Genomic DNA, 144,179 nt, shown 5'->3' with positions numbered 1-144,179 from the left:
TCCCATAATCCTAGTCGAGGCCACCACTCCAAATGGAAAAGGATCTACTCTAAAGTCTCGACTGGGTGGTTTTCCCCCAATTTTGAGGCAGACATTTCGAGCCTTCAACACACCCACAAAAATATGGTTGAAACGAGGTTTTTAATCCTACTCTAGTTCACTCTGGTCATAGTTATTTTACCAAGACAATGGGATTCTTATTTTCACATTACTCATCATAGTTACAATAGGTCTATGCACTCCTCTATTGAGTTCTCCCCTTTCAAAGTTTGGTTTGGGTTTCATCCAAGTGAAACCTTTAAGATGCCATTGAATATCACCTCTTATGGCCTTACACATCAGCAACAAGAATAAAAATTAGTTCAGTGTTTTATACACTCCATATCTCAGCGACATACTCAGGAAACTGTCACTTTCTGAACTTCCCAATATTGTGCCAAACAAGGTCATGAAAAGCATCGCGTACCCTTGTCATTTCAACCATGAGATCGTGTATGGCTCTTGTTGGGCAAGCAACACTTCAAGGGATAACACCATAAGTTGCATCCCCTAAGATATTGTCCATATATTTTTCTAGAATGCATTAGAGAAAATGCATATCGCTTGGACTTGCCTTCCCAGCTAGGAATCCATTATGTGCTTAATCTTAAAAAATTGGAAGCTCTTTGAACCACCTCTCCTTGAGGAATCAATTATAGGTCAACATCTCATGCATAATATTCCTGATTTTTAGCCTCCCTTGTTAATGTATACAATTCTTGATTCCAAGATGAGGAAATTTCGCTAGCAGACATACATGTAATACCTTGTATTTTGAGAGGAACACACATTGGACTAAGCAAAATGGAGGACTATGTAGACATTAAAACACATTTTTTCTCATTTGGTGGTGCAAGCAGGGACACTTCTAGCTCTAAAGAGGGAGGAATTGGGAAACCAAGAAAGGCATAACCCTTTTTGGGCAACTCATAATGAGGAAGACAACATCTAATAATTTATTTGATGTTTGTGATGCAGACTAGTTGGGCAACATAAAATAAGGAAGGAAATATCTAAATAATGTTTTGTTGTTTTCATGTTAAACTATTTGTAATCAATTTAATAATATGGCTCCTTTCTTATAAAAGGTAACCTCTCACTCATAATAGAATGGTGGTATTGTTTCTAGGATCTTGTTCTTTATCTCTATATTGTTTTAGGGTGTCATGTATGATTAATAAGTTTCAGATCCGCATATAGATCATACCTACGCATTTCTCTATCACCCCAAATATCATACATTGGCCATGCAAGCTGCACATAGCCCCTCTCTCTAGGCAATTAATTTGATGGTTGGATATTCCCATAGTTTGCAAGGAATTTAAATTACCTACTAGTAAATTTACCAATTGCATGGGCATCTAAATTATCTTCTAAATTGTTTCCTTAAATAATTTCTAGGTCAATTTTAATGCCTAATTAAATGATTTCCAAACTCCCATCGGCCATATACTACAATTACTAATTACATAGCCGAGTTCCACATCAACCTGGTCAAATTCCTTGACTAATTCAGATTCCTTTTTGATTGACCACTTTACCTCTCACCAGTTCGACTTCATAATCATGTGGGATTGATTCTAAGTTCAAAGAATGAAGAAGAAATCAGAGGAAGAGCAAGAAATAAATTATTAGGATGATCACATTCCTTCTTCATAGAAAGAAAGTAAGAGGAAGCATTCAACATACTTGTAAGTTATTTCTCCAATTAAAACTAGACTCCTTTATTGAAATGTGCATTGAAGAAGTTACAGCCATTGTATCTATTCATTGTATGGAAAGAGATGTTAGAGGAGAGATCGAGACCATGTTTGTGGTGAAAAAAATAAATTTCAACCCTTATTAACTATTACTCTCAAAGCTCATTGTGATCATGGTCTTCAATGATGTTCTCAATTGAACTCCTACCTTCAAGCTCTTGATTTTGAGTGATGTTTATGCAATGACAATATGATGAGTATATTTTCCGTCAAATCTAGTTATTGAGAGAAGCCTCTCATTAGAGTAGTGTGTGTCCTTTAAAGAAATGGAAATATAGACACTTGCTGATATTAAAATGGGAATCATCTCACTTGTTACTACTCACAATAACCACGTTAATCATGTTATGTTGAACAATCCTATGTTTCATTCTTGAAAGAAATGATCATGCTTGAACACTATATTGGTATGCTTCCATGGTTCTTACTATTGAATGATGGTTTGAGTACACTAGCAGGTGTATCACTGAACTTTTATAGGAATCCATTGTTTTATCAGTATGGTTGGTTTGTATGTTGCACTCACACAATTGAGAACCAAAATACATCCATTTCCATTATCTAGTTTACAATTAAGAGACATGGTTATCATATTTGGTAGTTGGCATGATATAGTTCTCAAGGGTAGAATGGTTGGATATATGTCTTTAGATGGAACTCATATGAATCTACCCAAAGATGAAAAGAATACTATCATTCTAATGGAGGAAAGGATCTCGCCTTATATTGAGAGTACACCCCAACCCCATGTGAATTATATTGAAGAAGATCCAGGGGCCTACTCTGTCTTCAATAATGAAGAATCACCTCCTCCCCCTCCTGTTGGTTAGGATGATAAAGATTAGCACATGCACTTTGATGGTACATATTCAAATGAAGTAAATAGTGTCAAGATAGTATTATATTCTCCCCTAGAAAAGATGCATCAATATGCCTTTGTAATTAAATTTTATTTTACAAACAACATTTTTGAGTTTGAGACCTCACTTTTAGATATTGAACGAGTCCTCAACTTGGGTTGTAAACACCTGATCACTTCTGGAGATTTCGAGTACATTATCAATATAATTAAGAACGTGTATTCTTCTTCAAATAACCAAACCAAGTGCTCTACCCAAGCCACTTGGCAGAAAATTTATGACTTAATTTCATTTAATTTATTATCATGTTCGTAGGGAATTTAATGTCTTGGCCAATCCTTTGTCCACATATGTAGTTAGTCCTCAAAGACAACTTCTTTCATAAATAACTAATTGTATTCTACAATCATTATATTGGCCCCATCTCCCAAATAATGAGGAGGATTTGTAAGTACTTTTGCATGATGAAAGGATCTACTTCTTTTTTCATAATTAGTCCTCTAATAAGAAGGAGAACATTTTTTTGCAAGACAATAGGTATCCTAAAGGGATTTCTCCCATTGAAATTTCATTTTCATCTACTGATGTATCGAATAATAAAAAGAGATATAGAGAGGAATGAAAAGGAAAAATGTGTAAAATCATACTTTTAGATATTAAAAGCCCAGGAGACCCAAAGGATTTACAGGTTGGTTTCCAATATTCTAAATATTTGAAAAAAATGATTTATTTCATCAGTTTAAGGACGTCTTTGTTTGGTCTTACAAAGGCCTACATGATTTTGACTCTAATATCATCCAACATGATATTCCAATAAAGGAAAAATCCAATCCTCTTGAGAAAAGACAAAGACCTATTAATACTCCACTTGAAGTGACAATCAGGGAAGCTCTAGAAAAATTATTGCCTACTCATTTCATATTTCATATTAAGAACATTGAATGGATCGGAAATCTCATGTTTTTTTCGAAAAATAATAGTGACGTACACCTGTGTGATGACTTTTTAAATTTGAATAAAGCAAGCATTAAAAGCAAATTTCCTTTTCGTCATATGGATAAAGGTTAGCTTATTTTGAATCCTTACATTTTTTATATACAATTTTGTTTTTCTTTAATTTATTTTGTTGTTCTTATTTATGCATTTATTTCATTGAGTCTTTTCACTTAGTTATCAGTTATGATTGAGTACAACAATGTCTTCCTTGAATATTGACTATTTTTTATAAAATTGTTAGATGTTACCCCTTCTAAAAAATTTATATTTATGCCTTATGACTACCTAATTTGTAAGAAAAGCAAGAAAAAAAAGTAGTTTTTTTGTTAGTTCACAAGATGATGTTTTTACAGTACTCGTCACAACCTTACTTTTTTTCCTACTTGGAAATTGTTGTAGCAGCTACAACCACCCTCTAAAATTTTTCCTTAGCTTTGTTTTGGAGCCTCCCTACCAACCTTCACAGCAGCATGTCTTGCTTCGTCAACTACACTAGCTCCAGTGATTTTCTTGCAGAAAGACAGTCTATCGATCAAACCTCAATGCATTCCCCTCACACATTGTTCATCTAGACTTGGTCCAGCAGCAAGCGAAGAAGCTCCTTCAAGAATTTGTGTAAATCTGGAGGGAAACCAACCTTCCCTCTAAAAATTGTGCAATCTTGACCGGCAGCCTAATGGACCCCATAATTGCGCAATTCTGCTGAGCAAGATTCACCAAAAAAATTATGATATTCTTCCTAGCTGGGCTGCTCAGCCCAGAATTTCCACAAATCTAGATAGCGGTCAACTACTTTATCCAGAAATTGCGCAAATCTTTTGAGCAACCAGCCCAGCTCCCTTCGAGAAATGTGCATTTTCTCCCAGTAGTTAAGCAACCTCTTGCATGTGTAGCTGAGTTGACCGCTTCCCTCTAGGACCGAGAAAAAATAACTTGCATGAATGGGCTACCTCTCCCAAGGCAACATGCAAATGCATCCCTTGTTTCAAGGATCTATTCTTAACAATTGGAGGTTACATGCAAGGATCATTTTAGAAACCTCCCACCAAGTGTCGCTTTCTCTAGATTTGTGGCATGCATGTCGCAACCTTGATGTTATCAAAACTCATGAACCAGACACTGCAGAGCTCATTCCTCACATCAACCTTGCAGCTCTGACATACCACATAACATCTAGGAGTTGTCGGCACATTCAGCTCAGTTGTTTTTGGGTAAGCCCGCTTTCCATGTCTTATGTTGCATTTCTGGCGCTTTTTGTGTTTTGTTTCATATGAATGTTGTCTGCCTCATTTTAGTGAGCGTTTGCTGTCATTTTAATACATACTAGCTTGTATGAGCACTGTTTCAGTTTGCGTTGCTATCTCACTGTTGTCGCATGCATGAAACTGCTTTTCAGGAACGATCACTGATTCAACGACTCGCCTCACTCACATGGATGTTTTTCCATTTTTTGAATATTTCATCCACTATTTGCATGTACAATCATTCACTTATACTTACACTCAGTATCGCAATGCATTCACATTCACACTCATGCAGAGTTGCCCGTCAGCGAGTCTGAGTAGCCTTGACCAAGACTCTACCTCACCAAGACAACATTACACTATCCGGAGAGGGAATGATTTGTCTTCCTCTCAGGAAATGAACATTTCTGCCCTGTGACTATCCTCCAGTCTTGCATTGCATAATTTTAAGGAACAGTGACTATTGGCCCAGAAAATTATGCAATGCAGTCACTGAGCCTGCAACCATTGCCAACTAAGATTGCACATTGCACAATTCCAGTAGTCAACAAACAGACTGGACTGTGCTTTGTGCAGTTCCAGCAGGCAGTCAACCTCCTAGTAGCCTAGACTATGCATTGCACAGTCATGGGAGTCAGTCTCTCGACCTCCAGGCAGGAATTGCGCAACCTTCATGATTAGTCACATAGGTATCTTGCAAGTTAGTTCTCAAGTTCATTTTGGTTTTCAACTGACAGATGGCTTGCCATGAGTGTTTTCATGTCTCCAAGTATCATAGGTGTTCATCTACCTCTAAGCAGTATAGGTAGAATGGTTTCCAAGAGATCAGAGTCAAAGACACAGTTCAAAGCACACTTGGGGATGCAGTCAATCAAGCGTCTATGGACTTGCCTACCCACGAAGACATCAAGTTGTGCGTAGACAAGGACATCAAGATATGATGGCAACAACATCATAATGAGAAGCATCATGAACAATAGTTGAAGACATCATACCGGATGCAACTAATGCAAGAGGAAGGTTGTTGACAACACAGAGGCAGAACAAAGTTGCAAGCTCAAGAAGATCCATTGATGATGAAAGAAACTCTGGAGACTCAGACTACGAGGTGATGGCATGACATGAAGATCACGTGAAGACAGAGAATGGAACAAAGAAGGAGTTGCATGTGCTGAAGAAGCAACTCAAGGAAGAACATGAGCTGCACAGACAAGTGAGTGAGTTGCAGCATGGACGGAATAACAGGGAGTGCAACATGCACTCACGGATCAAACTTCACCCGTACAAGTTATGGATCCATCCCAGTAGCTGACACGGAGTAGACATGGTGAGAAGTGTTGTTGATCACATGCAAGGGATTCAGAAGCATGCATGTCATTGTGTGCATGCATACGATCCAACCCATTCAGCACACTCACCAAGGCGAAGACAAGAAGCAAGCCCAACTGGAGCTGAGCATGTAGTTGATAGTTGATGTGCATCACCACTAGCACACACTAGAAGATCAGCACGAACACTATGCATCAGTGTGTTGCTAGTACGACTACACCCAAGAAGACCATGCACATGTTAGCAGACGAGTTGGATGGAGGAGCCATACCAATGCACCCAAATGCAACAAAGGCAAGAGTTCACTTCAACAAGATGTCACCATGGAGTGCATGCACACCATCATGGACAACCAAGCTTGGCATCAACTCACAACCTTCACCATCACAAGCATGTCAAAGAGTTGGTCTCACCACAAAATACCAAGTGCCAATGATGTATTGCATGACTTGCTCAAGCTATTTTGTCTCACATGGGTACATGTGCATTGTAATGTAACATCTTGTCGAGTGTATGTCAAGTGTCGATAGTTGGATGTAACAGCCATAAAGTAGATGAAGAGTCATGAGGGTAGATGAACTGTCACAAAGGAGAATGTCAAGGGTCACCCCACCCTTTGCTATAAATAGTCCCTCATAACTCATTGTAAAGGCTTTTGGTCAACCAAGCTTCCAATAAGACTATCTTAGAGAGAGCTTCGACAGTATTGTAACGAGCCTTGGCTTCTCCACTGCATAAATCTAGTGCATCTATTTGGAAGAGCAAGTGATTGTGGTTGTAACGTTCCACTATTGGAACTAGTGGTTGGACATGGATGTATTGTATGACTAGAACTTACACTTCTTAATATAACATATCCAACATGTTTCATGCATATGTTGTATTCTATTCTATGCTATCTGCTTTACTCTAAATGGTATATGTATTTGTTTGCTTACGCATGCATGTATGGACTATTTTGTATAAGAATGTATGAATATTTCTGAAATGTGTTGCTGGTTTAACCATCACTTTGGATTGTTTGCTAACTTGCTTTCCAGCTTGTGATGCATCTCCACTCATGTGTACCCTTCCAAGCTGAGTACTATTACATGTTTCCAAGGGGCACACTCACCTCACCCTCAGTGTGTTAGAACCTCTCATGCACCTTCCTTGTTTTACTGCAACTGTCACACCCTTGCTACCAATAGAGTTATCTTACTTGCCTCTGTGCAAAATTGTGATCAAGGCATTACCATACGACCCACTACTAGGACTCCTACACAAAACAGCCTGAGGTCTAATTGGGATTTCTTACTGAGGAGATCCCCTGACATGTTGGCAGGTCCAACACCGTCAACATTTCTGGCACTAGAAGGAGGACCAGATGACAAGCTGTCTCCTCTCATCCTGTTTTGAACCTTTGCATATCTTTCATGGATTCTTGGACTCTTCTCCCTCTATGATGTTTTTCAAATCATGAAGATGTCACCATCACGAGGGAGTTTTTCGATCACTTGTCAACTTACACGTATGATGGTGAAGGCGAACTAGCCTGACCTGAGTACTTACATGACATTTTTTCCATGCTTCATGAGGAAAATGGGTGTCCCGATGAATAGGCCAGCTTGTTGCTTACATACACAGTTTGCGAATCTCCACTTCGATGGTTGTGCAGCCTACCGGCTGACAGTGTGCAGTCACTTGAGCACTTTTGTAATCTCATTGAAGACACTTTCTATCATTTTGATCGAGACCATCTTGACCAATAATTGTTACAACAATAGAAGGCTTCGCATGAATCGATTATGGATTTTTGGCAACACTTCTATGACTTACATTTTCAAGCTCTGAGGAGCCAGATGAAATTCCTCTATCTTTGGAACCGATTCAAGTATTGCATCAAGAAATTTTCTCATCCCAAGAAGAAGTTTGAAATCAAGCCTCATTCAACATTCTTTAGTGATGGAGCTGCGCAATCTCAAACAGATGCGGTCACTGTCATGAGTGACTATCCACCATCCCCTCATCAAACAGCTCCACCACTGCTGAGTGATGTTGAGGATCACACTCACACACTTATTCAGATTTCACATCCTCCCAACATCACTTTGCTCAATTTTCACGTAGATTTGGTTGTGATTCCATCGAGTTGTCATATGCATTCTATTCCACAACCTCCGTTTTCGCACTTGGCTATTCTTCTAGATGATATTGTCTTGTGTTCTTCCATTCCAAACTCTACACTTGTTGTTAATGAGGAACAAGCCATTGACGGAGTTGGTGTTGCACAACCAACATGCATTGTCATTCATGAAGAGAATGAGTGGGAGGTTGAGCATCAACACTCAGTGAAGGATGACTCCCTTCCGTCTGAGCCTCCTTCGTTCTTTACTAACATATTTGATGAACTTTCCATCCATGATTTTGCATGTGTATCTTCATCCACGGATGCACCTATTGTTGATCACTCACAGGACACACTGGATGTTGGTCCATCATTCGACAATGGAGAGGATAAGTTATTCATTGAAAATCCACTTGATGTTTCATTTGCCTTTTTCAGAAACACAGAGGATGGAGTTGTTCGCTTTTAATCTACCCATCTGTTTGATTCATGTGATCATGAGGATGCCAATGAAATCATCAATTTTTCTAATCGTGGTTGTCGTGATCCATTTACTTCCATATTTGATCATGATCATGACTTTATTGTAGTTGATCTTTCGAAGCCACTAGTTTATGATGATCTATCTGACGAGGAAGTTGAAACACCCAAGACTGTCGAGGAACTTCAACCCGAGCTGATGGTTATGTCAGGCCCTCGCACTCTGGGGTTAGTCTCACTTCCAATCAGGAAATTGTTCAATCACCCAAGGCTCCTCATCAATCATCTGTATGCATTGAAGATCAATCGCACACATAGATCATGCTTCCTCCACTCGAATTGCATGATCCCATTGCTCATGCATTGGAGGAATATTACATTGCAAGCAAACGTGCACGACGCAAGTTATATTTTTTTCTTTCATTTTCTTGCATGTCACATTCAAGAGTGTGCATATGCTTCAGAGTTGCACGCAGTGTCGCACAACACCACGATAAGTACATGGACTGCTTTTCATGCACTTGCACTCACTTATGTCCTATGGGCACTTTGAAACATGAAGTGTGGTTGTCTTCATTGTTATATCTTTCTTACTTGATGATTCACACAACTAGGCTGCTCGCAAACCAAGCCTTCATGAACATGGGTCAACTAATGTGTCAGTGGCTGCATTCGAAATATCACTTCACGTGATTAGGCCCATGCACCCTTAGTTTAGGAGTAGGAGTAGGAATAGTGTTTGCTTTCAATTGTTTGCTTGCATGCTTGTTTTATTACTTGCTTTGTTTGTTTGTTTTTCTACTTACTTGTTTGATTACCCTCTTTACTTTTTATTTTTCTTCTACTCTTGATTTTCTTTGTTCATTTTTATTTTTCTTATTTTGTTCATAGGTTACTTTCGCATAAAATCATATATGACTCTTGGGACAAGCTGGGTAAATTGCAAGAGGCCTTGTGCAGCTATCACTACTTGGTTATCCGTCATCTTGCCTCTCTATGAAGAACTTGTTACTTTTAGTCCATGACACGTCGAAGGAAAATATGTATTGTTTGAAGTGAGCCTTGTTGAAAACACAACGCTTGCGCAATAATTAGTGTCACCTACTCTAGTCAGTTTTTCTTTGGGTTAACCCTTGTCAGCTCAATCACGTAGAGTAAGGTGAGGGGGAAAACCTTAACAGGCATGTTAGAGATATAATAAACTTCTTCTCTGTGAGAACAACCTCTTTTTCTCTCAATAAGTAGGGATCCCTCTTCCACCCTTGAAATGAATAAGTGTTATGCACAGTTACGGAAATGAAAAAATGAAAAAATTGAAAAAGTGAAAAAAGTTTAAGAAAAAAATGAAAATGAATAAGGTGAAAGAAGAGAAAGGCTTCCTGCAGAGAGAGGTGATGCAAGTAACTCCACCAGGGTACTAACCAGACTTGCTGGTAGTAGAGCCATGCTTGTGTTCCTATCTGACTCCATCGGGGTACTATCTAGGCCTCTTGGTCGCGGAGCAACACCAGAGATGAAACTATGACTCTGACGACTATACTACTTGTGTACCAATATACCCCTCAACCCTAATTGAAACAAATATGTTTCCTTGGCTTGAAATGTGTTTCAATTGACCAAGAGCTTGGCAAATGCTACATCTTACAATCAAGCTAGTGTGAAACCAAGACGAACTGAGAACTGAACAATACTTCTGGAGGTGTTAGACTTGCTTTTCACGAACAAGGTCCATTCAGAGAGCTGGAGTTCTACCAGTGTGTCTTCGAGTGTTGTAGCAGCTACAAACACCCTCCACAATTTTTCCTTAGCATCGCTTTGGAGCATCCCTACCAACCTTCATAGTAGCATGTCTTGCTTTGTCAAGTACACTAGCTCTAGTGATTTTTTTGCAAAAAGACAGCCTGTCGATCAAACCTTGATGCATTCCCCTGATAGGTTGTTCATTTGGACTTGGTCCAACAGTAGGCTAAGCATCTCCTTCGATAATTTATGCAAATCTAGAGGGCAACCAGCCTTCCCTCCAGAAATTGTGCAATCCTAACTAACAGCCTACTGGGCCCCAGACTTGCAAAATTTTGTTGAGCAAGCTTCACCCAAACAATTGCACAATCCTTCCCAGCTCGGCTACTCAACCCAGAATTTGCACAAATTTGGGTAGCAATTAGCTTCTTTGCCCAAAAATTGCGTAAATCTTCTTAGCATCCAACCCAGCTCCCTTCCAGAAATGTGCATTTTCTCCCAATAGTTGAGCAGCCTCTTGCATGTGCAGTTGAGTTGACCGGTTCAGTTGGGGACCAAGAAAAACTAACTTGCATGCATGGGATACTTCTCCCAAGGTAGCATGCAAAGGCATCCCTTCTTTCAGGGATCTGTTTTTAACAGTTGGAGGTTACATGCAAGGATCATTTCAGAAACCTCCCACCAAGTATCACCTTCCCTATATTTGTGGCATGCACATTGCAACCTTGAATTTATCAAAAATCATGAACTGGATGCTACAGAGCTCATTCCTCACATCAACCTTGTAGCTCTAATATATCACATCACATCTAGGAGCCATCAGTGCATTCAGCTCAGCTATTTTGGGGTAAGCCTACTTTCCATGTCTTATGTTGCATTTCTGGTGTTTTTGTGTTTCAATTCATAAGAATGGTGCCTGCTTGATTTCAGTGAGCGCTTGCTGTTGTTTTAATACATACTAGCTTATACTAGCACCGTTTTAGGTTTTGTTGCTATCTCATTGTTGTTGCATGCATGAAACTGTTTTTGACGAACGGTCGTTGATTCAACGACTTGCCTCACTCACATGAATGTTGTTCTATTTTCTGAATATTTCATCCACTATTTGCATGCATGATCATTCACTTATACTTACATTTAATATCACCATGCATCCGCATTCATACTCACGTACAGTTGCCCGTCAATGAGTATGAGCGGCCTTGACCCAGACTCTGCCTCACCAAGATAGCATTGCGCAATCCTAAGAGGGAAGGCTTTGTCTTCCTCTCAGGAAATGTGCATTTCAGCCCAATGATTGTCCTCCAGTATTTCATTTCGCAATTCTTAGGGAGAGTGATTGTTGGCCCAGAAAATTGCGCAATGCAATCATTGAGCCTACAACAATTGCCAGTTGAGATTGCGCATTGCGCAATTCCAATAGTTATCTACCAGAATGGAATGTGCATTACACAGTTCCAGCAATCAATCAACCTTCCAGCAGCCTAGACTGTGCGTTACGCAGTAATGGCGGTCAGTCTCTCGACCTCCTGGTGGAAATTTTTCAACCTTCATGATCAGTCACACAAGTATGTTGCAAGTCAGTTCTCACGTTCATTTTGGGTTTCAACTGACAAATGGCTTGCCATGAGTGTTTCCATGTATCCAAGTATCATAGGTTTTCATCTTCATCTAAGTATTACAAGTATAATGGTTCCTAAGAGAGCAGAGTCGAAGACACCGTTCAGAGCACACTTGGGGACACAGTCGATCAAGTGTCTATGGACTTGCCTACCAACGAAGGCATCAAGTTGTTCATAGACAAGGACATCGAGATATGATGACAACAACATCATAGCGACTACCATCATGAACATCAGGTGAAGGCAACATACCAGATGCAACGAATGCAAGAGGAAGGTTGTTGACAACATAGAGGCGGACCAAAGTTGCAACCTCAAGCAGATCCATTGATGATGAAAGAAACTCTAGAGACTCAGACTATGAGATGATGGCGTGACATGAAGATCATGTGAAGATAGAGAAAGGAACAAATAAGGAGTTGCATGTGTTGAAACAACAACTCAAGGAAGAACATGAGATGCACATAAAAGAGAATTAGTTGCAGTAGGAACAGGAACAACAGGGAGCACAACATGTACTCACAAATGAAACCATGCCTGTACAAGTTATGGGTCCATCCCAACAACTAGCACAGAGAAGACAGGGTCAGCAGTGTTTTTGATCGCATGCAAGGGATTCAGCAGCATGCATGTCATTGTGCATACGCATGCGATCCAACCCATTCAGCACACTCACCAAGGTGAAGATAAGAAGCAAGCTTGACTGGAGATGAGTATGTAGTTGACATTTGATGCACATGACCACCAGCACGAACACTATGCATCAGTGTGTTGCCAGTTTGGTCCACCAAAGAATACCATGTCCATGTTAATAGACAAGTTGGATGGAGGAGCCATACCAATGCACCCAGTTGCAATGGAGGCAAGAGTTCGCTTCAGTAGGATGTCACCATGGAGAGCATGCACGCCATCACAGACGAACAAGCTTGGCATCAGGTCACCGCCTTCACCATCACAAGCATGTCAAAGAGTTGGTCTCACCACAACGGACTAAGTGTCAGTGATGTCTTGCATGACTTTCTCAAGCCATTTTGTCTCACATGGGTACATGTGCATTGTAATGTAACATATTTCTGAGTGTAAGTCAAGTGTCGATAGTTGGATGTAACAGTCATATAGTAGATGAAGATTCATGGGGGTAGATGAATTGCCACAAAGTGGAATGTCAAGGGTCACCCCACCCTTTGTTATAAATAGTACCTCATAACTCATTGTAATGGCTTTTGGTCAGCCAAGCTTCCGATAAGACTATCTTAGAGAGAGCTTGGACAGTATTGTAACGAGCCTTGGCTTCTCCATTGCACAGAGCTAGTGCATATCTTTGGAGCAGCAAGTGGTTGTGGCTGTAACATTCCACTACTGGAACTAGTGGTTGGACATGGATGTATTATATGATTGGAACTTACACTTATTAATATAACAGAGCCAGCATGTTTCATGAAATATGTTGTATTGTATTCTATGCTATCTGGTTTACTCTAAATGATATATATATTTGTTTTCTTACGCATGCATGTATGGACTATTATGTATAAGTTTTTATGAATATTTTTGAAATGCGCTATTGGTTTAACCATCACTTTGGATTTCTCACTAACTTTCTTTCCATCTTGTGATGCATCTCCGCTCGTGTGTACCCTTCCAAGGGGTGCACTCACCTCACCCTCAGTGTGTTAGAACCTTTCATGCACCTTCCTTATCTTACTGTAGCTATCACACCCTTGCTACCAATAGAGTTATCTTACTTGTCTCTGTGCAAAATCACGGTCAAGGCATTACTGTATGACCCACTGTGGGGACTCCTACACCAAACAGTCTGAGGTATAATTGGGACTTATTACTAGGGATATCCCTTGACATGTTGGCAGGTCCAACAATGTCAACAGAAACTCAATAGGTAATTCTTTGACCCATTTTCTGGAAACCCTTGCTTCTTTCCTTGAATGGAAATTAACATGCCCTCTCTCATTGAATCAATTCTTACTTATTTACGTTCTAGAGATTTTGAGTTTTGGCCTGTTACACGCAACCCTTGCTATGAAGTCGCTAGATATTAACACATGACTAGTTCATGAGCCACCCCCATAAAAACGTGCAAACCATTGCACTTATTTCCTCCTCTAAAAATATAATGACAATATATTAAAAAGTCAAAACTTATGAACCTCAGTGGCTAGGATCCCCCCTAGAGAAATAATGAGTTGGCATAATTTGATTATATGAAATCACTCCATGATTTTATATTTTCATACAAGTATATGGTTTTACGAGTAATATATGTGATAAATAATTGCATGTGTGTTTTGATGTGGTAAAGCATTTAAATATCTACTCAACATTTCAATATATATGTCCTTATAGAATCACTACATGAAAATGATAGTTACAACATGATAAATGATGGCGCATGCCGGATTTCAGGGGCGTAGACGAGGTCAAGGTTCTTATGGCGCACACTGGTTTTCAGGGGCGCAGACGAGGTCGAGGTTTTGATGATGAAAATGGTGATGGGCGCGCAATGGAAATGTGGTATCCATAACAACTGCAACAACCCAGCCTTTTCCACACCGTGTAGCCATCTTAGCGGCTCTAATGTGATCACCGCCCCCTCAATGTTCTACTTCATTGTGTTCCTGGTATCTAGGTGTGGGAGCTTTTCATTTTGTCCAGGTTCTTCAGAACTTTGGTTTTCCCTTTCCGTGAAGGGAAATACTCTGGTAGTTTTGCTTTAGAGCGCAACAGTTGGATATCCTCCTCCACTTCTTCTTCTTCTTCCACTGCGGCAGTTAGGGCCTGTAAGTTTTCTTCTTACTCATCTATTTCTATTGTGCCTGCCTTCCCCTTCTCTTCCATGGATAGTTTGTTGTGTCGTCAATTCCTCGGGGACATGCGTGTAGGACCCATTGCCTATTTATCTTTCTTGGGCCTCAGTGTTTGCAGTGATTTAGGGATTTCTATGACAATCCTGGTTCCTTCTGGAACATCCTCTACCATTTGGGTCTGCGCAACCTCGCCGACAATTACCTCTTCAATTCCCAACTCATCCTTAGTGGCAGTCATCATCTCTAGGCTGTATTCTATCTCTCGCAAACTTAGGGGTTCAATTATTGCTCGGCTCTCAACGCTCTATGCTCTGCTCAACCCCTCAATTCTCAAATGACCAAGTGTTTTTTGCTAGCTAGCCTTTTGAGTTTTATAGTGCCTTTCGAAATCAAATTCGACTGTTCCCCCTAATTTTGGGCTGTTAATGCTTTCTTGGCAGTAGATTTTCCCAAATCTTGCCCATAACTTGCATCTTAATTGCCCTCCACCCACTCCATTTACCCTCAAATTGAACATCCCATCATGAATAGTGACACCAACGGTCACTTCCCAGCCAACCAGCATGGCAGCGCAACCCTCTCTGCATGGTCGCGAACCTTGTGACGTTCTGATTCTGCACACATCTCCCATATTATGTAGCTCCCAGGTAGAATATATTATAGTCCCGTGCTCCCTTGCAACTACCTAGAGTGCTAAGACTGTTCTTCCTATAGATAGTCAGGTGGTCGCACCACCCGTACAGTGCTCTCTACTATTTGCAATGTGCTACCGTGGTCACTAAATTTAGTGATATGCGGTCCAAGCCATGACAATAGACTAACTAGTTCTCGGTGATAGTCCTTCAACTCGTTAGTATGCTCGTACACACCTTTCCTTACCATTCCTAGCTTTTCGATGAGAAATGATTCCTTTATTTCATCTTCCAGCTTCTTGACCTCTGCGTCCATCAAAATGCTTTTCTCCCTTAGCCATACCCGATCTTCTTCAAGTTCGCGAAGTCTAAGTTTTCCTCATTGGATTTCTTCCTCAAGTTATATGTGTTCTATTTCTCATGGCTGTGTGATTCCTTCATTCCATGCTTCACAGACTTTCGTATTTACGGGTGCTATTACGCATGGACTTGGCTTCACATGCTCCATAAGGACTACATCCTCTACTTCATACTTTAGCTTTGGAAGCACTTGCGCGGTTAGAGTTTTTCACATGTTCCTATAAGCCCATACAACCACTGGTACATGCAGGCCCCAGTCGGTGCATCTCTCATAGTGGACCCTGTTCAACACTTCGCACACCTTGGCAAAGGCTTTCCCATGTATGCTTTTCGGCACACTATATCTTATCATACTTCTTCGTTCGCACACTTGACTTGCCTGCTTCTGCTTGTTATTCTCGTCTCCTATCATGAGAGTAGTGTGTGTTCATGTGGGTTACATACCATATGCCTATACCCATCTAGAAAGGTGGGTGCATAGGCTGTTTCGTCCATCATGCCCAACTTTCACTCGCATCTGGGGCTTCCCAAATCGAAAGTGCATCATCTTTCTGCATTCGCACTAGTCCCCGAAACTCTGCTGGTGCATACCACACCACCTTATGGGCATAGCGCGTAGTTCCCATTTCACAGCATCAAACCGTTGCTATTCTGGAACTTCGCTTTCAAACTCATTCAGGAATTCATCTACTGCTGTCAACCCATCATACACTGGCAGATCCCTTACCTCTATTGTCATGCAACGCAGTGATCTTACCATCATGTTGTAGTTGAGTGTGGTTACCTTGTGTAACCAATTTTGCCATCAATCTGTTTCCGCATCTGAATCTGATGTGCAGGAGCTTTCGCGCTCCCACGAAATCCATCCATCCACTGTAGGATTCACCCAATCCTGTTCCCAAGTGGTTATCTTATAGATACAGTCTAGCTCGTCATCGCTTTCATCGTCACACACTAGCTTTGTTTAGCATGATCCTTCCACTGGGTCTAAAGGTACCACTGCGTGTAATGAATTTTTTCTTAAAAATCATTTTGCACTTCTTTAGATTTATCACTCCATTCATATCAGTGGCCCAATCCATTCCCAATAGCGCGAGATAAGGATTGCTATCATTGACAATCTCTATCACTTCGAAATATGCAAGCGCGCTTGCACCTTCGATGTCTACTGTTATCGCCTGCAATCTTCCCATCGGTAGGATCTTCTGCTGGCCCACCATTTGAAATTGAATAGGGGACCATTGTAATGCGAGCCTGCCCATGTGTTTGCATGTCTGCTTTAGCAGCACATTCGCATCCGATCCTAGATCCAAATTTACTTGATCCATTTCATACTCCATGATTTGCACATTCAATCTCATTTTCCTTCCTATCTGCGATGTATGTTTCCCAAGCTTTTGGACTACGCAAGGTTCTCTTGATCTAGCACACCTAGTGATAAGTTCTTGCAGTCCTTTCACAACCTTGCTGTCACACAGTTGTTTCATACATGTCTCCAGAAAGGTAGTAATCATTGAAGGATCCATCTCCGGCTCTAGTTGATCCTTACTACCTGAAGTGGAGGCCTCCGTGAAGCTCTTCTTAGCTTCCATGAATGTCTCCTTCGTGCGTTCCAAATCAAATTCAGGTTCCTTTGTAGGAGCCTTGCAAACCCATGCACTTTCTTCAGGGTTCTTACCTTTGTCATCTCCTATTGTGATACCACTTTAGAGTACGATGTTTACATTCAAGTCCTCTTCGCGTGGCTCAGACCTCATCATTTGCAGATTCTGAGTCAAGGGAGGCTGGAGTATCCCTTTATCGTGCAACCTCACTATCATTGTAGGGAAAACCTCCGTCTCATGATCAAACTGAGTACAATATAAACATGACGCTCTTGTCAGATTTTTACAATTGCAGACATAATGCCCGGGCCCTCTACAATTGTAAAAAATCAGCTATCTGCGAATCCTTCCTGGTCCCATTACACCTCGACCTCGTCTGCACCACTGAAATCCAACGCATGCCATCCCTGCATTTGGATTGAGGGCTCATGTTTAGGTTCTTATGTACCAAAAATAATGAGCAAAGAAAGACCAAATTCCTTTTAGAGAAACAAACCTTATGAACAAAGTGGTGCTTGATGATAGGTTGAAATCATGAAAAATAGTGCATAATATGAGGTTCAAAGTGAAAAGGTTTTTGTTTTAATGGTTTGTTTAGTTTAACATTTGGGAAATGCACAATACCTATACAATGTTTATGATGTATTGATGCTCTAAGCACGATATGACACCCTTCACAAACATAACATAGTTCAAACAGGAACGATCCAACACATGGGTCTCAATGTATGGTGTGATAAGGCATTTGGCAATATGTATTACACCAATTTATGTTTTTTATGACCTACCAACAAGCATAGAAAAAGTTACTTTGGTTGTAACATAAGGAATGTAGTATTAATAATATGATTTAATGTGGTTAAAATATTTGGTTTGGTGTGATTTTTAAAAAGGTATATTTCATGGTGATATTGCACAATTTACCCCTATAAGCTTTGCAAATAACACATATTTTACAAGCAATATATTGCATGAAAGGTGGTGAGTATTTTGATGTTTATTCACATGACACATGTTTAATGTGCTAGATCCTAAAGGGCACTTCAAGACTCTAAACAACGTAGTAGTAGTTGGCAAGCAGGCCATCAACTTACCACTTTCTTGATCGCCATTTTTCGAGCTCCTTCTACATAATTAAGTTATGAAACCCTAGCTCAGCGTGTGAAAAATTGGAAAAAATGTCTATAATGGTTCTAGGGCTCCTATGGCAACATAAAACAATTGGTTATATGTAAAAATTTTCAGCTCAATAGATGATATATATACATTTCTTCTTTCATTAAGTTTGGTCTTTGCTTGGTCCTATTTGGTGTGCTTGTTATTGGTTAATCCTGCCTCCACTGTATATTCCCTTGCTATCATTTCCCTGTGTTGCATTATTTTATGCATACAAAAAAGTGGGCTTCATTTCAGTTTTAGGTATAGTAAATGAATAGCACTCAACAACTATAGTCACAATTCTGAGTAAAATACCCTCTTAAATTTTATTATACAAAAATTTTAGAATGTTTTTTTGGTTTAATTCAATGTATACTCCCTTATTTGATCATTCCATTTGTTTGCCATATTGTATATGCTCCCCGAATTGACTGCACCACCTAGGGTTTATTTCCTCTCCCAAAAATGATTATGTAATGCAAAATGAAAGTTGTGTAGTAGCATTCAATGTTGTGACCCCAGCCGCCAACAAAAAATACCTTTGCATAGCCAGTAAAGAGAGCTTAGATCTCGATGAAAGTTAATTTCTACATGGTAAAACATTGTCTTGAGTTTCACCCCATACTTCATTTATCAATTCATTGGGTTCTTGATTCATTTTTATTATACCCCATTGTAGCATTATCTGTTATTTTCACATTTCCAACTCGTCTAAAGCAATGTTTTACTCTACATTAAACTTCACTCGCACCAAGTGTCCACATGCATTTTCTTGGGCAATCATCTGTTGGTAAATGACATGTATTTTATTTATATGGGTCTTGTTATTTTTATGTTTTATGTTGAGTTATTTTTATGTTTTATGTTTTAAATCAATTAAAACATAAAAACCAACAAAATCTCAACAATTACCTAAAACCTAGCAAAATCTCAAGTACAGTAACTTCATTTCAGAAAAATATTATTGACCTTCATCCTGAAAACATCAACATCTTTCCCTGTTATCACTAAAAAGCCAACAGACATGTTGCAATTATGACAACATGTGACCATATTAATTATGGTCATGAAGAGATCATCATCGGTTCTTCCCCAGTCAAACAAGGGTGAGTCGGGTTATATGTTTATTCCAGCAGCTAAATCTCTGAGTTTTGAATGTCATTTATATAACTGCAAATCGTATATTGTAGATGTCAAAGTCGAATGCGGGAAGGTAAAGTTGAGTGGTCTCAAACATTTCCAAAAACCATTTTATACAATTGGTTTATAAAGGCTTTGCCTTTACAAAAATCTAGCAAACCTTCTTAGGCCTTTCGTCCCTCCACCGTAGTCTGATCTGAGGCTCAGGTCTCTTTTAGGGCTTGACCCTCTTCCCTGTGCACAGAACAAAACCCTAACTTCAGTCTTAGAACTTTTGGTGTCTTCTTGCTCCTTATTTCAACTTGGAATGAGCCCTCTTAAGGCACAAATTACCTGCATAATTCTTGGCCTATCTCCCAGGGTAAACTCAGCTTCTTTCCAACAAAAAACATACCATAAACTTATGCTTCTTCTTGTTGTAGTTTCTCTTAAGATTTTGCATCTCCTTCTTGGGCTAATGTAGACACAGATGAGTTGCTATTTTGGTTCTGTTCTCACTCATGTAAACCCTTCAATCTTGCCCTTGTGCACTCTATTCACACATGCTGAGGCACTCAACCTCCTTCAAGGGTTACATCAACATGGCTCGATCTCCTTTATTGGCCTTAGACCAAGCCCTAAACCAAACTCAACCTTGCTCTGGTGACACATTGTTGTATTGAAATTAATTCTCAATGTAGAATAAGGCATCAATAAGTTTGAATCTCAGTATTTGAGACGGTTCATAAAGCATTGCTGGCACAGAAAGCTTTACCAATTGGAAGCTGGCTTTGGAGCGCAAGTTCCTGGGTTGATGTGATAGCCTCCTTGCACAAACTTCCTTTGTGTAGTGCCATCATTGCTGGCAGCTTTAATGTCATGCCTCATGGACCATCTTCAGATTTTCCCTTTCTTGTTTTTGAAATATTTACAAGTTATAAGGCCCTTGAAGGCAAGATGCCATGATCTTCATTGTAATCTTTACTTCTTTTGGTTCGCTGTGTCATATATGGTTTATTTTTTGAACATGTGGAAATTACTTGGTCTTTTGTTTTGTCAATGGCACACCTACATTATTCACTTCACTCTAATATAGTTTGTGAGTTATCATATCAAGGATTTTTCTTATCAACGATGCTATGCTATCTTAGTTATCTTAGTGGTACCAATAATTGCGAGTTCTAATTACCGATTTCCAAAATACCTTGAAAATACCTTGGTTAGGATCAATATTTACTAGTAATTGACCTTCGGTTCTGAATTTTGCTGAGCGATTATTCACTGAAATGTAGTTGAAAGTGAAACAACAAACTTCAGTCTAAAACTTGCTAAAAAGTCTCTTGCTATTCGACCAGATTGCTCCTTTGAGTTTCCAAACATTTGGCAAGTAATGCCAGTCCAAGTCAAACTACAGTGATAATTAGATTTTGGCAGTCATCTCTATTCCAAGTCCAACTACATTAGTAATTAGATAGCCTGAGTTTCTGAACATTTGGCAAGTAATGCCAGTCCAAGTCAAACTACAGTGATAATTAGATTTTAGCAGTCATGTCTATCCCAAGTCCAACTACATTAGTAATTAGATAGCCTAGAAATGTGGGCTTCATATACTGCAAAATTAGGGCTAATGGGTCTTTCTGTCTGCTCATATAATATAATTGTAGAATTGACTTCCTTGGTATTAGTTTAAACTAACACAGAAAACTAAAAAGCATAAGGCCCCAACCTTGCCGAATGACTGGATTGGCTACATTATTAAGCTGTGTTTTTGAAGTAACTGATATTGTGCCTGTTGCGCCTGCCCAAAGGCAAGACGAAGGCATATAAACTAATATACAAACCGTGAAAAGAGTAGATGCAACCCATATCTATAGAAATACGTTATCAGAACACATTCATAGAATGATAATGAATGTTTAGGTAGCAAATTTGTCAGCAACTTTGTCTAAATGTAATATAATATGCCAGTTCTGTGTATGATAAAAATGATTCAAAACCACCTATTTTCTGGTCAAGCTCAAGGCAAAACATGGGATAGAAATTTGAGATGCCTAGTATGGGTTCACCTATCAAAGTTCCTACGGCATAGTTCCTCCATGCTCTACTGGTTTTCGAGGCTTTTGAAATGATTCAGAACCTTACAATTTCCTGAAACGGCTTGAATCTACGCCATCCGTGAATTATCTTTACTTAATTGGATTGTGGGAACAATGAGCTTTTCTGGGGACAGGCTCTAGGTATTTTCAGGGCCTTTGAAGTGACAAAAAAAACCTTGAAAAATTGTTTGGATCTACGAATCTATGCCTTTTCTGTATTTTTTCCTTTCATCTGATTCCAATGACAATGATTTTTCCCGAATAATATAATATGCCCTCCACCCCATTTGTCTTAGTTACCCATATAATATGCCCCTCACTCCTGGGTGTAGTTTTCGTACAAACATACTGTACTGATGCTTTTTTTTCAACTTCAATCCACCATGGACAAAACTATAGATCAAAATTCTATCATGTGAAGAACCATTGATATATTGTTAATTTGTTTGACCAAGTGAAATAGGATATATTCCCTCTTTTCTTAGAAAAATTCCTCATATTAAAAAGTCGGTCAAGTCTTAATTTCTTAATCAATTAAACGTGTTACATTTCACTTTCTTCTGATAGCGTTGTGAATTTGTCAATATGATCTGCAGGGCTTCTTGTGATTCCAGACATTTTCGAAAGATTTGAAGTTGTTTCAGTGAATGGAAATGAGTGGTTGTATTTTCTCTTGGAGGAAGTGAATGGTTTAGCAGAATATCTTCTCGAGCAACTTAAAGAAGCCACGCGGTTGACATTGGAAGGTTCTTCAAAAGGGACAAGAACAGAAGTATTGATCAGAATAACCAAGATCGAGCGCTATGGCAGCTCTCTGGCCTCCTCTCCTTGTCTTCAGTAATCCCCTGCAGCAGAGGTGCCTCGATGTTATTGGATTCGAGTTCACTCGCTTCCCTTGATCTTTCCATGTCTATTAGGATTTCCATATTCTGAAACTTGAGCTGTTGAATTATTCCCGAATTCCCTTGAATTACAATGAAACCAAAGCTGTTGAGTTATTGACTTGCAGCTTTAATGTAAATCAAAACTTCACACTAATCCCAAAATAGTTTCTGACAACTTTAAACATGTGCCTCTTATTCTGTCAAAGTGAATTATGTTTTGGAATAGAGAAACTTTGCGGTGGTTTTTTTAACTAGGAGAAAATCTCATACTTGTTATATCATTAAAATCAAAATATACATATTATTGTTCAATTACAACATCTTCTATATATCTTTTAAATCAATTAAAACATAAAAACGAACAAAATCTCAACAATTACCTAAAAACCAGCAAAATCTCAACTACAGTAACTTCAATTCAGAAAAATATTATTGACATTCACCCCGAAAACATCAACATCTTTCTCTGTTATCACTAAAAAGGCAACAGACATGTTACAGTTATGAAAACATGTGACCGTATTAATTATGGTCATGAAGAGATCATCATCGGTTCTTCCCCAGTCAAACAAGGGTGAGTCAGGTTATATGTTTATTCTAGCAGCTAAATCTCTGAGTTTTGAATGTCATTTATATAACTGCAAATCGTATATCATAGATGTCAAAGTCGAATGCGGGAAGGTAAAGTTGAGTGGTCTCAAACATTTCCAAAAACCATTTTATACAATTGGTTTATAAAGGCTTTGCCTTTACAAAAATCTAGCAAACCTTCTTAGGCCTTTCGTCCCTCCACCGTAGTCTGATCTGAGGCTCAGGTCCCTTTTAGGGCTTGACCCTCTTCCCTGTGCACAAAACAAAACCCTAACTTTAGTCTTAGAACTTTTGGTGTCTTCTTGCTCCTTATTTCAACTTGGACTGAGCCCTCTTAAGGCACAAATTACCTACATAATTCTTGGCCTATCTCCCAGGGTAAACTCAGCTTCTTTCCAACAAAAAACATACCATAAACTTATGCTTCTTCTTGCTGCAATTGCTCTTAAGATTCTACATCTCCTTCTTGGGCTAATGTAGACACAGATGAGTTGCTATTTTGGTTCTGTTCTCACTCATGTAAACCCTTCAATCTTGCCCTTGTGCACTCTATTCACACATGCTGAGGCACTCAACCTCCTTCAAGGGTTACATCAACATGGCTCGATCTCCTTTATTGGCCTTAGACCAAGCCCTAAACCAAACTCAACCTTGCTCTGGTGACACATTGTTGTATTGAAATTAATTCTCAATGTAGAATAAGGCATCAATAAGTTTGAATCTCAGTATTTGAGACAGTTCATAAAGCATTGCTGGCACAGAAAGCTTTACCAATTGGAAGCTGGCTTTGGAGCACAAGTTCCTGGGTTGATGTGATAGCCTCCTTGCACAAACTTCCTTTGTGCAGTGCCATCATTGCTGGCGGCTTTAATGTCATGCCTCATGGACCATCTTCAGCTTTTTCCCTTTCTTGTTTTTGCAATATTTACAAGTTATAAGGCCCTTGAAGGCAAGATGCCCTGATCTTCATTGTAATCTTTACTTCTTTTGGTTAGCTGTGTCATATATGGTTTCTTTTCTGAACATGTGGAAATTACTTGGTCTTTTGTTTTGTCAATGGCACACCTACATTATTCGCTTTACTCTAATATAGTCTGTGAGCTATCATATCAAGGATTTTTCTTATCAACGATGCTATGCTATCTTAGTTATCTTAGTGGTACCAATAATTGCGAGTTCTAATTACCGATTTCCCAAATACCTTGAAAATACCTTGGTTAGGATCAATATTTACTGGTAATTGACCTTCGGTTCTGAATTTCGCTGAGCGATTATTCACTGAAATGTAGTTGAAAGTGAAACAACAAACTTCAGTCTAAAACTTGCCAAAAAGTCTCTTGCTATTCGACCAGATTGCTCCTTTGAGTTTCCAAACATTTGGCAAGTAATGCCAGTCCAAGTCAAACTATAGTGATAATTAGATTTTGGCAGTCATCTCTATTCCAAGTCCAACTACATTAGTAATTAGATAGCCTGAGTTTCCAAACATTTGGCAAGTAATGCCAATCCAAGTCAAACTACAGTGATAATTAGATTTTATCAGTCATCTCTATCCCAAGTCCAACTACATTAGTAATTAGATAGCCCAGAAATGTGGGCTTCATATACTGCAAAATCAGGGCTAATGGGTCTTTCTGTCTGCTCATATAATATAATTGTAGAATTGAATTCCTTAGTATTAGTTTAAACTAACACAAAAAACTAAAAAGCATAAGGCCCCAGCCTTGCCGAATGACTGGATTGACTGCATTATTAAGCTGTGCTTTTGAGGTAACTGATATTGCGCCTGTTGCGCCTGCCCAAAGGCAAGACGAAGGCATATAAACTAATATACAAACTGTGAAAAGAGTAGATGCAACCCATATCTATAGAAATACGTTATCAGAACACATTCATAGAATGATAATGAATGTCTAGGTAGTGAATTTGTCAGCAACTTTGTCTAAATGTAATGTCGTAACATTGCATTTTTTTAAAATCTAAATTACTTATGTATTAATATTGTAAAAAAAGTTCCAAAAAATATTAGGTGTGGTCTGCCATAATAAAAAACTAGGTCACACCTTGATGCCAGCTAGCATAGGACCATTCTGAGCATACACAATAGTATAGGTGTGCTGACAAAACAAAAGACCAAGTAATGTCCACATGTTCTGAAAAGAAACCAGAAATTCAACAGCTAACCAAAAGAAGTAAAGACTGCACTGAAAATCAGGGCATCTTGCCTTCAAGGGCCAGCCTGCAAGGATGGACCAACTTGTTCATCGGTCATTTTGGCTTTCCCTTTGCCTGGAGGTGTTCATGCAGGCTCCTCATCAATCATGACCAGATTGGGGCTGGTCAACCACTAAACAAATACCACTACCCACGATCATAGGTTCCCACTTCTTTCAAAACTAATGCTCATTCCTGACATTGCAATGTCTTTGTTATTTAAACTAACACAAGACAATTGGTGAAAAAAGGTGCATATTAACCATGGAAACTTAGATTAATGAACATAAAAAAGTACAAAATTGATTTTTAATATTTACGCCGTAAGGCGTTTCCCTCTGAAATCAACTCCCCTTCTTGTCTACCTGTCACCCTTAGATACCCTTAGATGATATGTTAGACGATTGAGAAACGCTGAACCGTTCGATCACAAAAAAGTAGTTATGAAGTAGTTACAAATTCGTTGCAGGTATGTAGGTATTCGATTTGCATAGGTAAAGACGAAATATTGTTGCTCTCTCTGTAATGGCAGGCCTGGTCGTTTCAACGTTGGATTCCTGGAAGGGTCAGCTGCTTACCCCAATGTTCCTAAAACCCCAACTTCCAAACCATAGCCTTCCATGGGCATGGAGACAAGTCAGAATGATGGGAGACGATCCTCGCACGTTTCCTGGTGGAGTGACCAAATGGCAGTGGAAGAGAATGCAAGAGCAGAAATCCAAGCAGCTCCTCAAAGCCTGCCTCCTGAGAGAACGCTAGCTTTACAAAATGCGGAAGCGAGCAGAGCTCAGAGCAGCCACGGCCAATCTTGAAAATCCCTGGGAAAAGTCCGCCAAAGCCCCTACTTTGTTCGCCGTTAGTTACGGCTAACAAGCAGCTCCAAGCCTTGGCTGACAGGTTTCAGAAGCCTAGGGGAATCAATCTCTAGACCGAGAAAGATGGACCGGAAAGCCTTGCTTTTGATGGGAAGCTCTCCGTTGGGAGTGCGATGCCCTATAGTAAGGTTAACAACATCGATGCCGACGATGCGAGGTCATCACGCTCACAACAAGTCAGTGGATCAACTCCAGCCAGGCAAAGGTATAGTTATTCATCCTCTAATCAACAACAATCAGACAAATACTCCAAAGTGACAAGAAGAGCAAGAAATAGTAATGATACTCAGAAATCAATTGATTTCACAAGAAGAGCGAGAAATAATAATGATACTCAGAAATCAACTGATTTCTCTACAAGGCGCCAAATAAATTCGCTTGCGGGTTCTAATTTGGTAAAAGATGACAATTCATATACTTCCGACGTGGTGTATGATATCAGACTCCCGAATGGCTTCTGTGAATTTTTTTACTTTACCAGGTTATGGTCACAATGAAAATTTCCAATATCTTAGTAATAACTGTATAGATCTACATTTCAGAGTTCGAAGGGTTTAATTTTCCAAGTGCCAGAGTTTTCCAGGGTTTTTGGTTTCTGAAACGACCCAGTATCTTGAAAAATGTTCGAATGGTCTATATGTATGGCTTTTGTGAATTTTTTTACTTGTCCAGGTTCTGGCCACAATGAAATTTTCTAGGTTGTTTTGAATATAATATGCCAGTTCTATGTATGATAAAAATGATTCAAAGCCACCTATTTTCTGGTCAAGCTCAAGGAAAAACACGAGATAGAAATTTGAGATGCCTAGTATGGGTTCACCTGTCAAAGTTCCTATGGCATAGTTCCTCCATGCTCTACTGCTTTCCGAGGCTTTTGAAATGATTTAGAACCTTACAATTTCCTGAAACGACTTGAATCTACACCATTCATGAATTATCTTTACTTAATTGGATTGTGGGGACAATGAGCTTTTCTGGGGATAGGCTCTAGGTATTTTCAAGGCCTTTGAAGTGACAAAAAAACCTTGAAAAATTGATTGGATCTACGAATCTATGCCTTTTCTGTATTTTTTCCTTCATCTGATTCCAATGACAATGATTTTTTTCGAATAATATAATATGTCCTCCACCCCATTTGTCTTAGTTACCCATATAATATGCCCCTCACTCGAAGGGGTGTAGTTTTCATACAAACATACTGTACTGATCCTTTTTTTTCAACTTCAATCCACCGTGGAGAAAACTGTAGATCAAAATTCTATCATGTGAAAAAGCATTGATATATTGTTAATTTGTTTGACCAGGCGAAATAGGATATATTCCCTCTTTTCTTAGAAAAATTCCTCATATTAAAAAGTTGGTCAAGTCTTAATTTCTTAATCAATTAAACATGTTACATTTCACTTTCTTCTGATAGCGTTGTGAATTTGTCAATATGATCTGCAGGGCTTCTTGTGATTCTAGACATTTTCGAAAGATTTGAAGCTGTTTCAGTGAATGGAAATGAGTGGTTGTATTTTCTCTTGGAGGAAGTGAATGGTTTAGCAGAATATCTTCTCGAGCAACTTAAAGAAGCCACGCGGTTGACATTGGAAGGTTCTTCAAAAGGGACAACGAATCTCATCCTTAGTTTGTTGCCTGGCCCCAAAGGGTCAAGTTGGTTATCAATTCCCAAGAGTAAAATAGGCATTTTGATTTTCTCTTGAATTTACTTTGTATTTGGCATTCCAGTAGATCCCACTATTCAGACATGTCAAGGAGTTTATTCAGGTTTTTTTGGTGCTGGAACGGATCCGTATGAAGTGATTACTAGTGCAGTAAAGTGAGAACCCTTTCCATGTTTCAACTTTCATATTTAATTTCCTCTCTTTTGGAACTTCTCAGATTTCAGTATCAATGTTATATGATTAGAATCAATTATTGATAACGCAGGGCTGTTGAGAGGCATTCTAAAACCTTTGCCCATCGTGAAAGAAAGATGGTAATTTCTCATGGAATTGAAGTTTGGCTCTTTATTGGTGTTTGAATGTGTTTTGTGTGCTAAAAAGTTTAGCTCGCCTTGAATTTGAATTGAGAATGACACATATTATTGTATTGTTTTACTAAGTCATTATAAGTTCTCATTGGTTCTCTGTAGTCTTATGATTTGGATATTTCTCTTGCAGTTATTGGCGGCCTCCAGTATTGCAACAATAATGCTGCAACTCCTGGGACTCCCTTCTTTACTTTTATCAACCTGGTAGTTCGTAACAAACTTGGAAGCGACTGTGCTGTATGCACAAGTACTAGCTCTTGCTGCGGCTGTCACTTGGTCAGCTGGCACAAGTCCGCTAGGAGCTTAAGCCAACTTCTATGAGCTCTTAAAAGAATTCTTGTAACTGATGGACGAAAGATAACTCAAAGAAGGCTAATCTACCTGTAGAAAGAAACTGGAAAGCTGAAAGGAAATGAAAACCCTAGCAAACCCTAATTTTATCAGCTAACCCTACTGATGCAAGAAAGAGGATTCAAGCTACTAAAAGAGATGCCATTGACTTCTAGGAAGGTAAAATGCATGTGTCTAAGCTACTTCTACAATATCATCTAATAAAACATCTTTTTGTATTTTTGAATAAGTTGTCAGAATTATCATGGATGTGCTTTGACTGTTTTGACTGTGTGGAGGTGGATTGATGAGAGAAAATGCTTGCAAGAGATTGGGAAGGTTAGAAGGGGGCCTAAGGGGTACCTAGCATGCTTCCAAAGAGTTTCACCAAGTTTGGCTATCAAGAAACCACTCCTGTGAGCTTCTACAGGAAGTCTGCAGGGGTTCTACAAGATGTTCTGTATTTTCTACAGGATGTTCAGAAATGGGATTTTGGAGGGTGGATGGAGAGAGAAAGGTGGAGAAGTGAGTATGGAGGTAGCATAAGGGTGTGAGGAGGTCCAGGACTTGGTGGATGGAGCTGAGGAGAGATGCGGATGGCTGGATTTGTTCAAGGAGGAGTGGAGCAATGTTGCACAAAAATATGGAAACTAAGTCAAGGTGTAGCAAATGTGAGGCAAGAATTAGAGTTAGGGGATGGAGTAGATAGTATTGATGGAGTACGGGTAGATGGAGAGGTGTTACAGGTGCTCTGCAAGTTACTTCTCAATCTGAACAAACAATGACTTGGAAAACATATGACCTAGCTACTTTATTCTAATCTGGCCTAAGTAATAGCAAAGGAAATGAACAGAAGTTTATTTGCAATGAAATCACGTGAAATAGTTATGCAAACTAAGCAATCATGAATCTGAACGCTTAACCACAACTGGTATCAACTTCTGCAAATGAGAATCTAACACTAATGATTGCATGGTGAGGCAATGATAGTGTTTTTGTTTGCAGCAAGGTCACCTTTGTCCTAGCTCATGATCCCACTGAGGGAGAGGTGAGATCAGAGGTCCTTGATGGCCTTTTTCTGGATATCTTCCCTGTTAATAACCTATCAACTCAATCTGAACATAAAAAGCCTTTCTAATCATCAACAATGACCTAGATAACCAGCAAGATGTTAATCTACTTAACAGAAATTATTTTGCAAAGACATAAAAGGAAAATAACAGTACATAAAGGAAGCCTTGGCACTTGGATTGGGCCCAACACCAAGAGCTATAGGTTCCTAATAAAAACTCAGAACTGATGCCAAGTAAATCTGCTCTTCATTACCTAAAAATAATCATGTCACAAGAAAGTTATACAGCAGTAGCTACAAAAATGAGCTGAGATAATGATAGCACTATAGTGCAAAACCCAACAGTTCCAAAAGTAAACTACGAAGGCTGAAGCCTTCCTATTTATGCCCTATGAGGGTCCTAGCAGCCCTCCTTAACTCAAGGGGCTCGACTGTTCAAACTGCCAATAAACAGTCACTCTTCACAAAGCTGCTCGGCTGCCTTTAGGATTCATTTTGGTGGCTTGCTGAGCTCCGAGTTGAGGGTGGAGATTTTGAGGAAGGGCCATTTAATAACAGACAACCTTCCTACGAATCCTCACCCTTGCTCCCTCATGCTTGGCTATCACCTGGCTCATAATTGCTTTGCTTTGTTCCAAAATTTGTCCAAAAAACTTGAAATAACCACGTATTAGCCTCCTTGGTAAAGTGACCACCCTTATTCATTCAAATAACATAAAAATACTCAAAAAACATGCATAATCTATGAAAAATGGTGGATTGATGAAGAACAGTAGGCAAAATGAGCCCAATAAGTTACCCATTTTTGGGGCTCATCATCACCCCCTGCTGAATGGGTTGCTCATCCTTTGAGCATCTAATCTAGATCATCATCCTTTATAGCTTTGACCGCCTCCCTCATGTCCCAGACCTCCGCGGTGATATCTTCTTCCCGGTCGTGAAATCCTGCTTTCCTTTCCACTTCCTCCCACTGTCTGTTTTCCTCCTCTTCCTTAACTCCTTCTAGCAATCCCAAAAGAAAGGGAGGACTGAATTTCAGGCCGATCCAATTGGCCTGTAGATTTTGCATCAACTATTTGTAGAGACGTACCCTTGCCAAGGCCTCCCTCATCCTGGTGGGAGAGTGGTATTCTCTTATCTTCAAGCTGTGAGGCAGTGTGTTCCACCACCTTATGCAAGCATGAAGGCAGTTATCCCCCAACAGTCTCTCCATGTCCTCAAAGTGGGCAATAGCTTGAGCCTGTTGCTCAATGTATTATGGTATCACCTGAGGGCTGTTGGCCAAGTGCTGGTGGGTGCTTATCACTGCTGAGGGGTCGTCTGGCTCTACTCTGATCATTAGTGGCTCACTGAGTTCCCTGCTCATAATACTGCGGACCTCTGCTGCTCTTTTTTCCTCATGATTCATCCAAGAGGCCATGACCATAAGTTGGACATATCCTATCATAGTGTTGGGATCCCACGAATTCATGTTTGGAAGGGCTAAGTTGTGCAAATAAAACTCTGCTAATTTAGCCTTGTCCTCTGATGAGCTACTATCACATAAAGCCACAAATTGATGATAATTTTGAAATGGAGTGATGCCCCTTTGGGCCAAGGTGTTAATCTGAAACTGCAACCACTGATCCTTAAGGTATAGGGCATATGATTTGGCAGGCTGCCTACACTGTAGAGCTTCCATCGCCCAGCTGGCCATGCAGGCCAGTTGGGCCTCCTTTTCTTGTACCTGTTGTTTCAGAGACTGTATCTCCTGGCCTGCTTGCAAGTCCTTCTCCTGTAGCTATCTAGTTAGTGTCTCAATTTCAGCCTGCAACCCATCTCTTCTCTGTTGTTCATCAGGGGTTTCTTTGTCTATTGTGGGCTTCTCCTGTTGCTGTTGTTCTCCCAAGATGTGAGGCCTGTCTTCCTTATGCTGTCCTTGTAGCTGTAGCTACTGTTTAAGAAGCTCGTTTTTTTCCTATAGCTTGGCCCATTGGCTGCTTTCCACATGTCGTACCATAGCCAATTCCTTTCTTGCCTCTTTGAGTTGTTCCTCCATGGGACCTATATCTGCCACACCCTTGGACTTAACAATCTTCATCCAAGTGTGGGTCCTCACTCTCTCTTCTTCTAGTGCAAGGAAGAGTGGCACTACGAATTTTTGGGGAATGATCTTTCGAGCCTCTAACAAGTTATAGTAGGAGCCCAAGCTGGGATGGGGGCTAGGTTCCACAATGTTCTCCACCTTCCTGTGGTGATTTAGTTGCCTCTCCTTCCATTTCTTTGGTCTCCTTTAGCCTAGCCAGTGTTTCCTATAGAACAGTCTCAGCATCCTGTAGAGAGGTCTTTGTGTCCAACATTTTCATCCTTTCTCTCCAAGTGGATGTTTTCGAGCTTCCCCGTTCATAGGTGATGGATGCCTTTGAAGGTGACCTTTCCTTTTGTTTAGCTGGGGTGTCCACAGTCGTAATTTTCTCCTTTGACTATGGCCGGGGTCTGCCAGTTTTTATTCGCATGCTCCTTCCGGCCTTAAAATACATGGAAGGCTCCCTTTTTCGCTTCCCTTTTTTCTTTGGAGATGTGCTTAGGGCAGCCAGCACTGCTGCCGCCTCCCTGGCCAAAATCTCAGGCAATTTCTCCCTGTGCTACTTCATTTCCAGGCTTCCTGTAGAAAGTCCTGTGTCGACTGTTTTCATGCTTCTTGTAGAAGCAATTTTCATGCTTCCTGTATAAACGGTTTCAACTGTTTCAGTCTGCTTCGCTGGATGTGTCTTTCCTTTTAATTACTGTGTGGTTGCCTTAGTTGTGCGCTCCTTTGTTTGGACTTTTTGAGTCCTCTCTGCTCTACTTTGCAATCGTTTCTCCCTTGGTGTTTGTGCCTTTGTTCCCCCCACAGTTTTGGGCTCAGCAGTTTGGCTTTTCCCTCATTTCTCTTCTTGTTCTTTCTGTGGTGGTCTGTCTTGTGTTTCTTTACCACTGGCTTTCTCTTCTGCCTCAGTGTGTTCCCTTTCTTCACTGCTGGATGAAGTGAGTTCCTCAGCCAGAATTCGAATATCATCATCCTTGGACATGTTGCGGAAAATCTCCCAGGAGAGAGGGACAGTGTAGGTATGGAGGGCATCCTCCACTAGAAGCTTGATAAGCCCATGATGGGCTAGCTGATCCGGCATCCCTTCCTTCAATTTTGTGCCACACTCAATTAATGATTATAGGAGAAAATAGGGGATACTTAAATTCTATTCTGGAGGTAAATCCATCCCATGTCTGAGTTCACTCAGCAACCGGAAGTGATAACCGTAGACAATACTGAACCGCCCCTCACAGGTAATGTATTTCATGATCTGAAAGCTGACTTTGCTTCAAAAAGGATGTAGGCTGGCTCTTCGGACCCCGTTCTTGTCTTCTACAAACTGTTCCTCTAGTAGAAAGAATTCTTTCTTCGCTTTTTGGCCCAATGCCCTCTCCTCTTTGCTCTAGGGTATCCCCAATGGCAGATCAGTAACTCGACTAATGAGTTGTGGGGTAAGCTTTAGGGTCAACCCTCTGAAATTCACAGTGGCCAATGTCTTTGATTTAGGCTGCAGGGACATTAAGAACTCCTCTATTATCTCATCATCATGACCTTGAATTCTGTCACAAAAGGTCATCCAATTGGCACGGGTGAAGAGGTTCACCACCTCGGGATGTTCACGCAATTTTCTGGAATCTGAGGGTTCCTTCCTGATAAACCCCCCTGGCATGGTGAGAGTGCTCTGTTTTGTGCTCTGAGCAGAGAGGACTTGTTGTTTTATGGTTTCCTCCTTCGAACTTGAAGACAGTATCTCTCAGGTGTTTATATTTTAACCTTGCACCAATTCCCTGGTTTTAAAAACTTGACTGTCCGTGTATAAAAGGAAGACTTGGGTTTCCCCAGACAGAGTGCAGAGCTCAATTTCCACCCCCAGCATACATATAACCATGTAAAATTCACATTTTTCCTACACAGGTTAGCCCTGACAGTGCTTTATCTTTTCTACAGGAGGAATTTTCCTAACAAGAACTGTGGAGGAAAACTTGGATGCAAAACCAATGAAGAAATTCCATGCAACCACAAGTAAACTACTATATTTTTTTTGACTCATAGGCAGACTTGTCTCTAACCCTCCAATTCAAGACAACTCAATTCACCATGTTTTCGAAATATACCATGCATGGAGGAGTGTTTTCGAGCCTACCTCTCTCAGAACTCCAAATTTGACAAAGAAAAGTCCATACCTCTCTGCTCCAGAAGGCTATGCTGTATTTCCTGTAGAGCCTCTTCCTGTAGAATGCTTTGCCGACTTCTGTAGGATGTCACGACACTTCTGAACGAACCTGGGACATGGGAGAATTTTGAAACAGGCCGAAAATCTCAGGCTAACAGACTGTGGAGGTAGAGGATGCGTAATTCGCTGAGAACGGTTGCAAGTGTACATGAATAGCAGTTAACGCGAGTTCTTCGGCCGAGCATTTTGAATTACGGTGCAATTCATGGTGAGGGGGTGAGGTGGCCAGGCCGATCCATTAGCCAACATCATGACCATCATTCCTCTGTGTGTCACTGACCGCCATTACCTTTCCTCTGCCAGTCCCGCCGATTCTCCCCGACTGGACACTTCACATGTGTCGGTTGCACGTCTCATTGGAAAATTTGAACGTAACTGAGCTTGTTTGAATCCCACGAAGCTATGCAACTGACTGTGGGTGGCTAGTTGACTGGCCATTGAATTCGTTCAATCCAAACCATTTCACAGACATACAGTTTTCAAAATATAGTTTATGCAATTTGACGAATAAGGTTAGACACTTACCTGTATGGCCGTGGACATGTTCTACGGGCTTCAGGACTTGGAACGACTGCTTCACTCGCTGTTGCTTCGTGTACAGGTGCTGGAACTCATTCTTTCATTGGTTGATGTTGTATGCACGGCTTTGGAACCTGATCCTCAGTTGGCAATGCTGCATGCACAGGTGGTGTTTGGTTTCAGTCGTCGAGGATGTTTTCACGTCTAGGAGGAGCCTTTTTACATGTTTCCTTTTGCTGGTTTCGGCTGCCCCTGCCTCTAGAGTATGTCTTCCAGAGGGATCAGCCGCTACAGGATTCCTGTAGGATGTCTTGTAGCTGCTTCTCCTCCTGGGATGCAGGCTAAATGAGTAGGGTTGAATTCACTGATGAAGAGTCCAGATGGAGCTTGAACAGGTAGAGTGTACAAGCCTTTGCTCCTTGATTTGCCACTGGAAAATTTTCTATCCATCTGAAGAAAACGGGATTTCTTGTATGACTGCAGGAACACATAACCAGGTTGTGGCAACGGTGGTGGAAAGAGATGAAACAAGTGATGGATGGAAGAGAGGGGTGGCTTTAGGCCTAACCAACAGACTCCAAGCTTCAAATCCCCTTCCAAAATCGAATTTGGCCTGCCCGAAGGCTCTACAGGATGTTTCCTGTAGAAATACAAAACTTCCTGTAGAAAGCCCAAAACTTCTTGTAGAAATCCCATAACTTCCTATAGGAGGTGGCATCTCGACCCGAATGTGATCAAATCCTGGGAAAAGCGAGTGGATATGGAGGGAGTGTCTGTAAAGATGTCTTGTAGCCTGGTACAGACCCCTGTCCTCATTTTGCACGACCTTCTTTATCTGCAATGTATTCCCTGTAACCTGCAATAATTTTACAGAGATTAAACCTCTTTCTTTTATCTCTTTTTTCTTTCTTTTTTTTTTCTTTTTCTTTTTCTCTTTTTTTTCTTGAGAGATAGTTGGGGCGCCTCCACAAGGTTTTCACCCCCACTATCTACCCTGGGCACCTCAGAGAGATTTTCACCCAAGGATCTCTTTTATTCCATTTCTTTGTTTTCTGAGAGACAGCTGGGGCGCCTCCATGAGGTTTTCACCCTCACTGTCTACCCTGGGTGCCTCAGAGAGGTTTTCACCCAAGGATCTTTTTATTCCCCTTTTATTACTTTTTTTTTTTTTTGATGATCAAGGTGTGGGTGGAATAGAGGCAAATCCCTGCTCTACTACCAGCACTGATGTTTACAAAGTTTCAATGAACTCCTGCCTCGAAAGGAGTTTCTTGTAGATTTTCAATCGATGCCCATTGACAAGCATGGGGATGACTTCTTCATCAATGGTCCTGATAAGGACTGAACAATTGTCATTGCATTTTTCCACTGTATATGGTCCTAACTATCTTGTCCTCAGCTTCCCTTTGAAATCCTTGTATCTTGAATCATACAGCAGCGCCCAATCTCCCAGCTGGAATTACTTTTCACTATGGTGCCTGTCATGCCATATCTTCCTCTGGAGTTGAACTACTTCTGAGTGGAGGAGGGCCTACATTCTGTGTTCATCTAATCCATTCAGCTGCAATAATCTTTCACGTTGAGAATGGCTGAGATCTAAGTCCAGCTGAGCTGCCACCCTCAATGTGTTGTACTCGAACTCTATGGACAACAGAGCTTTCTTCCCATAGACCAGCTCATAAGGTGTGAAACCTGTTGTAGTCTTCCAAGTGGTGTTGTAGGCCCAGGTGGCCTCAACCAGGCGATTTGCCCAATCCTTTCTGCTGCTGCTCACGACCTTAGTCAAAATCCCTTCCAATGCTCTATTAGTGACTTCCACCTACCATTTTCTTGTGGATGATATGGGGTGGAGGTCCTGTGCTTGATCTTGTGATGAGCGAGCAAGTTTTCAATCAGGGTAGAGGTGAACTGGCTTCCTTGATCGGCAACTAACTCTCTTGGGTAGCCAAACTTGTAGAATATATTTTCCCTTAAAAACTCAGCCACCTTTTCTTCTGTCGCTGCTTTGATTGCCTTTGTTTCTGCCCACTTTGTTAGATAGTCGGTGCACACAATGATGTAAAACCTTTGCTTTGAAGGAGGGTTGATAGGACCCACAAAATCCGTGCCCCACTTCTCAAATGGCTCGAAGGTCACTTGAGGTTGGAGAGGCATTTCATCCCTTGCAGTCAGTTTCCCCATCCTCTGACGTCGGTCACACTGGCTGATGTATCTTTTGACATCTTGGTGAAGAGTAGGCCAATAGTAGCCTGCCTGTAGAATTTTGAAGGTAGTCCTTTTTGCTGCAAAGTGGCCTCCATAGGGCCCATCGTGACAGGTTAGGAGGATGTCAAAGAATTCCTCCTCCCTAACACAACGCCTCAAGATCTAATCTGGGCCAAGTTTGAACAGGTTGCCCCCAATCCAAGTGAACGAGGCACTCTTCCTCACAATTCTACTCCTCCTTTGAGGATAGATGTGGAGAGAACTGTGCCGAGACCAAGTAATTTGCTATATCAGCAAACCATGGAGAGAGTACTGAGATAGAAAACAGGTGTTCATCTGGCATCTGGTCATCCACTATCCCTTCTTCACCTGCAGGCAAATCCAATCTAGACAAGAAGTCAGCAACAGCATTTTCCTTACCTGGCTTGTCGACAATAGTCAAATCACATTGCTGCAACAAAAGTAACCATCTAATGATATGAGCACTTACATCAGGCTTATTCATTAAATATCTAATCGCAACATGATAAGTGTGTACAAATGTTTGATAACCAGTGATGTAGTGTCTGAACTTGTTTAAGGAATGGACTACAGCCAGGAACTCTTTCTTGGTTACAGTATAGTTCATTTCTGCCTTGGACAGGTTTTTTCTGATGAAGTATGTGGCATATGGTAGTTTCTCCTCAACTTGTCCTAAGGCTGCCCCTATGGCTTTGTTCGAGGCATCAATGTGGATGTGGAAAGGTAGGGCCCAGTTTGGACCTCTTAAGATCGGGGCGGACACCAACTTATCTTTCAACTCATCCAGAGCCCCTTGACAGTCGTCAGTCCATTTGAACTCAACATCTTTCCCTAAGAGGCCAAAGAATGGCGAGGCTTGCTTACTGAAATCTTTAATGTATCGTCTATAATATCCTGCTAAGCCTAGGAAACTCCGAACATCTCTCACCTTTTGAGGAGGTGGGACCTTCTGGATGATAGCAATCTTGTTAGGATCCACCTGTAATCCTTGCTGAGAAATGGTATGACCTAGCACAGTCCCTTCGGTCATCAGGAATTCGCATTTTTCAGGACTGAGGGACAGGTTCATCTCAATACACTTGGTTAAGAATTTTCCCAGGTTAGTCAATTCTTCTTGGAAGTTGGACCCATAAGGAGTAAAGTCATCCATATAGATTTCTACCGAATCGTGGACCAACTCAGAAAATATGCTCAATACTGCTCTCTGGAAAGTAGCAGGAACGTTGCATAGCCCAAAGGGAAGGAGTCAGTAGGAAAAGGTACCCCATGGACAAGTGAAGGTGGTTTTATCTTGGTCCTCCGGACTGATTTGGATCTGGTTATACCCTTTGAACCCATCTAGGAAAGAGAAGAACTTCTTCCCTGCCAGTCCATCCAACACTTGATCTATGAAAGGCAAATGGAAATGGTCTTTCTTGGTGGCTTTGTTAAGTTCTCAGTAATCTACACAGATTCTCCACTTCCCGTTCTTCTTGGGCACAAGCACTAGAGGTGAGACCCACTCACTGTCAAAGATGGGGTAGATGAATCCTGCATCCAACAATTTTTGCAATTCTTCTTTGACAATGTCTTTAAGGGTTGGATTCATTCTCCTCTAAGGTTGCCTGACTAGTTTACAATCTTATTTAATGTAAATGTGATGGGTACAGACCGAAGGGTGGACTCTTTTCATCTCCTTATAGCTCCAAGTGAAAGCATCCAGATGATTTTTCAGTAAGCTACACAGCTCCTTCTCCTGGGAGGGAGATAGGGAGGAGATGATCTTTAAGGTTCTTTTGGGCCCAAATTCCACATTCTTAACTTTGGGAGAGGTCAGATCAGTCACACAGAGGTCCACTAAAGCACTGGCTTGGGTATCTTCCACCAACTCAACTAAGGATAGTGCACTGGGGGGTGGATTTTGAATCAAATTCTCAATCAAGTCATCCTCGGTTTGAGGGCCTCCCTTGGTGGTTTCTATTGTGCACAATGGTGCAGAGTAGACCTCATCCTCATCTCCCTCTTCCAACTAGAGTGGTAAGTCATGTTCTAGCAGAGGTTGGGCAGGAGGGTATAGGACTAGCTGTTTGGACATAGGCCCATTCTTGATGGTCATGCTTCCAGCTCGACAACTGATGTAAGCATCCGCAGTGACTAACCAAGGCCTTCCCAAAATGAGGGGGTATCTAGTGAGCTTTTCCTTTGGCTAAAGGACCAAGAATTCCGCAGGGTACTCCCAAGAGTCAACAAAGACCAAGACATCTTCCACAATCCCTTCGGGAGTCATGGTGGAACGATCTGCTAACTGCAAGACTATCGAGGTCTTCCTTAAGGAACTCTAAAGGTTTAGTTTAAGCATGGTGTCCCTGGTCATCACATCAATGGCAGCCCCTATATCAATCAAGGTATGGGGGATTATGGTGCCATTGATGTGGACATCAACTACAGGACTCCCAGGGTCAAAATACTTTGGACAGATTACTTGTCCCAACATTAGATCGGATAGTTGTCCTATGACATTGATAGTCGAGGCATCTCTCTTTTGCCTGCCTGGGTGCCTGAAACACTTCTCCTTAATCAATTTGTTGTATATTGGTACATATTTTATGGCCTAAAGAAGTGGTATTTTCACACACAACTGTTTAAGTTCTCCCAGAAGTTTAGTCTCCTCTGGGTTTGGTTCCGTGGTTACAGTTAGTCGCTCAGGAAAGGGTGGAATGGCTTTGGGTTCACTTTCCTGTTTCTCTTCCTCATCCTCCGGGGGAGGAGGTTGGCGATCTGGAAGGACCTTCCCAGATCAGAGGTTGATCTCCTGGATCTCCACAGCATAGGTAGGGCATGTTTTTTCCCCAATGTATACCTGCTGGGCCTGTCTGTTGTTGGGGTTCGGGTTCGGTTGAGCAGGCATCTGGGGTTGTCTTGGAGGAGCAGGAGGTAATGGTTGTGGTTGAGCCGGTGGTGGAGGTAGAATGGTAGGAGGAGAGTTGTATTGGGGCCTCCACCCCCATTGAGGTGCATTCCACTAAGATTGTGGTTGGACATGTGAGTGAAATGAATGAGCAGTGGGTTGAGTATGGTATTGAGATGGATAAGACCATGGAGGAGGTGCAAACTAGGAAGGATGAGCAGGGGGACCCCAAGAAGGTATGTGAGAAGATTGGTTGGGACTATAATAAGCTTGGGATGTCCCTTGCATCCCCTGCTGGTAAGGTCTGGGCCCATGCGGCCTCCTTTGGTTGAGGAGGTAGAGAGGTTCAGTGGTTGCCTCAGTCCCTTGGTGCATGGCTTTAAATCCGGGTAAAGTTGGGCATTGGTTTGTGGGGTGGTCTCCCTCACAAACGAAACATACCTCTACTGAGTGCAATGGACACTCATTCTTAGGGTGCTTCCTCGTACATCTGGAACAGAAAATGGCCAAAGCCCTCTCAACTTCCTCTTTCTTTTGTTGGATTCGAAATGTATCAAGTTGCATGGAAATGGTCTGTCTCACCTCACTTTTGAGGTCTTCCATCTGATTAGAAAACTCATGCTTGGAGAAGGCGGTATTAGCTGAAAGCAGATTCCCCCTACCTCTTTTTCAGGCTGCCCTAGAATGGTTTCTAAACACAGTCTTTATGTCTTCATAAGGTAGTTGGTAGATGTCCCCTCCAGCTAGCAATTGGAGGGTATCTAGAAGGTCTTCAGGGACTCCTCGGAGCAGAACCAACTTTAGAGATCCAGGGTCAAGTGTGCACCTGGCCCGTTTGTAGCTAAGATGGAACCTTTCCTCATAGTCTTCTAAGGACTCATCATTTCCCATGGTCATCCAGAAGATTTATCCCTTTGTTTCCTTGGACCTACAGTAGTCCCGGTATTTTTTGTTAAAGGCTTGCTGCATCTGAGCCCAAGTGGTGATACTGTTTCCAAGTAACCCCATGAACCAGCGTAATGCTGCATCCTTGAGGGTAGAGGGAAAGAGTTTCAACTTTTGCTCATCCTTTGCATAGTCATAAGTTCGACAAAGGACAGCAAACTCAAGCAGGAAGGTATCAGGGTCTTCAGTGGTCAATCCATGGAAATGAGGTAAGGCTGAGGGAATTATGTTTTTCATCTTCATGTCCCCATTAGTCTCTCGGATGGGTAAGGTACCTTCTATTCTCTCATCATCTTCTCTACCGTTTCTACTTTCAGCCCTAGTCTCAAAAGGAATGTTTTCTTGCTCTTCTTCTGTTATAGGATCTTCGTATATCTCAGGAGGTTCACCTATAGGTTCTTCTACGTCACTACCACCAAAGAAGAGAGAAGGGTGACTCAGTGAAGTGGTGGGGGTGTTGGGTAGGAATTTTCCAGTATTATCCTTGTTCCTATGAGGCATGAAAAGATTTTTGGTTGCTTTTGCTTCTTCTTCTTTTTTTTTTCTGCTTGTACCTACAAAACTGAAACAGATGGAATTGCAACTAACTAAAATCTATGTTGTGGAAATGAAAATGCGGAATTGAAATGAAAGCAGGAAAGAACTAATCTATTTTGCTGAAATAAAATTGCAGGAATGAAATGTTATTCTACGCTTGCAAAATTGAAATTGCAGAATTGAAAGGCTAATCTATAAAAGCAGGAAATGTCTAATCTACTTTTGCAGAAATGAAATTGCAGAATGAAACTGAAATAAACTACTTAGCAAAAGGTTGGAGTAGAAAAATAGAAGAAAAGTAGAAATCACAAATACTCTGTCGCTTCCCCGGCAACGACGCCAAAAAGATGGTGGCCTCCAGTATTGCAACAATAATGCTACAACTCCTAGGACTCCCTTCTTTACTTTTATCAACCTGGTAGTTCGTAACAAACTTGGAAGCGACAGTGCTGTATGCACAAGTAATAGCTCTTGCTGCAGCTGTCACTTGGTCAGCTAGCACAAGTCTGCTAGGAGCTTAAGCCAACTTCTATGAGCTCTTAGAAGAAGCTTTTTAACTGATCGATGAAAGCTAACTCAAGGAAGGCTAATCTACATGCAGAAAGAAACGGGAAAGCTGAAAGGAAACACAAACCCTAGCAAACCCTAATTTTATCAACTAGCCCTACTGATGCAAGAAAGAGGATGCAAGCTACTGAAAGCGATGACATTGACTTCTAGGAAGGTAAAACGCATGTGTCTAAGATACTTCTACAGTATCATCTAAAAAAACATCTTTTTGTATTTTTTTAATAAGTTGTCAGAATTATCATGCATGTGCTTTGACTGTTTTGACTGTGCAAAGGTGGATTGGCGAGAGGAAATTCTAGCAAGAGGTTGGGAAGGCTAGAAGGGAGCCTAAGGGGTCCCTAGCACCCTTCCAGAGAGTTTCACCGAGTTTGGCTATCAAGAAACTACTCCCGTGAGCTTCTACAGGAAGTCTGCAAGGGTTCTACAGGATGTTCTGTATTTTCTACAGGATGTTGAGAAATGGGATTTTGGAGGGTGGATGGAGAGAGAAAGGTGGAGAAGTGAGTATGGAGGTAGGATAAGGGTGTGAGGAGGTCCAGGACTTGGTGGATGGAGCTGAGGAGAGATGAGGATGGCTAGATTTGTTCAAGGAGGAGTGGATCAATGTTGCACAAAAATATGGAAACTAGGTCAAGGTGTAGCAAATGTGAGGCAAGAATCAGAGTTAGGGGATGGAGCAGATAGGATTGATGGAATATAGGTAGATGGAGAGGTGTTACAGGTGCTTTGCAAGTTACTTCTCAAACTAAACAAACAATGACTTGGAAAACCGATCACCTAGCTAATTTATTCTAATCTGGCCTAAGTAACAGCAAAGGAAATGAACAGAAATTTATTTGCAATGAAATCACATGAAATAGTTATGCAAACTGAGAAATCATGAATCTAAACGCTTAACCACAACTAGTATCAACTTCTGCAAATGAGAATCTAACACTAATGATTGCATGGTGAGGCAATGACAGTGTTTTTGTTGGCAGCAAGGTCACCTTTGTCCCAGCTCATGATCCCACTGAGGGAGAGGTGAGATTAGAGGTCCTTGATGGCCTTTCTCTGGATATCTTCCCTGTTAATAACCTATCAACTCAATCTAAACATAAAAAGCCTTTCTAATCATCAACAATGACCTAGATAACCAGCAAGATGTTAATCTACTTAACAGAAATTATTTTGCAAAGACATAAAAGGCAAATAACAGTACATAAAGGAAGCCTTGGCACTTGGGTTGAACCCAACCCCAAGAGCTATAGGCTCCTAAGAAAAACTCAGAACTGATGCCAAGTAAAGCTGCTCTTCATTACCCAAAAATAATCATGTCACAAGAAAGTTATACAGCAATAGCTACAAAAATGAGCTGAGATAATGATAGCACTATAGTGCAAAACCCAACAGTTCCAAAAGTAAACTACGAAGGCTGAAGCCTTCCTATTTATGCCCTATGAGGGTCCTAGCAGCGCTCCTTAATTCAAGGGGCTCGGCTGTTCAAACTGCCAGTAAACAGTCACTCTTAACAAAGCTGCTTGGCAGCCTTTAGGATTCGTCTTGGTGGCTTGCTGAGCTCCGAGTTGAGGGTGGATATTTCGAGGAAGGGCCATTTAATGCAAGAGATAACCTTCCTATGAATCCTCACCCTTTCTCCCTTATGCTTGGTTGTCACCTAGCTCATAATTGCTTGGCTTTGTTCCAAAATTTGTCCAAAAAACCTGAAATAACCACGTATTAGCCTCCTTGGTAAAGTGACCACCCTTATTCGTTCAAATAACATAAACATACTAAAACACAATGCATAATCTATGAAAAATGATGGTTTGATGAAGAACAGTAGGCAAAATGAGCCAATAAGTTGCCCATTTTTGGGGCTCATCAGTTATCTGATATACTCAATTGGTTTGCGGGACGCATTTTACACAGATGTCACTGCCGAGGGTGTAAAACAAGGTTTAGTAAGGTTTATTATTTTTACAGCCCCCCTTTTATGTTCTATAATCATATATTAACTCTTGTCGAGATTTTTGCTTCCATTCAAATGGAATTTATTCATATCAAGCATGGATTGAATCTTGAACCACTTATTCTAGAGTCACTAAATTGTTTCATCTGATGCAGGGGTTAGCCAATGACATCTCTTTTGCTCCCATTGGACTGATCAAAATGTTCAACTCTGGAGGAGCTATTAGTGCATATGAGTTCGATCCAAACACCTCAAAAATGTATTTGAAGGTTCGAGGTTGCGGGGATTTTGGAGCATATTGTTCTGTGAGGTCACAAGTCATCTATGTGGATTCTAACCAGATAGAATTCAGTTATGAAGAGGAATGTGGTTTGCCTACTTTCACATTGAGAGTGCCAGAAACAGAATTATATTTATGTCACATCAGAATTGACATATAAATGTTTTAACCAGTTTAGATTTAGGTTCTCCATAGTTCCCAACTCAACGGGCATCCTGAAAATGTTTACTGGTTTGAATGCAAGAAGTATGATGCCCTCAAATTCACAATAAGGAAAGAAGTGTTAGCATTAGTTCTGTATCTTAGAGAACTAAATTTAACGACTAGCGTTGTGACTTGTCATGTATATTATCTTCAATGCCTCCTAATCCCAATTAGGATTGCAAGACCATTTGGAAGTTCTAGGAAAACCTTTTTCATGTCTGGCATGTGTTGGACTTCATTTTAATGTTGCTTTGATGTGGTTCTCATATGGATCATTTTGTGATTGAGTTTTCTGTGTCATTTATACAGGTGCATCATACATTCAGAGTTTTATGATATAGGTGCATCTTACATTTAGACTTGTAATTGAGTTTATTATGTGATTTATATAGGTGCATGTTACATTTAGATTCTTATATTATATTTTTTTTACATGGTATCATCCTCACAAGAGGGTAATTGACATTTTTTCAAGTATCAAGAGTTTTACATTTGAATTTATATTTTCTTTTTCAACAAGTTGACACTTAAAATGTAGAAATGCATGTTTTATGTGGAAAGATCTCTTTTGCTCCCATTGGACTGACCAAAATGTTCAACTCCCGAGGAGCTATTAGTGCATATGAGTTTGATCCAAACACCTCAATAATGTATTTGAAGGTTCAAGGTTGCGGGGATTTTGGAACATATTTTTCTATGAGGCCACAAGCCGTCTATGTGGATTCTACCCAAATAGAATTCAGTTATGAAGAGGAATGTGGTCTAGCCACTTTCACATTGAGAGTGCGAGAGACATAATTATATTTATGTGACATCAAAATTGACATATAAATGTTTTAACCAGTTTATATTTAGGTGCTGCATAGTTCCCTACTCAACGGGCATCCTAAAAATGTTTACTGGTTTGAATGCAAGTATGATGCCCTCAAATTCACAATAAGGAAAGAAGTGTTAGCATTAGTTTTGTATCTTAGAGAACTAAATTTAAGGACTAGCGTTGTGACTTGTCATGTATATTATCTTCAATGCCTCCTAATCTCAATTAGGATTGCAAGGCCATTTGGAAGTTCCAGAAAAATCTTTTTCATGTCTGGCATGTGTTGGGCTTCATTTTAATGTTGCTTTGATGTGGTTCTCATATGGATCATTTTTTGATTGAGTTTCCTGTGTCATTTATACAGGTGCATCATATATTCAAACTTTTATGTTATAGGTGCATCTTACATTTAGACTTGTAATTGAGTTTATTGTGTGATTTATATAGGTGCATGTTACATTTAGATTCTTATATTATATTTTTTTACATGGTATCATCCTCACAGGAGGGTAATTGACATTTTTTTAAGTATCAAGAGTTTTACATCTGAATTTATATTTTTTTTTTCAACAAGTTGACACTTAAAATGCAGAAATGCATGTTTTATGTGGAAAGAAATTTTTACACTATACAACATGTTCTATACCTCTTATTATATTATGCTGAGAGACAAACTCCATCCCTAACTAAGCATCAAAGGGAAGTGATACTCTCACTCTCTTTTATAAGTGACACATAGGGTTCATAAATAAATAAATAAATATATATATATATATATATATATATATATATATATATATATATATATATATTGCTTAGATATATGGATCTGCACTCTATCTAACTGATAAAAAATGAATTTTTTTCGAAAAATAAAACAGAACTGCCTGATTTAACTTTAGCATTGTATCTTTAACCTGAAATATAACGATAAACTTATCCTATTCTAAGGAAGTGCATGCCCTTGGTTTGAGTAGATTGTTTGATTGTATTACATTTAACATTTGATTTATTTTTTCATTCAAATTTGGCTATAGTTAGATCACCTAACATATCACATCTTTTTCATTTAGGTTCTTCTTCCATATGCGCTACTGACTTATAGCATTTCCTTTGCAGCATCTGGTGCAAATGCTAGTTATACCCCATTGTAGCATTATATGTTATTTTCACATTTCCAACTCATCTAAAGCAACGTTTTACTCCACATTTAACTTCACTCACACCAAGTGTCCACATGCATTTTTCTTGGGCAATCATCTGTTGGTAAATGACATGTACTTTATTTATATGGGTCTTGTTATTTATCATATACCCCCCACACTGCAATGTTTTGAAGGTCATATATTTGGTCATTCATTGTTGGCCACTTCCCCTATTCACAGTTTCAAGTAATGTAGAAGTAATGTGTCCATCTCTCATATTGGGGTTTTTAACTCGACTTGGTAGTTATTCCCTAGTACAATGATTTTAATCTTTCCTTATGCCATAATTTGATTTTTCACCTCCTCACCCCAACATGGCATCCCCCAAGTTCATACCAAAAGAGTTTGATTGGAAAATATGAGACACAGGGTTAATATTTATTATGATGAGTGTATGAGTATCCTCCAAATCGTCCAGCAAAGCGAGTTTTGAAAAATATATTATACGTATTTCCCGACATGCAAATAATCCTACATAATTACATAATTCCTTCTACTCGTAAAGACTAAAAGGTCCTTTGGGATATCTTAATGATTGAAACAGGGGAGTGTTCTTCTTTTATGTTTACACAGTCATCGACCAATGTATTCCTATCACTGTTCTGATGTATTTCTAGACCCATACTCCCTGCATGTTTATGAATTATGTAGCATTCAAATAATAAATATTTCAATCCAATCTTTTGACAATCACCTTATTTCATTCATGGATCGTGACATTAATGAACAAAACGGAGTCAAAACTTACTCGAAATGATGTTACAATTTTTGTATTTTCCTATACAATCATATAATGGAGAATGTTGCCTCAAACATTTGCATGGTTATGAGAACATATGCCTTTTAGCTAGAAATATTACTCTACCATAACCCATGTCTACACAATATAGTGATATAAAGCTTCTTTTCTTATTGTATGCATAAACAATCCCTTTCCTTGCATTATTTGTTTTTCTTGTGTGTGTTTGGAAAGTACCCAAGCATTTATGAAAAAGATGATATCAGACAAGACTTTTACTTTTTCGATTGTATGATTATGCTATGAGATAAATGGTTGCATAATGGATTTATTTTGGCTACAACAAAATTAGTTTCTTTAGCGGGAATTCTTGGGGAAACATAAGAGGTACAAGGAGAAAGAAAGAATGAAGAGAAAAGGCAAATGGTTGGTCCTAGCAAACCTCCTAAGTTGACATAACTTGTTTGAGTCTATTTTATTGTTATGTTTTTGCTCAATAATTTATTTGGATATATTTCAGATTATGGTACATATAATATTTTTGGGACAACATATTATTTTAATGACACTATATTTTTTAAAACACTGATACTTGTTGGAGGCACAAGGGTTACTTTATATGGTTGTTTATGTGATGATGGATGATATTCTACATGCATAGTTTTATGGCATACTTCATGATTATATTATTTTATGATGTCTTATTTATACATTCTTTATTTTCATGGGAGTCATAAGGTCCTAAAAGAATATTTGATAAAACAAGACATGGTAGAGGACCCCACCTACTAAATTAAATTAAATTAAAATACTCCTAGATAGTCCTCTTCTGAATTTAAAAAAGAAAAATAGTTAACTTAATAGAAAATATTAGTTCTAAAACAATTATCTTCTCTAGCTGTCCAAGGAGGATATAAAATAACCTATAGGGTACAGAAGGAGGGACGGGAAAGAAGAGTGAGGAGAGGTATGCTTAAATTTTAATAGTTTTCATTTCTCTTGATAAATTATTTTCATGAGTACCGAGGCTTACCTTTTTTGGATAATAGTAGAATCATTTGAGGAGTGACAAGAAGGAAGTAAGAACATCATTTATAGATTGATATGTTTAGGTTGTTCTATTTTTCCTACATTATTTTTGTTGTTAGAAGGTGTGATATATTTCATATTAGTGCTAATTGGTGCACCTTTTGCAAAATTATTTGTTGATTCAATCTTATCAGAGGTGTCTAAGCCTTCCCAACTGCACTGCCTTAATTTTTTTTGCAGTCAGATGCCTATGTATGAGCCTGTAACATCTTAGGCATATAGGATATATTTTAGTCAATATTTTTGCAAAAAATTGTCATAATAGTATTTTGTACTTATATTTTTTATAAATCAACATTTGGCAATCCTTTCTATTTGGAATACATCTCTAAATTTTTATGTTTTATTAACTGAACCTTATGTGCAAAATTACTAACATATGTTTTTGAAGTTGTGAATTTAATTATGTTGGTTTTGTATTCACATGGTCTTTTGGCCAATTAAATATAATTACAAATCCTTTGAATTTATTTGATTGGTTTCTTTACTGTTCTACAATTTGGTAAGCTGCATAGTGTGCCTATTGTACAAATATTTTCTTTAATTTTATTCTTTTTTTGTACATATTCATTTTATTTTGTTTTAGCACATTAGTAATTTGTATGTAATTAGATTTAATACACGTTTGGCATTAAAGCATTGGGCATTGCCCCCATATCTCACCCACCCTATGAGTTTCAAGGGAATTTTTAGTGAAGCATCTAAACTTCACTCATTAAAATAATCCATACAATCAAACTTAACACATTAGAATTAAAACAATGACCACTTGGAAGTAATGTTCCATGTGTCTTATAACTGTGTGACAGGTTATTTGTTGTGAGTTTCTAGGTTAGTTATTTTTAGTAAATTAGATCCACTTTTGTTGGATCCATTCAGTGATCAATTCCTATAAATGTAAACTTTTCTTAATCAATAAAATGTGGTGTACAATTTTTGTTTGGTGTGCAATCACTCTCTGCTCACTTTGCTTCTAACTTGGTATTGTTAAAAATATACAACTGCAATCAAATTCCATTTTGGACTACTCATTTGATGGAGATGATAATGGCATTGAGTTCCTCTTTCTGAGAGCACCAAAATTGACCTAAATATCACCTCTTTCAGACATGCATAAGTTGGTCTTTGATTTATGCACCCACTCATGGATATTGGACCAGGTCAGCTTCACCCTCATGCCCACTTGGACAAGTTGGCATCAACATCAAGTGGACCTTGTTGGACACCCCTAGAAGCCTATAAATAGAAGTGACCTCAAAGATCATTTGGACAACACAACAGAAAGAATCTTCTTCTCTTCTATCTGTTTTGGTTTAGTACATTGGCGAAGGAAAAGGTCGTACGGAGGTTTGAAGTCTCAGATCTGAAGGCTGCTCAAATTTAGGGTTTTTGTTTTGGACGTTGGCACAACACTGAGGAATTTTAACTCTGGTCGCAGGCACACTATAGGCAAGAGAGTGACCAGGAAGTCATAGCTGCTCTCATGCTAACTTGATGAGAGCAAACCAGGGTTTGACTATAGTTGAGTATACTCCAAAGTTTTCTGAAGTTTTCTAAAGGTTGAATCAAGTTGTCTTTGATATATTCAGCCACTATATACAATTTTATGAAGTTGTTGGGTTATATTATTGATCATATTATATTGCGCTCATTGTACTCTCTACTGAAATTTTTACGACAATCTAATAGAAGAAGAATTTGAAATGGTTTCCCCCTTGTGGGGTTTTTCCATGGTCTTAGAACAAATCTGTGTTGCCATTATGATACAGGTATGATACAAGTGTTTCCCTTGATGGCAACTCACTCAGATGACAGATCATAGTACAACTAGAATGATCAGAGAGGTATATGCAGGTTCGTTGTGACAAGAATGCATATACACTCGGGTTCACCATATACCAAGTCGCATATACGTACACACGCATGTTTATAAAAGGAAAGGCGCGTACATGTTGGGAATCTAAGTTTTGGTCCGTGGTATTTGGTCCATGGTATTTTGGTATTGGTCCATGGTATTTGGTCCGAAGTGTTGACCCTAGGTATTGGGTCCAAGGTATTGGTTCTACGTGGTTTTGGACCATGGTATTGAGAGAGGCCTAAACCTATATAAGGAGAAGATCATTAGGTCAAGAGGTGCAAGTGTGCAAGTGATGAATATCTAATGAAGTATGAGATCTAGTATGCTGGTTATGGGTTTGTGATGCTTTGCTTGATCTGAACCAAGGAGGCACCTATGCGGTTGATAAAGGTTGATGGACCAGGATCATGAAGACTAAAATGTATTATCATTATATGGTATGATCATGAATAGATCTGAATACTGACACATGTTTTATCCTTTATATCTTATGTTTTGGGTATATCTGAAGTTGGAAATTGCAGCGAAGGTATAAGTAATTATTTTCAGATCTATACGTGGGTTCTCTCTGGTGAAAGGGTGTATATACGTTGGTTCGACACAATCAAGTACCGTATACATTATGAGATTTTATGTTTGAGTTTGTTGTTGGTTCTAGTGGGTGTTGCAGAGTTCTGGGCTCTACTCCGTGTTCTGGTGACTGTGTTTTGATGACAGGGTTTCAGTGACTCAGTTGTTGGGTGATTCAGAGTTAATGATTGTATTGGAGTAGTGATTGTTTTGTATTTATGGATCCAGTATGAAAATTTATGAAACATGATCCTTGGAAGAAAAGAGAAGGTTGTAGCCTTCTGTAGGTCAGCACCTATGTACCAGTACATCAGCTAGTATAAGAGCTAAGGGTGTTGCAGCTCCCTTCCAAGAAAAGCTGGAGAATGAGAGAAGGTTGTAGCCTTTTGCAGGTAGAAGCCTATTGGTATAACGTTGCACCACTACAAAATTAAAATAAGTTTCTTATTAAAGAAATATTGAGAAGATTGTAGCAGGTGGTTTTCACCCACATTGGGTTTCCACCTTATATCATGGTGTTCATGTGTGCTTCTTATGTGTGATGATCTGTTATGTTTTATTGCACCTGTTTACAGTTTATATGGTTAATAATGTTCTGATGCACTCATTAAAGATCAACTAACTAAATCATAAGTTTACTGGATATACGCTAGTTGCATTAAACACAATTGCGTATACACGTGGGTTGCCTTAACTGAAGTAGCATATATGAATCTAATAATGGAAATGAAAAGATTATTGATTTGGTAATACTGATTCACCCCCCCCCCCCCTAGTATTATTTCCAAAAATTGGTATCAGAGTAGGTCCTTCAGAAGAAGCTTTATCGTTTGAAGGAAGATCCATTAGGATGAGTAATCAGGAAAGAGAGGGATCCATCAGACCACCAATCTTTGATGGGAGCAATTTTGTCTACTGGAAGATAAGAACCACAACATAACTACAATCGCTTGGAACAGATGTTTGGGGAATCGTGGAAGGAGGATATACATATCCATCAGCAATTCCTACAGATACAACAAATAGAAAGGAATATGAACTCAATGCCAAAGTGGTTACTATCTTATTGGGAAGTTTGTCACAATCAGAATTTGTCAAGTTCATGCAGTTCAAATTAGCCAAAGAAATATGGGATAAAATCATTCTAAGCTACGAAGGAGATGATCAGGTAAAACGTGCTAAGCTTCAAACTCTCAGAATATGGTATGAAACTCTTAAGATGCATAGTAATGAAAGCATAGCTAATTACTTCCTGCATATAGATGAGATTGTCAATTGTATGAGGAATCTGGGTGAAGAAATTAAGGAAGTTGTCTTAGTTGAGAAAGTTTTGAGATCCTTGTCTGCTAAATTTGAATCCAAAGTGTCTGCCATAGAAGAAAAGGAGGATCTGCAGAAAATCACTATGACACAGCTTCACGGAATCTTAACTGCTTTTGAGATGAGAAAAGGAGGACCATCAGATATGAGAGAAGCCGCATTTAAAGTATCAACAAATGGAAAAGAAAAACTCAGTGAATCAGGATACATTTCAGAAGAAGAATATGAGGTAAATTTTGTCAAGAATCTTGAACGGGGATTTGGAAGGTTCAAAGTTAAGCTACCTTTCAAATGCTTTTCTTGTGGTAGAGTTGGTCACTACGTTGCTAGATGCCCTCATAACAAAGGAAAGATGTCTGAAGAAGGTAATAGAAGTTATTATACTCATGATAAAAGTAATGAATCATCCAATAGTGATGAAGACATTAGACTTCTCATGGCATATGAAAATAAGGACGTAGAAATAGAAGAAGTTACCAGATTAAAAGAATAGTTGGAGATAGTAACCAGAGTAATGGAGCAGCTATAGGATGTAGTAAAAGATCAAAGCATAATAATTCAGAGACTTGAATCTAAGATCCTCTCTCTAAAAGAAGATCTTAATGAATCAAAGAAGCAGAATAAAGAAGTTCTTGAAGAACAAGAACATGAAGTGATCGAATTAAGGCAACAAGTGGAAGAAGGAAGAAAAGCTAAAGAAAACATAACGAAGCAATATCTGGAAATGGAAGAAAAACATCAGGTTGAGGTAAATATCTTAAAAGTTAAATTAGAAGAAAAGGATAAACTGTTACGATTTCAAGACAGTACTAAGGTTTTGGATGATATTCTTAGTAGTCAAAGATCCCCCGCTATTAAAACTGGTCTTGGTTTTTATGAAATTTTTGAAGGTGAATCTAGCTCACAAGGTGAGGGAAGGAATTCTAATGCAAAATATGAAATGATCAACAAGGAGATAAGTGGTCAACCCCAGCAGCAACCAAGGAAAGAAATTCTTCAAATAAAATCTTTTGTTCCTAAATGTAGAAGTGATAAACGGTTATTTCCTCCGATGAGTAATGTTGATTGTTATGAATGTCGTAACCTTGGACATGTTGCAGCCAGATGTAGAAGAAGAATGGTTGAAGACCATCACACAGAAAGATCATCACGTTCCTAGTACTTTAACGGATATTGTTTTGCTTGCAATATGTTTGGTCACAAAGCAATTGATTGCAATAGAAGGAATATGAAACATGTAAGATGTTATGCATGTAACAAGGTTGGATCTAAAGTAAGGGAATGCGGGAGCAAAATTCAAACTCCAAAGCAAGAGGATCATATGTCATCGCAATTCCAGGTATTGAAAAAGACAGAATTAGAGTCAGAAAGAGGTGGCATAACTCAGTTAGCAGACGTAACAGACACAGGGGAAACTGAAAGTGTAGACCTTTAGTATTCCAATTTGCATACGCAGATATTATAAATAGAAGTCGGGGGTATACGCAAGTTGGAGGCTTCAGAGTCGTGTATATGGAGCTCTGAAGAAAAAGCAGCAGAACAGGAAAAGAAGTCTGATATGGTGGTTGGCACAGGTTCAGGGGGAGCATATGCTTCGAATAATGCATAATTGTTGGCATTATGGTTAGAAGTCTTTGGTGATGATGCTTATTGATACATCTTGCTACTGATTGTTGATTGGCCAAGAGAATGGATTGCAGGTTACAGGTCTGGATGCTAGTGACAGATTCTTATGGTGCAGATCATATGGTGTATGATAGTTGCTGATGACTATCATGGTCTTGTTTAGGTCATTGGTCTTTGTTAAAAATGTCATGTATTTCTTCTACAGACCTATGAGTCATATGATGTAATTTGTAACCCTAGTTTGCATGGGAAGGATGATGTAATAATGTCTATTTCAGTCATGTATAAACATTTGGTATATCCCCATTTGGTTGGATGGATGAGTCAAAGTGGTGTATCCCCACTTGGTCAGGAGATTGATGTATGTATGAGTCATTGGTCAAACTCACTTAGTTGAGTTGTAGAGTCATGTTATTCTTTTGAAAAATATCTTTGCAGACTCTACATGTGCTCAGGGGGAGCATGGATGGATTGGTACATCTTGGCATGTACAAAGGGGGAGTTCGATCAAAATGTGCTCAGAGGAAGCATGGACAGATTGGTACATCTCAGCATGTACAAAGAGCTCAATCAGAGATTTCAGCATGTACTCAGGGGGAGTATGGACAGCAGAATGCATATCAAGGGAGAGAATATCTTGGTCTGCCCTTTGCCCTTAATGTCAAAGGGGGAGAGTGACTTAATGTGGATGTTGCCATCAAGTCCAAATGGGGAGATTGTTGGCATTATGATACAGGTATGATACAAGTGTTGTCCTTGATGGAAACTCACTCAAATGACAAATCATAGTACAACTAGAATGATCAGAGAGGTATACGCAGGTTCGTTGTGAAAAGAATGCGTATACATGCGGGTTCACCATATACCAAGTCATGTATACATACACATGCATGTCTACAGAAGGAAAGGCGCGTACATGTTGGGAATCTAAGTTTTGGTCCGTCATATTTGGTCTGAAGTGTTGACCCCATGTATTGGGTCCAAGGTATTAGTTCTACGTGGTTTTGGACCATGGTATTGAGAGAAGCCTAAACCTATATAAGGAGAATATCATTAGGCCAAGAGGTGCAAGTGTGAAAGTGATGAATATCTGATGAAGTATGAGATATAGTATGCTGGTTATGGGTTTGTGATGCTTTTCTTGATCTGAACCAAGGAGGAACCTATGCGGTTTGTTATCACTCAGGTTGTCCTTAAAGCTCCTTAAAGGATAGGGCCGAGGTAACCACAAACCAATCTTTGGACTACAGGTCCTAGCCTACCAGTAGTCAGAGAGGGCTCTCTCTTTATGATTTAGCTTTGTTGATGGGGATCTTAGGCTAGTTATTGAGTTCAAGGGGTTTTGTTTGATTTTGGTGGGATGGATGAAGCTTCCAAGTAGAGAGGTAAGTATAGTGTGAGAGTTTCAAACCATTGGGCATGGAGTCAAGGATTAGGACTGCTGACGCGTTTTCTTGGTCACAAGAGAAATATGGAGCAAGATAACTACACATGAAACAACTTTCAAGGTAAATGGAGATGGATTGAAGGCTAAGGAATGAGAGGCAATTAAGAATCTCTCATTCGGCTTAACAGAGGGAAGGTGAATGAGCTCTATCTAGGAGCAATAAAGAATCCCTAGATAACCGTCAAACATGAATGAAACAGAGCAAATACGAGCCATGAGGAATTCATATTTATGCCTGAGTCAGAAGAAAACATATAGAAGTCACAGAAACTGAGCATAGAGTGCAGCCACGCAAATTCTAAGCTAATCTTTCTTTCTGTAACTTAGATGGTGATATATGTATGATAAATGCATGTATAAACTTAAACAGAGATAAGAGACACTTATTAGATCATGTTGTAGAACAATAATTCCATATTCATTCTTCAGAACAGTAACAACATATCAGACAGTCCATCCTCCAAGCTTTTCAGCAGTCTTTGATTAAAGAAAACACATCATATATACAGAGCGAGTCTCTCTTGGGGCTACTCAACCAACCAACCCTTTAAAAAATGCATCAAGGTGGTTTATATAGGGAAAATATCTAACAATATTCATTATAGAAGATCTTAAACAGATCTGAGGAAAACGAGTTCTTTAACCTAATCTTGTCGTGAAATAAATGCAAGAAGATATCTAAGTGCCGCGTTGGGAAGCTGCCTCAAAAATATGATTTGAAATCTGTCCTAATGGCTCTATGTGTTTCATTCAGCCATAATTATTCTTTGGGCTTTGATCCCCTACTCTTGAGTGGCTTTGATGTGTATTAACTGTGATCTGAGAGCCTTTAAATGGCTATACCGCTTTCTTTGACTTTGTTTGGAGGCTTTCAATGTTCGCTCGCTTCGAACTGATACTCCTTGCCGCTTCATTGATACTCTTTTATTTAATCCGGGCTTCATCTTTCCTCTAATACTCTTTGACACTTGAATCGAGCCATTTTCTCTCCCTAGGCGTGTTTGAAACTGTCAAATCACCCCTTTTCTGCCCTTTCAAGGCAAGAATGGCTGCTGCAAATGATTTTCGTGGCTTCTGGAATGCTACTGGCGCTGGCCGATTTGAATAGGAATCATAAATGAAGAAATCCTGTTAAAACTGCAAATTTTCGAGCCTCTTGGAAGCCGAACGATATGAGGCTTTCCATTTTGGTCATTTTTCCTTAGAAGCGCTAATCACGAATCGAAAACTGCCTCAGATTTTCATTCCGGGCTCTCTTTGCTGCGATTGGCGACCTTTGCGCCTTCCTTTAGTGATGACGTCGGCATGATGTCACTATGATGTCAGCAGGGGGTCCCAGTACGGTAGTGACGTGGCAGGGTGATGTGGCAGGGTGATGGGGTTTTAACTCGGAGATCGGCAATCGACAAGGACAGAGGACAATGGTTTTTATATATGTGATGCGATGGGAGCGATCGCCAATTTCGGAAAGGCGACATGGCATGCGGCTGTGTGATAATGGAAAATATTGCGAAAATGAATGGATCACGGTGCGATATGCTTTCGGATGTGATAGCAATATCGCATCAGCAGACGAGAGGGGGCGTATGTATATAGGTAAAAAACCTTGCGACTGCCGATCGCGAAATCGCATCGGCAAAGCGATATCGGGAGAGTATAAAGGGGTGGGCCAATGAATGAATGCTGCGACCTCCAACAACGATATCGCGTCGGAGGAGAGGAAGACTTATCGGAGGAGAGTTAATGCGATCGGAAAGGTCGTTTACAGCTTTGGAAGGATCTTGATGCATCGGAGTGAGTTCGATGGCATTTGAAGGGGGTTTCTGTGTTTTGGAAGGAGTCCAAACATCTTAGGAAGATGGTTTGTTTTTGAGCGAAATGAGGGTTCTTACTAAGTTTCAAGTAAACTTAGTAATTCCCAAACGATACTTATGGTTATAGTTCAACCAGAGGAACGGATAACTATATAGGGGAATTATTAACATAGCATTAGTCGGGGGAGGGGAAAAAGATAAGGAGTTACGTAATAAAGTTAGCAGTTGATATGAAATGTGATGAGAGAGCGCTAAGTATGCAAATCTTAGGCTATTAAGGGGAAAATGACTCATATAAGAAATATAAGCATCCTTAAGAATAGCAGATCTTTACTTAGGCAATGATATGGCAAATGATGAAACCTAAGAGAAATCAAGCAGATATTGACCTCTTTGGGGAGGTTAGTAAATGATTTGGGGAATAAGAAGAAGGGGGAGTTAGTCATGTCTTGCTTGAAGTCCTCCAAGGGAAAATTGCATTGCATTTGTGATCTGAAAAGGTATAACACTTGAAAGCATGAAATGGATCACACAGCTTGATTCTGCAACCACAAAACTACTTACCCAGCCTACTTGCCTAACATTTTCTCTTCTTTTGGTTTGGGTGCACTTGAACTAGCAGACCCAGCTTTTCATTCTTTTCTTCTTGCTGTCCTCCTATCTACATCTACACTTATTTCATCCAGGGGCTTAGATTAAGCAGTTGAGCACCCTTGTTTCTCTACCTATCTACAAATCTGCCAAGATTAAGCTGTTTGGACAGATGTTGATTCTCTATATTCTACAACAGGAAATTGAAACCTAGGGAGACCAAGGTTAAGCTATTTGGCCCTCCCTTAACTGAAAAAACTTATCAAAAATGGAAAAACTCATCAAAATGGAACATAGCAGTGGCATTTAGACTAGCACACTCTCATGGGTAGTTCTCTGGCCTTTGTAGCAAATATGGAACGTTGCAGCATGTAGAGTATGACATATTTGGCATGTAAAAATGACGATCATGAAAGATGAACACCCACTACAGCAGGAGGCTAACAGTGGCTACACTTGGGGATGGCTTTTCCTTGTGAAAAGCCAAGAACAACAGGTCAGACTGCCTTGATCTTCTATTGTTGTTGTAGGACTGAGACTTTCTTTGTGCTGACTGTTAAATGCATGGGACTTTGACATATGAGCAGCACTTTCCCTCAACTGAATCACTGCGAATATGAAGCACTGCCTACTTTCTTCTGCGTGCTTGATATTACATACACTTTTGCTTGAGAACTGCCTTTTGAAATAAACACAAAAAGGGAACAAATTGGAGAAACTACTCTTAATTTTGTTTTTGAACAGGTTGTAGATGTAACACTAAAAATGCTCCTCTGTTTTGATACTATTGACTGAAGAGCTGGAAACCTGAATGCAGCATTTTTAATTGAATTCGTTGTTATAAACAACAGCGCTACCCCTTTACCATTGAGTACATTTAAAATATATCTAAACCTGCCTTGCGCACCCTTTGAAGTAACTTGATAACCGGGAGAAAATTTGAGGTGCTTCTCTTTGAAATTAACTTCAAATGAATAGAGGCTTCGAATGTTGCGCTCCTTTGGCTCTTTTCTTCAGAACTGTGCTCTTTTCCCAAAATCAACGCAAAGACAGAGCTTTGAAATGGAGGACTTGCGTTACTCTGTCTCCATACTATGTTGCGTGGCTACTAGCAATCGAATTGCTTATGAAAAATAAAAGGAAAGCTCTGATATATAAAAACACTAATGTACAGATATATACAAGGGCACCGTATCCCTTAAAAGGGGTCTCGATAATGTTTCAACATTCGGCCATTTACGGGGCCGTCTTCCACTGTGCTGTTATCTATAGTTTTGAGAAAATACGTGTTATTGCCTTGCACAACACTGATAACAAATGGGCCTTTCCAAAGAAAATCAAATTTTTCATGCTTTCCCTTGTCTTCTCTTCGTGAGTCCCACCTCAACACTTTATCGCCAATAAAGAAATCCTCAGCTTTAGTCCTTTTGTCAAATGCTTTCTTTAGCCTTTCTTGCACAATTTGAGCTCTGTCATACACATGCTCTCTGGTTTGCTGGAGATGAATGGTCTGATTTATTCTTCTTTGAATATTATTTGGTTCTGCTTGGATCTCTTGTAACAACTTGATGATAGGAATGCCCAAGGAAGATGGAAATCTGGCCTCCATGCCATATACCAGCTCATAAGGGCTCATCCCAATGGATTTCTTTGTTGAAAGTCTGTCTGCCCACAGGGCATTTGTGAGCTTTCTATGCTAGTTCTTCTTGTTTTCTTCTAAGATCTTCTTGATAATATTGATCAGACTCTTGTTGGATGATTCGGCTAGGCCATTACCTTGAGGGTAATAGGCTGTAGAGTGGCCTAAGGTGATATGAAATTTATGGCAAAAATTGATCATCCTTTTGGATTTGAAAGCAGCAGTGTTGTCAGTGATGATCTTCTCAGGGCAGCCAAATCTGGAAAGGATATTGCACTCAAGGAATTGGATAATTGTGGAGTCATTGGCTTGCCTACATGGGATGGTCTCAATCCACTTGGTGAAATAGTCGGTGGCTGTTAAAATCCACTTATGTTGGCCTGAGGAAGAGGGATGGATTTCTCCAATGAAGTCGAGACCCCATTGTTGAAAAGGCTTTTCAGTTGAAATGGGTTTAAGAGGCAAAGGCAACAACTTTCTTTTGCCCTCAAAGATTTGGCGTTTATGGCACAAGGTAGTAAACTTCTTTACATCTGTAAACAAGGAGGGCCAATAGAAACCAACCCTTAGAATTTTATCAGCAGTGGACTTCCAATATAGATGTCCTCCACAGTGCCCTGCATGGAATTCTTTCATGACATTGTTAGTTTCATTCATGGTTAAACAATTGAGTAATATGCCCTCATGATTTTTCCAAAATAATGCACCATTTATGACACAAAACTTTGAAGCCTTCATCTTTAAAAATATTTTCTTGGTTCTGGACAATCCTGGGGGAGCAAACAGGTTTAACAATACAAAGCATATATCAGCATACCAGGGAGATTGCAAAAAGGTTTCACTGATCTATGGAGTCGCCAGCTCATGTTCATTGTCCAGTTGGTTAATGTCTAAGGCTTGAAAGTTTGTTTTGAACATCAGTTTGGCTAAACCTTGTCCCTTTATCGGCTTGGTTGGTTTTATTTCAATGTCATACTCAAGGATACTAGCAATCCACTTGCCTCTTTTTCCCTCTAATCCCTCTTGGGTTAATATGTCTTTTACAACAACATTTGGGACATAGGCAATCACATGTGAATATAAAATGTAAACTCAGAAATCTTTGATTGCTTTAACAAGAGCGTAGGCCTGCTTCTCCATGATTTGGTACTTCAAGGGAGCATCTCTTAAGGCTCGCCTAAAAAATGCAATTGGCTTTTCAGCTCCTTGATCATCCTTTTGCAAAAGGACAGCAGCTATGGTGTGCTCAGATGCAAATGAGAATATGATGAAGTCCCTATCAAATTGAGGACTTGTGAGGACTGGGGCTTGGGTTAAGGTAGATTTGATACTCTCAAAGGCTTGTTTGGTTTCAAGAGACCATTTTACCTTGGCATCCTTTTTTAACATGTTGTTTAACAGTCTTATCAGTTCAACTAGATTTTGGATAAATCTCCTTAGGAAATTGATCTTTCCTAGGAATGCTTGCAATTCTTTTATATTCCTTGGATATGGGATTTGCAAAATGGCTTGGATCCTTTCAGGATCTATTCTAATCCCATCTTTTGAGATGATATGGCCTAGTAGTTTACCTTCTTCAAGGCAAAAGAGAGACTTCTTGGGGTTCAAGGAAATGCCGTATTTCCTACATGTCATGAATATTTGCCTCAAATATTTTAGGTGCTCTTGATCAGATTTGGAGAAAGGGGTTAAGTCATCGAGGTAGACAACTAGGAAATCATGTATTTCCTTGGCAAATGCAATATCCATTGCCCTTTGAAAGGTAGCACCAACGTTTTTAAGTCCGAAAGGAATTTTCACATACTTAAATGTTCCCCACGGTGTGGTAAAGGCTGTCTTGTCTTGGTCATCCGAGTGAACCAGTATTTGATTGAAACCTGAAAAGCCATCTAGCAAAGAGATTCTTGATGAGCCCACTACTCTTTGTAGGATGTGGTCCATTTTTGGCAATGGGCAGTGGTCTTTTATGGAGACTTGGTTTAAATTTCTTAGATCTACACATAGCCTGATCTCACCTGTCTTGTTTCTTGTGGGAACAATATTGGATACCCATTCAGAAAATCTGATGGGTGCTATGATACCTGCTTCAAACATCCTTTTCACTTCCTTTTCAATCAAAGTAAGGAGTACGGGATTGATTCTTCTAAGTTTCTGTTTGAAGGGATTTTGATTTGGTTTCAAGGGAATGGTGTGTTGGATCACTGAGGTGTCATAGGACTTCAAATCCTCATAACTCCAAGCAAATACATCTTGGAATTCTTTGAACAAATCAACATATTTGGGGTTTTGATCAGTTGGCAAAGATTGAGATAGTTTGATCATTTTGGGCTTCTCTGCTGTCCCAATGTTATGTTCTTCTATAACAGTGTTTAGGGGTTGTATTTTTGGCTTTTTGGGAACATCATTAGCATCAAACATATCTTCTAATGGAGTAAGGCCAGCAGGGAGAAAGTTATCCTTTAGATCAATGATCTCGGCCTCTGTTTTGGCTATTTCCTCCAAATGCATCTATTTCAGCTCTTCTATGTTTGCATTGTCAAAAACAGTTGGGTTCAACATTTGTTTGGCTGCTACAGCTGTTACAGCCTGCTGGTTTTCATTTGTTTGCTGTTGTTTATCTATCATGGTATCCATGTCAATGTTAGTATTTGAAAACTCATCCTCAAGAGTGAGGAAATTGTTAATTTGTTCATCACTTTCAAACACTTGCCAATCTTTAACATTATTTGGGATAGCAGGCCTATGTTTTATCTCGGCAGTGAAATGGTGATTTGGATCAAAGGGAAGCTTGCATGTACTAGCAAAAGTGGCTAGACTATGTGCGTGAATGTTATGATCTCTTGAGATCTTGGCAAGCGTGGATTCAGTGAATGTATTGAGTATATTAGTGGCAGCAGTCCTATAGGCCCTCATTCTATTGTCATTAGTAACAAAGTTGCCTTTCATTTGTTGGATTACTAGGTCAGAGTCACCTAGAATAGACACTTTGGCAGCTCCTAAAGCTCTGAGCAGCCTAAGGCCTAAAAGGAGTGCCTCATACTCGGCCATGTTGTTGGTGCATTTGAAATTTAGTCTATATGCATGACCTTGTGCATGATTGTTATGTGTGTTGTGAATCCATATTCCAGCCCCTGCTCCTAACTTGTTTACTGAACCATCAAACTCTAAATACCATGTGATTTCTTGCTTGTGGTTAGTATTGAGAGTTTCAGTCATTTTAGGATTGGGCGGACCTGAGTCTCATGTTTGGCGAGGTTCTTCTTGTGTGCTAGTTGCATTGGCTGTTGTGACAGTCTCATGGGTATGTGCAACCGATTCTTCATTGATGTGTGCTTGTTGTTTTAAAGCCAAAGGCTTGACATCAGTTAAAGGGCGGCTATCATTATTAAACAAAATAAATGAATCCATATTAGTATGGATCGCGTAGATGGGGAAGTTTTGTGGCTCATCCTCGCTACTCACCATATATTCCATGAGTGTTTCTCTATATAGTTTTTTTGGTTGCCCAAAGACTGATATAGTGGCGTAAGAGAGGTCTAATTGAAGCGATCCTTGGAGTTTTGCTCCCCAAGATCTTGATAGGAGCATGTCGTATTTTGGTGGAATGTCAGCAACCACCACATCCATGAGGATTGTCTTGTTAGGATATTGGACTAAGGAGACACACAAGTCTTTGATTAAGCCTAAACACTTGACTTGACTTGAGTCAAAGGAGAATAAATCTTTGTATGGCCTGGTTACGTCAAGGTTTAGTCTTTCCATTACCGCTTTGGGCATAAGATTGTGCGATGCACCTGAGTCAAACATTGCGTTATGTAAAATTTTATCATGGATATGCAAACTGATATAAAATGGCAAAACTGATCCATTGACTGTTTTTCCATTGACTTCTGGGCCAAAGAGCAGCTCTGGGGTATCATCTAAAACATTTACATCATCCTTAACCTCTGTCATTTGTAACGATCTTTGTATTTGCTGCCTATAAACATCATGTTTGGCAAGCTCTGAGAGGGGGAAGGATATCTTAAGTTTTCCAATCTCTACCTCTAAATTAAATGGCTTTTCCAGTGGAGTCTTGGTGTTGATTATGGAAGATTTCTCTTTTTCATTGGAATTATCAGGGATTTGCTCTCGTTTGCCAGTGTTATGGAGAGTAATCGCTTGCGTTTTTTCAGTTATGGGCAGGCTTTTTGGAACACTATGCACGTCTTCCTTTGAGGCAAAAGGCATGACAGGTTGTTTTTTAGAAGGTTGTTCGATAGTTATATCATCTATGGTTACGTGCTGTGGGTTTGGGACAGATTGTTCAATGTGTTCTGTTATAACGGCCTTGCCTTTGATTTTATCGGGATGTTGTTTTTCCTTTGGTTTGATGGGCTTGGGCACATCAATCGTTTTGGTTCTTAGCTTATATTGCTTGTTTAGCTCATAAACGGCTGGGTCATAGGCTTGTTCAAAGTCGAAATATTCTTGGGTTTGAGTTTGGCATTGATGCATGTTATCGTTATTTTGGTCTTCTTTAGTTAAGAAGACGTGTTGCTCGTTCTTCAAACCCATTAGGTTTATGTGAGTGTCTTCCATGGGCTCATTAGCTATTGATGTCTCAGCGTAATTTTCTTGGAAAGGAGGCCTTATTTCACGGTCTGGGTTCGCCCTTCCGGCATTTGGGTTTTGATTCCTTCTCAAGTTCGGGTTCCTAACAGCGTTGGTTTGCTGCCCGTCCCAAGATGATTTTTTCTCAACATTGTCCACTCTTCCTACTAGCCTATGCATGCCACTGATAAGGGCATCCAGCTTTTGGTCTATGGCTGAGGGTTCTTCCTTAAAGGTTGTTCTCCTCTCTGTTCTGGTTCTGTTTCTTTTGGAAATTAAATTTGCCTCCACAGTGACAGCCACGTTTTGCATTTCGGCAAGGTTGTTAGGGGCTCTTTCTTTTAACTGGTAGGCCATATCTGGGTCGAAACCATTAGGGAATTTATACAAGGCAAGGTCAGGTGGAGGTCTTAAGTTCTGTGGTATTGCATTGTAGACATTATTGAATCTTGCACAATAGTCCAAAACAGTTTCTTGAGGGCCTCTTTTAATTGTATCGTATTCGACTAGTATGTGCAAGGGGTCTTTGTTTTTCTCCCATCTGTTGATAAATGACTGGTACAAGGCTTCTGGGTCTGCTATGGAATTAGCTGGGAGTGCTCTAAACCAAGTCCTGACATCGCCTGTCAAACATTGGACAAAAATCTTCATTCTCACCCCATCATCGTCAATCTCATAGCTTTCAAAGTAATCCTGCATTTTCTTTGTATGCTAAAGGGCTGCGCAGGCACTTGTGCCGTCAAAATAAGTTATTTTAGTCTGGTAATCCTGAGGCATAGCCCCGAGGTTAGCAGGCAGCTATAGGGGTGCATATCTATTAGCCATATTAATAGGTATAAGTGGCGCAACAGGGAAAAATGGAACAGCTGGAACAACTGGGATAAAAGGAGAAGTAGTGGTAGCGTGCGCAGTGAATGAAGGTGTGGAAGGAGTGCTTTGAGAGGTGGATAGGGAACAAGGGGAACTAGGAGTTGAACGAAATAAAATTTTGACAGGGGTGGGAACACCGCTTGGCCGAACTATGTCAGGACTAGAATCAACAAAGTCTTCTTTTCGCTCTAATTTCCTGAGGTTTCTTGGGATTAAATTCAGATTTTCAAAAACAGCTGGTGGATTTGGGTCTGGGTTTGACCTGGTATTATGTATTTTCTTCTTAGGAGCCAGCTTCTAACTTGTTTTTTGGAGATTTTTCTAAGAAAGTGGGTTAGAAAGAAACTTTTGGAGGTCAGATTCTTCCCCAGTGGAGCTTCCAACTTGATTTGTGAAATTATCTGAAGAGGTCCCCAGTATGGTCACCATTATGTTATCACTCAGGTTTTCCTTAAAGATCCTTAAAGGATACAGCTGAGGTAACCACAAACCAATCTTTGGACTGCAGGTCCTAGCCTACCAGCAGTCAGAGAGGGCTCTCTCTTTATGATTTAGCTTTGTTGATGGGGATCTTAGGCTAGTTATTGAGTTCAAGGGTTTTTTTTTTATTTTGGTGGGATGGATGAAGCTTCCAAGTAGAGAGGTAAGTATAGTGTGAGAGTTTCAAACCATTGGGCGTGGCGTCAAGGATTAGGACAGCTGACGCGTTTTCTTGGTCACAAGAGAAATATGGAGCAAGATAATTACACATGAAACAACTTTCAAGGTAAATGGAGATGGATTGAAGGCTAAGGAATGAGAGGCAATTAAGAATCTCTCATTCGGCTTAACAGAGGGAAGGTGAATGAGCTCTATCTAGGAGCAATAAAGAATCCCTAGATAACCGTCAAACATGAATGAAACAGAGCAAATACGAGCCATGAGGAATTCATATTTATGCCTGAGTCAGAAGAAAACATATAGAAGTCACAGAAACTGAGCATAGAGTGCAGCCACGCAAATTCTAAGCTAATCTTTCTTTCTGTAACTTAGATGGTGATATATGTATGATAAAAACATGTATAAATTTAAACAGAGATAAGAGACACTTATTGGATCATGTTGCAGCACAAGAATTCCATATTCATTCTTCAGAATAGTAACAACACATCAGACAGTCCATCCTCCAAGCTTTTCAACAGTCTTTGATTAAAGAAAACATATCAGATATACAGAGCGAGTCTCTCTTGGGGCAACTCAACCAACCAACCCTTTAAACAATGCATCAAGGTGGTTTATATAGGGAAAATATCTAAAAATATTCATTATAGCAGATCTTAAATAGATCTGAGGAAAATGAGTTCTTTAACCTAATCTTGTCATGAAATAAATGCAAGAAGATATCTAAGTGCCGCGCTGGGTAGCTGCCTCAAAAATATGATTTGAAATCTGTCCTTATGGCTCTGTGTGTTTCATTCAGCCATAATTGTGCTTTGGGCTTTGATCCCCTACTCTTGAGTGGCTTTGATGTGTATTAACTGTGATCTGAGAGCCTTTAAATGGTTGTACCGCTTTCTTTGACTTTGTTTCGGGGCTTTTAATGTTCGCCCGCTTCGAACTGATACTCTTTGCTGCTTCACTGATACTCTTTTATTTAATCCGAGCTTCATCTTTCCTATAATACTCTTTGACACTTGAATCGGGCCATTTTCTCTCCCTCGGCGTGTTTGAAACTGTGAAATCACCCCTTTTCTACCCTTTCAAGGCAAGAATGGTTGCTGCAAATGATTTCCGTGGCTTTTGGAATGCTATTGGCGCTGGCCAATTTGAATAGGAATCATAAATGAAGAAATCTTGTTAAAACTGCGAATTTTCGGGCCTCTTGGAAGCTGAACGATATGAGGCTTTCCATTTTGGTCATTTTCCTCAGATTTTCATTCCGGGCTCTCTTTGCTGCGATTTGCGCCCTTTGTGCCTTCCTTTAGTGATGACGTCGGCATGACGTCACTATGACGTCAGCAGGGGGTCCCAGTACGGTAGTGACGTGGCTAGGTGATGTGGCAGGGTGATGGGGTTTTAACTCAGAGATCGACAATCGGCAAGGACAGAGGGAAATGGTTTTTATATATGTGATGCGATGGGAGCGATCGCCGATTTAGGAAAGGCGACATGGCATGCGGTTGTGTAATAATGGAAAATATTGCGAAAATGAATGGATCACGATGCGATATGCTTTCGGATGCGATAGCAATATCGCATCGGCGGACGAGAGGGGGCGTATGTATATAGGTAAAAAAACCTTGCGACTGCCGATCGCGAAATCGCATCGGCGAAGCGATATCGGGAGAGTATAAAGGGGCGGGCCGATGAATGAATGCTGCGACCTCCGACAGCGATATCGCGTCAGAGGAGAGGAAGACTTATCGGAGGAGAGTTAATGCGATCGAAAAGGCCGTTTACAGCTTTGGAAGGGATCTTGATGCATCGGAGTGAGTCCGATGGCATTTGAAGGGGATTTTTGTGTTTTGGAAGGAGTCCAAACATCTTAGGAAGATGGTTTTTTTGAGCGAAATGAGGGTTCTTACTAAGTTTCAAGTAAACTTAATAATTCCCAAGCGATACTTATGGTTATATTTCAACTAGAGGAAGGGATAAGTATAGAGGGGAATTATTAACATAGCGTTAGTCGGGGGAGGGGAAAAAGATAAGGAGTTACATAATAAAGTTAGCAGTTAATATGAAATGTGATGAGAGAGCGCTAAGTATGCAAATCTTAGGCTATTAAGGGGAAAATGACTTGTATAAGAAATATAAGCATCCTTAAGCAAAGCAGATCTTTACTTAGGCAATGATATGGCAAATGATGAAACCTAAGAGAAATCAAGTAGATCTTGACCTCTTTGGGGAGGTTAGTAAATGATTTGGGGAATAAGAAGAAGGGGGAGTTAGTCATGTCTCGCTTGAAGTCCTCCAAGGGAAAATTGCATTGCATTTGTGATCTGAAAAGGTATAACACTTGAAAGCATGAAATGGATCACACAGCTTGATTCTGCAACCACAAAACTACTTACCCAGCCTACTTGCCTAACATTTTCTCTTCTTTTGGTTTGGGTGCACTTGAACTAGCATACCCAGCTTTTCATTCTTTTCTTCTTGTTGTCCTCCTATCTACATCTACACTTATTTCATCCAGGGGCTCAAATTAAGCAGTTGAGCACCCTTGTTTCTCTACCTATCTACAAATCTGCCAAGATTAAGCTGTTTGGACAGATGCTGATTCTCTATATTCTACAACAGGAAATTGAAACCTAGGGAGACCAAGATTAAGCTGTTTGGCCCTCCCTTAACTGAAAAAACTTATCAAAAATGGAACAACTCATCAAAATGGAACATAGCAGTGGAATTTAGACTAGCACACTCTCATGGGCAATTCTCTAGCCTTTGTAGCAAATATGGAACGTTGCAGCATGCAGAGTATGACATATTTGGCATGTAAAAATGTCGATCATGAAAGATGAATACCTGCTGCAGCAAGAGGCTAACACGGTTGATAAAGGTTGATGGACCAGGATCATGAAGACTAAAATTTATTATATTTATATGATATGATCATGAATAGATCTGAATACTGACGCATGTTTTATCCTTTACATGATCTGAATACTGATGCATGTTTTATCCTTTATATCTTATGTCCTAGGTATATCTGAAGTTGGAAATTGCAGCGAAGGTATAAGTAGTTATTTTCAGATCTATATGAAGGTTCTCTTTGGTGAAAGGGCATATACACACTGGTTCGACATAGTCAAGTAGCGTATACATTACGAGATTTGATGTTTGAGGTTGTTGTTGGTTCTAATGGTTGTTGCAAAGTTCTGGGCTTTGCTCTGTGTTCTGGTGATTGTGTTTTGATGACAAGGTTTCAATGATTCAGTTGTTGGGTGATTCATAGTTAATGATTGTATTGCAATAGTGATTGTTTTGTATTTATGGATCCAGTATGAAAATTTATGAAACATGGTCCGTGGAAGAAAAGAGAAGGTTGTAGCCTTCTGTAGGTCAGCACCTACATACTAGTACATCAACTAGTACAAGAGCTAAGGGGGTTGTAGCTCCATTCCAGGAAAAGATGGAGAATGAGAGAAGGTTGTAGCCTTCTGCAAGTAGAAGTTTGTGTACTGGTATAAGGCTACAGTAGTACAAAATTTGTAAAATAAGTTTCTTATTAAATAAAGATTGAGAAGATTGCAGCAGGTCGTTTTCACCCACATTGGGTTTCCACCTTATATCATGGTGTTCATGTGTGCTTCTTATGTGTGATGATCTGTTCTGTTTTACTGCACCTATTTACTGTTTATATGGTTAATAATGTTCTAATGCACTCATTAAATATCAACTAACTAAATCATAAGTTTACTGGATATACGCTAGTTGCATTAAACATAGTTGCGTATACACGCGGGTTGCCTTAATTGAAGTAGCATATATGAATCTGATAATGGAAATGAAAAGATTATTGATTTGCTAATACTGATTCACCCCCCCCATCTCAGGATTATTTCCAACAATCTGGTGTCTCTTGTTGAAGTGTTGATTGTCTTCTTTGTCATTGTTTATATTGTTCTATCTTCAATTAGTGTTGATGAATGGAAAGACTAATTGGAATTATTACTAATATTTACAATTGAAGTTTGGAATTGGCTAAAGTAATTGATACAACATAGAATAATCTAAAAAATTAACATGGTTTCAAAGCTAAGGTGGAGGAAAAGCCCAAAAGAAGACAATCCTTGAGGTACTCATATTTGGAAAATTGAAAGAATCGATCTAGTCAAAGTCAAGATGACTTCCTTCTTCAAGAGTGATGAGAAGTTGGGTGACTCATCTAATTTTTCTGCATGGAAATTTATGTTGGAGGTAATTGTTAATAACAATGATATTTTGGACTAAATTCAAGGAAAGGTACCTGAGCCTCCGAAGAATGAATCCGTTGCTTCCAAGAACAAACACAAGAAAGGCAAGGGGAAAGCAAAACAAATTATAGCTGATGGTTTACAACATAATCTACTTGAGTAGGTCTAAATACATGTATGTTAAGGTTTCTGACATGTTTGAGGTGAAAAATTTGAATGAAATACTCACCTTGAAGGATCAACTCAGACATGCCAAGATGAACAAAGGAGAATCCATACAATCCTACATAATAAGGATCTCTCATGTTAGAGATCAATTGCTAAGAGTTGGAGAAGTTGTGTTGGACAGGAAACTGGTGGTTCAAACTCTAAGAGGTATCCCCTCTATTTGAGTAACATTCATCACTACTATAAGCAACACAAATGTCCTCCCATCATTTGATGAAATTGTTGGCAATCTCACTCAAGAAGAGTCAAGGATTATAGGAAGAGGAAGGATTCAAAAGCATGAAGAAGGAGAACCCACTGCATACATTGCTCATTAGAAGAAAAAAAACGGAAAGGAGGACCATCAAATTCAAGAAAACCTCCTGCTCAAAATTCTGGTGGAAGAAAGGAATATGTGAACATTGAATACTTCAATTGTCATAAGAAAGGGAATTACGCTCAAGATTGCCCAGACAAGAATAATGGACCATGATATAATACTAGAAGCAACAACAACAGGTTCAATAATCAAAGAAGTAGAGATGACCGAAGGAATGAACGCAATGATAGAAGAAGAGATCCTCTAAGTGACCATGAGGAAAATCGTCATCCACAAAAGTCAAAATTCTCCAAGTATGAAAGTAATGTTGAAAGTCAATCTGAATATATTCTTATTTCCACTCTTACTAGTTCATCTCCTCTGGATTGGTGGGATAGTTGGTTGGTTGATAGTGTGGACACTCATAACTTCTCTAGTTAAAAAGAAGTTCTCTCTAACTTGGTAGATAGGGAGTCAAATTTGAAAATCATTCTTGGAGACAACTCCACTCATCCCGTTAAAGTTTTTGGATCGTTCAAATTTCATTTGAATTATGGGTAATCTATTGTATTACATGATGTAATGTATGTGCCTGGATTAAAGAAGAATTTGGTATCAATCTCCGCTTTGGAAGACAAAGGGATGAGGGTTACCTTCATTAAGGGAAAATTTATTACTTGTCCCGTTGGATCACTTATGAAAGATGCATTCACTTTGGGAACAAGATATGAAGGACTCTACAAGGTCACTAGAAGGCCATTACTAGTACTGATTCATAATAAAAATCATCTAAGTGAATTATGGCACCAAAGGTTGGCTCATCTTCATTATGATGCTCTTATGAAATTGGAGAAATTGGTCTCTGAGATTCCAAAGATTCAAGCTCATCATGAGGGAGTATGTATGGGATGTGCTAGTGGAAAAATGACAAGGGGACCATTCCCCACTTGTGAAAACAAGACCACTAACATCCTCCATCTCATTCATTCTGACATATATGGACCGATTTTCATGCACTCTATTAGTGGATATCTTTACTACATCACATTCATTGACAAAATTTCTAGGAAGACATGGATATAATTTTTGAAGAATAAGGATGAAGCCTTTGAAACATTTAAGGAGTTCAAAGCATTGATTGAAAATCAAATAGGGAAGAAGATCAAAATATTCATGTTTGATAATGGTGGAGAATACATGTCAAATGAATTCATTGACTTTTGCAAAAAGGAAGGTATCAAGAAGGAAACAATTGTTCCATCTACTCCTGAACAAAATGGTCTAGCTGAAAGGAAGAACGGATCTATAATAGAAGCCACTAGAGCAATGCTCCATGATCAAAAGTTGCCTAAATTTCTTTGGGCCAAAGCTTCACATGTTGTTGTATATGTTCAAAATAGGGTGCCTCATCAAGCTTTGGAAAACAAAACTCTCGAAGAAGTATTTACAGGTGTGAAGCATGACATTAGTCATCTCTGTATATTTGGATGTCCCATATATTTACACATGCCAAAGGACAAAAGAAGAAAATTCGAAGCTACAGGAAGAAAAGGTACATTTGTTGGGTATTGTGAAAATTCTAAAGTATTTAGAACATATATTCTTGATCAAGGGAAGGTTGAAATTAGCATGGATGTTACATTCGATGAAGATGCCACTCTTGGAAAAGCTAGATACCTTCCTTCGCCTCCTCCTCCTAAGAAGAATGATGATATCGATATCTTGGATGGCCCGTCTGTGCCCAAATCCAAGACTGATACTGTTGATGATCCCATGGAGCCCGTGGATCCTTTAGATTCTCCTCCTCGTAATCCTCCTACTAGAAAGAGACCACTTTGGCTTTGTGACACTCTTCAGGATGTTGATAGTCATGTGCCTGTTCGAAGATCGTTTAAAGAAAGGAAGAAGCCATGCAAGTACCAGGGATATGTTGCAGCCATGAGCACTATGATTTAAGATGAACCTTCCACATTCGAAGAATTTGTAAATAGACAAGTTTGGAAAGATGCTATGGTCGAGGAATATGAATATACTATGAAGAATGATGTATGGGATGTTGTACGAAGACTGAAGGACAAATCTATGGTAACCTTAAAGTGGAAATTCAAGATCAAGCATGGAATAGATGGAAGTATTGAAAAATACAAGGTGAGGTTTGTGGCTCGAGGATTCTCCCAGAAAGAGGGAGAAGATTATGATGATATATTTTCACCTATGGCTCGATATACAACCATTCATTCAATAGTTTCCCTTGCCACAAGTCAAGGATGGACCCTTCATCAGATGAACATAAAGATCGCATTCCTCCATGGCATGCTACAAAAAGAAGTATACGTTGAGCAACCATAGGGATTTGAAGTAAGAGATCATAAGACACACATTTGTAGATTGGAAAAGGCATTGTATGGTTTTTAGCAAGCCCCGAGATCATGGTACGCCCGCATAGACAGTTATTTGGTGAAGCTGGGATTCACAAGAAGCAATGTTGATCCCAAACTCCACTTCAAGGTAGTCCAAGGTCTACCACTAATTTTGGCTTTGTATGTTGACAATCTATTCCTGACAGCTAGTGAGCCTCTGATGAACAAGTGTAAGAGGGATTTATCCTCTGAATTCAAGATGAAGTACCTTGGACTCATGCACTATTTTCTAGGCCTTGAGGTGTGGCAAAGGATCGATGAGATTTTTCTTTCACAAGGAAAATATGTTGTGAAGTTGTTGGAAATATTTGGAATGATGGAATGCAAGTCCCTGCCCACACCAATGGAAATGAAATTCTACAAGTTATGTGGAGAAGCTATAGGAGCCGATTTGGCGAATCCATCTAAGTATAGACAGTTGATTGGGACTCTAATGTTCCTTGTAAAAACTCGTTCGGACATATGCTATGCAATGAACATGTTGAGTCAATTCATTACTAAGCCTCTCCATGCACATTGGACCGTTGCTAAACACATTTTGAGATATTTGCAAGGGATGATTACATTTGGTCAAAGATACTCTACTCGAGATGTTCGACTTCATGGATACATCGATGTTGACTGGGGGGGAATGTTATCGATAGAAAGAGTACATCTGTATGTTGTTTTAGTCCTTTATATTCCATGATATCTTGGATGAGTAAGAAACAAAAGTCTATATCATTCAGTACAGTCAAAGCATATTATATTTCTGCTAGCATGGCTAGTTTCAAAGATGTTTGGTTGAGGAAGCTCTTTGGAGAGCTATTTGAGTAGGTCATAGAAACTACAGTGATATATTTTGACAACAACAGTGGGATCCATCTGGCAAAGAATCTCATGTTCCATGAAAATTCCAAGAACATAGATATTCGATATCACTTCAGTCATGACATGGTAAAGGGAGGAGTCATTCAAATCCATTACATATCGATTGATGAGCAAATTGTAGATATTCTCATGCAGGATTTGCTGAAAGTGAAGTTCTCGGTCTTTAAAGGGCAACTTGGACTGATGGACATGACCCCTCCTGATACAGGACACCATTGATCGAGGACACTGAGCCATACTCTTACCCCCTGTTTGAGCTCCCATAATGAGGAATTAAGATAGAGGGCTCCTAGGGTTGAGGGAACTCTGGACAATAGGGTATCACCCCTATATATTACCCATAGGGTTGGAGTGGTGTCTCACCCTACCTTGGAATTTTCATAATATACCCTAGTTAGCATCATACCCACAAGCTAGGCTTGTTGGGGTTATCCCTCCCTATCTGGCCAATGAATGAGGAGGCTTGGCAGCATGAGATCCTTACTTTTGGTAAGTCGGGTATCTCACCCAAGCTAGGATTATGATGTAGGTGGTATACCACATGTTGTTGGGAAGATCAGTGAGCAATAGGATGGGTTGAGTAGTAGCTCCTCTATATCACCTATTGCTCGATATGGGTTGAGTTGTATCCCCCCATGATATTTCTACGTAATAGCCCAATGACATTTCTAGGTAGTAGCCTAATGACATATTTCTGGGTAGTAGCTCGATGACATTTCCAACTAGTATCCTGATGACATATTCCGAGCAGTAACACAATGAAATTTCCAAGTAGTGTCCTAATGACATATTTTCAGGTAGTAGCCTGTCGACTGATATTCCGGGTAGTAGCCTGTTGATAGATATTTCCGAGTAGTAGCCTGCTGATAGAGATTCTGGGTTGTAGCCTCCGATGGATAGAGTGTGGTAGCTTTTTCTTCCCATGATTCTTCTTCTTTAGATTTGATAATTTTTCAACGGATAAAGTTGAGAATATTTGTACACATAATGATAGAATGAAACATTGCTCGATGGACAAATTTTTCAAGTGGAATTCTCCCTAGTTGAGAGGGAGTGTTAAAAATATGCAACTGTGGTCAAATTCCATTTTAGAATACTCATTTGATGGATATGATGACGAAATTAAGTTTCTCTTTTCGAGAGGACCGAAATCGACCTAAATATCACCTCGTTTGGATAAGCAGAAGTTGGTTTTTGATCTATGCACCCACTCATGGATATTGGACCAGGTCGGCTTCACCCTCATGCACACTTGGACAGGTTGGCATCAACATCAAGTGGACCTTGTTGGACACCCCTATAAGCCTATAAATATAAGTGACCTTAATGCTCATTTGGACAACACAACAACAAGCATCTTCTTCTCTTCTATCTGATTTGGTTCAGTACATTGGCGAAGGAAAAGGTTGTGCAGAGGTTCGAAGTGTCAGATCCGAAGGTCACTCAAATTTAGGGTTTTTGTTCTAGACATTGGCATAGCACTGAGGAATTTAGACTCTAGTCACAAACATACTATAGGCAAGAGAGCGACCAGGAAGCTATAGTCGCTCTCATGCTAACTTGATGAGAGCAACCTAGGGTTTGAATGTAGTTGAACATGCTCTGAAGTTTTATGAAGTTGTCTAAAGGTTGAATCAAGTTGTCTCTTATATATTCACCCACTATATATAGGTTTCTGAAGTTTTTGGGTTGTATTATCGATCATATTGTATTGCACTCATTGTACTCTTTGCTTAACTTTTTATGACAATCTAATAGAAGAAGAATTTGAAAGGGTTTCCCCCTTGTGGGGTTTTCCCCTGGTCTTAGACCAAATCTAGTGTCTCTCATTGATGTGTTGATTGTCTTATTTGTCATTGTTTATATTTTTCTATATTTAATTATTGTTGATGAATGGAAAGACTAATTGGAACTACTGATAATATTGATAATTGATGTTTGGAATTGGGTTAAGGTAATTGATACAACATAAAACAATCTGAAAAATTAACAGGTATCAGAGCAAGATGGTCGAGATCTATGAGGTTCTTGAGGCTGGTTTTGCATGTCATATATAGCATTATGTAGGTGTTTTTATTTTCTTGTATCCTGCACAGGACTAAATTTGGGCCTATAGAAGTCACTCAAGTTCAATTTTTTACATTGGTGCTCGCTTATGTCCATTGTTGTTGTATAGTTCCCTCTTTTTGGCTAGAAGCATCCTCAACCTATGCATTAAGCCTAATATTCAAGTTACAAAGGTGGCATCCATGTCACTGGTACTATTAATGTAAATTGATATGAATCTATCTCTCACTAGGACGTTAGATTTGACAACAACAATGGAAAATTCAGTGCCAAGAAAGGTTATGATAAGGGAAAATTTCATTGTGAAGAGCTACATATCTCTACATTATTCTATTGTTGCACAAGGAGAATAGATTTTCTTGTAAGTAAAGAGGACATGATTGCCTATTTATTTTTAGTCTCAATAAAGGGACATGTCGCATGTTGTTAAGAATTTAAGCATTGTTGGGTTGTTGGAGAGAGGTGCGAGTGCTTATCATCCCATGTGAAGGCATAAAAATATTGATATGCACCCATGAGAGACAAATCGTTGTTTGAATTGTATCACTCATGGTTTGTTCGTTAATCCGGTTAGGTAGCTACCAATCATTTAGCTTCCCAACCACAAATTTAAAGAGAGATCAAGTGGTATTAGCCAATAGTCGTTGTTATGAGCCATTTTTTTCTTGTTTAGGTTTTTTGTCATCTTTTAGCCTTTGAACATCACGTCAGATATTAGAAACAATGTGGAAAATAGAGCCAAGTTGTTGCCAGTAGCATGTGAGAAGAACCAGATATGCACTCTCAGTAACGATCTCAGATCTCAAATCTAAAAGAAGAAAAGAAGGTAAAATTTTTAGACTAGTTTCTTTTAAGTATGGATTATATTATATTGTAAAATTTCAATGGTCGGAATTTTCACACTTGGAAGGTAAAGATTCAATTATAGATGATGCATAGGAATTTATGGGGCATAGTAAAAGGCACAAAACCAAAACCTACTAATACAAAGAAATTAAGTGACTGGGAGAGAAAAGAAGAAAAAGCTAAGTTTATCCTTGGATTGCCTCTTTTAGATTCCCAGTTGCGTACTACTAACTTAGAACAATAATTTGCACAAATATGGGAATAACTAAGTAAGATATTTGGTGAAGAAGTTGTAAATGAAAAGTTTTCTTTAAAATTTCAATTGTTCATACTCAAAATACATGATGACACATATTTGTCTACTCATATAAATGAGCTAAAATATCTCATGAGGCAATTGGTTTAATTTTTCTCTAAAGTAGATGATGAAAATGCAAAGGCTATATTATTAAATAGTTTATCTTCAAAGTGTGGTAGTGTTATTTTTACTTTAATTCAATTTTCCTCTAAATCACTAGATGAAATGATAACAATACTCTTAGCAAAACAAAAGAGAATGAGAGTAGGAGACATAGAAGTCAATTCACAAACTGAAATTACACTCTTTTCAAAGGGAAAGAAGAAGAAAAACATGAGTTTAGATGAATGTTTCTACTGTCGAAAATAAGGACATACAACACTGAATTGTTGGATTCGCGTCAATGATCTTTTGAAAGGAAAACTAAAGGAGTTTTCTAATTTAGCTATCTCTAAAGATACATCGGATGTCATTTCTAAAGATTCTGTAGATCCTGGCAATGGTAAAGAATTCACTTTCGAGCCTCTCAAAATTTTCTAGAATGTTATGCAACATCGATATCCAGATTTATTACGTGGTGTGGGTTATAGTTTTCTTATGTTGTATTGTGCAAAGATCAAAGGAAAAGCCATTCAATAAACAAAGTAATAAAATTAAGTCAGTAGTTCTGGAAGCCCAGTGAACAAAATGTTGATTTAATTATGACTACGGTATGTTATAAGTCGTTACCCTGGTTATAGGTTATTTTTTGTGTGTATATGAAGAAGGGATGATAGCTCTCATTATAAGTTGGAAGCCCCGATTTCAGGAATGAGATTTCTTATGTTTGTGTGTTTAAGAGGTCAAGTTATATGATTGGATTCTAAATACATTCAGTATCTAGATTGTCTTCCTAGAAATTGATGGATAGTCGAAAGACAAGTATCCAACATATGGAAGCATATCCATAGAATGATTCAGTTACTTGACAATTTTTCTTATACTAGCCCCAACAAGCCGAGTATGTCAATATTGTTAATTCTACAAGTACATCAATGTTGGTCATAGGTTTTAAATGGTTCAAGTGGTAACTCAAAGTTGTGGTGAAGAAAGAGCATTGTCTATGATATTCCAGAGTGGATGTTAGTGCTAATGAAGACTAGCCAGACAAAGACTAGTATTATTATTGTAATTTGTGATTTTAATATTTGACATGTAAGCATTAAGGGAGGGACTTGGAAGTAATTCTTCCAAGTGTCCTACAATTGTGTGACAGGTTATTTGTTGTGAGTTTCTAGGTCAGTTATTTTTAGTAAATCAAATCCACTTTTGTCAAAACTAGTCAGTGATGTATTCCTTTATATGTAACCTTTTCTTGATCAATAAAATGTGGTGTGCGATTTGTGTTTGGTATGAAATCCCTCTCTTCCCTCTCTATTTCTAACTCTTCTAATGATGTATATAGATTCAAGTTCCTCTTCAAAACCTTTTCCAAACCTTTGCCAATCACAAACTCAATAATTAGTATTTGAAACCACTTAATAAAATACCAAATCGATTAAAACCAAAGATTTGAGCCAACATTATTGTCGTTGCTTCCACACCTACACTCACCTTGTTTCTAATAACAAATTTCACCACTTATCAAAATAGTGCATCAATTTAATCCATCCAATGAGTGGCATTATTTTCAAATTGAAGTGAAATGCAAAGTTTTAATTTTAGAAACTTAAGCTCTTGTGATTCCACTGTCATTGCACTTTTATCGCTCAAATAATACACATTTGTGAACATACTCCAAACATACCACAAATTTAGTTGTTTTTCGGAGTGCTTTGGCTTGCAACTAAACTCACACCATTTAGCAATTGTGACATTCAAGCACAAGAAAGTATGAACATCTTGTGTTGACAAACCCCCCTAGAACCATAAACTTCCCAAAGACATGTAAGGAATAGAACAAAGGTGTAATATTCCCTTTTCTGGATATGGTCAAAATGGACAGAATCTACCCATGGTATTTAATGCGTATTTTCCCATGGTATCTGCCCATGATATTTTCCTTCATTTTTCGAGGGAAAATAATAAAATAAAGTTTCTAGAGAGTACATCAAGCCTATAAAAGGGGATAGGTGCTAGGAATTGGGATCTTCTTGATTTTGTCATGTTATTGTGTTTTTTTTAGAACTTGGTGAGGCCAATTCTAATTAGATCCTAGGGAGGAAAACCCGATGGGCATAATTATTTGGTGGATCGATTCAGGGTCCATGTTTGTGCTTCAGTATATTTAAATTCTTTGTTGATGGGAAGCCATACATGCCATATGCACGGGCTTTAGTATGTCTTGTGTAGGCATGTAACTTTGTTTTGAGTTATTTACATAAATAAGAGGATCCATTCTCAATTCTGTTTTGTGTTCGGTGTTTTTACAACAAGAATATTATTAGAACACCAAGAGTATACTAGATTTGTTAAAAAAAAAAAAATGTTTGGGATTTTACAGTGGTATCAAAGTTGTGCATCCTGCCAGCCTGAGGGATTCTTGTTAGTGGATTGGATTTTTTATTTGCAAGATTGAATTTTTTTTAGTCGTGAATTTGGTGTGATTTCTCTCACCCTAGCTGGAATTTTCCATCTTCGGTGGTACTGGATATCACCCTAGTTAGTTTTTTTTCTAGGTGTTCCTATAACCAATTCAAGGGTTTATTATTCTTCATGGCATTATTGTAAAAATGGGAAATTATTGATCAAATCTTCTTCCCTCTATAAATTGAATGTATCATATATAAGACCAGATCTATATTAGTGGAGGTTTTTCACTCAGGTGAAAGGTTTCAAGGGTAGATCTGATTCTATTGTAGGACTTTTGTTTAGTTAAGGCCATAAATATTGTATTCGTTGGTTCGCCAAGAAGCCATTCAGCTCACACAATTTCCAGTCCAAAATATTGTCACACGAAATCTTGGAAGGGTAGCAGAGGAGGACCACAAGAGGCCCTGCACTTCAGCTGATCCAACGAAGGGGATAAAACATATTTTTTTTGGTTTTCGCATCTATCATTTATTTAGGTAGAGGGAATTAGATTTTGGGTTTCTATAGTTTTTGAGACCTTGAAAACTACTGCAACAACATTGGGGAAAATCACCCGGTCTGGACCTTAAAGCAATTCCTTTTCTATTTGGAATAGTGGCTCTGACTGGTTTAACTAAGTCTAGTTACCTTCTCCCAACCATTATCAGCTTTAAATATGTCTTCAATTTCTAATAGGTAGGGCCATCAGATAAATTATTTGAGATGATCAGGCAAGAAGAATGATCCTTAAGTTGTTTTTGTGGAACAACCAAACCAATCTAAAGTTTGACCTCAAAAGAGGACTTCTAGTTCAATGTAGAATTAATCTAAATGCAAACTAATTATAAAATGTAACATCCGTGATAATACATGTAAGATTAAGTCTACATTGAAATTAACCTAACCCATCTCGATTAAAGAAAAGGGTAACTCTTCTTTCAATCAAGAGCGAACTTAACTTAATGGGAAAATAAGCTTTTAAAGAATTAGAATTAAGATGGAGGAATTAGATCAAGGAGATAGCTCGCAAGATCTAATTCCTCATTAGCATAAATACTAATAATTAAACACTTAGTAAATAGTTACATAAGTGCCTATTGAAAGTATATCCAATTCCTTATTTATCATATGCCTAAGAACTACAAATATTCATGATGAATTACTGAATTAGTTCAAATAAGACATCATGTATGCAAGCAAACAATTATTATCGTAAATCAGAATATAGATTGATGATCTAAAATTATAACTGTCTATTCCTATGTAAATTTCAGCTCTCATATTATATATAAAATTAAGCCTGTAGAATAGTCTAATCAAACTTTTAGATGAATTAACACACAAGATTCCACAATAGTGCATGAATCCAATTATTAACTCATACATTCAAAATATAAATTGAAAGATTGAAATAAGAATTTATGTCAGTTAAATCCTATAAACAATAGTGTTAAACATCATTAATTGAAATGATCATTTATTAATAAATGAATTCAGATTACAAATTCTCACAAAATGACAGTAGTGCACAATCCTTTGGAGTCTGTAATCAATCTCTTCTTGCAGAAAATGTCTCCTTCTTTCAATAGTAGTGCATGATAAACAAGATCTTCTCCACCAACAGATATAATATACAAGTACATTATTACAAGCTTCTCCCTTTGATACAAGACCTATCATTCTATTAAAAAGACTAGGAGGTACAATAGTGCAAGCCTCCAAGGCTTTCTCTTGCGCATTCTGGACCTCTATTTTCTACAACAAGTAAGATTAAATAGTAGAAAACAACTCCAATATATTATCTAAATCATTGAGGGAATTTAAACAGATCCCTTCAACAACGCTTTAAAGGAAAACAATATTTTGGTAGAAGTTTCTGAAAGTGATTTTTTTTCTTCGTCAACTTCGTTTGTTCCATCGAATTCTCTGGATGTTTGTCTGTCTGTTTGAACTTATCTGCCACTTATCAACACAGTTGTCTTCCTCTGTCATGAACATGAACAAGGAAAACAGGAATCGATAAGATAAACTCAAATGAGATGATAAGCAAATTTTATTTGAAACAAATCATGTTTTGCAGGAAATCGAGAAAAACGTAGCATGCAATAAATCCCGACACAAACATCATGGAGAGGAATTTAGAGTGAAGAGGTGGATTTTACATCTTTTTGCAATCAGAAATCAAAGTTTGGGGTAGATCATAAAATAATTGCAATCGAAATAGAATGAGGGGCAAAACTAAAATAAAATCGCAATCGGAATAGACCGAGAGTATTCCAAATAAAATCTAAAGGGGGCATTCTTAACTCACATCGCAATAGTAATCGAAATGGGTGAAAGAGGGAGGAAGCGGTGATGCTTTGTTATTTGCGATAGCTGTAGACGCGGGGATTAAATGAATTGTAATGTCTAATTCTAACGAGTCCGAGGCTTTATCGCATATCACAATACACAAGATTATCCCAATCACAAATCAAAGTTGCAGACTATAAGAGGTGGATGAAAGACTTGTGATTTACAATATGTGGGATGACGTCACTATGACGTGGTAGGTGATGTGACAGACAACATGGCAGATGAAGTGGAACTGACGTCACTGCTGACATCATATCGTAATTGGCAATCGAGATCATATCGCAATCAACATTAACATGAGGCATGATTTTTAGAACTTTGTGATTGTGATATAAGCCTCAGATGCAGTGTTAATATAAATTGTAGTGAATAATCTCGGCAGGTTCAGGCCTTATAGCATATTGCAATCGGGAAAAAGAGTGGGGTATGGACTTTGGAACTTTTTGCGATAGCCGACGAACGTGGGATTTTATGGGTTGGCATGTATTTTTCCATCGAGTTCGAGCTTTATATCACAATCACAATTTTCAATGGCTTTTGGAATGGGCGATATGATTTTTAGAATTTGTGATAGCCACGGACGCTGGGAGTTATGAGTTGGAGTGTATAATCCCGTTGGGTCCAAGGCTTATATCGCATATCACAATTGGTAGTTTAGAGTGGGTTCAAGCCTTTGGAAGTTTTGCGATTTGCATGAACACGAGGGATTATTAAATGGAGTGTATAACCTCATCAGGTCCGAGCTATCACAATCGCTATCAGTTTAACACTGAGACTTGAGTCTGTGGTTATTGCGATCTGCGGAGGAGGGAATTTCTAGAATTATATTAATTCCACCATTGCATCTAGTTTAAAATCACATATCACAATTGGGAATGAGTCATGGGCATTACCATGGAATTTTTTATTATGTTGATTTATTATGGGATATGCGATGTGGGTATGGCGGATTGTTGGAGTTTGTAAAGACTTCAACCTTCAGGAATCTTAAAAATTCTGTTTTCTTTTGTTTTTTAATAAAATAACCCATAATGTTTAATACTTAAGCCTAAGTATAGTTTGTGTCTCGAGGGCTATTTAATTTGGTTTTTTGGATAATCAAATACTTTTCTAAAATTGAAGGGTCCCTATTTTAATATAATAATTTCATACGAAAATTAGAATATATTAAAATGGGAGTTGTTAAACAGTACAACAATTGATGATTCACTGGAAGAACTAGTTATCTCTGATAAATTAAATTTTCCAAAAACTCAATAAAAATAATCTAAGAAGTGGATACTAATTTTCGAAACACTTAGATAAATACAATTACTCTGAGTATAAAACTCATTAAATTGAAATTTTTGATAAAAACATTTTGCGAATTTAAAACTCTTATTTACTTGTATTAGTCATTAATGAGTTATAAAAATAAAAGGGTCTTTTACGTCTTAGCTTATAATGTACTCATTCATCACAGGTAGAACCATTGCTACGAGCAGGTGTTCATAGCCTCGACAGAGTTACCTTTTAACCAACAACAATCCAATATCTCATCCATTTAATAGTGCAATAATCAGAGGTATATATATATATATATATATATATATATATATATATATATATATATATATATATATATATATATATATATAGATATTATTTTTATGCTAAAAATCCATTGTCCTTGTTTGGTGGCCAGATAACGACAATGTCACTCACCAATAATAATCGAACTAAGCAAGATGGCTCATAATGAGACCTCTTATATTTTTAGATTTTTTATATTTTAGAATTATACTCTAAAAAATCCCTTTTTAATGGATGGGGAGGATCATTAACTCCTTAAGAGCTCTGGATGAGAAATCTGAGTTGAAAGTGTTTTGGTCATAAGACAGTCTTTACTTTTTAAGGATAAACTTTTTTTACTGATACTAGAGTAAAAGGATATATTTTTTTAAGGTTTTTAAAATATTTTACAACTTAATGGAAAATTTTCAGAGTTATATAATTTTTATCTAGTTTTTCATATTTTGGCAACCACTTCTTAAAAAACTCCCACTTTCAAATTGAAAAATCATAAAATGGTTTTCACCACATGTTGATGAAAGGCCAAGGGTATGTCATTTAACATTATTATCTAAAAGAAAAAGTAAATGTGATATGATAATTAAATTCTCAAGATATAACCATTCACAAGTATGATGACAAAATCACTCAAAACCAAATCTAAAAGGAAAACTTTACAAAATTGTTTATGCAAATTTCTTAACAAAAGAAGAAAAATATAATGAAGAAAACATTTATTCTTATGTCGAAATCTAGATAAATTGAATTTGCAAAGTTAAAAACATTTAGTGATAATTCAATTTGAATGAGGAAATTTGTTATTTATTTATCTTTTTCAAAAGTAGAACTTGTAAAAACTATTTTAACCATTTTCTAATCAGATTAACGCTTTTGAAGAAAAACATTAAGATTTAGAACTTCTCCATTTTGGTTGATTCGATGAAAAATCGTTACTGCTTCTTTAAGCTCGCAGTTTTGATCTGGTGAAGGTGTAAAAATGTTTGTGAAGAGATGTAAAAGAGAGTTATATATCAACAGAAAACAAGAAAACAAAACTAAATCTGAAAAGTAAAGTAGTGAATGAAAGTGAGTATAAGAGACTTACCATTGATTAATTTCATTTAAAATTACCAGAAAGATATGACTTTCTCTAATGTAAGGCGATTAACTCAAAATCATTATTTATTGAATCTAATCTAAACTAATCTACTCTTAATTCTAGCTTAATGAAGGAAACATGACTATATATAATCATACTTCCAATGTAACCATTCTCTCGTTTTATTACCTACCTTTATGTATAAGTCAAACGTTAGTAACAAGATAAAGAAAACAATCAAAATGATACAAAATCTATTTTGTATATCTAATGTAAAATTATGTACAAAAATTAGTTTATTTACAATTAACCTGTTAGTAAACCATATTTTTTGGAAAACACGTTATAAACAAATATTAATGTGATCATAAAAGAATGGATTTATATTTGTTAGAGAATGAAAAATTTCCAAAGGAGATGATGGTGAAGCATGTTGTGAAGGAAGAACACTCTCAAGATTTAAATTTGACTGATGATGAAATGGTTGGAATGAATTTCTGAATGTCGAATTAAATTGGAAACGAAATAGTTTTTTATATTTAGGATTATGAGAAACCAATACATCATTTTCACTTAATGATTTTCGATGATATTCAATATTGAAATATTTAACATGCTTGCAAAAAGAAGAGAAAATAAAATAAAATGATGGAAAAACAATTAAATTGTTGTGAAAGCTAAAATTACAAAATGATTTTACAAGGAAATTCTAGAACCTATCGTGGATTTCAGTCAAAGAATTACCACTAAAAGGACATTCCCTGAAAAATAAAAAAATGTGAATTTCTAAAAAAGGATTAGAATGAAATACAATAGAAACTCGCATGATTAACTTATCAAAATTCTTAAAACTAAGTTTGTGTTCAGGAGACAAAAGTAAAGCATGTGAATCTTTATAAGATAAATTAGTTTTCAAAATTGGTGCATTTTGTACAAGATGTGATTCTTTGTCATAATCACCATGATAATCATCGTCAATTACCTTCTTCTTATGAAAATCAAATGACTGATCTGAAATAACAGAATCAGAAAATACAAAAGAAGAAGATTTTGCAATTAAAGGATTATCATTCAAATGATTGTTAGATGTAGAATTTTTAGAACAAGAACTAGGAAAATTATCAATTGAAATATTAGTGTGATCATCATTAACTATACTCTGATTTAAAAAGACATCAGGATAAAGAAAATAATGCATTCCAGAATATAATGATAGCTGAAATGAATCGTTTATAGAACTTGTCGTATTATAATCTAGGTTTAGTGAAATTCTTTCAATTGCAGTTACATGTTCTGAATTTTCTAAAGTTTCCTTCAAAAGAATATAAATTGATGTGTTTATTTTTCAAGTCTTATAGATTGGATTTTATTGGACCTACTGATTGATCACATACGTTATTAAAATTTGTTTCAATTTCATCTTCAAAAAGAAAATGAGAATTGAAATTTTCTAAAGAAGAACGTTGTGATTTAATTACAGTTTCAGGTTCAAGTTCCATAAAACCGTTTAGTGATTCAAGGCTATTTAACAAATTAGATGTGTCTTGTTATTCATTAAATGGTTCATGATTTTTAGTATAGGAAGAAATAAGAGAAGGGAAACGTTCAATTAAATCTTCAGTTGAAGGAAAATCATCTAAATAAAATCTATAATAAAATGACCAAAATGTATTATAAAAATCATGTAAAGATTCATTATCATACATCTAAACATTATCTAATTCTAAACACAAACTATTGTAACTGTATTTTTGATGTGATTTGAGAAATACCTCGCAAAAATGTTTCCATGAATGAATTGATTTCTCGAGAAGCACTAAGAACCATTTGCAGATCCATCCTCTGAATGTGAGAGTAAACAACCTGTAGTTCTCATTATCAACATTTATATTAAAAGATTTACATCTATTAACAAAACCAGCAATATGATTTAATGCATAAATATTACTTTCACCATCGAACTTTAATTGTGTCAAGGACTCGATCTGCTTCTTGGGCATGCCTAGTATAGGCTTAGGTGAACTGAATGCATGATCAAGTGTAGGAATGCATATAGGAGCCATGATTGGCTAAAAAATGATATAAAAAAATTTGAAAAAAATAGCTACTTCAAGGCCCTCCTTCTAGTGCCAAAAATTTTGAGCCTCGAAAATAATTGTGACAACATTGAGGAAAACAACCCGGTTTGGACCTTAAAGCATTTCCTTTTCCATTTGGAATAGTGGCCTCGACTGGTTTAACTAGGTCCAGTTACCTTCTCCCAACCACTATAAAATTTAAATATCTCTTCGATTTCTAATAGCTAGGGACGTCAGATTAATTCTTCGAGCTGATTAGGTAAGAAGAATGATCATAAATTTGTTTTTGTGAGAAAACCAAACCAATCTAAAGTTTTGCCTCAAAAGAGGAATTCTAGGAATGTAGAATTAATCTAAATGCAAACTAATTCTAAAATGTAAGATTTATGATAATACATACAATATTAAGTCTACATTCCAATTAACCTAACCTATCTCGATTGAAGGAAAATGTAACTCTTCTCTCAATCAAGAGCCAACTTAACTTAATGGAAAAAGAAGCTTTTAAAGAATTAGAATTAAGATGGAGGAATTAGATCAAGGAGATATCCCACAAGATCTGATTCCTCATTAGCATAAATACTAACAATTAAACACTTAGTAAATAGTTACATAAGTGCCTATTGAAAGTATATCCAATTCCTTATTTATCATATGCATAAGAACTACAAAGATTCATGATGAATTACTGAATTAGTTCAAATCAGACATCATGTATGCAAGAAAACAATTATTATCCTAAATCAAAAAATAGCTTGATGATCTAAGATTATAACTATCTATTCCTATGCAAATTTCATCTCTCATATTATATCTAAAATTAAGCCTGTAGAATAGGCTAAGCAGACTTTTAAATGGATTAACATTCTGTTATAGATCTGTTCCAAAAATATGAGATAATGCAAATATACCCAGAAACAATAAGATAGAAATAGATAGAAATTCTTCTTTATTGATCAAACCCTTAAGGTAGGGCAACACCATACATTCACTCCTTAAGGAAGGAGAACACTCCACAAGCCATATGCATGTTCATACAATAATCCCTTGACATCCCTCAATGTGGAGTCTCTAGCCTCTTTATAGGCCTCATACATACAATACCATGGGTCATTACCATGGTTCCCTCAATACCATCTATCTAATACCATGGGCCCATTACATTATTACTAACTACTTGTGGTCCCTTACATGATATGGGTTAACCACCTTATTTATTACTATGGCCCATCCCATTATTACATTATTCCCTTGGGTACCTCCCTTTGTACCCCATGTTATCCCCCCTAGGTATATAACATTCCACCCCCCTTAACATGTTTCGTCCCCGAAACATGAGAAGAACACAAATAATAAGATATACTCAAAAGAGTAGTCCACTGGTACCATGCACGTGCATCTAGCCATCCAAGAGAAAGGTGAACCCTCGATCTCGCTGGTGCCTCGCTCGCTTGAGATGGAAGTTGACTGTGGCAGCTCTTCTGTGTTGATGTGTAGTAGGTGGATCTTCGCTCCTCCCTATCTATCATGCAGGGGTTGTTGTCCTTGTGGCTAATTGGTTGCCATTTTGTTGGTTGTTTTCTTGCGGGGTGATGTGGGTGATGATATGTTGAAGTTTTAACCCACGGTGTCTTTTTATTTTATTCACCCTGCTGTGGTGCCTGCTGTGGTGTCTTATCTTCCAATATTACTTCAACCACTAAACCCTCATCTGATTTATCAACACCTATATCCTTTTCAGCTTCAGCCTCTGTTTGTGTCTGATTGTCAATCATCAATGGCTCATCATCTGATATGTCAATCCCTGGAACATCTTCTGCGTCAACCTTCATGGACTCTACTTGTTTATTGATGGAAATATCCTGTAATGTAATTTTCTTCTTTTTATACCAGAGCTTCAGGAATTTCTTCTGCACATTAATATTGATAGTACCCACAGATTCCATCCAAGGATATCCTAAAACAACATCCATATTATCCATCTCTGAAGTATGAAAATCACCATCCAACACATACTTATCCATAGAATTTTCAAATCCTTATACACTTGAACATCCTCATCATCCACTTGTGTGTTTTCAATGTGTTTTGCTGGAACTTGCAATTTTTTTACCAAATTAACATTCATAAAATTATGCTTGCAACTAGGATTATAGATACAATGATTTTGTCCTTCTGAATCAATCCATGAACTTGCAAAAAGGAGACACCCGTAGAAAATAACCCTTTATGTGTCTCATTCTCCTTTTTTCTAGTCCGAGACCATTTGTTTAAAAGGACTATTTCAAATACTGCATCTGAAAGTTTGGACAACTGCTTGTCGTCAAGTGAGAAATACCATTTGTAAGCCTCATCTCTGAAATTAAGCCACACTGAATCCTTCCAATTTTTTACCCATACTGACTTAGTTTTATTTATGTATTCTTCAATAGTAGGACCATTATCTTTTCCTGTAGAACATAGAACCACCATGAAGAGGGTTTTGAAAAAAATTCACTTACTTGGCGAATATTTGAAATGGTCACAATTCCGTCAATATTACTCAAAATCCCTATTATGACCTATTTTCGGAAATGGAACAACCATTCTGCATCTTCCCATGTGGAATTTCCGATCCACGCTGCAACTGTTCCGCCGTCATAAAAAATTGCTGAAAAATAGCTGATTTTAAATCAAAGATATCTCCCTCATCCAGACTCCAATTCGACTGATTTTTTTTTGAAATCAGGTATTTTTTCACAAAGAGCCTAGATCTACAATTAGATTCTATAGATAGTGCACCAGGATGTTGCCGTAAACTCGTTGCCCTGAAAAATTGTCTGCAAAACCACTAATTTTTATATCAGCAATATCTCCTTCATCCGAACTCCGATGCAGCTTTTTTTTTTTGAAATTGGGTATTTTTTCACAAAGAGTACATAGATCTGCAATTATATTTTGTTTATTTTGCACCAGAACATCCAGATCTATGTCGCAAACTTACTGCCCCAAAAAATTGTCTGCAACACCACTGATTTTTAGATCAGCAATATCTACCTCATCCAGACTCCGATTCAGCCGATTTTTTTTTTTGAAATCGGGTACTTTTTCACAAAGAAGCTATATCTTTAATTAAATTTTGCAAATTTTGCCCAAAATCATACAGATCTGATCTAAAAACTCACCGCCCCAGAAAATTCCTGCAAAAAATTAAAAAAATTCTCCACTTTTGCCCAAGAAGGTGCTCTGATACCACTTGTTATAGATCTGAGCCAAAAATATGAAATAATGCAAATATACCTAGAAACAATAAGATAGAAATAGATAGAAATTATTCTTTATTGATCAAACCCTTAAGGTAGGGAAACACCATACATTCACTCCTTAAGGAAGGAGAACACTCCACAAGCCATATGCCTGTTCATACAATAGTCCCTTGACATCCCTTAATGTGGAGTCTCTAGCCTCTTTATAGGCCTCATACATACAATACCATGGGTCATTACCATGGTTCCCTCAATACCATCTATCTAATACCATGGGCCCATTACATTATTACTAACTACTTGTGGTCCCTTACATGATATGGGTTAACCACCTTATTTATTACTATGGCCCATCCCATTATTAAATTATTCCCTTTGGTACCTCCCTTTGTACCCCATGTTATCCCCCCTAGGTATATAACACATTCAATATTCAACAATAGTGCATGAATCCAATTATTAACTCATACATTCAAAATATAAATTGAAAGATTGAAATAAGAATTTATTTTAGTTAAATCTTGTAAACAATAGCGTTAAACATCATTAAATGAAATGATTCTTTATTAATAAATGAAATCAAATTATAGATTATCACGAAACGACAGTAGTGCATAATCCTTTGGAGCCTATAATCAATCTCTACTTGCAGAAAATGTCTCCTCCTTTCAGCAGCAGTGCATGATAAAAAACCTCTTCTCCACCAACAGATATAATCTACAATTACAGTATTACAAGCTTCTCTCTTTGATTTAGGACCTATCATTCTATTACAAATACTAATAGGTACAATAGTGCAAGCCTACGAGGCTTTCTCTTGATTCTGGACCTCTATTTTCTACAAGAAGTAAGCTTAAATAGCAGAAAACAACTCCAATCTATTGTGCAGTGCGTTGAGGGCATTTAAATAGATCTCCTCAACAACACTTTAAAGGAAAAAGGTATTTTGGTAGAAGTTTATGAAAGTGATTTGTTGTCTTCATCTACTTTGTTTGTTCCATCGAATTCTCTAGATGTCTGTCTATTTGTTTGAACTAATCTACCACTTATCAACACAATTGTCTTCCTCTATCATGAACCTAAACACGGAAAACAGGAATCGATAAGATAAACTTAAATGAGATGATAAACAAATTTTATTTGAAACAAATCATGTTTTGCAGGAAATCAGGAAAAATGTAACGTGCAATAAATCCTGACACAGACATCATGGAGAGGAATTCGGAGTGAGGAGGTGGATTTTACAACTTATCACAATCAGAAATCAGAGTTTGGGGCAGATCATAAAACAATTGAAATCAGATTAGAATCAAGGGAAGAACTTAAAAAAATCGCAATTGGACTAGACAAGGAGTATTCCAAATAAAATCTAAAGGGGGGTTTCTTAAATCACATCGCAATCACAATTGGAATGGGCAGAAGAGGCAGGAAGTAGTGATCCTATGTTATTTGCGATAGCCACAGACATAGGGATTAAATGAATTGCAATGTATAATTCTATCAGGTACGGGGTTTTATCGCATATCGCAATACACAGGATTATTGCAATCGCAAATCGGAGTTGTAGACTATAAGAGGTGGTCGAAAGAATTTCAATTTGTGATATGCGATATGACATCAAGGATGGTATCACTATGATGTGATAGGTAACGTGATAGATGACGTGGTAGATGATGTGGAACTAACGTCATTGCTGATGTCATATCGCAATCGGAATTAACATGTGGCATGATTTTTAGAACTTTGTGATTGCGATATAACCCTCGGACGCGATATTAATATAAATTGCAACGAATAATCCCGTGGTTCCGATCCTTATCGCATATCATAATCATGAAAAGGAGAAGGGTATGGACTTTGGAAATTTTTGTGATAGCCCACGAACACGAGATTTTATGGGTTGGAATGTATTTTCTTGTCGGGTCTAGGCTTTATATCGCAATCACAATTGACAGTGGCTTTTGGAATGGGCAACATGTTTTTTAGACTTTGCAATAGCCACAGACGTGGGGATTTATGGATTGGAGTGTATAGTCCTGTCGATTCCAGGCTTATATCACATATCGCAATCAGTAGTACGGAGTGGGGTCAAGCCTTTGGAACTTTTGCGATTTACATGGACGTGGGGGCTTATTAAATGGAGTGTATGACCTCATCAGGTTCGGGCTATCACAATCGCTATCCGGTTAAGGCTAAGACTTAAATATGTGGTTATTGCGATCTGCGGACTTGGGGATTTCTAGAATTATATTAATTCCACCGTTGGGTCTAGTTTAAAATCGCATATCGCAATCAAGAATGGGTCACAGGTATTACCATAGAATTTTTTATTATGTTGATTTATTATGGGATATGCGATGCGAGGTATGGCAGATTTTTGGAGTTGGTAAAGACTTCAACCTTCGAAAATCTTAAAAATACATTTTCTTTTGTTTTCTAATCAAATATCCCATAATGTTTAATACTTAAGCCTAAGTATAGTTTATGTCTCAAGGGCTATTTAGTTTGGTTTTTTGGATAATAAGACTTTTCTAAAATTGAAAGGTCCCTGTTTTAATATAATAAATTTAATAAAAAAGCTATAACATATTAAAATGGAGGTTGTTGAATAGTACAACAACATGATTCATAAAAGTTCATTTCATTGAAAGGCTGATAGGGTTTTTACTTCGAACTACAAATAAATCACCCATTGAAAGGGTCGAACAACCAAGTGCACAGAGATGTGGAAGAATCCATTTACGTAGGAGCCACAAAGAACACTTGCCATCTTATCAATGCACCAGTATTAAGAGGCCAAATTCTTTAATGACAAGACCATACAATGGTAGTGTATGCTGAGTTGTATCGACAACACTGTTACACAGGGATATTTGATCTAAGACTTCTCTGAGCTGCACCCACAGTTACACAGTTACAAATCGAGCTTGAAGAGTGACGATAAAGTCGTATCTATACTGGGTACATGATGGGCCAAGGCCGAAAAGGGGCCACCCACTGATCTGAAGACCGAAGTTAAAGAGACAGCCCATTACGAGGAGCCATTGGCAGCATTACCAAGCTACATATATATAGAGAGTCCATAATTTATGTGGAGAAGCGACCAGTTGTGGAGGTCGATCAACTATTCTTGGTGTGCTGCTACAGACAAAAACCTAAGCTGAAAATTGTTGCTTGGTAGAGGACCGAGAAATGACCACATCTGTCAAGTGGAAGTTGACTTCTTATCATGCCAAGGGATATATTGGTGCTAATTGCATAGAGATCACAGTTGTGGATCGATGCAGACATATTGCAACAGCGCTAACAGTTGATTAATACACTGATTCGAAGGTGTCAGGGAGCCATCATACTTACTAATGGGCCTTTGACATAAATTCCATTGCAGTAACGATGAAACCCAGGTCAATCCCTTTGTAATCGAACTGGACTAGACGCCTTGAAAAACAACGCTATTCGATCTCGGGTAAGGCACACCAACCACGGGAAGAGTGAAGGTCACCACGTGGAAATTGCTAGAAAGGGCTGCATGTTTTACAGACAGCTGGGGAGGAATATATTTATATACTAAATGTACTCCATCCCAGTTAACATAAGAGATTGGATCATGGCATAATTCTATAGTTACAAAACCAATTTTGATGGTTCCTGTAAATCCACATTGAATTGCATTTATAGCTAAGCAGTGTCAGAGACAAGAATATAATTGATGATTTCAAGAAATTTGTTGAAATGAATCTCAAGAGTAGAGCTACTAGAGAAACAGATTCGGCCTTGCTCTGAGGATCTACAAGCAATAGAGGCACTGACCGAATCAAATCAAGGGTCCAAGGGGCAACCCTTACTTCACTAACAGATCAAGGGCACAAATTTTCCAAAACAAGGTTATTGTTCTGATGGAGGAACTAGGATGAGCTTGGCAACGATTAAGGTAAGGAATTGTTGAAATCATAATTTCAACGCTGCCTACGTACGCAGCCCAAAACCACCGAACGAAACCATAAAACCGCCAAGGGATATCGCACCGCCATCCAACGAAAAGCAGTTTCCGTATATTGGCCTCCGATGCGTTTTGGTGCAGGCACGTGGCTCTCGCCTGACGTAAGCAACTCTGACATATCGGGAGCTATCGTTCACTCAAGTGAGGGCTTCCGATATCTTTGTCCACCGTCCGATTTGATTGAATGTTTTCCGCCGTTGATCGTTTGAAACCTGCACACGGGCCTGCGTCAATTCAAGTTTTGCGTGGAGTAAAAATTTATACGTTGACCGCCGTAGGAGGAATTAAATGGAGTTTAATGTTTGTCGTAGTTTTGGTGGCGGCCTTTATTGAGAGGATGGGGATACGTCCCATATTTATTATATGTTTTAATTTTGGTTATGGGCGTATGTCCCATATGACATACACATTTTTTTATATTTTTTTAATAAACATGTTGTCATACGTTAAAACATAAAAATAGGTCTACGTGCTGTAATAGTTTAAGTGTAGTTCCTTTTTTTTTTGTTGAAGTGGTGGCTACGCACGATAGTGTGTTTTGCTTTTGTAATTTGCACAGCAGTGCGTTATAGAAACGGAAATGTAATGCTTTGATTTCAGGTATTGAAGAACAGAGAGCTGTTTTGTAATATCCACAGCAGTGGAAAATCTGTGACTGCAACAGAGTTTATTTTGTGAATCCCTCTTTGCACAGAGGATGGAATTTGTATCAGTCTTTCAGTTTTAAATTAATAGAAATGTGTTGTGACTGTGTAATGGACTGTGTTCTGAGTTAATTTTTTTAAAGAGGTTCTCTGCAAAAGATCCTGGACAGAGGAAACAGAGCATTGTCTCTGTGGTGGTTATTTTGTTGGTTTTGGTATTTCTCCATTGAAAAATACCCAACAGTGGTATCAGAGCAGGCTCAGGCTCTTTAAAGAAGTTAAAGAAGCTGAAGGGAGAAGGTTTGTAGCTGCAGCAAAACCTCTCAGGCAGACAGAAGACTCAGACAACGAAGGATTCAGGTATTCTTCATAGCTATCTTGTTTGTTATTGAAGAGACAGTCAGTTTTTAAATACACAGTCAAGGAATGGCTAGCACAAGCACTGGTATGGGTATGTTTAATACCCAGCTCCCACAGTTTAATGGGAAGAACTATGACTACTGGTCAATAACTATGAAAGCCTTGCTTGCTTCCCAAGACTTATGGGAAATAGTTGAAGATGGTTTTGAAGAACCAGCAGATGAAACTGAGTTCAATGCATTAACTCAGGGAGAGAAGGATCTGCTGAAGAGCAATAGGAAGAAGGATTCAAAAGCCCGTGTGTTGTTGTATCTAGCAGTAGACCAGAGTGTGTTTCCAAGGTTAGCAGCAGCTAAGACATCCAATGAAGCATGGGAAACCCTTAAGACAGCCTATCAAGGCATGGAGAGAGTGAAGACAACAAAACTACAATTGCTGAGAAAGGATTTTGAGAACTTGAACATGAAGGAGTCAGATAACATTGACTCATTCTTCACTCATGTGATTGGTGTAATCACAAAAATGAGAACTCATGGAGAAACCATCGAAGACAGAAGGATTGTGGAGAAAATATTGAGGGTCTTACCCTCAAGGTTTGATGCCATAGTCACCACCATTGAAGAGACAAAGGATCTCTCAAACTATTCAGTTGATGAGCTACATGCATCACTGATAACACATGAGCAGAGGTTGAGTAGGAATGAAAACTCATCTCTTGAGCAAGCCTTCAAGACCCAGATGTCCTTTGGAAGAGGAAGAGGTCAAGGAAGAGGAAACCGAAGAGGAAGAGGTAGAAGCCAGAACAGAGGTGGAAGGAATAGCCCATCAAATGCACAAGGAAGAGGCAGCAATCCAAATCAGAACCAAGGCCAAGGCAGCAGCCAACAAGGAGGACAACATCATGCTCAAGGACAAAGGTATGATAAATCTAATGTTCAATGCTATTATTGCAAAAAGTATGGACATTATGCTAGTGATTGTAGAAAGAAACAGCATGATAAGAACAGCAGACAAAATGCAAATGTTACAAGAGAAAACAGCAGTCAAGACAATGTCCTGTTAGCTTGTAACATGGCTGAAACACATAGTGAGGACATTTGGTTTTTAGACTCAGGTTGCAGCAACCATATGACAGGAAACATTGCCCTCTTCTCAGCCTTAAATCAAAACTTGAAGTCAGAGGTCACACTAGGAACTGATAGTAAAGTGTCTGTTATGGGAAAAGGAGAGGTAAAAATATTTACAAAACAAGGAGAAAGGAAAACCATAGCAGATGTCTACTATGTCCCCGGAATGAGATGTAACCTCTTGAGTGTTGGACAGCTTGTCCAAAAGGGTTACAATGTTTACTTTGTAAATGATGTGTGCACCATCATGGACATACCACCCAGCAAAAGATGCATTGCTGAAGTGAAGATGACAAGGAACAGGATGTTCCCTCTCCGGATCAGGGCAGACATGAAGAACAAAAGGGAAATGGCAGCAGTCACCCAAGAGGCCTTCCAAAGCGTGCCAAAGGATGAAAATTGGTTATGGCACTTGAGATTCGGACATCTAAATTTTGGAGGTCTAAACTTGTTGAGTAGGAAAGGAATGGTAAGAGGATTACCATTGATAGAGAAACCGGACAGCCTTTGTGAAGGTTGCATTTTGGGAAAACAACATAGAGAAAGTTTTCCATCAGGGAAAAGCATAAGGGCAAAGGCACCCTTAGAGATTATCCACTCAGATTTGTGTGGACCAATGCAAGCTCCATCATTAGCTGGTAGCCTATATTTCTTAACATTCATTGATGACTGTACAAGAAAGACTTGGATATATTTCCTTAAAAACAAAAGTGAAGTGTTTGAGAAATTCCAAAATTTCAAGGCATTTGTTGAAAACCAAAGCGGGCTGCACATTAAAGTTTTGAGAACTGATAGAGGAGGTGAGTATATCTCCAAGGAATTCCTAAGATTTTGTAGAGAAAATGGAATTCATAAACAGTTTACAGCAAGGTACACTCCGCAGCAAAATGGAGTTGCTGAAAGGAAGAACAGGACCATCATGGATATGGCGAGGAGCATGCTGAAGGCAAAGCATTTGCCAAATGAGTATTGGGCTGAAGCTGTACATTGTGCAGTTTATATATTGAACAGGTGTCCTACAAAAGCAGTGTTGAACAAAGTGCCAGAAGAAGCATGGAGTGGGAGAAAGCAAGGTGTCACCCACTTGAGAGTTTTTGGATGTGTGGCCTATGCACACATACCAGATCAGCTAAGGAGGAAGTTGGACAGCAAAGGGGAGAAATGCATCTTCATTGGATACAGTGATGAATCCAAAGCCTACAGGCTGTACATTCCATCTACCAAGAAGTTCTTTGTCAGCAGGGATGTTCAATTCATTGAAGAGGAAGCTTGGGATGGAAGCATAGAGAAAACAGTGAATGTCAAGAACTATTTGTCTCATGATGAAGATGAAGAGGAAGTGGCTGAAGTACATCCCCAAACAGCAGCGCCAACACAAGGACAGCAAGGAACACCATTGAGGATAAGTGAGAGTGCTTCTCCAAGCACACCACAAGGAGGAAATTCAAGTGCATCTTCAAGCACTTGCACACCAAGTGAAAGAGGTAAGAAATTTAGAAATCTAAGTGACATTTATGATGAAGGAATGAATTCCTTATTTTCCTTGTATTGTCATGTTGATGATCCTATTCATTTCGAAGATGCAATTAAAGATAGGAAACGGATAGAAGCTATGGATGAGGAGATGAATGCCATAGAGAGAAACAAAACATGGGATTTGGTTGAGTTACCAAAAGGCAAAGAAGTCATTGGTGTGAAATGGGTCTATAAGACCAAGAGCAATGCTGAAGGCAAGATAGAAAGGCACAAGGCAAGGCTGGTTGTCAAAGGGTACAAGCAGCAGTATGGGAGAGATTATGAGGAGACTTTCGCACCGGTTGCAAGAATGGAAACTGTGAGAGCAGTGCTGTCCATAGCAGCACAAAACAAATGGAAAGTCTACCAAATGGATGTGAAATCAGCATTCCTAAATGGAGTGTTAATGGAAGAGGTCTATGTGGAACAGCCTCTCGGATATGAGAAGAAAGGTGAAGAGCACAAAGTGTGCAAATTGAAGAAAGCTCTTTATGGGCTGAAGCAAGCGCCAAGACCATGGTACAGCAGGATAGATTCATATCTATTAGATAATGAATTTGACAAATGTGAAGGAGAACCCACAGTCTACATCAAGGAAAAGGATGGTAAAATTTTAATTGTTGTCTTGTATGTAGATGATGTTATTTTCACTGGAAATGATATTTATCTTATTGAGAATTTTAAATCAGTCATGAAGGATGAATTTGAAATGACTGATATGGGTTTCTTGAGATACTTCTTAGGCATAGAAGTAGAGCAAAATGAAAAAGGAATTTTTATATCTCAAGCAAGATATGTAAATCAAGTTTTGGACAGATTTAACATGCAAGAATGCAAGGCAGCCATCACTCCCACAGTGATGGGATTAAAGCTCAGTAGAGAGGACAACAGCAAGGATTTTGATCCTAGCTTGTATAAAAGCATTGTGGGCAGCCTTATGTATTTAACAGCAACTAGGCCTGATTTAATGTATGCTGTTAGTTTAATTTCCAGGTTCATGGAGAGGCCGAAGGAGGCACATTGGCAGGCAGAAAAGAGAATTTTGAGGTATGTCAAAGGTACCAAAATGTTTGGAATTCTATATCATGCCTCAGAACATTCAGATTTAGTTGGATACACTGACAGTGACTGGGCTGGAAGTGTAGATGATCGGAAAAGCACTTCCGGTTATGTTTTTCATATGGGTTCAGGAGCCATTTCATGGGCTTCTAAGAAGCAGTCCATTATAGCATTGTCTACAGCAGAGGCTGAATATGTGGCAGCTACAGCAGCAACATGTCAAGCAGTGTGGATGAGGAGAATGTTGAGAAGCTTAGGCCAAGAGCAGGCAAAAGCGACAGTCATCTTTTGTGACAATAGCTCAGCTATTGCATTGTCAAAGAATTCAGTGTTTCATAAGAGAACGAAACACATTGATACAAGGTTTCACTACATCAGAGAATTGGTGAACAATGGAGAAATTGTCTTGGAACATTGCAGGACTCAAGAACAGGTTGCGGACATCTTGACAAAGCCACTGGATCAGAAAAGCTTTGAATTTTTGAGGAAGTGTCTCGGTATGACCGAATGCCCAGCTGTTGAAATTAAAGGGGAGTGTTGAAATCATAATTTCAACGCTGCCTACGTACGCAGCCCAAAACCACCGAACGAAACCATAAAACCGCCAAGGGATATCGCACCGCCATCCAACGAAAAGCAGTTTCCGTATATTGGCCTCCGATGCGTTTTGGTGCAGGCACGTGGCTCTCGCCTGACATAAGCAACTCTGACATATCAGGAGCTATCGTTCACTCAAGTGAGGGCTTCCGATATCTTTGTCCACCATCCGATTTGATTGAATGTTTTCCGCCGTTGATCGTTTGAAACCTGCACACGGGCCTGCGTCAATTCAAGTTTTGCGTGGAGTAAAAATTTATATGTTGACCGTCGTAGGAGGAATTAAATGGAGTTTAATGTTTGTCGTAGTTTTGGTGGCGGCCTTTATTGAGAGGATGGGGATACGTCCCATATTTATTATATGTTTTAATTTTGGTTATGGGCGTATGTCCCATATGACATACACATTTTTTTATATTTTTTTTATATTTTTTTTATAAACATGTTGTCATACGTTAAAACATAAAAATAGGTCTACGTGCTGTAATAGTTTAAGTGTAGTTCCTTTTTTTTTTGGTGAAGTGGTGGCTACGCACGATAGTGTGTTTTGCTTTTGTAATTTGCACAGCAGTGCGTTATAGAAACGGAAATGTAATGCTTTGATTTCAGGTATTGAAGAACAGAGAGTTGTTTTGTAATATCCACAGCAGTGGAAAATCTGTGACTGCAAAAGAGTTTATTTTGTGAATCCCTCTTTGCACAGAGGATGGAATTTGTATCAGTCTTTCAGTTTTAAATTAATAGAAATGTGTTGTGACTGTGTAATGGACTGTGTTCTGAGTTAATTTTTTTAAAGAGGTTCTCTGCAAAAGATCCTGGACAGAGGAAACAGAGCATTGTCTGTGTGGTGGTTATTTTGTTGGTTTTGGTATTTCTCCATTGAAAAATACCCAACAGGAATTATATGTCAGGCATTGGCTACCATGCGTTTTGTGTTGTACGGTGTTGAAGGATCCTGAGATGGAGAGCAGGAGATCGAATGCAGGTGGAGATGACGGTTTGGTCTGTGGAGACAGGTTTATTGGTTGGTAGGCGACGTAGCACGTTGTTGTCTATATTTTTGTTTATTTTTTTGGGCATACGGGGCTAGGAACGAAGCGTACAATGACTGCGGGATATTTAGCTATGCAGCAGGATGACCAATGAGCGATATTAAAAAATTTTATTATATGATATTTTTGATGACAAGAAGCCATTCTCACATCACACAATGGCTACAACCAATAACCCTCCTATGTGGGAATGATGGGCTTAGGGAAAATATTGGAGCTCCATAATAAAAGGGTTTGAATATATAGGTTTTATTTAAAATATATATATATATATATATATATATAGGGGAGATATAAGGGTTTTATTTGAAAATATAAAAAGGGTTTTAATTTTGGGATCTATGATGGTTGGATGATAAAAAATTGTGTTGGTATGTGGGAAGATGGATCTTGAAGAGATCCTAGAGAACACTCAGAAACGTCTTGACGAGCTAGTGAGAATATATGGTCTCTCATACACTAAAACTTCCTTGAACCAAAATAATGGCCAAAGTAGCAAACTATTCTTGAAAAGATTCCATATCATTCTGTAGCAGAAGCACCAAGGGGACGTAAAGGAAGGACAAGGAAGAGGAGCTAAGATCTTCACACTTGGATTTGAATTGCAGCGAACAATGTCAAATATAGACCTTCGTAAGTTGGAGGAATTAGACACATGTTTGTCTAGGGAGGGGCAGCCAGAATGGAAGAAACTCAGTTGGGCACTCAAGTCATCCATGCTTGCGTTGATACAACCCAAACTCAAGGAGCATCCTTGCGAAGAGGATAGGCTCACAGTGGCTTCTTGTCTCAAAAAGATCACGACTTTAACATCGTCACTACTGGCTTACAATAATGATATCATGAGAGAGGTATCGCAACTGATAGTAGAAGCCCTTCAGGGGTTGAACAACGTCAAGCTCCCTACCTTCTAGAAATGGTGCAGAATTTTAAAACTCATGGTAGATTTTGGCTTTTGCACCATTATGTTGAATTTGCAATGTGACGACTTAATCTTTCAGTTACTCCAAAGCTTTTACACCAACATTACATCATCTCATCCAGACTGTCTAAAAACAAGCATGCAAAAGATTGTGTCCATGTTCTTAGAAGTAGATGCTGACATATGCAAGATACTAAGATCCAAATTGTTGACCTTTTGGAGGAAGGAATCAATGGAATCACCAGTTGCCTATGATCTAGTCAAGAAGCTGGTTGATCCGAACTTAAACGGGAACCCAGAAAATTACAGATATAATCTTAAATAAAAAGTTGCAGCAGAAATAACACTTCATTTCATTAATATCAAATACTGAAATATGCTTATAAACAACATGGAAATAAGACTAGCTCGGGCGATGATAGCTTATCTCTGAGAAGAGATGTGGCAGCTACATGCCTTTGAACCATGTTACAATGAGGCTTAGAGTCATATTTATTATTTATAAACAATGTAAAACCCTAAACATCCAAAATCCTAACCCTAGGAGATGAAGTGCCAAAACTATGAGCCTCGTTTGGGTAAATTGGTACACCAACTTCCCAGGGTCGTAACTTTGGCATACAATCTTTGTTTGACGTGCAAAATATGTCGCCAGAAAGATCTATCTGAGGAATACAACTTTCGACTGACCAAGATTGGTTATCTTACAAAAATAGCCCTGGTTTTCCCAAAAAATGTCATTTAGGGCCTCAAAATGGCTCTGGAAGTTCAGGACCCAGAAAGCTACCAAAAATAGTAAATTGTGGTACAATTAAGGAAACTGAAAATCTGAAAGGGACAATGGTGAGGGTCCCAATGGAATAGGAGGGTGGCCACCAATATCAACTTGGATCATTGGTCAGGAAAAACATAAAATTTCTCAGAAAGGTGCTGACTAGGAAGGAGTTGAGAAGGATTGATGGAGGAAAAAAGAAAAAAACCTACAGCAAGAATTAACTAAGGAGGAGAGGACTATGCTTTATCTGTAAAAGACCTTGGGCACCTAACCATTCATGTATAAATGATAGGAAGGTGTCAACAAGTACAGAGCAAGAGGAGATTCTACATAGAATGAGAAGCTCTCTATAGTTGGATCTATTGATTTCTAGGATGGTGAGCAGAAACATGATATTATTCAGGGAGACTTGCAAGATGACAAGCATTCAGAAGTGCATGAGGAAATCCTACCTAATTGTGCTGATAAGGTAGAATCCTATACAATTAAGTCCATAGGTATCTGGGCGGGTGTCCATAAAGAATATGAGAAATCAAGTATAGATAGTAATCCACCAGTGCATCTATGTTTAACAACTGGAGAAGATGAACAACAGATTGTCTTCACAAATGTGGGAGACCAGGAAAACTTGAGTGAGGATTCAACAATAATGAATCATCATGATCAGCATGATAGACATAATGTGTAGTATGAGCCATTCCCAAATATTCGGTCAAAGGCTCAAGTTGAAGTTGTGGACATGGGGCATCCGTTGAAAACGGGTAAGAAAACATTCAGTGGCGCACCAAAATTGCTCGTAGAGGACTTCTGGGGAAACATAATGAATTTCAAGACATATCTTATGATGTTGAAGCAGAGAGTCCGGATAGCCAGAGACATTATCTTACAGGAGAACAAAAAAATTAAGGATCTGATAGGGGTATGTGTTGGGTCAGCAGCCAAACTATCTAGTGTAGAGGAATGTCTCAAGTCCCTCACTAGGACACATGAGGAATACAATTGGGAGTTCTAGAGCAGCCCTCTACAAGAGTACATAGATAAGGCTTGTAACACTACCAACCTACCTTTATACATTGGGGATAACAGAGCAAAGTTCTACAAATTGATCATGTTGAGGGATCAGGTGGAGTAGCATGAGTTTAGCTTCAGGCAACATTAGCGTGGTAGACTTATTCCATGTGTAGGCATTCATGCATTATATCCTTCCCACAAGATAGATTGGCGAGAGATTATGAATTGGAACTCTATTGATGGGATACTCTTAGCCAAGCACATATTGCAGTTTGGGCCCTTAAGCACATGCAGTGATGGAGAGCTGAGATGGTATCATAAGCCACAGGTCCCAAGACGTAGGTGGCATTGGGATTCAGGTGAATCTATCGAGGGAAAGATTGGCTAGAGGATCATTTGGGATTTAGGTATTGAAGGATCCATTTAGTATCATTTAGCATGGAGGCATGGAATAACACACTAGGCTGCATGGGATCCTAGTATCAATGTCTAGATGCTTCTATTATGGATAGCAATGGATTGCTTAAGGGAAAACAATCTTTGGGTGGGAGGGTTTGTAATATTCCATTTTCTAGATATGGTCCAAATGCACAGAATCTACCCATGGTATTTTCCTTCTTTTTTCGAGGTAAAATAATAAAATAAAGTTTCTAAAGAGTCCATCAAAACCTATAAAATGGGGTAGGAGCTAGGCATTGGGATCTTCTTGAGTTTTTCATGCTATTGTTTTTTGTTTAGAACTTGACAAGGCCAGTTCTATTTCGATACCAGGGATGAAAACCCCATGGGTTCCAGTTTGATCCCAGGGAAAAAAACCCCGTGGGTGAAATTGTCTGGTGGATCCATTCAAGGTCCATGTTTGTGCTTCAGTTTCTTTAAGTTCTCGGTCGATGGGCATTCATACATACCACAGGCATGGGCTTTAGTATGTCTTGTGTGGGCATGTAACTTTGTTTATAGTTATATACATAAATAAGAGGCTCCATTATCAAATGTGTTTTGTGCTCGATGTTCTTACTACAAGAATTTAATTAGAACACAAGAGTATATTAAATCTTTTAAAAATTCCGATATTTGGGATTTACCAAAAAGTAACAATGGATACAGCTAGAGAACTTAATATCGAAGAATATGATAAAAAAACAAATCACAAATTGTGAAACACCTAATTAATTAAGGTGAAATGTTCAATGGGAAAGAAAATCCGACACCATCCAAAAATGGTAAAGAAAAACATAAACATAGACATTCTTGTCCTTTCAATTCCAAAATTGACAAATTACTTTCAACGAACATAGCAAAAAAATAAACACGCTACTTCATATAATTATATAATATAATTATATATACAATACTAGTGAAAAATATAATATACATACACTCCGTTTTCAGTTTCATATTAAAAATTATATTTAAAGTAAATTATATATTTTTGTATATAATTTAAAATCTATATATATATTAAATTATAAACTTTTATATATAATCTAATCTGTTTGAAAGACTCAAAGATACATGCCATTTTATTTATTTTAAATATCTAATATTAAATTATATAATACAATTTATTTTTATATAAATTAATTAGTTTATCATGTATTTTATAAATTTAAAATGTTATTTATTACGTATTTTATAAATTTAAGATGTTATTTGTTATTTAATAATGGTTATAGTAATTTTATAATTATATTAAATACGAATTGGTAAATATAGATTTAAAAATGTAAAACAATTGATATTAAAAATTTCACTCATTGAGAGTACAAAAATATTAATGATACTTAATCATAAAATCATTTTTTCTAAAAAAAAATTAATTTATAATATTGAGTAAAAAACCACAATCATTATCATAATCATGATCATGATCGTCATCAAAAGTAAGAGAGTACAAAAATATTATTGATACTTAATCATAGAATCATTGTTTTCTAACAAAAAAAATTAATTTATAATATTGAGTAAACAATCACCACCATCAAATAAAACATTATTAATTTTATAATTTATCTATATCTATTTTTTGAAATAAATATTGAAAATTTAAAAATAAAACATTATTAATTTTATAATTTATCTATATCTATTTTTTAAAATAAATATTGAAAATTTAAAATATTTTACTAATTTTAATGAGATATAATTTTTTAACTTTAATTTTTTTTTTGGTCTTTTTTGCCGAAAATAAACTTTTAAGGTTGTGTGTAACCATAAATGGGAAAAACATGCTTATCCTAATTTTTTTGTGTTTAAATTATGATTTTTAATTATTAATTTTAATATTAAATATAAATGGGTTATTAAAATTTGAAAGCAAAAAAATAATTATAAATATTTTTATAATATTAATTTTTTAATAATATTAATTTTGTACTTTCAAAGTAATATTAGTAATTAGTAGGTAATTTTTGAAATAATAGTTTGTGATATTTATATTTTGTACAAAAATTTGTTTATGTAACGAGAATTTATTTTCCATGAGAACTATGAATTTAATTTATATGGTATTGATTAATAAAAATTACAATATGAAAATGCCATTTTTTTCCTAACATAATTTTATATTTTTTAATAACCGAATGATCAGGTTTTTTTTTCATGTGCTTCTTCAGTAAAGGCTTTCAGCCTGCAGTCTTACCATACCTTCTCTGGAACCAACCTGTCACGCCCCCAGGCTTACGGTAGTCTTTCAACCGCTTATAGCGAGGTGCAGCACCACCGAACACTTTCTTTTCACCAATTCTTATGTTCATAGACTACGCCTAACCATTAGTATACTTAGTTTTTTTTTCGCAACCAAGCATTATTATGTTTCCTTTATATCAATGAACACCCATACACATTCATTATCATCAACAATTATACATGAAGAACACAATTGCACAGTATAAAGGGAGGGGCAACTCCCTAAACAATGGGTCTGCCCGAATACAATTTATGATACAACTTTACAATGTTCCAAAGCTTTACAAGGATACTTGGGAAACACCATGTTTCATACTTAGCCAATTTTACAAAGGCCACACCTTTGTGTGCTAACCAAAGTTCTTTGCCCAAGTTGGGTGGGCGCGCCCTCACACGAGCTGCCAACCTTACTCCTCAACCAAACTTCGTTTCGACTTCGTTTCGACGGGTGGGCGACCTACCCAAGTCTCCCTTCACACTTCTGCACGGTGGGCGGGCGACCTACTCGAGTCACCGTTCACCTCTATCGCGTTTCGCTTTGCACGCCACGCGAGCGACCCAGCCGAGTTACCACCCGCACCACTCGTCTGAACGATGGGTGCCTTCACCCGTGCCCTCACCTAATACAATCTCCATGTGAGCTCACCGTGTAAGTCTGCCCAAGAATGGGCGCATAAGAGCTGCGCCTCTTGCTGCTGCTCTAACACCTCTTCACACCTTTCCTTGTATCTATGAAGGACTTGCGTTCGAATGATGATCGAAATGCTCCAACATCGCATATAATATATATGCCTCCATGTGCGATCATGCCACCTCTTGGCCGACCTTCGTTTATGTTCAGCCAATGCCTTTTGTTTGCCTATTTGATAGGTCGGCCCATCGACCAATGCCCCAAACAACAATCCTTCGTCGTCGGCTTGCCAAGAATGAACGCCCTCGCTCATCCTTTATAAATGTATGACCGCTCTCCTCATTTTCGCACGTGCTCATGAGTCTTGCTCGGTCATCTTACCAACTCGTCCAACCGTGCGCTCTTTTGCCTTAGCCAAACCTTCGCACATCGCGTGGCAGTCGTGCCTCGGACCGCATGTCCTTACATCCTCCCCCACTTGAAATCATTGTCATCCTCGACAATCATGCCACCTTGGTAACCATCATGTTAAGATTTTCATATTCAAACAGTCTTATCCATGATATCAACTCTTCCGCATACTGCAAACATCCCTGCAACATATGTAGAACTACCATCTCCATCATGTCTCGTCCTGGCAACCATCTGTGACCAAGCTATCCATACCAAGGTATACACCCCATCGATATGTCATACATCAGAAGATCAACTTAATCCATGATCATAAACCATCTCGTCGTAATCTCCACATGTTGCTCCCCATTGTGGAAGGCTAGTCCCTCCATCTCAAGCTACATGCTTCTTGCAACATATCATGTTGACCTCATCATGTGTCGTCATCGTGTGAACTGCTGCCATCATACTCCAACATAATGTTAACACATCTCTGCACACTACACATCCCCATGTTTGAACTAGTTGGGTAGCTAATCTAGCTGTCACGTCCAAATCATGAGAGTGAACATCCTCATGCCATCATCAGATGTTTCTAAGAACATCCCGTCACATCCTCGGCTCGATCAAGAATCCATCTCCATACAAGTATAAGCCATGCTCAGGTCCATGAAATAGTCCTCATCTCATCTACAACATGCTGTCCATGATGTTCAGTGGTTAATTGAATACTTTATCATCTCAAAATAGGATATTAATACTTTATCAATCTCAAAATAAGATATTAAAAATTCATTGATTTTTAACTTAACAATTATAATTGGTTACTAATGAGTTGAAATCAAAATATATTTAAAATTTCAATTGTAAAATATTTTAAAATATATTTATAAAATCACATAATAATTAATATCGCTAAATATACATAAGCCTCTTGAAGTTTGAGGGTGCAATTGAAGGAAATAATAAAGAATGAAAGAAACATAAAAATAATATTTCTAAATATAAAAAGTACACAGAAATACATCTCTGGAAGATGGGGATTTTGAAGTTTGAAGATGGGGATTGAGGAAATAATATAGAAAAATATAAAATGTTACGCAACAATTTTTTTGATGTTTATGGTAAGGGATGTGGGTAAGGAATGAGAAGTAATAAAAACCATATAAAATTTATATTATTAGGTTTATGGGGTTTTAGATAAAGAGTGAATGAATGCATTGTTAAAATATTTTTTGCAATATATTATAGGTTTAAATCTTTTTAAATGTTAATTTAAAAAAATATTACTAAATGTTTAAAAAGTACACAAAAAAAAACCTTTTAAAATTTAAGAATGAGAAATGAACGAAATTATCCCTTCAAGTTTAAAAGTGAAAAGTAGAAAAAATAATAAAAACTCTCAACAAAATGCATTTCAATTTGTGAGAATAAAGATCCTAGTGGAAAAGATATTAAAACATAAAAATATTTTTTATATTTTATCTATTACTTTTGACAAAACGACAAAACGATGAAGAAAATAAAAGAAAAACATAAATAACATTTTTATATTTTCTCCATTATTTCTAAAATTAAGAAGACATATTTCTAAGGGTGCACGATGGGAGATATAGTAGATGATTTCTAAAATTAAGAAGACATATTTCTAAGGGTGCACGATGGGAGATATAGTAGATGACACAAAAATGTTTTCCGATAATTAAATATAAAATTGTTTCATTTTAATATTTAGAAATTTTATAAAACCAATAATATTATTATTATTTTTATATTTATATAATAGTTATTTAATTTTTTTTTAATAATTATATTACAAAATTAATATATATTTAATTTATTTTATAATTATATTTTAAATTTTTAACATAATAATAACTGAATTTGAAAATCAAAATATTAGATAATAAATTGGTGTAGAAGACTTTTTAATCTATAAAATAAAAGATTCAATTATATCTATTTAATAAAAATTACATACTCTACTTTTTTTAAATTTAGAAATAATAAAAAAATATACACTAATTAAGTCTTTCTTTTTATATATATAATTAAAAAGAATAATATAATATAATTATATATATAAAAAAATATCCATATTTTCGTTTTATCTAAATAAGCAATACTCTTTTTATATATATAATTAAAAAATTAATATAATATAATTATATATACTTAAAAAATCACCATATTTTTGTTTTATCCAAGTAAACAGTACTCCATATAAATTAAACCAACAACAGCTCTCACCTTGCCATTAATATATAGTTCAATCCAAATCTGAAAATAACTGTCTGCGGTTATTAAAAATGGAGTTGTTTATAGGAATTGTCTGGAGTATCAAAAGTGGTTGGAATCTGGGCAAAAAAATTCATTTTTTTTTTAGTGGAAATGGATTCAACACCGTCAAAAAATTTTACGACACCTAAAATTATGAATTTTAACCGCTTTTACTTCCATTTACAAAAATTCCTAACAGACTTTTTCAAAATATGACCACAATTCTATATACTTCTGTCACACTCCCATGTTGTACATATAAAGTAATTTTTTTTTTTTTTACGGTGTTATCTACCTTGCGTTAACTCTACATGCGTTCCACATTAATATTCCTTGTAAATACATTTCTGCAGCGTAATCTAAGTTTTGTTTCTATACACATGTATGGTTACACATATAATCTTAAACACTTATTTTTAACACATATTATTATGTTTTCATAATGGTTATAATGAATTATATTTACCGCCCGTTATACATACACCACTTCCAAAGGTTCGCAAATAAATAATCATTGATCAGTTGAATAAAGGCATAAACGTATTCAGTGGTTGTAAAACGAGACATATGCAATGCACAGTTTGCGTTGTCAACCTTAAATGGCGTATTTATGGCAACAGTTGTTGTGCTCTGGTTTTCATATCCCGAGATATCTGAAACTATGATACTATGTCCGGCCTTGGCATCGAGAACCAGCTGGCGATACCAGCGTCGTCCATTTGGATGGATAGACGGTCAGATGGCCAGTTGCCATGTGCGCCCGGAGCTCCAAGCGCCTACGGCCTGACACCTCGGGCTTGCCATTTCGCGCCTGAAGTTTCACCGAGTCCAACCGGCTATCGAACGACGATAAGAAGTTCACTGCGGATCGAGGGCTAAGGGTGCGCCACGAAATGGTAAGGTGAATGAGGTATTTAATAAGTATGTTCTCTCCTTTCAGCTAGTTCTGGTTTTCATTTCAGTGTGACTATGTGCCGCTACAGCTCTGTAACAATTAGCGTTGTTTCGACATCCCTTCAGCTTCCGTCAATACCATGCTTCGGTTTCAGGTATGCAGCCATTGCTATTCGGGTTTTGTCTTCTCTTCACGCTTTATGTTAGCGAATACATTGGTTATGCGACACCAGTCTTGGTTATCGCCAGTAATATTAGTTTTTCCATTTTTCGTTACAGTCATTCATTGTTTCACACCAGGTTTTCAGTTTATTAATCGGCTGATGTATTCAGGTGGATGGCTCATCATATATCCTTCGATGACGAGGAACTTCTCCACTCTACCGGCTAGCCCGTTACCAGGTAAGACTCAAATGCTGCCACAACTTCCTATGTTTGACCTATCCAAAGTAATGGCTGAACTTTCGTTCCCTTGGGCAGGGATGCCGGGCATTACCTTCTCGTGTTTGGTCCCTGTACAAGTTCAGGGTTCTACCTGATGACAGACAGGTTCCTTGCCCTTGCTTAGGCGGAATTCCTCTATCAGGAGGCACTGCATGTTGAGCATTGTCTGCTTAGCCGTGACTTATTTAGTAGGAATGAATGTCGTTTAGCTATGTAACTCGTTCTCTTTTGAACGCAGACAGTGTTTATTTACTAAACTATGGTACTGAGCTGTGAGGGTTTGATTCTTGGTTAAAATTTGTTAAGATATTATATTTATGAGACACGGGTAACTCCGTAAGCTTCAGCTCTGTTCATAATGTTTTCTTTTCGGTTATCCGCCTTCTCTGAACTGGGTTTTGTTTACAGTCTTAATATTTGATGTATAATATCTCATTTTCAGAGTAAAGCTATTGTTATTTTCTTTCCTTTCTAATGATGAATCCATATATTACATGATTCCGACTTTGGTGCCCTCTGCTGGCTAAGCACCTGCTTCGGCTCGGCTAGAGTGGTTCATCCAGAGCGGGGGTTTTCAAGCTAAATTTGGCTGAGGATGCATGTGACTACGGTTATTATGCCAGTTCCTCGGCGTCCATACTTATTTGTTTCGTATCATTTTAACCGTGAATGTGTATATATATTTCTACTCACGCGACACAGTTACGCGATTATAAGGAAATGTTATTGTGTTGAACCTGTTTTGATATCAACCTCTGTAAATCTCGCGGTCCACTTGACCGAGGTTTAAGGTATTACATTACTTCTCTAGGGATAATAATATAGCTTAGTATGCGGATTTGTTTGGTCTGCGTATCACACCAGATTTACCTTCTGGGTGTATTTCGTGATTATAAGTGTATACTACAGTCTCTTTCAGCAGAGAATGCTTGTAAATTTCCTTTTCGTTTTTCTGTATACAAAGATTCATAGTTTCTCATTTTCGATTCTTGAATAAGGAAAGAGGGTTTTACAGTATTATTTCCTGTTATTACATTCTTACTACCACTAGGGTTACAATGGTCTGTTTATTATGTTTCCATTTTTATTTCAAATAAAGAATGCAAGTTCGGTTCTGTCTCTGTCCGTCATATAGAATCTAATGTTCTTTCCTTATTTTTTAAAGAATAGACAGACTACTTTCCACTATTTCTATTCTTTTAGCACAGAGCCATGCAAGAATCTCAGCAGATATACATAGTAAACCATACCTGCTTAACTGCAAACCTACTTGTAATGCTTGTCAATCCACCCGTCCGTAGGAAGATTCTTCTCGATCTTCCACCCCCAAGCACTTGCAGACCCTCTTGACTGCAATTTCACTGGCTTTGCCAGATCTCGCTATCTGGTCCTAACCAGACATAGCGCATACAGGAAAATCTCTTTCTTTTTCCTATGCTATCTAATCACTACCAGACATAGCATACCTTCTTTTCTCTGCCATCTGATCCTTACCAGACTTGGCCAACTTTCCCCTTTTTCCTCTGGGGACTCAACTACCTCCTGAAGGTAGTTAGGTTTTTTTTAAATTTTAACTGCCTCCACAGTTATTAACCATGATTAATCATATGCTCAAATCAAATAGTACTAACACAATTTTTAATTAACATAATACTAGCAACAGAGTTTTATACTTTTCAAATAAAGTTTTTGTTCATGGTTAACTTAACTATTTACCAACATTAACTTTTCACGAGGGATGTTACATCTCCCCCTCCTGAAAGCCTACATCGTCCCGATGTTGCTGCTCATTCAAAAACAATCTGGGATAAGTATCCCTCATAATCTGTTCATTTTCCCAGGTGGCCTCTTCAGGCCCAAAGTGCTGCCACTGCACTTTAACCTGGTTGATGACCTTTTTCCGCAGCTCGATTCTTCTCCGATCTAGTATGTTCACTGGTTCGACCAGGAACTCTCCTTCTGGTTCCACCTGAAACACATAATAATCAGATCAGCTGCTTACTAACATTCTATTTCAGTTTATATTAATTAACAGTCTTCCCTTACCTGAATGTCCTGCCAACTTATTATATGCCTAGGGTCATAAACATATCTCTTTAAAACTGATACATGGAAGACATTATGGACCCGAATATGGCTGGGCAGGGCGAGCTGATAAGCTACCGGCCCCACTCGTGCCAGAATTTGGAACGGTCCACAGAAGCGCGGTGCCAATTTGGCACAAGCATTCCATTGGAGAGTGCTTTTCCTAGCTCGTATTCTGATGTACACATGCTCACCCACCTGGTACTCTTTAAATGTTCTCTTCCGATCTGCAAAATTTTTCTGCCTGTCCTGGGCCATCTTTAAATTAGCTCGAACTTTTTTCACCATGACTTCCATCTCCTCCAACATCTCAGGGCCCAGCAAGAATTTGTCCTCCGGTCCACCCCAACTGGAGGGTGTGCGGCATTTCTGGCCGTAAAGCACTTCGAATGGGCTCATCTTCAAGGATGTGTGATAACCATTGTTATAAGCGAATTCTATGAGATGTAAATATTCCTCCCATCGCGTAGGTTGCTGCATCACATAAGATCTCAGCATGTCTTCCACCACTTGATTTACTCGCTCAGTCTGCCCGTCAGTCTGTGGATGATACGCGGTGCTGAAGTTCAATTGAGTTCCTAGACCTTCAAACAAGGTCCTCCAAAAAACTGAGGTAAATTTAACATCACGGTCGGATATTATTATTTTTGGTAGCCCGTGAAGTTTAAATATATTTTGCATAAAAATGTTTGCAATTTGAGCCACGCGATAAGTGGATTGAACCGGTATGAAGTGAGCTGATTTGCTGAGTTTATCTACTACCACCATTATAGAATCATTGTTCTTTTTGGATTTTGGCAAACCCGTAATAAAGTCCATGGTTATGGTCTCCCACTTCCATTCTGGTATGGGTAATGGCTGTAATAAACCCGCAGGGTGCTGATGTTCAGCCTTCACTTGTTGACACTCTAAGCAACGCGCCAGGTATTCTATCACATCCTTCTTCATGCCTGGCCAGTAATACTCTTTCCTCAGCGAGGTGATTAACTTCTGGTAACCCAGATGTCCTGCATAAGGACTTTTATGATATTCATCCAGAATCTTTTCTTTAATGCCGCTCTGATTGGGTACATAAATCTTCTTCCGGTAGCACAAAATTTCGGCTGCATTCAAGCTGTACCCTTGTTGTATTAGGTGGGTATTTGAATTCTGTACTAACTGCTTCTTTTGTAAGTAAATCTGATCTTGAGCAGCAGCCTCGTCAATCTCTTTGTTAAGGGTGGACCATCCTTGACTAATACCAATTTCATAAATGCAATGCACTTTTCGACTTAGTGCATCAGCTACTTTGTTCTCTTTTCCTTTCAAGTGTTTAATTTCAAAATCGAAATTTCCCAGAAAATCCACCCATCTTGCTTGTCTTGCGTTTAAAGTTGGTTGACTAAAGTAACTAGTCAAGCTATGGTGGTCTGTCATCAGCAAAAATTTTCTCCCCACTAAATAATGGCGCCACATCTTTAATGCATGAATCACCGCGGTTAATTCCAGGTCATAGGCAGAATATTTCTGCTCATGTTCTTTTAACTTCCTGGATTCATATGCAATCACCTTACCTTCTTGCATTAACACTCCACCTACGCCCTCTTTACTTGCATCCGTGCAAACTACATACTCCTTTTCGGGATCTGCCACACATAGCACAGGTGCAGTGGTAAGAAGGTGTTTGAGCTGTTCAAAACTCCGTTGACAATCTGCTGTCCATTTAAATATTTTTCCCTTCTTCTGCAAAGAAGTGATAGGGTAGGCAACTCTGGAAAAACCTTCTACTAACTGCCGATAATATCCAGCCAGCCCCATGAAGGATCGAATATCTGCTACGTCCTTGGGTATTGGCCATTCCATTATAGTTTTGATCTTTTCGGGGTCCACAGCTATACCCTCTTTCGTAATAATGTGGCCCAAATACTGGATCTGTTCTTTATAAAAATCACATTTGCTGAATTTACCATATAACTGATGCTCCCGTAATGTCTGCAACACTATTCTCAGATGCTCCTCATGCTCCTTGATATTCCGGGAGTATATAAGTATATCATCAATAAAGATCAACACAAATTTGTCTAGGTATTGATGAAATACATTGTTCATCAAACACATAAATGTCGCAGGTGCATTAGTCAACCCAAAAGGCAGTACTACAAACTCGTAGTGTCCATAACGAGTACGAAAAGTTGTTTTGGCTATGTCCTCATCTTTAATTCTGATTTGATGGTAACCAGATCTTAAATCGATCTTTGAGAAGATTGTCGCCCCCTTTACCTGATCAAACAGCTCATCAATGCGGGGTAATGGATATTTGTTTTTAACTGTCAGTTTGTTCAGTTGTCTATAATCTATGCACATACGCAGAGTTCCATCCTTTTTCCTCACAAATAACACAGGAGCTCCCCAAGGGGATACACTGGGACGGATATACTTCTTGTCCAACAACTCTTGCAGCTGCATTTTCAACTCAGTTAATTCCAGCACACTCATCTGATAGGGTGCTCGGGACACTGGGGCTACCCCGGGTACCAACTCGATGGTGAAGTCTAAATCTCTTTTGGGCGGCAGCCCTGGGATTTCTTCAGGAAATACATCTGCAAAATCTTGCACTACCGGTATATTTTCAACAGTAGCAACTTTATCCACAGAACCTGCGTACCCTACTTGTACTGCATAAATCTGGCATTTCTTCCGGACACTTTTAACCAGCTGTGAGGCCGTGATTGGCCGGATCTGCACTAGTTTCTGGATGCCTTGAATCTCTTTTTCCACTCCCAGTTCATCTCGGTAAGAAATTGTTTTCGTTTTACAATTAATTACAGACCATCGCTGTTCCAACCAGTCCATTCCTATCAGCACATCATAGGATCCAAGAGGGAGTACGTTTAATTCCGTTGTTATTGTTTGGCCAGCTATCCTTAATGGACAGTTGCTGACCTTAGTCAGTACTCGTCTTTTGGCCCCAGTGGCCAGCTGTACTAACCAAGGGCTTTTAAATTTAATAGTTTGCAAACTACAGCTTTCCACAACTTTGGGACTTACATAGCTTAAAGTAGCTCCTGGGTCTACTAAAATAGAAACAGGTCGATCAAAGATCTTACCTTCAAACTCTATCATTGTTGGCTGGTAATCAGCTTGTCGATCCTCCAGTGCTGCATTTATTCTGGGCATAGATCGGGCCACATCTCCTACTATAGAAGCTTCATAGAGCTGGGACAACTGATCGCTTTCCTTCCGATGAGGGAAATTTTTAATATAATGGGGTCCACCACAACCCCAGCACTGAACCGGTGGCCTAGCTGAGCCTTCATTATCCAATCTAACCTGCTGTTCACTATATTTAGATTCAGCAGGAGGCTTGAATCTGTTCTGATTTTTGGTTGGATTTCTAGTACTGGCCCCTTTCGAGAATCCTTTTTGAAAGCTGCTACGATTTCCCTTAGTCCCCACAGGCATTCTGCTGCTCCTCTTATTTGTCCAACGCTTCCCAGAATTTTCTCCTTTTTGTTTGTTTTGCTGATAACATAGTCTCGCCTTCCGAATCGCTTCATCCATCGTCTTCAGATTATCAAACTCTATCCTTTCTCGCATTGCAAGAGGTAGGCTACTAACAAACCTTTGTACCTTAGCCTTCTCCTCACAAATATACGGCACATAACGAAGTAGGTATGTGAATTTAGTTACGAACTCGTCAATGGTCTGCTGTCCAAGCTGCAGATCATGAAATTCTCGCGCTTTTTCGTCGTAAAAGCGTTCTGTCAGGTACTTCTCCTTGAAATATCTTTGAAAAATTTCCCAGGTCACATCCTGCTCACTCACTCCCCACACCATCTTGACCTCCTCCCACCATAGTGTGGCTTTGGCCTGCAGCTGAAATATAGCCAGCCTTGCTTTAAGATGATGATCATACTCGTATACTTGAAAATACTTATTCATATTAATTAGCCACGCCTCTGCAGCTTCTTCTGACTCCCCATCGAAATGAGGTGGTTTAATCTTCCGAAACTCCCCTTGTAGTTCCATCCGTGGTCTTTTTGGAGTTTGATATTTAGAAGCATTAACAGACTTCTCTCCTCGCGTCTCCGCTCTGTCCTCTGCTTCCTCCTGTTCAGTGTGATAGCTCTGCTCATCTGTTACTCGTGTCTGTTCAGGCCTCGGATGTGACTGCTGTTGATGCTGCTTATCAGATAAACTTTTCAGAATCCTCTCCTGTTCCACATTTAATCTTGCGTTATCTGCACGCAACCGGGCCATTTCGTCCTTCAGTTCCTGAACTGTCCTCATTAGCGTCGAATCAGTATTGCGGCCTTCTGCTCCCAGTTGCACCCAAAGCTCAGGATTTCCCTGAGGTTGCCCCACATTATCGGGTTGATCCAAATTTCCATGAGGAGCGCTATTTGCTCTCCTCATTCTGCTGCTACCTGCTTAAGAATAGCTCATTAACAGATATAATTTGTTTTTAGTATACTCTCAACTTTTGTCATGACACTATGTATATTTACATTGCTGTGTTACTTGAAATTTTCCCAAAGGTCACAGAGTTGTAACCTGTGCTCTGATACCAATTTGTCACACTCCCATGCTGTACATATAAAGTAAATTTTTACGGTGTTATCTACCTTGCGTTAACTCTACATGCATTCCACATTAATATTCCTTGTAAATACATTTCTGCAGCGTAATCTAAGTTTTGTTTCTATACACATGTATGGTTACACATATAATCTTAAACACTTATTTTTAACACATATTATTTTGTTTACATAATGGTTATAATGAATTATATTTACCGCCCGTTATACATACACCACTTCCAAAGGTTCGCAAATAAATAATCATTGATCAGTTGAATAAAGGCATAAACGTATTCAGTGGTTGTAAAACGAGACATATGCAATGCACAGTTTGCGTTGTCAACCTTAAATGGCGTATTTATGGCAACAGCTGTTGTGCTCTGGTTTTCATATCCCGAGATATCTGAAACTATGATACTATGTCCGGCCTTGGCATCGAGAACCAGCTGGCGATACCAGCGTCGTCCATTTGGATGGATAGACGGTCAGATGGCCAGTTGCCATGTGCGCCCGGAGCTCCAAGCGCCTACGGCCTGACACCTCGGGCTTGCCATTTCGCGCCTGAAGTTTCACCGAGTCCAATTGGCTATCGAACGGCGATAAGAAGTTCACTGCGGATCGAAGGCTAAGGGTGCGCCATGAAACGGTAAGGTGAATGAGGTATTTAATAAGTATGTTCTCTCCTTTCAGCTAGTTCTGGTTTTCATTTCAGTGTGACTATGTGCCGCTACAGCTCTGTAACAATTAGCGCTGTTTCGACATCCCTTCGGCTTCCGTCAATACCATGCTTCGGTTTCAGGTATGCAGCCATTGCTATTCGGGTTTTGTCTTCTCTTCACGCTTGAAGTTATCGAATACATTGGTTATGCGACACCAGTCTTGGTTATCGCCGGTAATATTAGTTTTTCCCTTTTTCGTTACAGTCATTCATTGTTTCACACCAGGTTTTCAGTTTATTAATTGGCTGATGTATTCAGGTGGATGGCTCATCATATATCCTTCGATGACGAGGAACTTCTCCACTCTACCGGCTAGCCCGTTACCAGGTAAGACTCAAATGCTGCCACAACTTCCTATGTTTGACCTATCCAAAGTAATGGCTGAACTTTCGTTCCCTTGGGCAGGGATGCCGGGCATTACCTTCTCGAGTTTGGTCCCTGTACAAGTTCAGGGTTCTACCTGATGACAGTCGGGTTCCTTGCCCTTGCTTAGGCAGAATTCCTCTGTTAGGAGGCACTGCATGTTGAGCATTGTCTGCTTAGCCGTGACTTATTTAGTAGGAATGACTGTCGTTTAGCTATGTAACTCGTTCTCTTTTGAACGCAGACAGTGTTTATTTACTAAACTATGGTACTGAGCTGTGAGGGTTTGATTCTTGGTTAAAATTTGTTAAGATATTATATTTATGAGACACGGGTAACTCCGTAAGCTTCAGCTCTGTTCATAATGTTTTCTTTTCGGTTATCCGCCTTCTCTGAACTGGGCTTTGTTTACAGTCTTAATGTTTGATGTATAATATCTCATTTTCAGAGTAAAGCTATTGTTATTTTCTTTCCTTTCTAATGATGAATCCATATATTACATGATTCCGACTTTGGTGCCCTCTGCTGGCTAAGCACCTGCTTCGGCTCGGCTAGAGTGGTTCATCCAGAGCGGGGGTTTGCAAGCTAAGTTTGGCTGAGGATGCATGTGACTACGGTTATTATGCCAGTTCCTCGGCGTCCATACTTATTTGTTTCGTATCATTTTAATCGTGAATGTGTATATATATTTCTACTCACGCGACACAGTTACGCGATTATAAGGAAATGTTATTGTGTTGAACCTGTTTTGATATCAACCTCTGTAAATCGCGCGGTCCACTTGACCGAGGTTTAAGGTATTACATTACTTCTCTAGGGATAATAATATAGCTTAGTATGCGGATTTGTTTGGTCTGCGTATCACACCAGATTTACCTTCTGGGTGTATTTCGTGATTATAAGTGTATACTACAGTCTCTTTCAGCAGAGAATGCTTGTAAATTTCCTTTTTGTTTTTCTGTATACAAAGATTCATAGTTTCTCATTTTCGATTCTTGAATAAGGAAAGAGGGTTTTATAGTATTATTTCTTGTTATTACATTCTTACTACCACTAGGGTTACAATGATCTGTTTGTTATGTTTCCATTTTTATTTTAAATAAAGAATGCAAGTTCGGTTCTGTCTCTGTCCGTCATATAGAATCTAATGTTCTTTCCTTATTTTTTAAAGAATAGACAGACTACTTTCCACTATTTCTATTCTTTTAGCACAGAGCCATGCAAGAATCTCAGCAGATATACATAGTAAACCATACCTGCTTAACTGCAAACCTACTTGTAATGCTTGTCAATCCACCCGTCCGTAGGAAGATTCTTCTCGATCTTCCACCCCCAAGCACTTGCAGACCCTCTTGACTGCAATTTCACTGGCTTTGCCAGATCTCGCTATCTGGTCCTAACCAGACATAGTGCATACAGGAAAATCTCTTTCTTTTTCCTATGCTATCTGATCACTACCAGACATAGCATACCTTCTTTCCTCTGCCATCTGATCCTTACCAGACTTGGCCAACTTTCCCCTTTTTCCTCTGGGGACTCAACTACCTCTTGAAGGCAGTTAGGTTTTTTTAAAATTTTAACTGCCTCCACAGTTATTAACCATGATTAATCATATGCTCAAATCAAATAGTACTAACACAATTTTTAATTAACATAATACTAGCAACAGAGTTTTATACTTTTCAAATAAAGTTTTTGTTCATGGTTAACTTAACTATTTACCAACATTAACTTTTCACGAGGGATGTTACAACTTCAAAAATCGAATAAAACAATAAGCGAACCGTTGCTTCAAACAATGCAACTGCCTGAGTAAGAATAGAGCAAATTGAAATCACAAGATAGCCACAGAATTTACAGCCAGGTGATGGTGCGCCTTCAGCGATTGAATTGCCTTGTAATGATCGACTATCGTCGTGTAGAAGCGGGTGAACGGTTAATTAAAACCATAGTTACCAAGTTCGGCCGTATTGGCCAAAAAAATACATAAATTCATTAATTCGATTCGGTATAGCGAATAATTCGTGAATTACAACTCGGTACGATGAATGATTTTGGTCAAATCTTTCTACTGGCTTACCGCCTCCAACATTCGTTGTTCCATCGTCCGATGCGCTTTGTGCCTCCACCCTGAATTTTCCAGAGTCCACTGTGCTTCGTGCCTCCACCTTGAACACAGAACTCGGCGTCCACTGTGCTTCTTGCCTCGACCCTGGACACAGACAGAAAAGAGAAAAAACAAAGATAATTACATGAATATCTACCGGATTCAGCATGTTAAGTGTAACTATGCTAACTTGGTAACTTCCTAACTTGGTAAGTATGAAATGTTAATGACTAATACATCGGATTCAGCGTATTAAGCGTAACTATGCTAACTTGGTAAGTATGAAATGTTAATGACTAATACATTGTCGTTAATGACTATTTCATGACTATTTAGTATGAAATATTAATGACTAATACTCTTTCTGTTTTTCCGTTTCATTTTGTTATTTCACTATTATTTACAGATGGTTCCAACATACAATATGGTATAATGGAAAGCAAATTGTTTTAAAGAAATAAATTTTTTATTAAATAATTAATTTAATAGAAAATAAAAAATTTATTAAATAATTAATTTAATTAAAAATAAATTAAATTAAAGGAAAAAATTATTGTTATTGACATTAAATAATATAAATAGTTTCTATACATATACATATACATGGACATATTTCAGAGTTATCATTGCTTAATTAAATGTTACTCAAATTTGATTTGTAATTCTATCTTTTGAAAAAATCAATCCAGATACTTTAAAGAGAGAGGTGAGTTAGTAATTTTTATATAATGACAATTTGCAATAAAAAAAAAAAAGATAACTTCTATCTTAATAGAAATTATAAAATAGTAAATTAGTTGCAAATTATATATATAAAAAAAAAACTATAATTTCTATATTGGAAAAAATTATAAACTCTCAAATTTCAATGTTAAATGGATAATTAGTTAGTAATTTCTTATAACTGTAAATTACAATAAATAAAAAAATATAACTTCTATCTTAACAAAAATTATAAAATACTAAATTAGTTGCAAACTGATAACTCTTATATAAAGAAACAAAAAACAGTAACTTCTATATTGGAAAAAATTATAAACTGACAAAGTAAGTGTTAATTGGATAACTCCTATAAAAAAATTAGAAAAAAGATAAATTTAGTATTAGAAATATTATAAAAATTATAAATGGCAAACTTTAGTTGCCAATCCATAACTATGCAAAATAAATAGAAAAAAAAGGGAATTGATCTATAACATTTCAAACAGGAGAAATTAACAATGGAAATAAGTAAACAAAAATATACTTATTAGGAAAAGATTCAATGATTTTTCATATAATGATGGTACATTTAAAAATAAAATTAAGTATTTGTAAAATGTAAGATGTATAATGTCGAATTTTTCCTGTATTGAATTTTATAGAGTCGAATTTTTTCCGTATCGAATCGAATTCGAATTCGAATTCAAATTCGAATTTGATAACTATCATTAAAACAATGTATTAACTGTTGATTCAAACAACGTGACCACCTGAGTAAGCATAAAGGAAAGGAGCAGTTTAAGTTTTTTTTTGGGTTTGAATTTGAAAATATAATTTTTGGTAAAAGATCATTTGAGTTGTTTAAAATGAATTTCTTAAATATAATTTTAAAAACTCCTTGCCAAATAAAATTCATAGAAGAAAATGCTAAAAAAACAAAACGAAACCACGAGATATCCACAAAATTTATGGCCAAGAGAAGTCGCTACTTGAGCCATTGACCGACTCTCCTCTATCTCAGAAAAGAGCCGTGTAATCGTGTAGAAGCGAGTTTCTATCACTGTTCGGCCAAAAACGCAATCCCTATTTTCTTCCTTAATCACCAATTTCTTTGCGCGTGGAACGCCACCATGCCCATCACCGTCGTCGAGCAGCTAACGTTAACAATCGGTAGGCAAGCACTCCAAAATATCATCGTGATTTTAGTGCAGGATCAAATCCCATCTGCCACAGGGCCTTCTCCATGAAGAACTGAGCTCTAACTCTGTTTGCCACACATATTAGACTACCGTGCCATTCCACCTGGTGATTTTTTTAGCGTGTAAGTTCTTGGAAATATATTTCTGTGACTGAGCTATTTCCGATCTCATGGGCTGTTCAGGAGAAGGAGAACAGATAGTGAACGAGGTTTGAAAATTATTAGTCTTCGTGAATATTTCCGCCGTGCCAAAATATCAAAGCAAAAGTGAGGCCATAAGCGACACAACGCGAACAAATAGTGAACAAGGTTTGAAAATTATTAGTCTTCGTGAATATTTCCGCCGTGCCAAAATATCAAAGCAAAAGAGAGGCCATAAGCAATACACCGCGAACAAATAGTGATCCTGTTGAGCTTCCTTGGCCCTACTCCTTATCTGTCAGTGTAAATCATAGAGAATGAACTTTATTGTCACACTCCGAAGCTTGCAATAGTCTTTCAACCGCTCTAGGTGAGGTGCGGCACCCCCGAACACTTTCTTTTCACCAATACTTATGTTTGTGGACTACGCCTAACCACTTATCCTACTTACTTTGTGTTTTGCAACCAAGTATTATTAATGTTTCCTTTACACCAAGGAACACCCATACACATTCATTATCATTAGCAATTATACATGAAAAACACAATTGCACAATATAAAGGGAGGGGAACTCATTGAACAATGAGTCTGCCCGATAATATATTATACAGTCTTTCAATATTACAAAGCTTTACAAGTATACTTGGAAACCCCAAGTTTCATACTTAGTCAAATTTACAATCTTCGACAAACTCGGTTGCCTAGCTCGTCGGCGCCTCTACACGGTCGCCACACAACTTACCAACCCTTTGTTCACCTCGTCGCACGATCGTGTTGTTTGCTCAACTTGGGCACGTCTCGCCGTAACCATGTCGCCACACACGAGCGCCTCCGCATGAGTCACACCTCCGTTCACAATCTCAACACTTCACCAAAAGTCACACTGTGCACACTTGCATGACGGGTGGGCGCTCACCCGAGTCACCCAAGAACCCGTGCCAAGTCGGCGCACAAACCAGGCGCCCACGCCTTTGTTTCACCGTCGAGCGCTCCTTCGCACAACCAGGCGCCACACCTATGCACGCCCTTCTCCAACCAACGGGCGACCTCTACCCGCGACCAAGATACGCGCTACCTCCGTGTGGCCTCGCCCAATAATGGGCACATCACCCAAGTTCTGCGCCTTCCTACTTGCTGCGTCCATGCACTAGATCTGCACCTTCTTCATGAGCGAGTTTGATGCTTGAGCCTTCCAAATGAGCTTCCATGCATGCTAACTTATATGAGTGGGAGGGCGGAGTCTTGGCTGCCCAGCCAACTTGCCCACACCCTCATCTCCATCGCAATTACACTTAAACATAAGTCGGCCTCACTACTTTTATAGGTTGGCCCTGTGGGTGATCCTCCAAGCTCCCCACGCCTATAAACAGCACGCTCTCCTCCCTTTATGCATTCATTATAACATAACCTCATCGCATACGTAGTCTGAGCTCGTCCTTCCTCTGTTTCTTATCGCACTTCAAGCCGGGAGCGCGTCCAAGAATTGCAGGTCCTTACATCCTCCTCCACCTAAAGTCATTGTCGTCGTCGGTAACATGCCATCCTGGTAGCCATCCACCAAGATCATCAACCACTGTCTCATCCGATGTCAACTCCTCCACATACTGCAAACATCCCTACAACATATGTAGAATCACTGTCTCCATCATGTCTTGCCTCAGCAACCATCTGTCACCAAGATCACCATACCAAGGTATACACCTCATCGGTATGTCATACCAGAAATCATCTCAATCCATGACCATCGACTATCTCGTCACAATCTCCACATACTGCTCCCCATCGTGAAAGGCTGGCCCTTCCATCCAAGCTACATGCTTCCTGCAACCTTTCGTGTCAACCTCATCATGTATCGTCATCATGTGAACTGCTGCCATGATACTCCAACAAATGCTAACACATCTTTGTACACTTCGTGACCCCATGTTGAACTAGTCGGGTGATCAGTCCAACTGTCATGCTCAAACCATGAGAATGCACATTCTCATGCCACCATCAATCGTTTCTCAGAACATCCCGTCACATCCCCAACTCGATCAAGAATCCATCTCCATACAAGTGTAAGCCATGCTCAGGTCCATGAAGTAGTCCTCATCTCATCTGCAACATGCTGTCCATGATGTCTGGTACTAATGTGTTGCATGAAATCAGCCACATCTACCCCAATATCATCATCTATCTGCAAAACATCCATCTCCTCAAAGTGAAGAGATCATCTCATCGAATCCGACTCTCGATGTGCCACATCCATGTCCATGAAGCAACCTCCATCATATCTGCAATGTGCCATCCCTCAAGTCTGCCATAGAAACAAGTATACACCTGTCTCATCTATCCATGTGTTTCCCATGATCATAGATCAATCAGCTCCCATGTGTCTAAAAGTGGTTGAGTCTCGGCTCAACCCATGCCCAAGTGCTACCACCAAGGCATCGTCATCGTTGTAACTCCATCACTCCAAAGTGTCTCATATCAATCCTCCACATCAAATCACTCTTTCAAGCCATTCTCATACATGTACTTGAAAGTATGCACCCCATCCTACATCAAAGTCTCTGACCTCAGCGCCTCAATGCATCAGATCCTCCAAGTCCACCATATAGGAAGTCCCCAAAAGTCACAACCTCATGTCATCATGAGCTCCATGAGTCATCTCCAACTAACATCCTAGCAAGTATACATGTCTCGGCCCAAAGGTATTTGCAAGATGCCTCAACTCTCCATGTAGTAGGAATGCTCCATAGTCTGCTCACAACTCCATCCAATTCCATGGCCTTGTTGTACATAAGTGCACAACCTCTCCATCGGCTCATAAGTAATAAGTCTCCATGTCACATCAACAAATCCACATGCATAACATCCTTACCTTGACACTCTTCATTGGATGCCCATAACTGACACCTCTACAAGTGCTCCTGCATAATGTCCCTGCGTAAGACTGCCATGCTCCATGTCTCCAACTTGATGTCCATGACTAAGTTGCCCATGTAGTCCACCTAAGTAGACCCATCACAACAATCAGTCATCCTCATCCAAGACTACAATCTTCGGTCTAGTGAACTCGGTCACCCAACCATATCATCATGATCAAGAGTCCCTTCCTTCATAGCTCCCCCACTAAAGGTTCCACCAAGACATCCTCTCTTGGTCTCGGCCATGAGAAGTCCACCCAAGTATCATCATACCTCAAGTATGTGCCCTCTTCAATCTGTCCATGAGGCATGCTGGGCACTTAGCCAATTCTTCATATGGCTAAAACATGACCCAATCCTTCGCAATGATCATCATGTTCCTCCCTTGTCACAAGCATGTGTACCTTCTACCATAAGGTCACAAACAACCCCAACAAGTCCTGCAACAGTCAACAATCCTTGCTTCTCCATATAAGGTCCCATCATAGTCATCCATGGTAACATCCTCCCCTACATTGGCAAACTGATTTTGCCCTTCCTTGCATACGGTCCATCTACCAAATGCTCAAGTGAAACACAAGTATCAATAGTACTTACATCATCATCATCATGAGGCTTCTCCATGTGAGTATCTTCATCCATCCATGTCTATAAACAGCACGATCCTGGTCCATCTTGATCAATCTAAAGTTCATCCTCCATCGTTGTTATGTCTGCAACATCTTCAATCATCACGGCTTCCTCTTCCTTATCAACACAATCTGCAACTTCATCTTGCTCCATTGCCCAACCAAGTTGAAGAAGTTCATCTTCAACATTCTTTTCCAAGACTTCAAGCTTACCTCGAATCTGGGGATTCTCTTCTTTCATCCGCTTCAACCTGTATAAGGTAAACAAGAGCTTCCCTTCACATTCTTCCAAACCTGACATCTTGTCGTTTAGCTTGGTCCAAGCACGAAGCTTCTCCTCTGCTAAAACTGTTTCACCATTCACCAGCTTCACCAAGTTCCCTGCAATCATGAACCGGCCCTTGTTCCACTTATATGTGAAACCAACTTCCTTCACTTGCAAGTACCTACTTCCACTATTATCAACTGTCAAGTGCTTACACACTTGCCTCACCCAGCTTCCTGGAAGACTTCTCCAAGTCTTCAGACTAGCTCTGATACCACCTGTCACGAAGTGCAAGTGTGTATTAGCTTCAATGCTTCAACACCAGCACCAACTCCCCGGCACTAGCTCTGATACCACCTGTCATGCCCCCAAGCCTGCGGTAGTTTTTCAACTGCTCTAGGCGAGGTGAGGCACCACCGAACACTTTCTTTTCACCAATACTTATGTTCGTGGACTACGCCTAACCACTTATCCTACTTAGTTTGTGTTTTGCAACCAAGTATTATTATTGTTTCCTTTATACCAATTAACACCCATACACATTCAATATCATCAGCAATTATACATGAAGAACACAATTGCACAGTATAAAGGGAGAGGCAACTCCCTGAACAATGAGTCTGCCGAATAATATATTATACAGTCTTTCAATATTACAAAGCTTTACAAGTATACTTGGAAACCCCAAGTTTCATACTTAGCCAAATTTACAATCTTCAGCAAACTCGGTTGCCTAGCTCGTCGACACCTCCGCACAGTCGCCGCACAACTCACCAACCCTTTTGTTCACCTCGTCACACGATCGTGTTGTTTGCCCAACTTGGGCGCGTCTCGTCATAACCAAGTCGCCACACACAGGCGCCTCCGCACGAGTGACACCTCCATTCACAATCTCAACACTTCACCAAAAGTCAGACTGTGCACACTTGCATGACGGGCGGGCACTCACCCGAGTCACCCAAAAACACGTGCCAAGTCATCGCACAAACCGAGCGCCCAGGCCTTTGTTTCACCGTCGGGTGCTCCTTCGCACAACCGAGCACCACACCCGTGCACGCACTTCTCCAACCGGCTAGCGACCTCTACCCGCACCCTCACCCAACACCAAGATACACGCTACCTCCGTGCGGCCTCGCCCAAGAATGGGTGCATCACCCAAGTTCTGTGCCTTCCTACTTGTTGTGTCCACGGACTAGATCTTCGCCTTCTTCATGAGCGAGTTTGTTGCTTGAGCCTTCCAAATGAGCTTCCATGTGTGCTAATTTATATGAGTGGCAGGGCGAAGTCTTGGCTTCCTAGCTGACTTGCCCACGCCCTCATCTCCATCGCAATTACACTTAAACCTAAGTCAGCCTCACTACTTTCATAGGTTGGCCTCGTGGGTGATCCTCCAAGCTCCCCACGCCTATAAACAGCTCGCTCTCCTCCCTTTATGTGTTCATTATAACATAACCTCATCGCATACGTAGTCTGAGCTCATCCTTCCTCCGTTTGTCATCGCACTTCAAGCCGGGAGCACGTCCAAGGACTGCAGGTCCTTACACTTACCGTCCTTAAGAATACAAGGAATCGTTTAAGTAGACATCATGGGTATTCTCATGAGTAATTGTGTAGTTTATTATTTTCGTGAAGTTTTAAAAATAAGTTTTTAATGGGTATAGCATATCTCAAAGTTTTATGGCCTTTTACAAAGCTTGCAAAGAGTCTAGAGTTAAACTTGCTCGCGTTGATTCTATCTCTAAGGTTCATCTCCAGTATATCCAAGGAATCATGGATAGGATTGCCTATATCTTTAAGAAGATTAATATCTTTTTTTCGTTCAAACCTCTCAATACCATTAAAAATTCTCTTAAAGACCCTATTGACCGTAAGGACATAAAAGGGGTCTACCTTGTTCCTTTCTCCTACATTGGAGAAACAAGTGAACATGCTGCTAGCATTAGACACAATCACTCCTCATGAGCCCTTCTCGAACATGCAGAGAAATTGAAACACTATGTATGCATTGAAGAATCCAAAGTCATTGCTAGGGTTGATCACTTCCACCACAAGAAACTTAGCGAAGCGATTGAGATTTAAAGATAGCCCTTTTCGAACATGCAGAGAAATCGAAACACCATGTCTGCATTGAATAATCCAAAGTCATTGCTAGGGTTAATCGCTTCCACCACAGGAAACTTAGGGAAGCTATTGAGATTGAAGGTCGGGCCAGAAATCTTGATAGGGATGATGGTTGGAAATTGAGTAAGAGCTGGATTCCGACTCTCTCTTCACGACTCTTCCTCCCTTTCTTCTCCTTTCTCCTTTTAATTCTTTCTGATCTACTATTATCTTCTTCTAGTTTTATCCCCTATTATCCTTATTATTTTTCTTTAATTTCATGTTAATATTTTTTTAGCAGCGTTCTTTTTTTTTCTTTTTTAATTTTGCATTTTCCCCCTTACATTTTGGTTTTTATTTTATTTCCCCTTAAGTTTCAGTTTTCATTTTATTTCCCCTCTTACCATTCATCTTTTTGACTTTTTTTTTTGCCTTATTATTATATTGGTTAATACAACTAAAATATGTTTGGGCATAATAATATAACTTGATTAATAATATTTTTCTAATAAACCTTTAACTTTAGTTTTATATAAGTTATCATTTCTATCCTCCTATTTAAGGGAAATAAGCCATCCTCTATCAAATAAAGATCATATTAAATGGATATTGATAATATTAATAAATTATTATTAAAATATATTGAAATAAAATATTTAAAAAATAATTATTCCTAACAGCTAGTTTTCAATGGAATACATTTTCTCTAATATGAATAAGTCAACCCGTAACAAATAATATCATATAAATTGATATTATTAACTAATTATTTTATATAAACCCATAATATTGAAATAAAATATTTAATTATTACATAACAACTAGTTTCTAACTAAATATAGAATAATTTAACAGATAACTCCTTACCACTAATTCTTAAATAATATTTTACTTTCCTTTGTAACTAATTTACCAATGGCTAACTCTCGGCAATGATGCATCCATACTATTTATTCCTTCAGATCGATTGATTTCTCATCTTGTCCTGAGGATGAACCACATTAGTTGGTTCGAAATGTCCACCAAATCCTAACAATGTGATTAATCAGAAAGACTTATATCTACATTATGGGTCACAAAAGTCTTAGATCTAACAAGTTCTTTCATTTTGTTATCTCGACCTTTAGTGTCTCATTAATTTTTTTGTGGTCCATATTTTGGGTTCTTGAGATTGAGTTTGCAAGGGGGTCCAGCGATAAATACCTCTTCTGAGGTGTGTAGAAATAAATGGACAAGTCTACAAATAAATACCTCTTCTCAGCTGTGTAGAAATAAATGGACAAGTCTACAAAGGCCAAGGAATTGCTAGGATGGCTAGAATCTGGGTAAAAAAAATTCAACAAATCTTGCAAAAGTAGTGTTTAAATCATTTTTTTAAAATTAAAATGGATTCAACACCATAAAAAACCTCTGGGGCACCCAAAATCTTAAAGTTTAAAAATTATAACCTAAATTTACAAAAATCTCTGATTGAATTGACTGAATATATCAAAATATTGGCAGAATTTTCTTAATTTGCAGGGCATTTAGACTACGATGAAATATATTATCTTTCATGAGAGAAATATTTTAAAAGAGTAATAATAATCGTATTTATATAGAAAAGAGTAATAATAATTGTATTTATATATCAGTACATGTTTTAGAGTTTTTCTATGTATATTTTTTTGGGTAGAATTTGTGGATTTGTTGGAATGGTATATTTAAGTTATAAACTCTTCATAATTCGAGTACTGCATAATTAAAAATTAATTTTAAATAAAATAAAAAATAAAAAATTAATTAAGAATTGTGTCTCTCTATTCCCTCAAAAAACTCCAAAATTTATAATTTTAATTTTTTTTGTTGGAATCAAAATTTTGAGTTGTAAACTCTCCACAATCTAAGTGGTTCAATCCATATATATGATGAAAAACACAATATCAAAATTGAATTGAAAATTGTTTTGTCCATTCCAACCAAAAACTCCAAAAGATATATTTTTGGGTCGATAGCCCTTTCTTTTGAATCAGTGCACCTCACTTTTTCGTCTACCATTTTCATATGAACGCGACATTTGTAAAATTATGACCATGACATCTACCTGTTGGCATTATGATGCATGTGTTGTACTTGATGGAAACCCTCTCATAGAATATCATCTCACTTATATACATTCAAATGAATCTACAGAAGAGATATCAGATGTGACATAATACATAGATGCAGGACAGCTCAAAGGAATCAAATGGCAAGTTCTTAGTAAGCTTTGCCATCAAGTCCAAAGGGGGAGATTGTTGGCATTATGGCTAAAGTGTTGTCCTTGATGGCAACCCATTCAGGTGATAGATCACAGTACTTCAAGTCAGCAGCAGAGATTGATGATCAGCTATCAAATATTGAAGAAAATAAGGGGTACGCAGGTACACCTTACATAAGGTGCGTACACGCAGGTCGGTGTTACATAAAGTGCGTACATACCCGCAGTTATCCCGTTCAGGAGGTGCGTACCCCCAGTGCACACATTTCAAGGCAAAGAAATTCACATGTGGGGTTTCTTATGTTTTACCCTTGGTATTTAGCCGACGGTATTTGTGTTATTATGGTGTCGGCCCGTGGTATTGATCCATGATTTGAGGAAGAGCTTTCCTATATAAAGCAAAGGAGATCATTTGGCTTGGGTATGTTTTGGGTTGAACATCTTATGAGAGCTAGATCTGAAATATTATGATCTCTTGGGAGTAATGTCTAGATCTAAATAAGGCGAATCTACTGATGGATTGAGATCTCTTCGGCGCATGTTCAGATCTGTAGATCTGACTGTCTGGGTTATTCTTGAAGTCTTGAAATCATCTATGCCCGGAGGTACGTAGGTACAGTGAAAGAAAAGTGCGTATATACGTTGGCACGAAGCGTTTCAGGTGCGTCGGTACGCAGGCACAGAAGGGTTGCAAGTGCGGAGGTCCGCAGGCAGTTCAATGGACTCAGAGCGAGGTAAGCAGGTGAGCAGTTGACTACAGTGCGTACGTAAGCAGGCGAGCAGTTGAGCAGGGTGCGTACGTAAGCAGGTGAGCAGTTGAGCAGGGTGCTTACGTAAGCAGGCAGTACATGGGTGAAGCTGCTTACTTCTCTTAAAATCTTTGTTTATCATTTTTATGATCTGGGTTGTTGAAGTAAGGTTTGGTTCTGATATTATGTTCAGATAACAGCAGTGATTGAGTGAATGATTATGATTAACTTCAGTTTTGGATCGGTTTAAAATGACTTATCTTCATGTGATCTGATGTACTAGATCTGGTTGATAACTCTCATAATATCATTGTATATGTATGGATCTGATGATTGGGTGATTCAGAAGGTTGTTTGATTATGAGCTTCAAAGTTGTTGTTGGGTCCAGTATGAAAATTGGATGAAATGTGGCCTTTCAGATTATGTGTTGTGCTTCAGTGTATCCAGTCTGAAAATTGATGAAACGTGGTACCTGGAGGAGAGAAGATTGTAGGCCAGCGCCTACGTACTAGTATCTAAGCTAGTACAAAAGCTAAGGGAGATCTTTGGAGCATTGTAGCAGGTAGCAGCCTGCGTACTAGTAAATGGATCGGCTAGTACAAGAGCAAAGGGGGTTGTAGCTCCCGTACTGGTATAAGACTGCACCAGTACAAATATTGTAAAAGGATTTTCTTATTAAGAAGAAGATTGAGATGACTTGCAGCAGGTGGTTTTCTCCCGCATTGGGTTTCCACCTTATATCATGGTGTTCATGTGTGTGCCTTATGTGATGATCTATTCTATGTTACTGCATTTGTTAACTGATAATATGGTTGATAAAGTTCTAATGCACTCATTGAAGATTAATTAACTTAATCATAAGGAGTTGTGGAAGTAGCATATATGAATCTGATTATGGAAATGAAAAAAGTTTTATTAATGTGATAATACTAATTCACCCCCCCCTCTCAGTATTATTTCCAACAATTGGTATCAGAGCAGGTCCTTTGATAGAAGCTTGATCGCTTGAAGGAGATCCGTGGAACAATGGGAAAGAAGCTTAAGAAGAAAACAACTAAGAAAAAGAAGTCATCTCAGAAGAACTATGACAGTGGGAGAATCGATTGGGGATTAGGCATAAGAAGCTCTTCAGATTCAGAATCAGATTCAGAATCATTATCAGGTATGAATATATTATCCTCTAATGTTCCAGCTATCTTTCCTTTTGGAAGAGATGAAAGTGACAGCGAAACTACTGAATTTGCTCTTATGGGTGAACAAGAAAGATATCAAATAGAGGCAGAATTTAAAAGGCTGACAGACAAAATTAGAGATCAACAAGATCTATTGAACAAAAGGGAATGTGATTTCAAAGAAGAAGCTACCAAACAAGGTAAGAAAGCTACTCAAGGACAAGGAAGACCAATGTCAAAAATTGCAACATGAAGTGACATCATTAAGAAAAGAAGTCAACGAAAGAAGCACAACCATCAAGAAACTCAAAGATAGATCCAGCTACTATGAAAATCTTGAAGCTACAATCCTCTCACTAAAAGGAGATCTTGAAGAATCAAAGAAGCAGAATACATATCTACTCCAAGCTATTGCAAAACAAGAAAACGAAGTCACCAGCTTAAAATCTCAACTAGAATGTGCTTTCCGAGTTCGTCAAATGCAGCAGGATCTGAATGAAGAGCAAGAAAAGGAGATTCTCAAACTAAGGGAACAAATGGAAGAATGAAGGAAAGCTGAAGAAGATTTGAAAAAGCAATCTCTTGAAAAGGAAGAACAGCTTCAGGTTGAGGTAAATATCTTGAAAGGAAAATTAGAAGAAAAGGATAAGCTTTTACGATTTCAAGATAGTTATAAAGTCTTGGATGATATTCTTAGTAGTCAAAGGTCTCCTGCTATAAAGACTGGTCTTTGTTTCCATGAATCTATTGAAGGTGAATCTAGTTCACAAGGTGAGGCAAGGAACTCTAAAGAGAAATCTAAAGTGATCAACGAAGAAATGAAAGATCAATCTCATCATCAACCAAGAAAAGAGATTCCTCAAAGAAAATCCTTTACTCCTCCTATGAATAATGTTGAATGTTATGTATGTCATAATCTTGGACATGTTGCAGCTAGATGTAGAAGAAGAAGGGTTCAAGACCATTATGCAGAAAGATCATCACATTCAAGGTACTTTTATGGATATTGCTTTGCTTGCAATATGTTTGGTCACAAAGCTGCTGATTGTTACAGGAGGAATATGAAACATGTAAGATGTTATGCATGTAACAAGCTTGGACATATAGCTAAGGAATGCAGGAACAAAGTATGGGCACCATATCAAAAGAAGAAAATGACATCATCACGCTTGAAGATATGGAGGAAAAAGGAAGTACAGTCAGAAAAAGGCGGCACAACACAACATACAGACATACCAGAATCAGAGGGAGTTGAAAGTACAAAACTTCAGTGTCCCGAACCTCATATGCAAACTCCATAAAGGGAAGTCGCGTATATACGCGAATTGGATACTGCACAATCGCGTATATGATTGTTTGAAGAAAGGCAGTAGGAAAAGTGAAGTTGATCTATGAAGTATGATCTCTTGAGCACAAGATCTGATCTGGAAATCTGAATTGGGTCCTAATCTAAGGTACACAGATCATTCACTATGAAAGTGCGGGCGTACGCAGCAAAGCGTAAGACCGAGCGCGGATGTAAGCAAGTGAAGACACAGTCCCTGTGCGGAGGTACGCGGCTTATCAGAAGAGCACCTGCCGACGGACGCGGGGAGACAGAATAAGAGGTGCGTAGTAAGATCGAAGGTACGCGGCGCGATAGAAGGATAACCTGCGTAGGTACATAGAAGTACACAGCGCGATAGAAGAACAGGTGTGTGGGTACGCTCTGTAGTGGAAAACTGTCTGCGTATGTACGCAGTGAAGCAGAAGGACCTCTGCGACTGTACGCAGGGGAGCAGAAGATGAAGTGCGTGGCTACGTAGGACAGATAAAGAACAACTGCGTACCTATCTTAAAGCATTTATTGGCTGACTCTTCTTATTGATATGCATGATCAGATCTGACATATGGCACAGGTTTAGGGGGAGCATATGTTCTTAATGCATTGTTGGCATTATGGTCCTTGGTGATGATGCTTATGATTCATCTTGCTATGGTTATGAGTTGGTCACATGGTTCTTGGATCAGATTTGTGGTTGATTCTCTAATGGTGCTTGCATGGAGTCTTTATTGTTCTTGGCACATATATGGATGAAGATTGTTGGCTGGATACATGGATGATTATTCAAAGTTGCATTGTTGGAGACATGATGATGATGAGATCTTACCTATATGATGATAGATTTCATTCATATGTTGATTGATGCAGATACTCCCATTTGATGACTCTTAGTTCATGCAGATCTGGATGGCTATGGTGTTTCTCATACCTTGGAGATTAATGCACTAATGCAAGTTGATGTTGACAGATACTATGAAGCAGATCATACAGTGTTGATTGCTGATATTTATCTTAGTCAGGGGGAGCTTGAGCATGAACAACACTATATAGCAGAGCAGACATCTCAGCTTTTTCTCAGAAAGAGCATTATCAGATTGAAGCACCATGGCATATACAAAGGGGGAGTTCATTTAGAGACTTCAGCAGATCTGGTTTATAGAGCATGTTCTTAGGGGGAGCATAACCCTTTGCCCTTGATGTCAAAGGGGGAGAGTGATTTGGTGTTGTTGCCATCAAGTCCAAAGGGGGAGATTGTTGGCATTATGATGCATGTGTTGTACTTGATGGCAACCCTCTCATAGAATATCATCTCACTTATATACATTCAGATGAATCTACAGAAGAGATATCAGATGTGACATAATACATGGATGCAGGACAGCTCAAAGGAATTAAATGGCAAGTTCTTAGTAAGCTTTGCCATCAAGTCTAAAGGGGGAGATTGTTGGCATTATGGCTAAAGTGTTGTCCTTGATGGCAACCCATTCAGGTGATAGATCACAGTACTTCAAGTCAGCAGCAGAGATTAATGATCAGCTATCAAATATTGAAGAAAATAAGGGGTACGCAGGTACACCTTACATAAGGTGCGTACACGCAGGTCGGTGTTACATAAAGTGCGTACATACCCGCAGTTATCCCATTCAGGAGGTGCGTACCCCCAGTGCACACATTTCAAGGCAAAGAAATTCACATGTGGGGTTTCTTATGTTTTACCCTTGGTATTTAGCCAACGGTATTTGTGTTATTATTGTGTCGGCCCGTGGTATTGATCCATGATTTGAGGAAGAGCTTTCCTATATAAAGCAAAGTAGATCATTTGGCTTGGATATGTTTTGGGTTGAACATCTTATGAGAGCTAGATCTGAAATATTATGATCTCTTGGGAGTAATGTCTAGATCTAAATAAGGCGAATCTACTGATGGATTGAGATCTCTTCGGCGCATGTTCAGATCTGTAGATCTGACTGTCTGGGTTATTCTTGAAGTCTTGAAATCATCTATGCCCGGAGGTACGCAGGTACAGTGAAAGAAAAGTGCATATATACGCTGGCACGAAGCGTTTCAGGTGCGCCGGTACGCAGGCACAGAAGGGTTGCAGGTGCGGAGGTCCGCAGGTAGTTCAATGGACTCAGAGCGAGGTAAGCAGGTGAGCAGTTGACTACAGTGCATACGTAAGCAGGCGAGCAGTTGAGCAGGGTGCGTACGTAAGCAGGCGAGCAGTTGAGCAGGGTGCGTACGTAAGCAGGCGAGCAGTTGAGCAGGGTGCTTACGTAAGCAGGCAGTACATGGGTGAAGCTGCTTACTTCTCTTAAAATCTTTGTTTATCATTTTTATGATTTGGGTTGTTGAAGTAAGGTTTGGTTCTGATATTATGTTCAGATAACAGCAGTGATTGAGTGAATGATTATGATTAACTTCAGTTTTGGATCGGTTTAAAATGACTTATCTTCATGTGATCTGATGTACTAGATCTGGTTGATAACTCTCATAATATCATTGTATATGTATGGATCTGATGATTGGGTGATTCAGAAGGTTGTTTGATTATGAGCTTCAAAGTTGTTGTTGGGTCCAGTATGAAAATTGGATGAAATGTGGCCTTTCAGATTATGTGTTGTGCTTCAGTGTATCCAGTCTGAAAATTGATGAAACGTGGTACCTGGAGGAGAGAAGATTGTAGGCCAACGCCTACGTACTAGTATCTAAGCTAGTACAAAAGCTAAGGGAGATCTTTGGAGCATTATAGCAGGTAGCAGCCTGCGTACTAGTAAATGGATCGGCTAGTACAAGAGCAAAGGGGGTTGTAGCTCCCGTACTGGTATAAGACTGCACCAGTACAAATATTGTAAAAGGATTTTCTTATTAAGAAGAAGATTGAGATGACTTGCAACAGGTGGTTTTCTCCCGCATTGGGTTTCCACCTTATATCATGGTGTTCATGTGTGTGCCTTATGTGATGATCTATTCTATGTTACTGCATTTGTTAACTGATAATATGGTTGATAAAGTTCTAATGCACTCATTGAAGATTAATTAACTTAATCATAAGGAGTTGTGGAAGTAGCATATATGAATCTGATTATGGAAATGAAAAAAGTTTTATTAATGTGATAATACTGATTCACCCCCCCCCCCTCAGTATTATTTCCAACACTATCCAATTACAGTTCCACATATATTTAACCATCTTCTTGGTAAACCCTGTGTTACGCTTGTTAGGGTCAATCCCTCCACCTGGAAGTCTATTAAATATCTTTGTTAAGCTTGTGAGGTGTAGATCCTTACACCTAGAGCTATTTTGGATGCTAATAAGGACAAGAACCGATCATCTTCCTCATTGGGTGTTATAGTGCGTGCTATTCTAGGTGTGTTTGCTAGATTAAGTGTAGTTGCTGGCTTGGGATTCCGCTTCTACAAAAAAGGATTGTCGAGATCAGGCCATGTGAAGAGACCCAATATTGTAGTTGTTCATCCCCATCATTCTGCTTCAGAGTTCGAGTTGTTGAGTATCTCTGTAGAGGGGTATAACGTTGCGGCCACGACCAGCGATGCACATAGCAGGACAAGTGATGGGCCGAGTGATGTACATGTGGTGGAGGTTGGTAACATGATCATCTCAATCCAAGTTCTTCCTAATGTTACGAATTATTTCAGTGAGGAAAATGTTCTCGCCCGTGGGGGATTTGGTGTGGTCTACAAAGGTGAGCTACATGATTGACACTAAGATTATTGTGAAGAGAATGGATGCAGTTGTTATGAGTAGTAAGGGATTATATGAATTCCAAGTTGAGATTGATGTACTTACAAAGGTTCGTCATAGACACCTTATTGCATTGCTTGGGTACTACATTGAGGGAACTGAAAGGCTTTAGATTTATGAATACATGCCTCAAGGCCCTCTCAGCCACCATTTGTTTGACTTGGAAAAACACAATATGAAGCCATTGAATTGGACAAATAGACTCACTATTGCAATGGATGTTGCTAGAGGTGTGCAGTATCTTCACCATTTAGCTCACTAAAGTTTTATTCCAGGTCTCCGATGTGCCCACCTGGTTATCTCCTCTCGAATCTTTGACCACTATGTAAGTTCAAGTGGGTTGAAATACAACATAAACTAAGCTTTACTATCCTTTTGAACTAACTCATTTCTCCATTCACTTTGCCTTGTTCTATAGTGCGATAGAAAATAGTAATTTGAATGGGAAGCTTCCTACAGAGGTTTTTAGATCACCACAACTTCAGTTAGTGTGAGTGTATTTAATATTTTCTCTACAATATCATCAATGTTACATTATCCAAAGATCAAACTTGAACATTCAATGATCTTCATTTTTCCAATGGCATAGGATTCTCTCCAATAATTCTATAGATGGGACTCTGTCAATTATGGAAGGACCTGTCATCCAGTAGTTTCAATTGATAGACCTTCTATACAACAACATCATAAACATTTCGTTGGGAAAAATGCTTACTAAGATTTTGGCGTAATGATTTCAAACAAAAAAGGCCATTGATTATCAAACCCATTCGGTATGATAACCTATTCTTAGAGAACTTTCTTTAATGATTTCAAATAGAAAAGGTCATTGAATTATCAAACTCATTCGGTATGAAAACCTATTCTTAGAGAACCTTCTTTTACCTTTACATGTATAATTTGGCGTTGGAATGAGGAAACTAATTTATGCTAGCTTTTCATCATCTTCTTGGGGTGCAGTAATTAGTTGACATAGCAGAGACGCTCTCAAACTCAAAAATGTCAAAGCTTTCTCATTTCATACACTGAATATGGCCACCAATAATTTCTCTAGGGATAACAAAATTGGCTTAGGAGACTACGACAAGGTATATAATTGTAGCATTGTCACATAATCTAATTTTTAGAGTATAGAACAAACTCTAACCTTAATCTCAGATAACTAAGAGCCATAAATTAGTCATATCCATCACCGGAATAGGGTGAAGCATCCAGACATGTTAGTTGTATAATGCTTAAATAAAGTGTGTCATCCTTCATTGGAATCTCATGTATTAAGCAATGGCCCAGTTTAACAAACAAAAAAGTTTCCTATCTTCCCTTTTTTTCTTTATTTTTATTTTTAATTTAATTTTTAAATATTAGATATAATAGGAACACAATATTTTTTTTAGAAATTTGAGATATAATTTTTTTTAAGAGGATTGTAATTTTTTATTATTTAAGATGTGTTTTTGCTGAATAATAAAATATATATTTTGGTGGTTTTGAAAAAAAATGTATTTATTTTATTTTAAATGTGTTTTAAATATATAATTGAATTTATATTTCCCAAAAAAATTGATCATTCTGATTTTGCAAATTACACAATTCAAATCTATAATTATAAGTGTCTTGAAAAAATTATTTGATTTTATAAATTACACATTTTAAATTTACAATCTTAAAAAATCTATATCAAAATTTTATAGCTATCCTTTTTTTTTTTAATTAATGAAATCATTTTATTTAAAATTATAAAACTATTTTATATAAATTAACATTTTAAAGTAGCTTAAAGATTGTAGCTCAATTCACACTTCCATCAACTAACTCCTCCCAAAAAAATACGAGTTAGTTTACTATTTGTTTTCATTTTGTAATATCGGGATGAATTTAAATGGATTTACTTTTGAATTGAGAATGGTTTTTTTTAATCAAATGGGAAGAAGTGTCAAACAAAAGAACCTTGCAAGTTACTTTACTATTTGTTTTCATTTTGTAATATCATGTTTTTGCAGGGATATTATATAATTATGATATTTGGGTTGATAATAAGGTTAATCAAGACACCAAAACAAATTGGTGCATTATATAAAATTTTATAAGGTTTTTTTTATGAGATGAGAAATTTGTTTCATATAATTATTGAGTCAAGAGGATCATTTTATAGATTAGTATTAGAGTATGAGGGGATGCGTAAATTTGTCCATCTATTTGTGTCCTTTTAAAGTAAAATTTTAAATTTTAAATTATGTTCTAAATAGAAAAATAATGTATATTATAATTTAAAAAAAATGAATATGTTGTAAAATAATTAAAGGTAAAAAAAAATTGTAAATCATATGTTTGCACGTGAAGGAATTGATCCCTCTTGGTTCATGTTAGATCCGTATCTATGTTGGTAATATTTGAGGTCATTGGAAAAACACATACCAAACCAAATTGGAATATAAGATTAACATGTTTCATATAATTAGGATTTTATGATATTTGGGTTTATAATAATCTCATTGACATGTGAAGACAAGACACTAAACCAAATTGAAATACAAGATAGGTCATTGAGAAGTCATGACACCAAACCAAATTGGTGTATAGGACTCCATACTCGTGTTGTCTATCTTAACAAAGTGATCTACTAAAATATTTATAATGTAGACAATTCTCTTTTAAATTTGCACCTATACATATAATTTCTTAAGAAGACACTTTTACTTTTTTTTAAAGTATAACCACATAGGGTAGTTAGCTTTATGCATTCAAGTTTTTTAATTGTATTTTATAATTATGATATTTGGCCAGATAAATACTTTGTTGCAAGAAAGGATTAACATGTCATACATGCTCAAAAGGATTAACATGCCATACATGCTCTAAAAATATGATAGAAAGTTTCAATGAATCAATCTTTATTAGCATCGCGAGAAGCATGAAATAATCTGGGATGGAGAGTTGAGTGTGTTGATCAAATTTAATTAAAAATATATTTTTTTAGTTACTTTATCATTCAAATTTTATTTATATGGATTCATAAAACAATAACCAAAGCCTAGTCAATGAAAGTATTTAAAAATATTATTTTTATTCGACTTAATTTTTTTATATAAATTATGTTAATTAGCTAATTATTATAATAATAAAAATCTTGGTAAAGGTTGGGTAAAATGTTTTAGAAAAATGATATTTAAATATTTTTTTTAAAATACGTTTTATATTTATTATAATATAAAACTTAAATTCTACTATGAAAGTTAGAAGATGAAAAAAAAAGAGAATGAATAGGGTACACTATTTCACATAAAATAAAATAATTTATAACACCACCAAACAATAGCTTTATTTTAAATTAAATTGTATAAACATTAAAACAAATATAAATATGATTTTTATAGTTTTCAATTGGGGTGTGGGTAATAGTTAGTTTTAATTAAAGCTATGAACAAAATAAATATGGGATCTATTGCATGACTTTTCATATTCAAAGGTTGACCTTGCTACCTTTGAAAATGCAGAACATATGGCATACATGTTTACAAATGTGTTTCTCATACAAATTTTCCAAATTAACAAACCTATGGAACTCTCTTTGCACCTTTTGGGGCAGTAAAATAATATTTCCATTAAAATGAAGTTTCCTTTACTAAAAATATTTATATTATAAAAATAATTCCAAATTTTATTTAATAAAATATTTATATTATAAAAATAATTTTAAATACATACCTGAAATTTAATAAAAATATTTATATTATGAAAATAATTTTAAATAATTTATTATAAAATAATTTTAAAATATATAAATTTTTAGGTACATTCAATTTAATTTAACATTAAAAAATTACCCCATTGGGGGAGACCAATTTGGAAAACAAGCCAACTCGGAGCAATATCCGCCCTCACACACAGCAACGATGAAGGTGTTAAGTGGCAAGTATGACGAGCATGATGGTCAGCATAGGAAGTCTCTCGAAAGATTTTGGGTTATTATACTCCTGGTGTTAGTTGTTGCTAGCAAAAGTATCAATCAGGAGATGAAATCGTGGTGTCTGGAAGACATTACTTGCTTGGTTATTTTGTGAGGTCTCTCTAGAGGGCCAAGCTGAGGTTTGGATAGGTCGAGGAAATCAACTACATCTACAATCTAGCTCTACAAAGCATTTTTGCATGCAATAGAATACCAAACCATTATCTGGGACCTTGGGTTACTCAAGGAACAAGGGTTGGTTTTGTCTGGTAGTAAGGTGTTTGAGTTTGGCTTGGGATATGAGTGGTGGCCTTCATGACCAAGGCATAGTGTTGGTGCATTCATCTGTGAAAGGATCAAAGTTGATGCTTAGGTAATTCTATCACTTTGACCTTCAATTTTGATTTTAGTGTGTGTTCTTGACGTCTGACAATTCAATAGAATTGGGCATTGGTTATCCTCCCCTTGGTCTTCTAGTGGTGAGTCTAGATTGTAAGAATTTGTATGGAGCTCTTATGTGAATACTAAATAGGGAAGGTGATGGTATTTTGTTTCGACCAAGAGAGGAAATCATTTAGTGTTTATTTAGATATAAGTTGGGAAGTAAGGGGGATTGGTGGGGTGGATATTTGGGCCAGCATAGGGACAACATTCCTGTTCAATTTTTCTCTATGTGGGGACTTATGTTTCTCTCAGGTCTCCTGGGCTCATTACTTTCTGTGGGAAGGAGTGCCTCTTATGCCATTCATTGTTTCTGGGCTCGAGTTTGCTACTTTTTTTGTGAGAAGGTATTTTTTGGAGAGTTGTGTCAAGTTAGGTAGGGTGGTGTTTTGGTACCCCTGGACAGGGTGGCGTCATTCCCATGTTTCAAAACCCTAGTGCCTGGACTTCCAACAGTCAATGGTAGCTATGTTGCACTAGTAGAGAGGTGCTCGACGGGGCGGCAACCCTCATGGCTAACATGGGGACTGGGAAGAACAGGTGCAGTTAGTAGATTTTTGGGGGGGAGTGGATGCACAGGGCGAGATAACCCATGAACGCGCCACTTCTTTGAGCCATGTGGAATAAACTCGGTATTTAGCCTCAATAGATAACCAGTTAAGGGACATTCAGGCCACTCATGATGTTATGCAACAACAAAGATACGATGACAGAAATGAAATTATAGTCTATGTCAGTGATGTTTAATACAACTAGGGAGAAATTTTGGAACGTTTAGCTTTAGTAAGACGTAGTCAATGTCACAACAGTGAATGGATGGATGAGATTGAGACAATATTAGTGCAAATTGATTATTATGTTCATCAAGGGCATGGACCTCGTATAGCACTGAGTGGCGGTCACGCCCTAAATCCTCCTCCCTTGTATGAAAATTGTTGGTTTTCTTTTGGTTTTGTTTGTGTTTTGGATGATTTGGCCATTTTGTTTTTGGGATTCATGTAACAACTGGAAATCTTTCTTATTTTTTTGCACTACTCTTTTTGCTAACAAATCTGGTTGGAGCGAAGCAAGAAGAGTAGCTAGCTATCAAGATGTATTTTGTACTCTTTTGAACAATTAATGAATGTTTTTTATCAACAAAAACAAGGGCTAGGTTATGTGAGTTATGACTGGCATGCTTAATCTGTGGCTTGATTAATGGCAACCCAGGGGCATCTAAGCTATCAAAATCCTACCTGGTATGAGCCACACCAGCTCTTAGTATGGTTGGAATTTTACCCATGGAGTTTCGAACCGGAGACCTTTACACCATGAAGTGCCTTAAGAGAAAACATTTCACCACTCATGGCCATAGTGTTGGTATTGTTAATTTGAATGAGGGAGGAAGCAGTCATATCAACTTGGACATTTGCACTACAAAATTACATCTAGATTGAACAATATTAAAATATTTTAAATAAAATTATTTATATTATAACCAACCTAGATCCATCTTAACTTCATATCTACCAAGCCTCGAGAGGGATCAAATCTCTTTAGATGCAAACATTTTTTAGAGTGAAAAGATACTTGATCCCTTTAGGAGCTTGGTAGCTCCGAAATTAAGATGGATCTAGGCTGGTATAATATATATGTAGTTTGAAATTGAAATATTTTATTTATAATTCATGTTCTCCATATTTAAACCTTAAAACATGTCTCTTCATATCTTTTCGCGTATGCATACATTTAGTTATTTTTATTATTAATATTTTCTAAAATATTACGTATCAAATCCATATTAAACATTGAAAGAATAACAAATCTCCCTCATGCATTGAATGAGAATGCAGTTATTAATGGAATAAGAACTCTCTCTCTCTCTCTCTCTCTCTCTCTCTCTCTCTCTCTCTCTCTATATATATATATATATATATATATATATATATATATATTAAAACTGAAATATCTATATATATATATATATATATATATATATATATATATATATATATATATATATATATATATATATATATATATATATATATTGATATTTTTAAAATCTTATATATCAACCCCATATTCAAATTGAAATAAATTACACATCTGAAAAGTGAAAATATAAGAAAAAATTAATTTAAATTACTTTATTTTTCTTTTTATAAAGTAGATATAAAATTATCTTATATAATATGATCATTGAAATATTTTACTTACGGTTTACATTAAAATATTTTTTGTTATTAATATTTTCTTTGTTTTAAATATCATATCCAAACTAAATGTAGAATGAATTACACATCATGTAATATGAATAATACTATTCCCTATAAACTCCATATTAAGCAGTGAAGAAATTATATTTCTTCTTTGTGCTAAAAATAAATGAAATTCTTTTACTCATCTCCATATTAAGTAGTGAAGAGATTACATCTCTTCCTTATACTAAAAGGTAATTTATTTATTTTTACTTTTGGTTACTTTATATCTCTATATAAAATATTTTGGTGCAAATTGAAGTATTTTAATTATGATTAACATTAGATTCTTTTGTTATTACTATTTTTAGTTTGTCAATTTAAAGTATTCTTTTATTATTTTTAAATGTAACCTTAAGTGACAACATCTCTCCCATATTGAATTGTATAGAGCCTCTCCGCACAAAAATAATTTTAAAATATAATAAATAAAATAATTTTGAATAAATAAATAAACAAAATTCTTTAATTTAAAAATAATTTGTATTATAAAAATTATTTTAAATTTTATAAATTTAACACACATTCAATAAAATTTAATAAAAATTATATTTTTATTAAATATATTTAAAAGATCATAGAATTCCTATGATCTTGTAGGTTACTTGCATGACATTCAAAAGAAGTATTGAGTCAGTTTGGCTCACATACAAGCATATTCCTCCTGTATACAACTACATTTATACATGCATTCAAGGGTCCAAAATTTAAGATCCTTGTGCACTGTCGGTGGTATACGAAGACCTATAAGGATTCTAGTATACCTCTCATTCTACAAGTGAAAC

The sequence above is a fragment of the Pinus tabuliformis genome, chromosome X (assembly GCF_031772625.1).
Source record: "Pinus tabuliformis cultivar Carrire ecotype Pingquan chromosome X, CPIR1, whole genome shotgun sequence".
Lineage (NCBI taxonomy): Eukaryota > Viridiplantae > Streptophyta > Pinopsida > Pinales > Pinaceae > Pinus > Pinus tabuliformis.
This window is presented reverse-complemented; position numbering follows the sequence as displayed.